The sequence below is a fragment of the Lepus europaeus genome, chromosome 11 (genome assembly GCF_033115175.1).
Source record: "Lepus europaeus isolate LE1 chromosome 11, mLepTim1.pri, whole genome shotgun sequence".
NCBI lineage: Eukaryota > Metazoa > Chordata > Mammalia > Lagomorpha > Leporidae > Lepus > Lepus europaeus.
In genome coordinates this window covers 50,877,272-50,981,294 of record NC_084837.1, presented here as the reverse complement: position 1 = coordinate 50,981,294, position 104,023 = coordinate 50,877,272, and the positions used below count along the sequence as shown (strand labels likewise).

Genomic DNA, 104,023 nt, shown 5'->3' with positions numbered 1-104,023 from the left:
CCTGGCAAACTTGAGATTTTTCTTTCCTTCTTTAAAAAAAAAGTTTTTAATTTACTTTTTATTTATTTGAGAGGCAGACAGAGAAGAGCAGACAAAGACAAACAGATTTTTCCATTTGCTTGTTTACTCCTCAAATGCCTACAATAGCTAGGGCTGAGCCAGGCCAAGCCAACAGCCTGGAACTCAATCCTGGTCTCCCATGTGAATAGCAGGGGACCCATGTACAGGAACTGTTACCCACTGCCTCTCAGGATGTACGTTAGCAGGAAGTTAGAATCGGAAGTGGAGCCAGGACTCAAGCCTAGGCACTCTGAACATCCCCAGTGTGTCTTAACTAGTGTGCCTAATACACCCCCCTTCCTGTAACTTTTTATGGTTAGAAATACACTCTAGGGGCCAGGGGCCAGCACTATGGTGCAGTGGGTTAAAGTCCTGGTCTGCAATGCTGGCGTCCCATATGTGCACACGTACAAGTCCTGGCTGCTCCACTTCTGATCCAGCTCTCTGCTATAGCCTGGGAAAGCAGTAGAAGATGGTCCAAGTGCTTGGGCCCCTGCACCTTCATGGGAGACCCTGAAGAAGCTCATGGTTTCTGGCTTTGGATCAGTGCAGCTCTGGCCATTGTGGCCAATTAGGGAGTGAACCAGTGGATTGAAGACCTCTCTCTCTCTCTCTCTCTCTCTGCCTCTCTGAAACTCTGCCTCTCAAATAAATAAATAAACCTTAAAAAGAAGAAGGAGGAGGAGGAAGAGGAGAAGGAGAAGAAGAAAAACACTCTGTGTGGGCTTATTTATTCATCTGGAAGGCAGAGAGACAGCTCCCATCTACTGGTTCACTCTCTGAATACCCACAATATTCTGGCTACAGTTGCGAGCTGGGAGTATAGTCCCAGTGTACCAAGTGGGTGGTGGGAACCCAATGACATGAACCATCACTGCTCTCTCCTGAGATCTGCAGTAGCAGGAAGTTGGAGCTGGGAGCTGGAGCCAGAAATCAAACCCAGGCATTCCAGGGTGGGACATGCGCTTTTTTTTTTTTTTTTTTTAAGATTTATATACTGGGGCTGGCACTATGGTGTAGCACAGCTCCAGCTGTTGTGGCTGTCTGGGGAGTGAACCAGAGGATGGACGACCTCTCTCTCTCTCTCTCTCTCTCTGCCCCTGCCTCTCTGTAACTCTTTCAAATAAATAAATACATCTTTGGCCAGTGCCGCAGCTCAATAGGCTAATCCTCCGCCTGCAGCGCCGGCACACCGGGTTCTAGTCCTAGTCGGGGAGCCGGATTCTATCCCGGTTGCTCCTCTTCCAGGCCAGCTCTCTGCTGTGGCCTGGGAGGGCAGTGGAGGATGGTCCAAGTGCTTGGGCCCTGCACCCGCATGGGAGACCAGGAGAAGCACCTGGCTCCTGCCTTCGGATCAGCGCGGTGCGCCGGCCGCAGCGGCCATTGGCGGGTGAACCAACGGCAAAAAGGAAGACCTTTCTCTCTGTCTCTCCCTCCCCCTGTCCACTCCGCCTGTCAAAAAAAAATACATCTTTAAAAAAATTATATATTATCTATTTGAAAGCCAGAGATGTGTAGACAAGAAGAGAGAGAGAGAGGGAGAATCTTGCATCTGCGTATTCACTCCCTAAATGGCTGCAATGGCCAGAGCTAGGCCAATCTGAAGCCAGGAACTTCAGGAGCCAGGAGCTTCTTCTGGGTCTCCCACATGGGTGCAGGGGCCTAAGGACTTGGGCCATCTTCTACTGCTTTCCCAGGCGCATTAGCAGAGAGTTGGATCAGAAGTGGAACAGCCGGAACTTGAACTGGCGCCCATATGGGATGCCAGTGCTGTAGGCAGAGGCTTAACCTTCTATGCTACAGTGCTGGCCCCAAGGGACGTGGACATCTTAACCAGCATCTTGACCACTAGGCGAAAGCACCAAATCCCCTGTTCACACCATACGTCCTTTTATTTCTCTCCCAGTAATCCATCATGGCTCTTAGTTGCGACTAAAACCCACGTTTCAGAGCAATCTCTCGGTCTCAGTAGCCATTGCTCTTATCTGCCTGAGAATTACCTGCTTCGTGTTCCCGAGGCGCTTTCTGAACTGAAATATTACGGGTGAGCAATACTTCCTTTTGTGTTTAGAAACTTTTCTTTTTATCTGGTGTGCAGCAGAGAGAAGATTGCAGGCTCTGAGTTCTCAGGACCTGGCTCCCCAGCAGTCAGGAATTAAGTGCTGGAGCGTGATGTTTTGCATCTACTACTGATGCTTCGTCAATGACTCCATTACCCCCTCCTTTTTTTTTTTTTTTTATTTGACAGGTAGAGTTAGACAGTGAGAGAGACAGAGAGATAGGTCTTCCTTCCATTGGTTCACCCCCCAAATGGCCGCTATGGCTGGCGCGCTGTGCCGATCCAAAGCCAGGAGCCAGGTGCTTCCTCCTGGTCTCCCATGAACCCCCTCCCTTTTTTTAAAAAAAAGTTATTTATTTGAAAGGCAGAATGACAGAGAGGAAGAGACCAAAAAAAAAAAAAAAAAAAAAAAAGATCTTCCATCCACTGGTTCACTCCCCAAATGACTGCAAAGGCCAGGGCTGGGCCAGGCCAAAGCCAAGAGCCTGGAGCTTCATCTGGGTTCTCCACATGGGTGGCAGAGGCCCAAGCACCTGGGCCGTCTTCTGTGCCTCCCCAGGTGCCCTAGCAGGGGCCTGGATCAGAAGCAGAGCAGTGGGCATGGAATGAGCGCTCCAAGACAGGGTGCTGACTTTGGAGCAGGGGCTTAACCCACTGTGCCGCAGCGCTACCCTTCCATTCCCGTGCCCTTTACCTCTTTGCATGGAATCCGAGTGTCGCTGTCACCCGCCTTCCATACAGGAGCTGCTTTAGCTTTCTGATGATTTTGTCATCAGCATATAGATCACTCTTTGTCTTTACAGATGCTCTTTGAGAGGTACAAGAGCTTTCCTTTTTTAAAAAAGATTTATTTATTTATTTGAAAGTCAGAGTTACACAGAGAGAGGAGAGGCAGAGAGAGAGAGACAGAGAGACAGGTCTTCCATCCGCTGGTTCACTCCCCAATTGGCTGCAACAGCCGGAGCTATGCCGATCCGAAACCAGGAGCCAGGAGCTTCTTCCAGGTCTCCCACGTGGGTGCAGGGGCCCAAGCACTTGGGCCATCTTCTACTGCTTTCCCAGGCCACAGCAGAGAGCTGGATCGGAAGTAGAGCAGCTGGGACTAGAACCAGCGCCCATATGGGATGCTGGCATGATAGGCAGCGGCTTTACCGCTGCACCACAACCCTGGCCCTGGTCTCCTGCTTTATCATTGACCACCTGGAGCTACAAAGTCAACAGTGGAGTCAGAAGCCAGGCCATGGACGCTGCTCTACACAATGGGTGCCTTGGAGCAGAACCGTGGAGGAGCTACGCTGGTGAGGAGCACTAGCCACAAGGCCCGGCTTGGAGTCTTGGCTCTGCCACTCAAGGAGAGCGCCTCTGTTTTTCTCATCTTCCATTATTATTATTATTTTTTTTTACAGATAGAGTTAGACAATGAGAGAGAGAGAGAGAGAGACAGAGAGAAGGTCTTCCTTCTGTTGGTTCATTCCCCTAAAGGCCGAAGCAAGGAGCCAGGTGCTTCCTCCTGGTCTCCCATACGGGTGCAGGGCCCAAGCACTTGGGCCATCCTCCACTGCACTCCCGGGCCACAGCAGAGAGCTGGACTGGAAGAGGGGCAACTAGGACTAGAACCCAGCATCCATATGGGACACCAGCGCTGCAGGTGGAGGATTAACCAAGTGAGCCACGGCGCCGGCCCCTCATCTTCCATTTTCACAGTGGTAAGACAAGACAAGAACGAGAGCAGTACCTACATCAGGGGCCTATAAATAGTCTGTGATAAAAGTTCTTAGCAACGCATTGAAATCATTAGGGAGGGTCCAGCAGCATGGTGGCTGGGTTCACAGGGCCGGACACAGACTGGCAGAGGGGCGGCAGAAAGGAATGTGGTGTACAGACCTCTCTGAGTCCTGGAAGGGGCTGGCTTCATCAAGACCTCCATTTCCCCAGGAAGCCTGCTCCCTGGGACCACTCTCCAGGAATCGGCCTTTGGTCGGGAATTAAGCCCAGCATAGGAGGCTGCCTCTCTGCCCTCCTTCTAGAAGCAGCCACCGGTGCTCCCAACCCTGGCCTCCTCCTCATTCACGTCGCTAGGCTCAGACGGGTTTCTTGCTCTGTGGATGACGGCCCGGTGCCTTAAGCATCAGGGACAGTACTGGTGTGTGAATCGGTCACGGGAAGCATGCGCTGAAAGAACTCAACCAGCCGCGGGTGTTTCAAAGCTGAAGACGACACAGCTCCCTGCCCTCAGGGGCTTACTGTCTAGTGGGGTGGTTTAAGACACACTTAGGGTACGTTATCTCGTTCTCTCCTCGTAGCGACCCCTGAGCAAGGCGGAGGTGCAGAGATCTGTCCCTGGTGGTAAAGCCAGGCCAGGGCTTGCAGGGGAAGACAGGGCCTGGTGTGGAGGGAAGTCCGTCTCTCCCTCTTCTGCTTACCAGCCAAGTGCCCCAAGATTAGGATGAGCTGGGGAGGCGTCAGGGGAGAGCGCTGTCTCTGGGATCTGCTCTTAGCTTGGTCACCGTTGGCTCGGGACCCTGGGTCAAGTTTCTGGAGTGTTCTTATCCGTAGAAGAGTGGTCGTCCTGCCGCGGGCATCGTTGCTTGTTCTGGACCACAAGCAGTCCCCCTGGCGGGAACAGCACCCAGATTTTGCTTTGCTTCTCCCCAGCTGTCAGTGACTGGTGTGGGGGGTGGGTGGGACCCAAAGATACAATCCCCCAGAGACAAGCCTTCCAGAAGCCTTAGTGCTTCCCCCTCCCTGGATCAGGAAGCCTCTTGGTTCTGAACTGTTCAACATCTCGTTCTGCTCCTTACATCCTGTGCGCTCCCCCTGCGACCTGCCCTGCTGTATCTAGTAAACTCCTGCTTTGTTTCAGTTCATTAGGGTCTGTTTTTATTGCTTATATCAAAAACCCAAAAATGGTCCAAACATCTGCCTTGCGCTGTGGTAAGAATCATGTGGGAAGTGCATAAAGCGCCCGCTCCAGCCCTGGCAGCGCGGTGAGCAGTCAGTACGGGGGTGGGGTGGGGTGGGGTGGGGTTGGTCTGCAAGTTACTACCTGCCAGGGGGAGGGGAGGGTGGAAGGGAGACTGCTACTGGTCTGTATTCCACTCGGGGAAACCTTCTCCCTGCAGACAGAAGGACAACAGAAGGGAAGGCAGTCCAGGCTATGATTTGCTTGTTTATTCAAAATGTCTTTATTGAAACAGAATGATAGAGCAAGAGAGAATGAGGTCTGGGTGGATGTCTTTGGGCACAGGATGGAGCCCAGACCCAGTGTTACAGCATGGAGCTCGCTCCCTGACCCCTGACCCTGACCCCTGCCCAGGAAGTGAACACAAAGCAGCAGGGAGGAGGCGGTGTGGGGACAGCCCTCTGAGCGCTGCTCCTCTGTGGCTGGCGGGAGGCGGGGTGGCCCTGCCTCGCTCAGTCTTCCCGATCTCCTGGCCGGGCCGAGGCCACCTCCCTGCAGGGGCCAGCCTCCCGGCAGGCTGACAGAGGCTGCTCAGAGGGCAGGGTTGGGGGTGGCAAGCAGCGGGACGTGGTCGCAGCGGTGCGGCGGGGGCTGCCGCAGCAGGGACGGCCGGCGGCACAGCTCCCCGTCCCGGAGCACCTCGGGCAGCAGCTTGCGCTTGGTCTCTGGCAGGAGCATGATGCTGAGGATGCAGAGCAGCGCGCAGGCCGCCAGCACCACGTGCTGCAGGAAGGCTCCGTGGCCCATGTGGAGGCGCTGGGCCGGGCCACTCAGCCCCCCGAGCGCCCCCAGAGCCATGATCAGGCCCAGGCCGCGGCCCCTGGGAGAAAGGAGGCGGCACTCAGCCCGGGGGTGCGGTCTTCGCCCCAACCTTTCGCCAGCATCCTCCCCTCCTCCATCTTCCCAGCCCCGAGGCCTGGCCCTGCCCGGGCAGCACCGCTGCTCTCACCGGACAGTGGTCGGGATGACTTCGGCAGCAAGGAGGGTGCTGAGGATGGCAGCAGCTTGGGAGGAGAAGAGCCCCAGGACAGAGAAGGTGGTGACGGCAGCCTCGTTCAGATCTGGAGGACCAAGAGGGGGATGGTGGGTGGAGGGGGCGAGACCAGGCCTGGCGCACTGTCCCGGGCACCTCCTTGGCCTGGGGACCCTATGGTTCCAGTTGGGTGGACTCTCGGTAGTCGCTAGGTGACTGGAAGGACACACAGGCTTGGTCATGTGGCCAGCTGGAGGCTTATGGAAGCCGGAGGCAGGGTCTGGACCTAGTCTTGGGAGGCCTGGGCCAGAAGCTGTGGCTTGGCCCGGCTGGGCACTTCGGCTGGGGTTCCTTGTAGAGCCCACCCCGTGGGGCAGGGAGGATGCTCACAGTCCCACAGGCCCAGCAGGACCAGAGATGCGATGCCAGTCAGAGTCATCGAGAGGAGCAGGATGCCCCGGCGGCCAAATCGGTCCACGGTGACCCCCAGGAAGACGCAGGCCAGGGCTGCCGTGCCGCTGGCCAGCAGGGAGCACAGGTAGAAATCCGACGGGCTCCCTCCTCCTCCCACTGGCTGGTAGCAGTGGCGAATGGCATGGGCGATGAAGCTGTGGGCAGGGGTGGGGAAGCAAAGAACCAGTGTCTGCACCTGCAGCCTACCACCTCCCTGGCTGGCCCCCTAACCCAGCCAGCCCCCATTCCGGCGACTGGCCTGGCCCACAGCTCAGACACGCAGGCTCACTTGGTGAAGCCCAGGATAAGCAGATTTTTCCAGATGTTGCGGTAGTTGAGGAGGGAAGCGAAGGAAAAGGAAGATGTTGCAGGGAGAGGGCAGGTGTTCTCCAGGTCTTTGGGGGAGACAGAGAGGAGCTGTCTGTTAGAAGAAACAGCCACGCCCCTGGGATCCTCCCACGTGAGTGGTGGGATCCTGGGAGGAGGAGGCACGGCTCGAACCCTGCAGAGGGCTCCATCATGCACACATGGGGCATCACCTGCAGGGCCCCTGGTCTCTTACCCTGCAGGGCTTCTTGGGCTTCCTCCCCCAGCATCTGCCCATGCGGCCGGTTCCGCTCAGCCAGGATCCTCAGCACAGACTGGGCCTCCTCGATCTGCCGCTTCACTATCAGCCACCGCGCGGACTCCAGAAACAGACCCGGCCAGCTGGGGACAGGTCGGCGGGAGCACACCATGAGGCCTCCCCTTTCCAACCCAGGGAAGGGACCTTCCCACCTCTTGGGGGCTGGAGGCAGAGATGGGGCTGGCCAGATGACCGGCGGAAGGCAATACTGACCCATAAAACAGGAAGAGGATGCAGGGAGCGGTGATCATTCGCTGCAGAAACCGCCAGTCCTTAGAGACAAGGGCCAGGCCCAGGAACAGGAAGTGCCCCCCCACCCCCACCAACTCCCCTGCCAGGGCCACCCGAAGCCTCTGTGTTGGGTCGCACAGCTCCAGGCCTGGAGACACAGCAGGAACGGAGGGAGGAGAGGCCAGGGAAGGAGAAGGCAGGAGAGAGGAGAGGGGAGGAGGGAGGAGGACAGAGAGCAAGGTCAGACCCTCAGTGGAGGCTGCAGCCGTCACCTCCCACAGACTAACCGCTGGGTGGCAAGGGGCAGAGAGACGGTCCAGCCGTCTCTCCTCTCCTGCAAACCTAGGGGGACCTCGGGTTAGAGGCCCTGCGAAAGGCATTCAGCATTCCCAGTTTACAGCCCTTCCTTAGGGGTCTCTTATTCGACCTTCACATCAACCCTTGTCCAAGGCCACAAGGCTAGTCAGGATTTCATTTGGTAAACCAGAGTCCCTGACGGCAGTAAGTTCAGGCCTAGGGAGGCGCTCCAGATCATGGCAGGGAGACTGGTGGGAGAGCTGCAGGAGCCTTCAAAGGCCTGGGCAGAAAAACAGCCAGGATCCTGGGCAGCTGAAGTATGGAGCTGCAGAAGTGACTGAGGGACCCCCAGGGGGCAGTGGGAATGGCCTGGGGCCACAGACAGGCAGGTATGAGATCCCAGGAGGGACCTCTGCGAGATGCCACTTACGCATCAGGTAGACACCAAGGTCAATGCCAGCAAGCAAGAAGCCCAGGAGGAACCGGAGAGCCATGACACCTGTGGAGGAGCCGGCAGCAGCCCCTCCCACTCCACAGGGGCCCACCAGCCCCAAGGTCAGCAGGACAATCCCACGACGGCCAAACCTGGACAGCAGACAGTGGAGAGGGCTGCTGGTTATCTACAGTCCCTGGGGGAAGAGTTGCTGGGTGGGGCCCAGCTATCCACTTCAAGGCTGAAGATATGATGAGCCTCTGGGAGCCAGAGGTTGGCCTGAAGGGAAGGGACCATGGGCAGCTGGTTGCTGGCTCCTGGGCACTGGGGCGAAGTTGTGGTTCTGTGGGGGAGAGGCAGCCACTGGCTCTTGGGAATACACTGTTGGTCAGATTGGGGCATTTAGCCAGGGATGTGAGATCACCCATCAGAGGGGACAGATCTTGCTTAGGGAATTTGGGATCATTAATCCTTGGGAACAGAGCCATTGGTCAATGGGGATGGAGCTTGTCTTGCTCACACTAACCAGAGGAGAGGGAGTCATTGATATATGGGGTTGGAGCTGCTGCTCTGTAGAGATGAGACCATTGACCACTTGTCCACAGGGATAGTACTGGTCAGTGACCTGGGGGTATGAGGACACTGTCTACAGAGTTGGGACAAGTCTACAGACACTTAAGAATGGTCAGGGGGATTGGCCAGTGGCCAGGAGATGGAGCTGCTGGTCCATGGTGCTGGGTCTACCTCGTTAATCCAGGCTCAGTGGGGGGTGGGGGTCCGACTAGCAATCTCAGAAACTGCACAACTGATCTCTGGGGATGGAGCCATTGATTCGTGGGGTGAGCAGGAGGCTGCGGGTCAGTGGGGGTGAATCCATTAATCTGCGGGGTAATCAGTGAGGATGGGGTCACAGACTGGGGAGATGAGACATAAGATGATGCTTTTGACTGTGAGCCAGTGAGGTCAGGGATAGAGCTCTTTGGGGCTAAGACCACTGCTGGATGGAGACAAAGACTGGGGGCAAGGCGGCAGCAATCCCTGGGAGTGAGGCTACTGGCCCAACAGGGTAGGGCGTTTTCCTATGAGGATGGGCTTATTGATTGATGTGGTTAAGGCTACTGATTTTAGGAGACTGCATTACTGATCTTTACAGTTGCGGCCATTGTTCCATAGGAACAAGGCTACTGATCCTTGGAAATGAGATCGTTGAAGTATGGGATGGATTACCGACCTCTGCTCCACAGGCTGTGTGACTGTTGGTAGTGAGGATGGGCATTGTCCTTAAGGTACTAAACTACTGAACACAGGGATATCCTTGACCCAAGGGAGCTGAGCTATTAACACATTCGGATAGGACACAGATGAGTGGGGATGAGTCTAAGAGTCCACACGGATGGCCAGTGGAGTGGAGGAGCTGTCAGGTGGTGGCATTCAGAATCAGAGAGGATGAGAGTCTTCATGTGTGAGGAGTTCCTGGTTGGGAGGGTTGGAGTGATCTCCGGAGCCGAGGCTACCGACCCATGGAAATGGGGACTGTTAATCTAAGAGGGTGCCGCGGGAGGCCTCGATCCAAAGGGATGGAGTTCGTTGATGGCAGACATGGCACCCTGGGGAGGGGTGTAGCTCCTCAGGTATTACCCACTGCAGTGTGGCAGGGGCTGTCGTCAGAGATGGGTGATTTGTAAAGTTGAACACTCGCTCACTAGGAGTGCAGCTGTTGCTATTTAGGAATGAAAGTATTAGGAATGAGGCCACCAGGAGGGAGCCAACAGCTGCAGGTGGGCTCTTAATGGGTGGGGTGGAGTCTACTAAAACACAAGACTGGCAAGGGAGAGGGCGAAAGTGACACGGGCACAGGAGGGAGTGCTGGGACTTTGATCTCAGAGAGAGGGTTGCTGGTCAGCAGGGATGAGCCCAGTAGTTGGCACAGATGGAGCCATCCCCTTGTGCGGAAGAGGTATGGAAGGTGTAGCTTGTTGGGGGGTGAGGCTGAGGCTAGCCTGGCTCACTAGACAGAAGTCCAGAGAAGCCTGCAGGGTCCAGCGAATGGTCCTCCGCCCCCCGCGGGACCCAGCTGCTTGGGCCAGCTTCCCTGGGACCTCCTGTTCCACCAGACCTGCCCCTCAACAGCCCTCACCTGTCTGCGGGGTAACCCAGGAACAGGTAGCCGGAGGCAAAGCCCAAGATGAAGAGGATCTGCTCCAGGATCACCTGCCAGCCCAGGTCACACACCAGATCCCACTGGGGACGGGAGAAGGGGGCAGCGGGCATGAGGCTCCGCATCGCGGCGCTCAGCCCGCCCGGGACCCGCGGCCCGCCCGCGGCCTCACCTGGCCGATGGCGTTGGTGGTGAGCACGGGCAGGCCGTTATAGTCCCAGTCCTTGAGGCAGTGGTTGAAGTCCGGCGGGGCGAAGCCACTACACGCAGGGTCGGTGCTGGTGGCGACGCGGCTGGCGGCGCTGGCTGCTAGGGCCGCGCTGGCGACGCTGACGCCGCTGGCATTGGGGGGCTGTTCCCAGCCAGTGGCATTGGGGGGGAAGCCGCCGTAGTGGCAATGCAGCGGGGGCGCCAGCGTGAAGATGGGGTCCGAGGCCATCCCCAGCGCCACGAAGAGCACGGGCAGGCAGCAGAGGCCGAGCTGGAGCTGCTGGCCGCCGCCCAGCGCCCCCACCTGGGCCAGCAGCGCCTCGAAGCTGAGGGGGCCCGGGGGCACGGCCAGGGACAGGCTGCTGCCCAGCCCGCCGCCGCCCGCCGCGCCCTCCCCCTCCCGCTCGCGCTCGCGCTCACCCTGCAGCTGCTCCGCGGGCACCGCATCTCCCAGGGTCCCGACCTGCTGGGGCGGGGGCAGGAGGCTGAAGCGCAGACACCCGCAGAGCACGGGGAGGGGGCGGAGGGCCGCGGGGGGCTCCGGGGGCTGGGGGGCGCGGAAGCAGGGAGCCGGGAGCGCCGGCGCGGGCACTCACTCCGTTGGAGCCGGGGGTGATCTCTACAGAGCTGTCGATCTTGCTGCCGCCCCCGCCATTCGGCTCGGGGGTCCCGGTGGCCACCCGGGGAGCCAGCTTGCCGACCGCAGGGGCCCTGCCGGCCCGCGCCGAAAGGATGGGCTGTCCTCTGGCCCAGCTGCGCGCCGGGGCCGGACGCCAAGAGCGCGGAGAGACCCCAGTCCGCAGCTCTGCAGCCGCGGGCGCCTCCTCGGTCTGCGCCGCTTTCCCCTCCCCTTCCTCCAGACTCTCCTCCCCTTCCCACGTCAGCAGAACCTTGGGCCCAGACTCTTCGTCAGAGGGGGAGGGGCCGGGGGCTCGGTCGTCGGTTCCGTGGGTCTGCGGGCCATTGCGGTAAAAACGAGAAGAAAAGCTGAAGGATAGCAGTCAGCCCAGACCAATGCCAGAGATTCCTCCTGTGCTGCCGGTTTTTCCCCGTCATTCATTCATTCGCCTCTCCTTCCATCAACTCATTTCTTCATCAGTGAAATCTTTCTTCTTTTTAAAAGCATATTGAAATTTTTTGAGCTAGTGTGTGTGTGTGTTTTAGATTTATTTATTTCTAAGGCAGAGTTACAGAGAGACAGAGGTCTTCCTTCTGCTGGTTCACTCCCGAAATGGCCACAGTGGCTGTTGCTGTGATGATCCAAAGCCAGGAGCCAGGAACTTCTTCTGGGTCTCCCATTTGGGTTCAGGGGCGCAAGGACTCGGGCCATCTTCCACTGCTTTCCCAGGCACATTAGCAGGGACCTGGATCAGAAGTGGAGCAGCTGGCGCTAGAACCAGTGCCCTTATTGGATTCTGTTATCATAAGCAGTGCCTTTACCCGCTGTGCCACACAACACTGGCCTCTTCATCCGTGAAATTTCCTAAATGCCCACTCTGTCCCAGGCCTTGTGCTAGGCTTTGAGGATAGGCCTGGAGGAGGTTCTGGGAGACGTAGGCATGTATACCCGTGTTTCCAGGCAGCTGATGCACAGGGAGACTGGATGGGCGTCGCACGCGACTTTAGTTTCGGGTCTCTGCAAGGAGACTTCTTTGGGTCCCACCACCCCTGTGTCGAGTGAATCTTCATCAGCTCTCAACAGCATTGGACACGGTTGACTACCCCTCCCCCTAAGCACTTTCTGCCTTGGCTGCCAGGACCCATGCTCCCCGGGCTTTCTTTCTCCATTTCAGACTCCTGCCCTTCCTCACTGCCTTCATTGTCCGCAGCCCTCGGAGGCTTGGTCCCAGGCCCTCCTCTCACCGCACACTTTGTCTTCACCTTGGGACTTGGCCCTCGCCCACAGCTGCCACCACCACGCAAAGCCGGCTCCCAGACTGACATCTGCAGCTCCCACCTCTCTCCTGAGCTCCAGACCCATGAAAGAACAAGCTCTTGTTGGTTTCAGCATTGCTGACCCACAGGGGCCTCAAACTCAGTATGTGCAAGACCCAACTCATGCTCTCTGCAACCTGCTGCTCATGCTTCCTTCTACGGTGCTGGTACCTTCATCGCCCAGTTGTGGGCAGAGCCTCGAGCAAGAGCCCAGGAAATGCCTTCCTTACTCCACGTTGAGTCCTGCCCATTTGAACCCTCAGCTCTCTCCATCTTGACCACTTACTCAGGCTGCGTTAGGCTTCTGATTCCTAACAGGTGTTCTGCGTCCACTTTCCATCGTCTGTTATTTATAGTGCAGTGCAAGTGGAACAGTCTTTTCACAATGCAGATCTGATCACGTCCCTTTCCTGCTTCACTGCCTGCAGTGGCTTCTCCTCACCATCAAGCTAAATATTAACATTCAAGAGGCTGCACACGTGGTCCTGCACACCTGGGCACAGGCTCTCTGCAGCTCCATCTCACTCTTCTAGTTCTCTACACTACAGCCACACTGACCTTTCCCCCAGTTTTTCCTATGTTACAGGACCTTTGTAAGACCTGGTTCTTTTAAAAAAATATTTGCTTTATTTGAAGGGCGGAGAGAAAGAAGTATTTTCCACCCACTGGTTTATTCCCCAAATGCCTGCAACAGCGAGGGCTGGGCCAGGCTGAAGCCAGGAGCCCAGAACTCAAACCAGGTCTCCCACATGGGTGGCAGGTACATGTACTTGTGCCATCGACTGATGCCTCCCAGGGTGTGCCCTATCAGGAATCAGGAATTGGAGCCGGAGCTGAGATTGGAACCCAGGTACTCCCACTGGGGATATGGGCGCCCTGAGGACATCTTCAGTGCTGTGCCAAACGCCCATCTCCACCTAGCTTTATGCCTAACAAGGCTTCTTGGCCAAGTCTTCCTCATCCGTCAGCTGTCAGCTCCAGCATCTTCACCTCAGAGAATCTATCCCTAACCCTTCGAATTGCTGCTCACCGTGTGGCTCATGGCCGGCAGCATCTTTATGACCTTGTTGGAAGTGCGGAACGCTCCCCTGAGACTCAGGTCCAGTGTTCATGGGTGCGTGTACGCACTTCTCTGGGGGACTTGATACCTGGGGTACATTCTGCTCCCATGCCAGGTGAGGGCTAGAAACAGGTGTCGTGTCAATCTAAGCCGGGAAGTCTACCCAACTCCTCTACACTGACCCACAGCATCAATTTGTCTCCTCTGTTGAGAAGTTTCCCAACTAGGAGAAACTTTTTTTCTTCTCCTAATGCATCAAACTGCCTCCCAGCATTTCCTCTCCCTGAATGCATTGCAGCATCTCTGTGAGATTTATTTCGGTAACGTTCCCTGGGAATTCGTTTTTCTGCATCATTCTACCTGTCCTGGAAGATAACCCCTGACTTTCACTTGGTACCAGGTGGCTTATATGCAGTACTTTGTTAAGTCTTTGTACCACCCGTGTAAAACCATATTAAAAAATATTTTATTGGGCGCGGCACTGTTGTGTAGTAGGTTAAGCCTCCGCCTGTGGCGCCAGTTCATGTCTTAGCTGCTCCTCTTCCGATTCAGCTCTCTGCTAATGGACTGGGAAAGCAGTGGGAGACAGTCCAAATGCTTGGGCCCCTGCACCCACATGGGAGACCCAGAAGCTCTTGGTTCCTGGCTTTGGGTTGGCCCAGCTGCAGCTGTTGCTGTATTTAGGGAGTGAACCAGCTTTCTCTGTTACTCTACCTCTTAAATAAATAAAAAGATTTTATGGAAAGGCAGATCAACAGAGATTTCTTCACTGGTTCACTCCCCAAAGAGCTGCAAAAACTAGGGCTGGGTCACCCATGTGGGTGGCAAGGGTCCAAGTATTCAGGCCACCTTCTTCTGCTTTCCCAGGTGCATTAGCGGGAAGCTACACCAGAAACAGAACAGCTAGGACTCAACTGGGCTGTGCCATGCCAGCCCCTGAAAACCATTAGTATTAAAGCTGAGGCCAGGACATGGATGGACCGGCACAATCGTCCAGATACAGAAGTACACAGCAGACCTGAGATGTGAACTGAGACCCGACTCCAAGCTAAGCGCGTGAAATTGGAAGATGATGGATGGCCTTCAACACATAGCCATGAATTCTGTTGGCCCCAGGGTATGGCAAATGGGCTTCCCTTTGCCAGGGAAATGAGAAAGGAGATGCATCAGGCTGCCCAGAGACTAAGAGTGGGATTGAAACTGGGGTGCCCCTAATCTGCTTATCTAGGGAAGACAAAGAGTGGGTCCATGGCTTGGACCTTGTCCCTCTCAGAGTGGCCCTCCTCCCCCCGCCCAGCTAAGCCATAGATTCACCAACGTCACCCAAGTCCTGAGGCCCATGGACGGCTGACACCTTGTACCTGTCTCCTCCTTAGCCCCTCTGAAAGATGGTTTGTCTGAGACGACCAGCAGGAAGTGGCCACTAAGGGGCTAGATTCTCCTGGGCCAGTGAGGAGGCAGCCGGGTTGCCTACGGTGTGGAGCCAAGAGGCTGTTGGTGGAGGTGACCGCTGCAGGGCAGCATTTTTGGAGGGTCTTGTGTGTCCAGCCTGTCCCCATCTGCACCTAAAACAAGAAGTCCTGGGGGAAGGCCCCCATGTCAGCCAGCAGTGTCTGCTTCCTGGGACCCTAGTCCTCGGTCGCTCTGGGCTGTGTCCCCCCTGGATCAGCATCCAGTGTGAAGTCTCCTTCGCTGGCCTCCGTCCTCCCCGAGGTGGTCTCTTCACTTCATCCCATTGCTCCCAGTCACCAGTGCCGCTCCAATCTGGGGTCGGTTGAGTTTTCATGTGCTTCTTTTAACGGATTTCTTGTTATCTAGGCCATCCTCACCAGCACGGCCCACTCACCACACACCTGCAGAACCAGGCCTGGTGCATCATGGGAATGAAAAGTTGCTGAAGAAGCAAGCCAAAGTCCCCCAAGTTTGTGTGTCCCACAGGCATGGCTGAGGGCTGCCGGGCTCACCTCCCAGGCTCCCAAGAAGCAGAGTCAGGGAGTCAGACAGCAGAGTTTATTGAAGAGCATCCGCGCCAGAGGCCCAGTCCTCCTGCCTTCAGCAGGGAGGGGTGCTGGGCTCTTTCCCAGACTTTCATTCTGGGGACTCCACGGCCGGCCCTCGCTCCCTAACCGAGGCACCGATGCTGGACAGCAACCTCCACCCCAGGCTGAGGGCTCAAGAGGCCAGCTCCTCCCTGCCCAGAGGGCCTGGTGCCTGCCCCTGACGAAGCAGGGGATCATATTAAATATAAATAATTTATACAAAATGGCTCGTACAAAAAACTGCAGGTGAGGGGAGCAACAGACGCCTTTGAGAGGCTGAGATGGCGAGAAGGGGCAGGAAAGATACCTCCACTCTCCTGGCCCCTAGCACAGAGACCCCCCCCCTGCCCCCAGGACCTGGAGGAGCTCTGCAGGCCGGGAGGTGCCAAGGGCCCCTCAGGGGGCCAGGCTGGTGAGCAGAGTGGTGAATCGCAGGGCCTGCCCTGCCAGTTCTGCCACGCACTGCGCCATCTCTTGGATGGCAGGGCCAGAGGGGTAGCCCAGGGCAGCCCCCTTGACGGCCAGGACGGTGGCCCGCAAGGCCTGGCCCAGCGCTGTACCTGCAGCCCCAACCTGTCCTCGCAGAGGCGCAGAGGCTGCCAGGCGGCCCAGGGTGTCCCCTACAAACACCAGGCGGTGGGCGGCCACCAGCACCCGCTTGCTGTGAGGCACAAAGAGGCGCGGCGGCTGGTTGGCCTGGGTGCTGCGCATCAGGGCCGCCACCGCCGTCTGCAGCGCGGAGAAGTGGCTCTGGCACTGGCCTGCGTAGAACTGCAGCAGCTGGAGATCTGCAGTGGACAGAGCCAGCGGCTCCCCTGGGCACAGGGCCTCCTGCGGGGCAAGAGGCGTGGTCAGTGGCCTGTTCTCTCCGCTGCTCCCTCTCTTATTTCCTTTCTCCTTCCCTCTTCCCTTCCTTCCTTCCTGTCTTCCAAAGGGTAACCCTTTAGCTCGTAGCTCAGCCCATCAGAAAGCTTAGATTCTTAGAATCCAGGCTTGATGTCAGAGAGAGCCGTGTTCAAAGAACCTCAGCCTTAACTTCAGACAAAGCCTCTGAGCTTGTTTCCTTCTCTCCTGGGAGTCGAGTCCTGCCCAATATAACGTGAACCGCAGGGGACACTGCAAACTTTCTTGCAGCCCCTTTAAGAAAACTGAAAAGGGCCGGCGCCGCAGCTCACTAGGCTAATCCTCCGCCTTGTGGCGCCGACACACCAGGTTCTAGTCCAGGTCGGGGAGCCGGATTCTATCCCGGTTGCCCCTCTTCCAGGCCAGCTCTCTGCTGTGGCCAGGGAATGCAGTGGAGGATGGCCCAAGTGCTTGGGCCCTGCACCCACATGGGAGACCAGAAGAAGCACCTGGCTCCTACCATTGGATCAGCGTTGTGTGCCGGCCGTGGCGGCCATTGGAGGGTGAACCAACGGCAAAGGAAGACCTTTCTCTCTGTCTCTCTCTCTCACTGTCCACTCTGCATGTCAAAAAATTAAAAATAAATAAATAAGAAAACTGAAAAGAAACGAGCAGGTTTTATCCAACTCCAAGTGTAAGAAAATGCTCTCCTTTTTTTTTTTTTTTTTTAATCTTACAGGTAGAGTTATAAACAGTGAGAGAGAGAGAGAGACAGAAAGAAAGGTCTTCCTTCTGTTGGTTCCCCCCCAAATGGCCACTACGGCCGGCACGTTGCGCCGATCCGAAGCCAGGAGCCAGGTGCTTCTCCTGGTCTCCCATGCAGGTGCAGGGCCCAAGCACTTGGGCCATCCTCCACTGCACTCCCCGGCCACAGCAGAGAGCTGGCCTGGAAGAGGAGCAACCGGGACAGAACCGGTGCCCCGACCGGGACTAGAACCCGGGGTGCCGGCGCCGCAGGCGGAGGATTAGCCTAGTGAGCCACGGCACCGGCCAGAAAATGCTCTCATTTCAACATGCAACCAAAATGAAAATTAGGGGGTTTTCTCCATAGGGAAGCTGCGAAATCTGGTGTGCGTTTTCTATTCACAGCCCCACTGCAATGAGATAATACGCAGCAAGAGTTCAGTGCTTGCCACTGCACCCAGCAGACGCCACAGGAGGAATCGCTATCGATCCGTGCTGGTGCGCACCATCGGCAAATACCCGGTCAATGGCGGCTGTTGTGTTCCCACCACTGGTCACAGGGTCGAGGAATGCACCTCGCTTTCCCGAGGCCCAGCAACATTAACTGACAGCTCCAGAGCCGCAGGCTTCTCAGTGTGGAGCCAGGATTAGGAGCCAGGTCTCTTAGGAACCCAAGAATCCACAGTTGACACGAGCCCGGCTCTGACCCGCAGCCCAGAAAGTCTTTCAGCTCCCCTGGCTGCCTGGTCTCCTGACTCCTCTCCAGCGCATTCTTTCCCCGCTTTCTGAATTCCTGATATCCTTTTCCAAGTTCCAGCTCTTTGCTGTCGAATTCTAACTCCTCTCCACTCCCCGCTTCACACGAACGCTCGCCTCCAGCCTAATCAACTCCCCTGACGGCTCAGCTGCTGACGCTCCTCCCAAGCGCCTGCTTCTCCTTCCCCGTCTCCCCCCGCCCCCCCCCCCCCCGCGGTTACCTGCTGCTCCGGCAGCCCCCTCTCCAGCAGTTCAGGCTCCCCCGGGAAGGCCTTATCTTGGGGCCTGGATCCCTGAGCTTTATCCATGCCCTGCAGAGGAGAGCCGGCCTCAGTGCAGAAGTGGGTGCAGGGTGGCCTGCGTGGCCTCTCCGCCCCTCTCCAGGCCTTGGCCTTCCTGCCAGTGCTTCCTCCCTGGACTCCAGGTTTGCGAGCCCTGGTGGCCCCGGGCTAGGTTTAGGGAAGGAGTGGGGCACCAGGCCAAGCAGCAGGGTCCCAGGGCTGGGGGACAGGGAAGCAGGGAGGCTCTGCCTCCGTGGCCGGCCCGCTTCTCTCTGCACAGGTCACCTGGGGCTCTCACGGGGCTGCCTAAGAGCTCACCTTCAGGTGGACGTAGTCATACTCCTCGGCCATCGGGATGCCCTCATACTCGTTGTGGGGTCCTGTGGGGTCGTCCTCCACATCCCCACCCTCTGGGTCCCCCTCCATCTTGGGGCCCCCATAGCCAGGCAGGCGGGGTGGGGGTGGAGGCAGGGGCCGGTCCTGGATGCTGCCCTTGCGGCCTGGGGCAGGAGAGGGAGCCGGAGAGGGGCTGGGGGCCTCTGGGACAGGCAGGGCGGGCAGAGGGCGGCGGGACAGGCTCTCGGCGGAGGGCAGCCGAGGCCTGTGTTGGGGTGGGGGGCTTCTGGGCAGAAACTGGGACAAGGTGTCCAGGTCTTTGGAGGCCGAGGCTCCTGGGGGCTCTGGAGAAGGCGGTGGCTCGGGCCCCAGCAGGGGCACATCATAAATGCCCTCATCGGTGCCTCCGCCCTCCCCGTCTGCCAGCAGTTCCTCGGGTGCTTCATACAGGTTGAGGAGCGCTGAGGCCCGCTTCAGGTTGGAGGGCGCAGTGTAGAGGGGGGGCCCGGGTTCTCGGCCCCCCTCCCACTCTAGGTCGGGCTCCGGCTCTGTCGGTGACTTTGGGGCCAGCGGCACATCATAGGGGGCTTCCTCCTCTCCAGTGGGCTGGGAGGCACCCCGGGCCAGAAGGCGGGAGAAGGAGGCCGGCGAGTCGTAGGGGCCGCTGGAAGGCACACGGAGGGCAGTGGGGGGCACATCATAGACCTGCAGGGAGGAAGCCGGGAGTCACTCTCCAGCTTAGGGAGGGACCGCTTCCCCCAGGACACACCCCATCCCAATACACATGCAGGGACACCCCCCCAACCCTGCTCTCACCTCCAGGGTGTCTCCCGGGGCCACCAGCTGGGTTGCGCTGCCTCTGGGGACCTTGTAGATGGAGTCAGGGGAGGGTGGGCAAGGTGCAGCCGGAGGCCCTGAGGCAGGACAGGGTCGGGCTGGGGGTGGCACCACGTACACCTGGGGATGAGGAAAAGTGGGTGGGAGAGGAAGAGTTGGGGATGAGGGAACTCCGACAGCAGTGGCTCAGAGAGGGTGGGGACAGGCTCCAGGCAGCACAGAGCTGGGGAGAGAATAGGGGTGTCCTGGCTGGGGCTGGGATGGCTCCCCACTCTCACCTCCTGGTCCTCTTTGCTGGGCTGTGGGGCTTGGGGTGCTGCGGGGAGGCTGGGCTTGGGTGCCGGCCCGGCAGGAAGGAGCTTCACTCTGTTGGCAGGCACGATGCCCTGCTGGCCGTGCAGGGAGCAGAGGCACCAGCCGTCCAGCCCGCCGGCGCCCTCCCTCTGCAGCACTCGCAGGACGTCCCCTCGGCGGAAGGACAGCTCCTGGGGGGACTCAGCCGTGTTGTCGTATAATGCCCTGGCCAGCTGGACCTGGGGGATGAGGGTGGAATGAGGAGAGGGGACTTCACACACACAGCGGCTTTTGTCACCCCCTGCTCAAGACCCTGCAAATTTCGAACTCCCCATTCCCCTCCAGCTAAAAATATGAACTCCTGCCTGGGCCCGCCCTGTCTCCAGTTCATCACCTGCGTCCTTCCTCTTGCTTTCTATTCCTTGAACTACACAAAGTTTTTTCCTGCCTCAGGGCCTTTGCACTTGATGTTTCCTGTACCCGGAATGTTCTTCCATTGGCTGTTGATCTGGCCGGCTTTTTGTCATCCTCCTGTTCTGTTTGGGATGTCTCCTTCTCCACTCATGTCCCTATTCCAGCTGTGTCTGCCTCCACCCCTCGTTTCCTTCATAACGTGTCACATTGTTCATCGATTGACTTTTTCACCATCAATCTCTGCTCCTACTGCTGTCTTCCTGGCTGCTGCCACAGAGACCCACCCCGGACACTTCTGCTGAGTGACTTTCTTCCAAAGCACATGACCAGGTCCTGCCAAGCCCCCTCCGTGCCCTGAGTCTCCTCTGCCTCCCCCGAGGCCCCCAGCCATCATGCCTCCCAAACAAAAGTGTCCCTGAAGCAGCTGCAGAGACCCCTTGGAGACTGGGAAGCCCGGCGCAGACAGAGTGCTGAGGCATAATAAGAAAGAAAACAGAAAGCGAAGCGAGTGTTTTGTTGTCAGTCTCCGCGAATAGGGCTCTACCAGAAGAGGCGGAGGTTGCCATGGAGAGAAGTGTGTGCTTGTGTGAGTATATGAGCATGTGTGCAGGGACTGGCAGACTGAGCATGGCACTGCTCATGAGCCTGCTTCGTCTGGCCGGAGCAGCTGAGCCTTCTCCACTGAGGACTCCAGCCTGGGGAATAAGTCACAGATGCAAAGTGGAAAAGATTTCTTTTTTTGACAGGCAGAGTGAGAGAGAGAGACAGAGAGAAAGGTCTTCCTTTTTGCCGTTGGTTCACCCTCCAATGGCCGCTGCGGCCGGTGCATCACGCTGATCCGAAGCCAGGAGCCAGGTGCTTCTCCTGGTCTCCCATGCGGGTGCAGGGCCCAAGGACTTGGGCCACCCTCCACTGCCTTCCCGGGCCATAGCAGAGAGCTGGCCTGGACGAGGGGCAACCGGGATAGAATCCGGCGCCCTGACCGGGACTAGAACCCGGTGTGCCGGCGCCGCAAGGAGGAGGATTAGCCTGTTAAGCCACAGCACCAGCCCTGGAAGAGATTTCTTTAGACACCATGCAAGTCTTGGCATTACTCAGCTCATCCCATTTCATTCTCACAATGAGCACTGTGGGACGAGCCATCACTACCCCACCCTGGGAAATGGCATACAGCTGGCACAGCTGGCACAGCACGATTCGAACCCCAGGCTGTTTAAACGAGAACCAGCACTCTCTCAGTCTCTCACTCTAGAGCCTCCCCGCAATGCCAGATGTACCAGGGTATAGAGAGGGCGTGGCGCAAGGGTGAGCCAAGTGCATGCGAAGCCTGCCTTCGATCCAGCTTCCCTTTGCTGTTCCCCTTCCCAGCGCTCTGTCCGGGGGGTCCTTGGATAGACTCAAGCTGAAAGGACTCGGCGTGTCAAGTCAGTGTCAGCTGCAGTTACGACTGCTGAACGGCCGAGCCTGCTGGGAGCACCCCTGGCAGTGGCAGCTTCCACAGCGGGGCTAGAGGGCACTGCCGGCCAGTAGCTGCATGGACTCATTCAGTAAAAAATCTCAAGCTAGGGATCTCGGCAGGCTGCCCCAGGCAGGGGCGCCTGTTCCTCCTGGCCACTGCCTCCCTCTGGTGGACGGTTTAACCCCAGGCTCTTCAAGACTTGGGGGTTTTAACATCAAACTGACTGCTCCTGCCTGGTTCCAAACTCACCAAAGCACCTTCTCGCAGTCTCTTGGTGTTGTCCCACTGCAAGAAGCCGTACTAACCAGATGACACAAATTCCTGGTTTGCTCTGCACTTTTCCAACTAATTATAAATCAGGGCTTTTGGCTCTAGTCAAGGGTTTAAAAACACAGTTCTCGGCTGGCGCCGTGGCTTAACAGGCTAATCCTCCACCTTGTGGCGCCGGCACACCGGGTTCTAGTCCCGGTCGGGGCACCGGATTCTATCCCGGTTGCCCCTCTTCCAGGCCAGCTCTCTGCTGTGGCCCAGGAAGGCAGTGGAGGATGGCCCAAGTCCTTGGGCCCTGCACCCGCATGGGAGACCAGGAGAAGCACCTGGCTCCTGGCTTCGGATCAGCATGATGCGCCGGCAGCTGCGTCCATTGGAGGGTGAACCAACGGCAAAAGGAAGACCTTTCTCTCTGTCTCTCTCTCTCACTATCCACTCTGCCTGTTAAAAAACAAAAACAAAAAAAACACAGCTCTCGAGGCAGGCAGACCTGGGGTTGAGTCCCAGCTCTGCCCCCGTTGAGCTGGGTGCCTTTGGCCAGGTTGTGTAACCTTTCTGAGCATCAGTGTCCTCTGTAGGATCCCGTATCCATCTCCATACCCGAGCATCTATTGTTGGCGAGGAACGGCACTATCCTCACGAGGCTGTCAGGCCTGGATGAGATGATGTGTCCAAAATCATAACAAAGCTTAGCACAAGACTATCGTGAATGCTCAAGAAATACTAGATGCTATCAGGATTCTGTAAGTTGGATTAACAGAGTCCCTGTCTTTAAAAGAAAGAAAGAAAGAAAGAAAGAAAGCGCTGCCTTCTGGGACTGCAGAGCTGACCAGCTGACCCCGAGCCTGCGTCTCCAGGTCAGAGGCCCCCAGAGGGCCACCCCTTCACAGCCCTGAGCCATCAGACTGAGGAACTAAATGGAGCCCGGTCTGAGGAGGAGCCACGGGAGGCACTGGGGGCGGCTCCGTGCTTTCTCACAAGTCTCCCTGCACAGAGGCCGGCAGAGAGCAGGTGGCAGCCTCCCTTCCCGGGAATTCCCAGTGGGGCCTAGGGGAGACTGCCGAGGGGCCAGCGTTGCCCAGGTTCAGACGGCAGAGCGCCGAGGTGTGGCTGTGGGGAGCTCCTCCCTGCGCTAGGTTTGAATTCTGTCCAATGGGGCCACACCTCTGGGCCTTGCAGGAGCCCAGACCAGAGCTGCTGATAGACTGATTGATGATGGGTGTGGCCACCCTTGCTCCACCCCATCCTGGGGCCCCAGCTGACTTAAGCCGGGAAAGCTGGCTTCATGTGGGGTGGCAGCAGGCCACAGCCGCCTTGGGAGACCTCCTCCCACTGTCCCATCATGCCAGCTGTCTCCTCCCTTTGTCCCCAGTCCCCGGAAAGTGGCCTGAGGCTGGCTGACATCACCTCCCCTCCTTCCCCTGTTTTCTCCTTCTCCCTGCCTGGGTCACCCTCTTGCACTCCATTCCTCCCTTTCCTCCTCCTCTGGAGGTGGGCTCCCTGGGTCCTGTCCCCTCCCGGAAATGCCCCCAGCCACTTCGGCCTTTCGGCCCCCTCCCAACCCTTTGCTTGCCTCCCAATCACAAGCCCCTGCCAACCACCAGTGGCCATCTGTTCCTGTCCAGAAAGAGCAGAGAGGACTCTGACTCCACGCACCCCCTCCCCTCCAGGCAGGCGCAGCCTCTAGAAAGAAAAAGGAGAAAGGAGGGTGGGGGAGGAGAGGAGGGGCCAACCGAGCATCGGGAGGAGCAGGGGCTAAGGAGTGAGAGGGAGAGGGAGAAGGGAACAAAAGTGAGAGGAGGGGGACACAGTTTTCCTGAAGACAGGGGCCAGCCACAGGGACAAAGAAAGAGCAGAAATAAAAGTGACAGGAGCGCAGGGCAGGCGTGGAGGTCTCCGCGCCCAGCCTGCTCTCGCTGGTGGACTCACCGACGTGGCAATGGCCATGGCCTTGGCCTCCGCGCAGCCTGCGTTAGGCTAGACTGGGTTTTGCTGACTTCAGCGGTGGCTGCCTCGCACCATGGTCCGCGGCCTCCAGGCGAGGAGGCCGCCCCTGGCTGTGCGGCTGGAGCAGTGGCCTCCAACAAGGTTGGAGGAGGAGAAAAGAAAACCCAAAAAACTTCCCAAATGGGAGGCAGCCTGGCCAGGCAGGAGGAGGAGCGGGGCGGGCCGGGGCGTCACTGCGGGACCTCATCCAAGGGTGCGCTCTTGGTGCTGTCCCCGCGGCCCTCCGGGGGCCGCCGCTTTGGCCCGGCCCCCGGAGCTGCCCGACCTAGGCCGCCCAGGCTCTCTGGGCCCACACGGGCCGAAAGCTCCCTCCCAGGGCCGGCGCGGGGGCGGGAGCCGAGGCTGCGCTCAACGCTGCTCCAGGCCGCTCAGGGCAGCCCCGAGGGCTGGCAGAAGCCGCTGAGGCGGTTGGGCCGGCCGAGCGAGTTTCGGGGCCCAGCCTTTCCTCCCGGCCCGCACGATGCGCCGGAGAGCGGTGATCCTGAGACCGTGGTCTGAGATGGAGGAAAAGCGAGCCCTGAGTCTCTCTTCGAATGCGCCCACAGTTGGCGAAAGGGGGCCAGCCTGACGCCAAAGGTCTGGGACAGCGAGGCTGTTGGGGCGAGGGTGGCCGGAGTGGTTGCTTTCTGTCCAGGCGCCCGCACCCCCAGCGGAGAGGCGGTTTCGCGCTCAAGCACGAGGGCGCAGCGTGTTCCCGGGGCCTCGCGGCGGGCAGGGGCCCTGCCGTAGGCGTCACCCAGGCACCACTGTAAGGCGCGCGGCCTTCCCCACGCGCCGCCCTCTCCCAGGCGGCAGGGGGACCCAGTCCCCCTTCCAGCCCTCGGCCCTGGGGCGCTGAGCCCCAAGCTGGCTCCCACGCTCGGCCCTCGAGTCCCGCACCGGCCCCGCCGCCCCCGCTCACTTGCACCCTTGGCAGGGCCCCTCGGCGCGCCCCAGAGCTTGGGGGAGGCTCAGGTGCCTCTGGGAACGAAGAGAAAGGCCACAACGCCGAGGAAGGCGAAGGAGGCGCAGGGGCCCGGGTCCGGAGGGCTTGCCTGGGGTGGGGGCACCGCGCGCGCTGGGAAGGCGCCCAGGCTCCCCCAGCTCGCGGCTCCCTTTCCCGCCCCTTCCCGGGCTCCCGCGGCCCCGCCGCCGCGCAGCTCCTGCCTCCCCTCGAGCCCTCTCCTCTCCGGCGCGGGGCTCGGTCCTGGGGATTAAGAGGAGGGAGGGAGGGGAGGGGAGAGGCGAGGCGCAGGGGCGGGGGAGGAAGGGGGACGGCCCTCCGCGAGGCGGGTGTCGAGTTTCAGCCCAGGACCCTCGGGCGGAGCGGCTCGGCCCCGGCCGGCGCCTTCTTCCTCTGGACTTCGGGCGCTGGGGTCCGCCCCGCCTGGGTGCTCGCCTCTCCCCGCGCCGCCCCGCGCGTCTCTCTGCCTCCCTCTCAGTAGCCCCACGGCTGGCTCTCCCGCAGGAGGGAGCGCGCGTCTCCCGCCGTGCGGGGTCCTCCACAGAGCCTCTGGCCGGCTTGGTGCTGCGGCTTCAGGGGTGGCAGGGCCGCTAGCCGGGCCGGTCTTGCAGGGGACAGGCGCGGGGTCTGGCGCTGGTCGTGCTTCTGGCTCTGGGGAGGCAACTTGAAGCCGGAGTGTCTGGCCTGGGAGCTGCTGGCGAGCGGGCAGGCGGGCGGGGCGGCCTCTTACCCACCTCTGCCAGTCTGGGCCTGCTCCTCTTCCTGGCCTGGCTCACTCCCTGCTGCTAGGAGCAAGCTTGGGGACCGTGGGCAAAAAGGGGAGCATTTATTTCGGAGAGGGTGGCGTGCAGCGCCCCCCTCCCCCGGTTTCAGCGGGAGCACTGGACTCTGCCTCCCACACCCTTCTGGCCCTATTGCAACGCCTTGGTGTACCTGCCTCCCTCCAGGCACCTCGCCTTCCAGGATCTTCCTTTGGGGGACACATAACAGAGCTTGTTAGAGATGTGAGGGACTCTTGTGGACTTCCGCTTTTGAGGTTCCTGGTGTTTGGGAAGCATGATGCGGTACCGGGTTGAAAAGCTGTAGTAGATTCTCATGGTTAATATTGAGCAAATGAATGCTATAAAGTAGGCAGCACAACTCTGCATAAACTCATTGGCAGATGACAGCAGATGTCCCACTGTCTCACTCTTTTAGTGAGTCTGAGACCTCAGGGACTAAGCCCCCCTCCCTTCCTGGAAGGCCCTGAAGACCCCCTTGCAGCCGGAATGGGGGCATGTGGTGCAGGTCTTGGCCCTGGGCTTGGCTCTGAGTGAGGGAGTGCAGACTGGTGTGAGGCTGGCGTTCCTCAATAGACACAGACTCTGCTGGGACCACAGAGGAGGTTTTACATGTCCAGATCCATCCTAGTTCCTGTCTGGTGGATGGGGACCACTGTGGAGACTTTCCACCCTCCTCCTTGTGCCTGGCTGCCTAGCACACAGACGTCCTGCTGCTGGGGACCTGCCTTGGTGTGATCTTCACCCAGGGGACGGCCAAGGCAAATGGGGGACCAAGGTGGAGGTGGACAAGAAACACTGTCCCCAGGATGAACGATCTGACTGCCATAAGGCAAATAGATGAGGCCAGAAAAGGCTAAGCAGGACAGCAGCTGTTGGGGCCAGGTGAGAGGGTGGCTTGGGACATGGACAGTGGGGCTCTGGTCCTCGGCTCAGAGCCTGGGGAAAGGTTTGTGAGCGACAGCAGAGCCCAGAGCAGCAGGAAAACAAGGCTGTGCTGCTGGAATTCACGGGCCCGGCAGATGCAGGAGGGAACCCTGGCTCTGAGTGCACTGCCTCTTCTGGGACAGGCAATACACTCAGAGCATCTGGCACACTGCTCTTGCCGCCTTTCCTCTTTCCTGGGCTCCTCTCTTGTGCTTTCTTGAAAGCTCAAAGTGATTTTGCTGTTGTTACTGTTGTTGGGGTCAGGACGAGCCTTTCCTGTGTCCTTACGCCCCTACCTGTGCCCTCTCCTTTGCAAGCAGAGGTTTAAAGGGGTTCTGAGTGGTTCAGGGAGCGCTCTAGGCTCCAGCATGGATGGAGAAAGCCAGGCTGAGCAGGGAGCTGAATCCCAAGTTGTGCCCTTGTGTATTCAGGCAGTGGAAACCAAGGGACCTTTCCATTGGTTCCCAGGTTCCCAGGTTCCCATCTTCTGTGCTGCCCTTTCCCTTCCCAGCATTGTCCAATTGGCTGTTCTCTCTCGCACTCCAACCTGTGACCCAGGCCCCCCTTCTGTCCGCTACCCCAGACTTCTCCAACGCCCACTAAATGTTTCCAGCTCACTTCTCTTTGGACTCACAGCACCCTGACTACCTGGGTTCTAACCCTGGTCTCAGCACTAGCTCCTGAGCTTGGCCGGCCACATGGCCTCTGGACAGGTTTCCTGTCTGGCCTATTGTAAGGGTTAAGGGAATCCTGAGAACAATGTCTGGATCACGATGCGTGTGTCAGTGTTGGGCCAAAGCAAGTGTTAGTATTGCTATTGGGTGCCAACTCTGTGGGGGCCCCAGGAAGTCAAGGACATGATGCCTGCCCTTGAGAAACTTACATCATGTTGTCAATCATATTCGAATCTAGTCAGTGCCTTCCCAATGACCTTGGATGAAATCCCAAAGCTGCATCATAGCCTGTCAGATCCTGGCTGATCTGCTCCGTGCCTGCCTCTTCCATCTTCTCTCACCCCACTCTCCCACTTATCCTCTGTTGTATGTCCACCCTCTGCTTCCTGTGTTCCACCTTGGGGGCTTTGCATGTCCTGCCCCCTCTGCTTATGATACTCTTTCCCCAGACCCTCTCCAGCATCAAGTCAAACACTGCATCCTCAGGAAGACCTGGCCCGGCTTCCCAATGTAGAATGGCCCTCCCATTCTCCCCACTTGCTGGCATCTACAGCCACTCCCTGTCTCCCAGTACGGTTTCTTTTTCTTCAGTAGCACTTCCCATGATCCCAAATGATCTTGATCCCTTGTTGATCATGCCTTTTCCTAAAACTAAGCTTTGGGGCTGGTGTGGTGTAGTAGGTTGAGCCTCCTGCAGCGCCAGCAATCCATATGGGTGCTGGTTTGAATCTCGGCTGCTCCACTTCTAATCCAATATCCCTGCTGATGGCCTGGGAAGGCAGTGGAGGATGACCCAAAAGCTTGGGCCCCTGCACCCACATGGGAGACCTGGAAGAGGCTCCTGGCTTCTGGCTTTGGATCAGCCCAGCTCCAGCTTTTGCAGCCATATGGGGAGTGAACCAGCAGATGGAAGACCTCTCTCTTTCTCTGTCTCTCTCTCTCTCTCTGCCTCTCAAATAAATAGACAAATTAATCCTTATAAATGAGGAAACTAAAACCTAAGCTTCATGAGGCAGGGGTTTCTTCTGACTTGTCCTCCTCTGCTTTCCTGGCAGTTAGAACAGTAGTGCCTGGTGAATAGCAGGCGCTCAATAAATATTTGGTGAGTGGACAAATGAACAAAGACAGCCATGACCACAGGATAAAGCCCTGTAGGCTGAGGGCCCCACTTCGGGGAGGCCTCAGTCTTGGGGGCTGGGGGTAAGGGGTTGTTGGGCTCTTTGTCTTGCTAATTCTGATTTTCCATGTGTCTCTCAGGCCAGACTGGGTTCTCCTTGAAGTCAGGCTCTTGAGCCTAAAGCATTTTTTATAGCTAAAGATGAAACTGAAAATAATTTCCAGCCAGTCTCACCATCACTTCCCAGTCAGAACTCGGGAGCAATGTTCCGGAGGCTTCTGTCTAGTTATTGGACACGGGGAGGTAGGGGGCACTCTGAGCGGAGAGCAGCATCTAGTTAGCAGCAGGTGCAGAAGCACTGCAGCAGCTCTATGTCATCCCATGTTCCTGTCTTAGACAAAGGCAGTGCACATGAGCTTTGACAGACCCTGCTGAGTCCTGGGGACCAGGCATCATTCCAGCAGCTGAGGGCCAGAGCACCTAAGCCCTTTGGCACCTTTGTGGCCATCCAGGCCCTCTCCACTCCCACCTGTCCACACATACTTCTACAAACGTGGAGGGAAGAGCAGAAAGAAGGCCCAAGGCCAAGAGCTGCCCAGAGACTGGACCGAGACATGGAAGCAGCAGATAAGAACTTTCTGTTCTTACATCTTTCTGAGAAGGGACAGAGCAGTCATGGCCTGACCCCCTGCAAGCCCAAGATCACGTCCACATTAAGGGAGGGAGAAATGTTCCATCATACCTTCCCTGTCCCTCCCTGGGAGGTACTGACCTCTTTTTCCAGGGGCACAGGGGTCGGAATATCCCAGCCCTGCTCGGCTGCCAGGTCAGGCCCAGACAGGAAAAAGAAGTGTTGGGAGGGCACCCTTGATGCCAGGTGCTAGGCAGACTTTCCTTTGCTCCCGCCTCCGGCATTCTCCCCATTGCCACCCCCAGCTCTCACACCCCCAGGGATTCCCGGGAAGCTAGAATGACTCAGGGATTCCAAAACTAGCCACCCCAGGAGGAAACCCCTCTGGAAAATGTTTCTCATGGAAGGGAGTAACCTGAAGGAATCCCACAAAGCCGCTGCTGAGATAGGGCAGAGGCTGAGCAAATAGGGCATGGGGGGGCGGTAGGACATGTGGCTCAGAGCCCAGGTTCTCAGGTCAAGCCTGGTCATCATTCGAGGCAGGGCAGTCAGGGGACTGTGTGCTCACAGGGGCCCTCCCTGTGGCTTTCAGGGGTTTCCTTTGCCTTGAGATGCAGAAGTAGGGAGATACCCCAAAGGGCAACATCTCGAGCAACCCAGGTTGGGTCCACTCTGTAGCTCCAGCAAGGGGAACAAGTAGCTAGGATCACTTCTGGCTCCTTTGAGTACCCCCTCCTGCACAGGGCTAGAGATCGGGAGATCTGGCCAAGGTCAGACTCCAGTTCTGCTCCCTTGGCCTAGGTTTAGGGGGAGATCGTTAGGATTTCAAGTCTTCTGGAACAGCACTGCCCTCTTAAGAGCCTGCTCTGGGGTTGGAGGTAGCTGAGGAACCCCAGAAGCCACCTGGAGGCTTTGCATGAGGCCAAAAGCTGCCAAACAGGAAGCTGGAGCAATGAATCCCAGCCAGCAGCGCTGATGCCCAAGTAGGAAGGAATGCCCTGTGACCTTGGGCAGGTGTGGCTGAGACCTGTCTAGACCAAGCCCAGATGAATGAGAAGCAGACAGTGTGGGGGCTTCCTTTCCATGCACAGCCAACTGGGGGTCATCACAGTGTGGTACCTCCCCGCCAGGAGCTTAGATTTGGAGTTGTTCAGGAATATATTGGGAAACCAGCTCAGCTTCTTTCTAGCTGTGGGAACTTGGGTGGGATTCTACATTTTGTCTGGTTTTGGTTTCCTTATTTGTAGGATGGGGATAATGGCCTCCAAGTCTGGTTTTATTGTCAGGGTAAAGATGAGACTGGTGCATGGCTCAGCACGATGCCTGGCTCCTGCAGGTACACAGGAGCTGAGGCCAGCAGTGTACGGCTCGAGCGGCTGTTCAGGGGTTCCAGGGCCAGAGGTGGGCAGTGAGAGCTGGGTGATGATTCTCCTGGCCTCATTGCTTGCTTGCTTGCTTTGAAAGATTAATGAATTTATTTGAAAGGCAGATTGGCAGAGAGGGAGAGACAGAGAAAGAGATCTTCCATCCACTGATTCACTCCCCATTGATGGCTGGGGCTGGGCCAGGCTGAAGTCAGGAGCCTGAAACTCTAGCTGGGTCTCCTGCTTGAATGGCCCAAGTATTTGGTCCAATTTCCACTGCCTTCCTAGGAGCATTAGCCGGGAGCTGGATTGGAAGCAGAACAGCCGGGACTTGAACCCCTGAGCCACTATGCCAACTCTATGGCCTCAATGCTCCACCATTGTCTCCTGTACGGTCTCCCCCTCACCCCAAATCCCATAACTCCAGGACTTCAGGGTCTCATTGGAGCTGCGCTACCTCATCACTCATCTCCTTTGGGGTTGCTTGGCCCCAAAGCATCGAGGATTCCCCTTGCTCTGCTGTCTGGGTTATTCCTGGTTCCCTCTGTTTGTTGACTGAGTCCTTGGTTACTAGAGTAGTATTTTCGGAGGGAAAGCATATGCAAATCAGGAAGCCATATCCTAAAGAATATCTGTGTGCGGGGATGGGGATGGAGGGAGAGGGGCACCCAGGGGCCAGGACAGAGAAAGACTCAGAGGGAAGTGGGCTCTGGCCTGCTGCCAGTCCAGTGCCTCCCAGCAGACTCTTCCTGGCTGGCCCATGTCTTTGAGGATAGGCTCAACTCTGGGCCATCCTGGGGCTGACAGCTGAGGCCGCATGGCCCATGGGCTGCAGTTGTCCCTGTTGCGGGGACGCTGGCCACCGCCCTGTGGGTGGGGTGGCACAGGTGGGTCCTCAGTGTTACCTTGACCCCTGCACTTCCCCAACCCTTTTCTGTGTGCAGTGGGAGCAGTCACCCACCACTGCTTCCATCAGGCCTGGCCCGTCCACCACTAGACTCTTGGGATCAGAGCTTGCCTGGCTGTAGCATGAGGAGGAGGTGAGGGGAGGTGTGGTGAGGAAGACGGGTTGGCAATGGGACAGAGGGGAGAAGTCACCCAGGGTGGGGGTCTCGGACCTCAAAGCTGGGGTGGGGTTGAAGGTGCTGGAGGGGAAGGGAAGTGCTCACTGATATGGAGAAAAGGGAGCAGAGGAGACCACGCTCGCGGTGGAAAGGAGACCTCTTGAAAGGATGCCAGAGGGGGCAGAGCCATGGCGCAGTAGGTTAATCTTCCGCCTGAGGCACCGGCATCCATATGGGCACTGGTTCTAGTCCCGGCTGCTCCTCTTCCAATCCAGCTCTCTGCTATGGCATGGGAAGGCAGTGGAAGATGGCCCAAGTGCTTGGGCCCCAGTGGGAGACCTGGAGGAAGCTCTTGGCTCCTGGCTTTGGATCGGCGCAGCTCCGGCCGTTGCAGCCATCTGGGGAGTGAATCAACAGATGGAAGACCTCTCTCTCTCTCTCTCTCTCTCTCTCTTACTGTCTGTAACTCTACCTCTCAAATAAATAAATAAAATCTTTAAAAAAAAAAAAGGAAATAAAAGATGCCAGAGGACAGGCCCTAATTTCCATAGTACCAGTTCACAAAGACACAAAATAGTAGAACCTGATTGCTGTGACCTCATGTGCCTCCCACCCCCCTCCAGGGGGCAGGGGGCAGAGGGCAGAGTTGGGTGGGGAGAGGAAAGAGCAAATGTACCCAATCAGCCACCAGGCTTGTAACGCTGTCATCCCAACTTCTCTGAGTCCAGCATCTTCAATAGTGTTTGGAAAGGTGGTCAGGTTTTTTTGGTTTGGTATTTTTATTTTTTATTTAATTTTTAATTTTTTTTTTATTTTTTAAGGAATACAAATTTCAAAAGTACAACTTTAGGAATATAGTTATTCTTCCCACCATACCCGCCCTCCCACCCACATTCCCACCCCTCCTCCTCCTCCTCCCTCTCCCCTTGCCAGTCCAATTCTACAATAAGATTCATTTTCAGGGCCAGTGCTGTGGTGCAGCAGGTTAAAGCCTTGGCCTGAAGCGCCAGCATCCCATATGGGCACTGGTTCTAGAGCTGCTCCTCTTCTGATCCAGCTCTCTGCTATGGCCTGGGAAAGCAGTAAAAGATGGCCCAAGTCCTTGGGCCCCTGCATCCACGTGGGAGACCTGGAAGAAGTGCCTGGCTCCTGGCTTCAGATCGGCATAGCTCCGGCCGTTGTGGCCATCTGGGGAATGAACCAGCGGATGGAAGACCTCTCTCTCTCTGTCTCTACCTCTCTCTGTAACTCTGTCTTTCAAATACATTAAATAAATCTTTAAAAAAAAAAGATTCATTTTCAGTTAACTTTGTACACAAAAGACCAACTCTATACTAAGTAAAGATTCCAATAATTTGCGCACACACACACACACAACTGTTTGAGAACTAGTTTTTCAGTTAACTCTCATAATACAACTTATTGAGGACAGAAGTCCTTCATGGGGAGTTAGTGCACAGTGACTCCTGTTGTTAATTTAACAATTAACACTCTTATGTATGATGTCAGTGACCACCCGAGGCTCTTGACATGGTTTGGTATTTTTAATTTCCAGTTCCTCCCTACAAGAGATAGTGGAAATCAATTTGAATAAACAAAACAGGTTTGCTGAGAATAAAACCAGGACTCCTGACCTGAGGCAGGCAGGCTGCTCCGAGGGCCCTGTCAGCCAGCACAGCAGCTTCGGAGAGGGCGAAAGGTCCAGCATGCACCAGGTGAGTGCTCCGGGCTCAGCGGGAGCAGAGCTGCCTCAGGTGTGGGGCTGGGGTGGCCAGTGGGATCTTGGTGAGCTGCTGGGGGCAGGGCAGTTCTATGGGAGCAATGGCCCAGGCAAGTGAGAGCTGTTCTCTCTCTGGCCTTTGCCCACAGGTGGTGGCGTTCCTGGCAATGGCCGTGGGGACCCACACCCTCGGTTTGAGTCTTCAGAAGGACTGCAGTCACAGGTCTATCTGCTGCCCCAGTAAAGGGCAGGGCCCCCCTGAGGAGTGGCTGCAGTGGACTCCTGTGCCCGTGCCTCCCCCGGAGCTGGAGCTCACCCACCTCCAAGAATCCTGCAGGGCCAGCGAAGACGGACCCCTCAACAGCAGAGCCATCTCCCCCTGGAGATATGAGTGAGTCTGCTGTCCCCTCCCCAGTGTCTGCCTGTGCCCCGCCCGGGTGTGTGTGTGTGTGTGTGAAACCCCACCCCCAATTCCAGCACACCTCCCCCTTCCCATCTCAGACAGGTCTCAGAGGGTTTGGGGCTTCAACAAGGCCTGAAGCTGAGTCCTAGCTCTGACTCACTGGATGTGTATGGACCAATAACTCAAGTTTTCAAAGCTCAGGGTTGGTTAGTTTGTTTCAATTCCAGTAGGCTAATATGAAGATCAAATGAAGTAATGGATGTAAAAGTCTATTCCTATATTGGTTGTCTCCTCTTCTTCACTTTTGACCCCTACAATGGCCCCTGCTTTTCTAACTAAAACATCGGGGAGTAATGGCGTGATGCGGGCACAGAGCAGCCCAGCCTAATGCTCCTGGCCTGGGCCATGTTAGGTGGCAGGTGCACTAGCAGCCAAGACCTCAGCTCTTGGGGGCAGCTTCGTGGCTGGAGCCCTGGGCTGGTTCTCTTTGATCATGATTGTGGCCATCTTATTTTCCACTCTGTGTGCTACATGAATATTCTAATTCTCTGTGCCAGGATGTAAATATTGTTAGGAAGCACTGGAAAAGGGATGGCAAAGCAAAACATTAGAAAGGAGGGCTTTGGGGATCCCGCACATCTTGTGTGTGTGTGTGTATGTGTGTGTGTGGTGTGTATGTGTGTTTTAAGATTTATTTTTTTACTCGAGAGGTAGAGTTACAGACACAGAGAGGGGGAGGCAGAGAGAGGTTTTCCACTGCTGGTTCATTCCCCAAATGCCTGCAAAGGCCAGAGCTTTGCCCACCTGAAGCCAGGAGCCAAGAGCTTCTTCTGGGTCTCTTCTCTGGGTCTCCCACGCGGGTGCAGGGGCCCAAGCACTTGGGCCATCCTCCACTGCCTTCTCAGGCCATCAGCAGTGAGCTGAATCAGAAGTGGAACAGCCGGGACTAGAACCAGCACCCATACGAGATGCCGGCACCACAGGCAGATAGTTAACCTACTACCCCACAGCGTCAGCCCCAACACATCTTGTTTTGTGAATTCAGCAGGTGTCTCTGTTCCCCACTGCCCCTCACACCATAAGCCCAGTTCTACTTCACCTGGGCTTTGGGGACGGGTAGAGACGTTTACTGGGGTAGGGAAGGGGTCAGCTTTAGTGGAGATTAGACCTAGGGTGGACATGGCAGGTCACGATGCTTGGGGGCTGTCCCAGAAGGCTGGCTGGGTGACCTCTGGCCTGAGCTTGGCTGACTCAGCTGCAGTCCAGACCCCTCATGGCGAGGTTGTGGACCCCCACATAATCACTCAGCTGGCCTTCCCCAAAGTGCGTCCCATGGAGCACTCAGAATGATGATCTCAGGTGGGTTTGGGAGACTGCTCCAGCCCCTGCCCCGTAGAGATTTGTAACATCTCAGCGCTGGAAATTCTGTGGTCCAAACTCATGGGACCACGGAACCCTTTGCTTGCAGGGTGTTTATCTGGGAACTGTGCTGGCTGCACCCCAGAGAATCGGGTTTCACAGGGGGCACAGTCCCCCAACCTGGGCCCCTCTCTGCCCCCCACTTTGGAGCATCTACTTTTCAGTGGAATGGTGCTCCCCCTGGGTGGGGGGAGGGCCTGTCTGGAGTTGATGCTCTTCCTGCTTGCCTGTCAGAGCAGTTTTTACTTCTACAGTAATGGCAATACTGTCTAGAATGCAATAATTACAAGAAAGCTCCGGCAGAGGCCACCGGATGTGTCACAGGGCAGCAGAGCTAAGGCAGGAGCCTGCTGCCTTCCCTACCTCCCTGAGAGACCAGCTGGGAAACCTCTCTTCACCCCTTACTCCCGTTTCCAGTGGGGAAGATGAATTCCGGGGTGTGTGCGTGTGTGCATGTGTGTGTGTGTAGGGGATTTGCTCCAAGTCACACAGCAAGGGGGGGGGGTGTCCCAGGACTGAGGAGCAGCCAGGCCCCCAGCGGCACCGTTCGCTCCTCCCCCACCCCACCCTCCCTGAACCAGCCCCTCCCTCCCGCACAGGTTGGACCGGGACCTGAACCGGCTCCCCCAGGACCTGTACCACGCCCGCTGCCTGTGCCCGCACTGCGTCAGTCTCCAGACAGGCTCCCACATGGACCCCCTGGGCAATTCGGAGCTGCTCTACCACAACCAGACCGTCTTCTACCGGAGGCCGTGCCGCGGCGAGCGCGGGCTCCGCCAGGGATACTGCCTGGAGCGGCGGCTCTACCGCGTCTCCTTGGCTTGCGTGTGCGTGCGGCCCCGGGTGATGGCTTAGTCGTGTGTCTGCCTGAGGCCGACCCTTGGCGGGAGAAGTGGAGCTAGGTGTCCCATCACCTGCCACGGTGGCCAGGACCGCTGAGCGCTCGGCCTCTCCAAAGCACCCCGGGGACCAGCAGGTCCTTGGCTCGGCGTGGCGGGCTTTGGCGCCCTTTTGCACTTTTGGAAGCACTTTGTGAAGGCGCAGCTGCGGGAAGCTGGCGTCCGGGCCTTGCTGGAGATGTCCGCCCTTCCCCCAGCTGGCCCAGCACAGGCACTTTCTTGATAATCACCCCTTTGCCCGGGGAAGGCCCTCATTTCATTTGTTCATTCTCTCGCTCACTCACTCGTTCATGGGGGCATCAAGCATTCGGTGGACGTGGGTCACTGCACGTGGGCAGATTCATCCAAATAAATATCTGTATTTAAAAATGATCTACTTTGTCTCTGGCATGCATCGTGGCCCCCCACCTGGGTGCCTTCTCCCCCCCCCTCCACAGTGCTCCCCTACCACCCACTCTCTGGCCCCCGGGAGTTTCTGCTGCACACTCCCACCCCTCCCCTCTTGGGACCAGGGTGGGGGTCAGGCTGCGCTCCCAGCATGCTGGAGACACAGAGGCCCATTGAGGCACCACAGCAGGCACACAGCGCCCCCTTGTCCCTCAACAATCCGCCTTTGTCTCTGGTCCTGGCTACGGCTTTGCCTGGGTCCTGGGAGGTGCAGCCTGAGCCGGGCTCTGGTCCCACCCTCTCTAAAAGGAAAAGGGAGAAGGGACTGGCATAGGAAAGGGGGTTAAGGTTAGGGGAAACAGACACATACAGCACACATACAGCTTCAGGCTTAGGTCGTGGGGCACTCCTCGTCCTGCCCCCACCTCCTTATCTCCTGGCTCCTCCCATTTCTTTTGGGACCTCCCCTTCTCCCCCATTCCTTCTGCCCTTCTCCAGGCTGGGTTGGGCTCTGAGTGAGGGGAGGGGCTAGCCACTCCGCCCTCCTCCCTCCCCTCCCCTGCCCTCCTCTGTGCCTCCCAGGGTGCTGGTTCTGCCACAGTGAGGCTCCGGCACAGTGGGGTGAAGGCTCGCCTCTTCACTTGCAGGTTTCTCAAAGTGCCTTCTCACTCCGGTCTGCTTTCCTAGCCTGCCAGGTCTCCTGGGCTGGTGGCGGTGGGGGGCCGTGCCCCGTGGGCCCCACGGAGAGATGCTGGGTGCCTGGGACCGCCGAGACCGGCCCTCCGAGGAGGGGGCAGCTGCCGTGCTCCAGGGCTTCGCCGTGGACAAGAGCTTCCTCTCTTCCCTCAAAGGCATCCTGCTGGAGACCGAGCTGGTAACAGCTGCCTCCCCCACCTGGTGCCTCATCCCCCCTCCCACCTGTGCCCCAGGCTCAACCGTCAGCAGCCCCTGCCCAGGCTCCCTGCCTACCCCCTGTCCCGGCTGCCCCGCCCTCATCTTCAGGGTTCCGTTGCAGCAGGAAGGATTGAAGTTAGACTGAGGACAGCCTCTGGGGACATCGGGGGAGTGGGAGACAGTGGGGTCGGGCCAGCCTGCCTTTCCCTGGCTGTAACATAGCCACTTCTCGCCTTGTCCCTGGAGTCCATCTGTTAGAAAGAACGGACTTCCTGCCAGCTGCAGTGGATGTGGCGTCTGCTGCCCTTGTTACTTAGGGAGACCACAAGGCCTCCACAGAGCCGCCACCCGTACCGCCAGAGCTGAAGGCTCGCCCAGAGCCCACTGGGTGGCACCTGTCTTCACTGGCCCTTGTCAGGGGAGTTTTGGGCATCCAGGAGCAGGGAGCACGCTCTATAGGACTGGGGTGGCTTCTGGGCTGCGGGGCACATGGCACTCTCCGCTCCTGGGGACGTGTCCTGGTGGATCATCATAGGCCAGACCACCCCCCCCAGTCATGCAGCTTGGATGCACTGCTGGGACCCCCGAATGGTGGCTCCTGACCCTGGGGAGCAGGGTGGGGGCGGGGGGACTCTCCAGGCTCTTCCTTCTCTCCGAGGACGGGGCAGCTCCTGATGAGCGTGAGGCCTAGGCTGGCCAGTGCCCGTGTCCCCTTCCTGACAGGCGCTCCCTGCTCCGTCCCGCAGGTCCTGGTTTTCATCATCTTCATCTGCTTCACGGCCTCCATCTCTGCCTACATGGCCGCGGCGCTGCTGGAGTTCTTCATCACGCTCGCCTTCCTCTTCCTCTACGCCACCCAGTACTACCAGCGCTTCGACCGGCTCAACTGGCCCTGTCTGGTGAGGAGCCTGCCTTCCCAGGACCTTCCTCTCCTCACCCCCACTGCCCGCCTTTTCCACACTCCTTGTGCTCAGAACTGTGCTGGGACTCACACTGACTTCTCAGCCATGGGGTCCCGGCATCGGGGAAGAGGCACACCCTTGGGTCCTCTCAGCAGGGGCCCAGCCCCAGCCAGCCCTGCCCTACCCGGGCTCCCTGGCCGCTCTGCATGGGTCTGTCTCAGCTTCTCATCCTGGTGGCTTGTGGATCCGCCTGCTTCCATACCGCAGGTGGCCATGTGGGTTCTCGCTCTCAAAAGCGCTCCGTAGCGTGTCGTGTCCCGGCTGTGTCCCCACACAGGGATTTAGAATGCCTCAGAGCCAGGCCGCTGTCTCCCTGCCTTGTGACGTCCCTGTGACCCTGCCCCCGTCCCTCCCCCTCCCCCAGGACTTCCTCCGCTGCATCAGTGCCATCATCATCTTCCTGGTGGTCTCCTTTGCTGCTGTGACCTCCCGGGATGGAGCTGCCATCGCTGCTTTTGTGAGTCCAGCTTGGCAGGGCTCGGCCGCCCCGCAGGGCTCTGGCTGGCGTTTGCACACTTTGTGCAGGGCCTGCCTCGCACCTCACCCCGTACCACCCACCCCCTCTCCCCTAACTTAGTGGCCCAGCAGCCTCTGTTGTGCTGTCCCTCAGGTTTTTGGCATCATTCTGGTTGCTGTCTTTGCCTATGATGCTTTCAAGATCTACCGGACTGAGATGGCACCCAGGGCCTCCCAGGGTGAGTGCCTGTGCTCCGAGTGCCCATGTCCCCTCCCTTGCCCCAGCCACGTCGGCCTGATGTGGCTTCCCTCCCTGGTTCCTTCTCCACAGGGGATCCGCAGTGACTCTGGGGCTAACTGGCTCCTGGCTGCCGCCGGACCTGGGCTAGTGGGGCCCAGCCACGTCTCCTTTGGTTCACAGCTCCTGGCCCAGGCCTACAGAGGCATCTGCCTGAGAAGTCACTGGTGACACGTCCGTGGAGCCTAGCTCTTGATGAAGCCCTGGCCAGGAGAGGGGGCTTAGGGAAGGAGGGGGGGGGGGCAGAGGAAGCTGGCCCTCCAAGGGCCCCCAAATTAAAAGATTGGAATCCGACTGCTGAGTCTTTTCTTCCCCAGAAAGCAGGCAGGCCAGGGTTGCCAAGAAGCGTCCTTGGCAAAAGTGCCCAGGACACACTGCCCCTCCCTGGGGCTGGGTCTGAGCAGTGATGATGAAGACATCTTCCACGCAACATAGAACTTGGCCATTTGAAGAGGTTAAGCTGCTGCCTGTGACACCTGCATCTCATAGGAGTGCGGGTTCAAGTCCCAGCTGTTCCACTTCTGATGCAGCCCCGCCACCCATGTGGGAGAGCTGGGTGGACCTCCTGGCTTCTGGTTTCAGCCTGGCCCAGTCCTGGCTGTTGCAAGCCCTTTGGAGAATGAACCAAATGTAGTAGAAGGCAGATCTGTCTCTGCCTCTCTCTATCACTGCATTTCAAATAAATAAAGAATACATCTTTAAAAAAATATAAAAAGTAAAAACCTTGGCTACTCTGACACATCCTGGTGGTTGGGCGCCCGGAGTTCTGTCTGGAACAGCGCAAGTCTTCCAAACATCATGTCCCACCCTGCACTGGGCACGCAGGTTTGTCCATGAGCTTGAGCGGACGTGCCTGCCTGGGGTGTGTGTGTAGAGCTCCCCCTGGTGTTGTGGAGGAGGCCTTGGCCTGCAGGTCGCAGGGGTGGCAGAGAGGAGAGATTCCCAAAATGCTGGTGCCAGCAGGGCCCTTGGTTACCAGCTGGGCCGATGCCCTCATTCCCTCCACTGGTTATGGGACGTGACCTTCCTATACCTGTGACATGGCTAGGGCTGGCACCCAGCTCTCCTGACACCTGGACAAGTGTTCTGGGTACTGTACTGGCCTAGCCTCAGCCACAGGTCTGTGACAGTACAATGCAGCCAGCAGCTCCTTCAAACTGACTTGCTAACCCTTCCCCCCAACACTGCTTCTTCCTGCTCTAAGAGACCTTCCTTCCTCTTCCTCTGGGGACCTCCTGCCAGGTATAGCCCAAGCCTCTTGGTAGTGTGAACATTTCTCCCTTGATCTGACCTTTCCTGCCTCTGGTTTCTTTTCTTTAAAAAAAAAAAAAAGACGTTTATTTATTTGAGATGCAAAATGATTTCCATTTGCTGGTTCACTCTCCAAATTCCTGCGAGAGCCAGAGCTGGGCCAGGCTGGAGCCAGGAGCCCCGAACTCCACCTAGATCTCCCATGTGGGGGTCAGGGTCCCAGGCACTTCAGCCGTCATCTGATGCCTCCAAGGCACAATAGCAGGAAGCTGAATCAGAAGTGTGGAGCAGCAGGGACTTGAACTAGGAGCTCTGATATGGCATGTGGTTGTCCTAACCCCCATGCCACAGTGCCCACCCGCTGCCCTGGTTTTCTGCCCTCAACCCTGGCTCTGCGCAGGGCTGGCAGTTCTCCCGGGCCAGAAACAGTCGGGCTGTTTGTTTCTCAGAAGGTGTCTGCTTGTGGTTCTGAGGGTTGTATGCACAGTCTATTTGCAGGACTAGCAGGCTGGCTTTGGCTGGGGCAGGGGTGGGCACAGCCTCAGATGAGGCATAGAAGAGGTTCAGCTAGGGGAGTTGCCAGAGGGCTTCCAGGAGAAGGGATGAGATGGTATGAAGTCCAGCCCGGTCCCCTGAGCGGCTGTGTACCCTGGGCTGGACTGTCCCAGTAGCTCAAAGAGAGCAGAAATGTGACGGGTGGTGTGAACCTGTCTGTGCTCCCGGGCTTGACTATGTCTGGGTGGGAGACTAGCAAAGCCCAGGCTTGCCCCACGCTGCACGTGGACTCTGGGAGCCCTCATGGTGAGACCCTGGCCCGCAGAGGTGAGAACTAACAGGCAGGGGCTGACAGCCAGGCTGGGACCTGTCCCCCACTTCCTTGCACCCTAGTCCTCATGCAGCTCCAAACCTCTCCTGGCATCAGTGGGAAATTAATTGCCCAGAGAACAGGGGTCCCAGAATACCTTTAGGCCCTGCAGCCTCGAGGTGGGGCAGGTGCAGGGCAGCTTCAGCCTCGGCACCAAAATTCTGCCTCTTGGCATCTGGAACTGGAGCCTTGCTGTTCTCCACTTTGGAAACGCCCCCTTCTCTTCGCTTGGGTGGGGACTGAGCAGAGCTGGGTCTCACAGCTGTGCTGCCCCAGGCGGGACACCTCACTTCTCTGGGCCTTGGTTCCCTCCTCTACAGCTGTGGGAGCTTTGGCTGCCTTGGCTTGCTCACAGGGGCTGGGGCCACCCCCTTCTTGGGCCAGCAGCCTTCCGGCTGCAGGCTGGACAGCTGGTGGGAAAGACAGGTGGGCGCAGGCGGAGTCAGGCACTCGTGTTTATTGCGGGTTAACAAGAGCGGGGTTCCGGAGGTGGCGTCACTCCTCGTCGTGCATTTTTTGCTGAGAAAGGAAGGAGGGGCGTGAGTGGCAGCTGGCAAGAGGGATGGGGTGTGGGGAGCATCCCTAGGGTTTCCAGCGGCTGAAGGAGATGCCCACAGCCTGGGACTGGCTAGGCCTCTGGGACCTTGGGGTCCCTTGCTAGGGGTGCTGTGGTTTAGGGGAAACACGGGGCATTCAGCAGAGGCTCCAGTCTTTGAGGGCTGCCCTAAGCAGGTGCTGTAGGACCCTCAGGGCTGTGAGGGCTGCCTACTCTGAGGGGCATTCATGTCAGGGGGTGTGCTGATTTGGGTGGATACTGGAGCCCCTGGGGGAGGGACCCACCTTGGCGCCGATGTCGCGGCTCTTGGCCCGCAGCTTGTTGACCTGGGACTCTGCGATGTCTGCCCGCTCCTCCGCCTCGTCCAGCTCGTGCTGCACCTTGCGGAACTTGGACAGGTTGGTGTTGGCCTGCTCCTCCTGTGGGGGTGGGGCGCGGGAGGAGCCTCCTCAATCGTGTCCTGCACGGCCACCACCCACTGCCCAAGTGAATCCCGTGCTGCCTGGTGGGGGGCCCCCCAGAACATCATCCCATCTGTCCCAGCATGCCTCGGAGGGACGCTCCCCCAGCCCAGGTTCTCCATTATCACCTTACATGCACTTTCCTGTCTGCCTGGAAGTCTTCCTCCACTGGGAAGGAAGTCACCTGCTAAGCCCAATGTCGAGGCCACAGGCCTGCCTTAAGCATCGTCTGCCCCCTGTCCTGCATCAGTGTCCCCACTGCCTTCATGTGGACTTATGGTGCATAGGTTGTATGCGTGGGGGCAGGTGCCTTGCTTCTGCTGAGTCAGAGTGCCTGACACAGCTCTGACCAAACCAGCTATTATAATAAATGTTCACATTTAGAGCAATCTTTTGTCCGAGCCCCACCATGCGTGGTGGACATGCATCGATTCTCGCACATAATAGGTGCGTTGATGAAGGGTGAGAGAGAAAATCATCAACTCACCGCCTCCTCGGCCTGGCGCTTATAGGCCTTGACCTTCAGCTGCAGCTTGTCCACCAGGTCCTGCAGCCTCAGCAGGTTCTTCTTGTCCTCCTCCGTCTGCAGGGGGAGAAGGAGGTTTCAGGGAGGAGTGAGCGCCATCGCCTTTCTGTTCCCCATTGTTCTAGCTCCTCGCCATGCCTCAGCTGCCGCCTTCCAGGCGCCCAGGGTAGAGCGCGGTGGGAGAGATTCCATCTCTGACTCAAGGGAGGCAAGGCAACGTTCTCAGCCCAGAGTCCACCAAGCACTGGGGGCTGTGTGTGTGTGTGTGTTGGGGGGGTGCAGCTCTGAACTTCCCGAGCAGGTGAGACAGAGGCACTGGCTCTGTTCTAGCCCCAGCGTGGGGAGCAGAGCAACACACATGCTCTCGGCCAGTGGCTCTGGAGTGACCAGGGCTAAGGAGGAATGCAGAAAGCAGGTGCACCCTCATGGCTCACGTTATTCTGGTCTATCATAGCCCAGTACTCTAACACGGCAGTGCTGCAGTGAGCCAGGAGCACTGGCTGCAGGACCTAACCAGTCACCCCCCTCTCCAGCTCCTGGTGCGTGCTTCTGTCCGTGACAAATCCACGGTTCTAGCACTGCACCCTGTCTTGCCTCTGGGGTCCATCTGTCAAATGGACCAGTTCCCCTGTCTCCTTGGTCTCTCTCCCAACAGGCACACTGTGATGAGTACAGGGCATGGGCAGAAGCTCTGAGCTAAGCACATGGAGGTCTTAGAACATTCTGGGATCTTCTTTCTCTAAAGCCTTCCCTTGGCCGTCGGGAAGTTCTCTGTCATTTCCCACCCCCTGACTCTCCTCCCTAACGTGCCCCGCAAAGGTGGAAGGGGCCTCTGGACTGCTCTGGAGCTGTCCTGGTGGAGCTCTCGGTTCTTGAAAAAGAACTTTGAGGAAGTAGCAGGTTCTCCACTTGCTAGAAAAATCCAGACTCAGGCCACACTGACTCCCGAGAAAGAAAATGAATCTACGGACAGCGTTTCAAGGCGCAGGTGGCCTGGGGTCCCGGAAGGCAGCCAGGGCACGCCGCGCGCACCTGGTAGGTGAGCTCCTTGATGCGCCGCTCGCTCTTCCTCATGCCCTTCACCGACTCCGCATTGCGCTTCTGCTCGGCCTCCAGCTCGTTCTCCAGCTCCCGCACCCGCGCCTCCAGCTTCTGCAGCTGCTTCTTGCCGCCCTTGAGGGCGATCTGCTCGGCCTCGTCCAGCCGGTGCTGCAGGTCCTTAATGGTCTGCTCCATGTTCTTCTTCATGCGCTCCAGGTGGGCGCTGGTGTCCTGCTCCTTCTTCAGCTCCTCCGCCATCATGGCGGCCTGCGCGCGGGGGAGGGGCGGCACACGGTGGGGTCAGGGCCTCACACACCGGCCCCTCGGCGCGGGAGGGCGGGGTGGGGGACTCACGTCCGTGATGGCCTTCTTGGCCTTCTCCTCGGCGTTCCTGCATTCCTGCACCGCCTCCTCCACTTCCGTCTGCAGCTGGGACAGGTCTGACTCCATCTTCTTCTTCTGGTTGATGAGGCTGGTGTTCTGGGCGAGGAGAGAAAAGGGTCACACCCACTCGTGTACTTGTTACCTCCTTCCACTTCAGAGAGCATTATAAGTGGTTGTTTAGGGGCCGGCGCTGTGGTGTAGTAGGCTAAGCCTCCGCCTGTGGAGCCAGTTCCAGTCCTGGCTGCTCCTCTTATGATCCAGCTCTCTGTTAATGGCCTGGGAAAATAGCAGAAGATGGCCCAAGTGCCTGGGCTCCTGCACCTGTGTGGGAGACCCAGAAGAAGCTTCTGGCTCCTGGTTTCAGATCGGCCCAGCTCTGGCCATTGTGGCCATTTGGAGAATGAACCAGTGGGTAGAAGACCTCTCTCTCTGTCTGCCCCTCTCTGTAACTTTGCTTCTCAAAGAAATAAATCTTTTTTTAAGTGGCTGTTTAGTCTTAAGTTCCAAGCCCTGCTTCTGAGAGAGCCCTCGTTTTGTGCCAGTGATCCCTTTTCCTAGGAGAACAGCAATGTCCCGGATGTTCTCTGTGCAACCACTCAGCCCTGAAGACAGACTTCAAGCACCAAAGCCTGTCGGACTCTTCAACCACAAGTTGACGCAGGGACATGGAAATGGAAACAACTTGTTTCCAAGAACAACGTTCTGGAAATGATTATGGTTCTAGAAAGAATGCTGAGGGGTAAGGAAGAGGGGACGAGGTCAGTGGATGACGGCACTCTCATACAGCCTAGGTTACACAACCCACCAGGCACTGCAATCAGTGGGCATGAGAGCTCGTGGCAGAGTGTGGCTGAAAACAGTCTGGGTGAGATTGCAAAACAAGCGGTGCTCTGTACAGAGTCTGGTGCACAAGCAGATGTAGTTGTGCTTCTTTAAGGTCCCCGACTCTCATCTTTACAGAGCAAGTGGAAGCCTGTCTTCTGGACCAAGGCTATCAATGAGAGCAGGCATTCCACTGCCCCAGATTTAGCCGGCATCACCCATCAATCACACCCTCTTCGCTTTTAAGTCTGGACTTCCTTCGCAAGACAGCAGAGATGAGAGGTGGCCCAAGAGATGAACGGATCTGTGATCCTGGCCGGACACGCTCACTCAGATACCTGGTTTCAGTGGATGTCCTGGGCTCTGACGCTTCCCCGCGGAGGCCCCTGGCGCCCTCACCTGGGAGTGCAGAAGCTGCACCCGCTCGCTGGTCTCGATCAGCTCCTGCTCCGCCAGCTTCCGAGACCGCTCTGTCTGCTCCACCACGGCCCGCAGCTCCTCCAGCTCGGCCTGCAGTAGCGTGTTGCGCCGCTCCACGATGGCGATGTTCTCCTTCAGGTCGTCATTGGCCCGGACTGCATCATCCAGCTGGATCTGGGTGTCCTGCCAGGGGAGGGATGACGTTGGGATACCTGACCCCATACCATCAGGGCCTTTCATCTGCGGTCTGACACACACCTCACCTAACGTTCAGTATCCTCATCAGCTGGAATCAGGGAGGCACACTCCTCATCGACACGCTAGGCTGGAGACTGGCCCAGGACACACACATACCTCAGGGCCTGGCCAATGCTCCATCCCTCCGGCCTCCAGCCACTTTCTCCCATGTGTTGCCCTAGTGCCCTATGCTCTGGCCTTCATCATTCCTCTGAGCCCCTCCCACCCCGCCCACCCACAGATTCTGCCCCCCCACCAGCTCCCGAGAGCCTCTGCTTCTGTTACCTTCAGGTGGGCTTGGGCGTTCTTCAGATGCTTCTGGGCCTCGGAGGCCGTCCTGTTGGCCTGGCTGAGCTGGATCTCCATCTCATTGAGGTCGCCCTCCATCTTCTTCTTCACCCGCAGGGCCTCGTTGCGGCTGCGCGTCTCTGCGTCCAGGGAGGTCTGCAGCGAGTCCACCACCCGCAGGTGGTTGCGCTTGGCCTGCTCCATCTCCTCGTCCTTCTCCACCAGCTTCCGCTCGATCTCCGCCTTGATCTGGTTGAACTCCAGCTGAGCCCGGAGGATCTTGCCCTCCTCGTGCTCCAGGGAGGCCTGGCAGGGGTGGGGAGAGGAGGGTGGAGGCCTACCATCAGGGCCCAGGGAAGGAGGGGGGAGACAGGCCGAGGGTACAGAGTGTCGGCCAGGACTGTGGCCAGGAGAAGCAGGGTTGAGAAGAGACAGGGAGGTGGCACCATTCCCCAGGCCCTCGGGCTGTTGGACTCCCTGGGCTTCCGTAATCCCTGGGCTATCTTGTCTGGGAGCGGGTTTGGACCTCACACCTGCCAGACCCTCCAGCATCTACATCGTACCTATGTCTGACCATTGAAAATACTATGGAGAAAAGGAGGAATTTTCATAGCCACAAATGCAACTATGTCTTTGTTTCCCAGGACTTCACTCTCTTTTTTTTGACAGGCAGAGTAGACAGTGAGAAAGAGAGAGACAGAGAGAAAGGTCTTCCTTTTGCCATTGGTTCACCCTCCAATGCTGATCCAAAGCCAGGAGCCAGGTGCTTCTCCTGGTCTCCCATGGGGTGCAGGACCCAAGCACTTGGGCCATCCTCCACTTACTCCCAGGCCACAGCAGAGAGCTGGCCTGGAAGAGGGGCAACCAGGACAGAATCCGACCGGGACTAGAACCCGGTGTGCTGGCGCTGCAGGCAGAGGATTAGCCTATTGAGCCGTGGCGCCGGCAGGACTTCACTCTTTAGTGGGAAAAGTTAGAAGCCCCCAACCACAGGGCTATTCCTAGGTTCTTAAAAGTGAACAGAAGGGGCCATTGTGGTGGCATAGCAGACTAAGCCTCTACCTGCAGTGCCGGCATCCCATATGGGTGCTGGTTCGAGACTCAGCTGCTTCACTTGCGATCCAGCTCCCTGCTAATGCACCTGGGAAAGCAGTGGAAGATGGCCCAGGTCCTTGGGCCCCTGCACCCGCATAGGAGGCCCAGAAGAAGCTTCAGGATCCTGGCTCTGGATCAGCTCAGGCCATTGCGACCATCTGGGGAGTGAACCAGTGGATGGAAGACCTCTCCCCCTCTCTGCCTCTGCCTCTCTGTAACTCTACCTTTCAAATAAATAATAATCAATAAATCTTTAAAAAAAGAAGTGAACAGAAATAATGAGCTCATACGCTCATTTTACCTTCATTCGATCTTACTGGGTATGCACAGTTAATCCCATCTTACAGATGAGAAAGCTGAGGCACAGGGAGCTTAAGGACCTTGTCCAGCCACACATTGGAGGTCCTCAAATCAAGCTTGCTATTTGATCCTGGGCCAACATGCCCGTCTATCATCTGAGCAGTGTTGGGGTGCCAGGTTGCAGCTTTGACAAGCTAGTGGGAACCAAGGCCTCTGGCCTACAATCTGACTGTGACATTTCCCCTCCTGCCAACTCTGGCTTTGGACGTGGTCACAGGTAGTGGGCAGATGACCTTGAACTAAGAAAAAGAAGCTAAGAGTGAACGCCAGGGGTCTGGCTGGTCGGAAGTGGCAGATTTCTCTGCAAACCCTGTAAGTGCAAGATTTTTGTCTTTGTATAATTTGTATTTTTCAATGGAATGAGAGCATTTTATACCATCAGGGAAAAAAAGAAGAAAGAAAAAGGAGTGAAGAGATTTTGTTGCGGGGCCAAGGCCCCTGCCAGGTGAGACAGCCGGGCAGACTCTGGGCCTCACCTCGGCCTCCTCCAGGGCCGACTGCAGCTCCAGCTTCTCGGCCTCCAGCTGCTTGCGGACTTTCTCCAGCTCGTGCAGATTCTTGCCTCCTTCTCCCAGCTGCTCCGTCAGGTCTGAGATCTCCTCTGGGGATCAGAGGGCCGGAAAGCTCAGAGCCTGCGTTCCCCTGACCCAACCTGGCCATCCCTGCCACCACCCCTCCCTGGCTTCTCGGCCCCCAGCGCACCCTGCAGGTTCTTGTTCTCCCGCTTGAAGGTCTCCAGGTGCTCCAGGGACTCCTCGTAGGCGTTCTTGAGCTTGAAGAGCTCGGTGCTGAGGGAGCGCGCCTCCTTCTGTGAGGACTCCAGCTCCGACTGCGACTCCTCGTACTTCTGCTTCCACTCGGCCAGGATCTGCCCCAGACCAGGCTCATAGTACGGGACCCCCAGCCCCTGGTCCCAGCCCCGCCTCCAGGGAGGACGGCCCTGGCCTGGCCCCAATGCCCAGCGCCCGCCCGGGCCTGCGCGCTGGCTGCGGCCCCACCCCGGGGCCCACCTTGTCGAAGTTCCTCTGCTTCTTGTCCAGGGCGGCGGCGGCAGCGTTGGAGCGCTCCACGTCCACCATGAGGTCCTCGATCTCGTTCTGCAGCCGGTGCTTGGTCTTCTCCAGTGAGGAGCACTTGGCGTTGACGGCCTCCACGGCCTCCTCGGCGTCCTGCAGCCGCTGGGCCAGCTTCTTCCTGCCCGGGGAAGGCGGTGTGCGTGACTCCACTTGGGAACAGTGGGGCCCCGGGATGACCACTCCCCACCCCCAACTGCTGAGGCCTCCTGCCTCCCCATAGCTCTTGGGGGGTGCTAGAATCCCAACCTGGAGGAAGCCTAGGCTTTGGGGGCCTGGAGCAGAGCCCCCAGCACAGATCGCCCAGGCCTGTTCCCTACAGGCAGCAGCAGCTAGGGGACCCTTCCCCCAAGCCAGGCTCATCGACGGAAGCTCCTCTGACCAACAAGCTTTTTGCTCGTCTTATACGTGAGCGTCAGGTATAACCCGGGCTAAAAGCTCGCCTGTCACAGGAAGTGGGTCAGGGCCAGCCAGGACTCAAAGAGTTCGGGATCTAGACTTTCTTCCCATCACCTCTCTCTCTCTTTCTCAACCCCAGCTGCCTTCCCGCAAGCCCTCTGCCTGTCCCCACTGCAGGTTCTTTTGCTCCTCCCTCTGCGAGTTATGGTGGGAGCTGCAGGGCACTCACTTGGCCTCCTCCAGCTCCTCGGTGCGCTGGATGGCGTCCGTCTCATATTTGGTCCTCCACTGCGCCACCTCCGAGTTGGCCTTGGACAGGACGCGCTGCAGCTCCGCCTTGGCCTCCATCTCCTCCTCGTACTGCTCCCGCAGCAGGTCACAGTCATGGCGGGCCGACTGCAGCGCGTGGGCCAGGGCGTTCTTGGCCTGGGGAGAGGCGGGCGCCAGATCAGAGGGCGTCCCTGTCCCCCATTCTCTGTTCCCTGCCTGCATCCACTGCCTTCGGCCAAGCCCCAGGCTCATCCGGCAGGAGCATCCAGGAGGAACCTCCAGATCTGTGAGTAGCTTCCCGGTTTGCCCAACCAGGATCCTTAAGAAGAAGGACAGAGGCATTCACTGACTTTGGTGTGTCACAGAGCCAAAGGCAGCAAGCCTACACTAGCGGGGGGCCTCCCTACAGCGTCCAGGCCACCGTCAAGCCTTCTGCACCGTCCCCCGGCCGGGCCTCACCTTGCCTTCCTCCTCCAGCTGCCTCTTGAGGTCCTCCATCTGCTGAGTGTAGGACAGCTTGCCCCGGGTCAGCTGCGAGATCAGCGCCTCCTTCTCTTCCAGCTGCCGGGCTAGCTCTCCTGGAGGTGGGAATGCAGGAGTTGTGGGTCTCCACGCCCCCTCCCACAAGGAGCAATCAATGCCCTTCCCCGGGGCAGGCAAGTGCCGGTCAGGGGCACGCACCGTTCTCGGTTTGCAGCTTAGCTCGCTGGGTGGTGAAGTCGTTGAGGGAGCGCTGGGCTTCCTCCAGCTTCATGCGGTACTCGTTGGCCTGGTCTTCCAGCGTGCGGGACACTTTCTCCAGGTTTGCCTTTGGGCAGGAAGGGACACAGGGAGGGTGAGCCAGGGGCAGGGGCTGGGTCGATCGGAGAGGGAGGAGTAGAGGGCAGAAGTGGGGGAACTCGGAGGACAGGGAAGTGGCCTGGGCAGTGTGGGAGGGGCACAGTCCCAAGGAGGGACATGAATTATAGGAGGGAGGACGACTGGGAGACAGACTTAGGCGAGGGTCAGGGCAGAGAGGAAGAGAAGGCCACAGAGGGCGGGGCCGCGCCGGGCCCACCTTGGCCTTGATGATCTGCTCCATGTTGGAGGTGACGTCATCCAGCTCCAGCTTGAACTCGCTCTTCTCCTTCTCCAGCTTCTGCTTCACCCGCTGCAGGTTGTCGATCTGCTCGCCCAGCTCGGCCACGCTGTCCGCGTGCTTCTTGCGCAGGGCGGCGGCCGTGGCCTCATGCTGCAGCGTGGCCTCCTCCAGGTCCCGCCGCATCTTCTGGAACTCGGCCTCGCGCTTCTTGTTCATCTCGATCTGCACGGACGTGGCCCCGCCGGCCTCCTCCAGCCGCTCGCTGATCTCCTCCAGCTCCCGGGACAGGTCGGAGCGCAGCTTCTCCACCTTGGCCCTGGCAGTGCGCTCGGCCTCCAGCTCCTCCTCCAGCTCCTCGATGCGGGCCTGGGCAGGGGCACAGAGGGCTCAGGACCCCACTGCCCGCACCCCTCTGCCAGAGTCCCCCCACTTCCAAGGCACTAAAGGACATCCTGGCTGTCAGGTACCTCGTGGGCAGTGGCTCTCAGTTAGGGCAATGTCTAGACACAATTCTGATGACCATGACTTGTTGGGGAGTTGCTTCTTGTGGGTAGAGGCCAGTGATGCCGCTGTACATCCCAAAGTGCCTAGCCACCGAGTGGAATCTGATGGAAACCAAACCTTCAAGGCATTTCCTGAGGGCATCCCAGATCCAGTCTGAGCATGTGCAGCCCTGGGTCCTGAGAATCCATGCTGGAGGGGGACCCTGAGATCTCGTGAGACCACGAACCTCAGAGTCTACAGATTCACTAGGCCCTGCTCTGCTCTCTGTAAGGTAGTGTGGGTGTCTGCATTTTATCAGTATTGGCAGCAATATGCCTGGAAACAAATATTTTCGGGAGTTTCTGAGTGAGCTGCCAAGTTCAGTCTGCTCTTTCCTCACTCTCCAGGGCCTGCTTTGCTTAGGCCTAGGACTGGGTCCCAGCTCGACTGCTCCATTCCAGGCCAGGTTAGTGCTGGCAGAGCGTCCTCCTCTTCATCACCTTTCTGGCTTTAGCCTTGGTCTTGACTAAACCCGGAGAATTTCTGTCTACCATTTTTGAGCTGTTGCCTGGCTAGCCAGGAGCAAAGGGGGGCTCCCGGGATCCCCTTCATCTGGGGCATGGCCATTTCTCCTGTACTGTGCATGGTGGGAGCTGTAAGCAGGAGAAGACCCCCATGCCCCTACTCCCAGGGTAGAGAAGGTGGGACTTGTGTGCAAGGCTTGGGCTGGAAGAGGGAGGACCAATGCCAAGGTCGGTGGGGTTCACCGCTGTGTTGTTCTGGGTCCAAGAGGCCAAAGATTCAGGGCAGAAGAACCTGAGAATGGCTCATTATTCTCAAAACCAAGAAAAGGCATCCAAGAAGATGGGAAGGCAAATTTTCATGGGACGCAGGCCAGCCCCTGGGCAGAGGAATCCTGTTAAATGTTACTGACAGCCTGGGCCGTGGTGCCAGGGAGACCAGTTCCTCCTGTCCACAGTCTGCCTGGAAAATGAGAGCTCCTGCCCCCAGTAGCTGAGAGCCTGTTGCCCTTGCGGTCTCTACATCCAGACCTGGCCATGCAGCCTCTGCAGCCAGAAAGTGGGGATGACAGTACCTGCCTTAGTGGGTCCAGGGCTTCGTAACCCAAGACTAAAAGCATGTTAAAGTCTGAAGTGCAGCGGCTGGCACTGTGGTGCAGCAGGTTAAGCTGCCACCTGTGACACAGGCATCCCATATGGGTACTGGTTCGAGTCCTGGCTGCTCTACTTCTGATCCAGCTCCTGGCTAATATGACTGGGAAAGCAGCCAAAGACAGTCCAAGTGCTTGGGCCCATGCCACATAAGCTCCTGGCTTCTGGCTTCATTGTGGCCATTTGGGGAGTGACCTAGCAAATGAAAGATCTCTGTCTCTGCCTTACTTTTTTTTTTTTTTTTTTTTTGAGTTTGAAGCATACTCAAGGTAAGGCAGACTATGGTGTTCATTTAATCTCATCTTGCAGAGAGACAACAGGTGTGTGGAAGACAAAGAGTCCCACCTGGCTGAGGTCTCCAACCTGAACTACATTAAAATGACCTTCATAGAGCGTTTCCTAACACAAACATTGTCACACATGCTGTCTCCTCTGGGCCTGTCACTCCATTTTACATATGAGGAGAGAACCTGAGATTCAGAGCCTGGCTAAAGGCTGTAAGTATTGACTGCATAGCCACAGGGGGACCGCATGCCCATGGGGTGTCCTGGGGGCTTCAGTCTGGGTTGGCGGCTGGAGTCAGCACCAGGAAAACCATGAGCAGAGCGGCCCATTAGGAAGGCACTGAAGGAAGGTTCTTTGACTCCCCCCATGCCAAGGGCAGAAGTGACCAAGGAAGGAGGCCCCATCCTTTGTCCCAGCGCATAAAGCTGTGAGGCAGGGTATTATCTCAGAGAGAGAGGCCCCTCTAGTAGGTAGCACTCTCCCCCTACTATAATTTTTCTGAAATAATACATTCTTGCTCTCTAGGGGGAAAGTTGGTGTTCACACGTGCCTGGGAGTCTCAGAGGGCTGGGTCTCCGAGTCTGCCTGGAGTTCAGATGGCACGCAGAACCCAAGCAGCCCCCGCAGCCTTGGTCACCTCAGGGCCCCTGGGCTCCAGTCTCCCTCCTGACTTCCCTGGGCTGCGCCAGGCAGAGCATCACCTGGTTTTCCTTCAGCTTCTTCTGCAGCTGGAGGGCCAGCGCCTGCTCATCCTCGATCTTGCTATTCAGCTGACTGATGTCAAACTCCTTCCTGGAAAAGAATGGGGGCAACAGTGGTCCTCCTCTCTCTGAGGTCATCCTCTTCTCTAGCCTCAGCATGCCAGAACCGGCTCCCTCCCCTGGCCCAGAGATCCAACAGGGAGGGCCGTGGCGGACCTCATTTCCCGTGTGTCCAGGCAGCCGTGACCAGTGGTGCTCAGCCCCCGGCACTCCAGCTACCAAGCCAGACACCCTCATGAGCACTTGCTGTGGCCCCAGGCTCCTACTTCTTGAGCTTCTCCTCCAGCTGCAGCTTGTCGTTCTCCAGGTCCATGATGCTCTCCTGGGTCAGCTTCAGGTCGCCCTCCAGCTTCCGCTTGGCTCGCTCCAGGTCCATGCGCACCTTCTTCTCCTGCTCCAGCGATCCCTCCAGCTGTGGGAGAGAAGACAATAGACAAGGTGGAAAACCTGAGATCCACAGTGCATGCTCTTCTGCTCCCTTCACTCAAAGGCTACGGGGATTGGAAGTCAACCCAGCAGAGAAATCCTGAAAGCACAAAGGATTTAGAGACCCAGCCTAGAGAGGAACTGCAGAGAGCAGGAAGGCTAGAGGGACTGTAGAAGTTAATTTTAGGGATCAGGAACCCCTCGGCTATTGGTGTTGGCTGAGAGACGGAGCATGGTTCTTACTACTCACATCGTCCACCTGCTGCTCCAGCTTGAGCTTGGCCTTGGACAGGGTGTTGACCTTGTCCTCCTCAGCCTGAAGGTCATCTAGGGCCTGCTGGTGGGCCTCTTGCAGAGCTTTCTTCTCCTTGGTGAGCTTGGCGATGATCTCGTCCAGCCCAGCCATCTCCTCTGTCAGGTTCTTCACCTGCCAACCCGAAGACCCATCCCCTTTAGGCCCAAAGGTCACCAGCCCAGAGACATCCCCGGGCCAAGGATCAGGACCACATTCTGGTCTGGGAATCCTGCAGAGCCCCCGGCTGGAGGCAGAGGCTGCCGCCCTCACCTTGTTCTCGGTTGCGTGCTTCTCCTTCTCCACCTTGGCCAGCGTCAGCTCCAGGTCATCAATGTCCTTCTTGAGCTCGGAGCACTCGTCTTCCAGCTTGCGCTTCTTGGCGGTGAGCTCGGCGTTCATCTCCTCCTCGTCCTCCAGCCTCTCGTTCATCTCCTTCACCTTGGCCTCCAGCTGGATCTTGTTCTTGATGAGCTGGTCGCAGCGCTCCTCGGCATCATTGAGGTTGTCTTGTTCCTGGAAGAAGGCGGGGAGAAAGCTGGTGATCAGAGAGAGGAGAGGTTCAGGCTTCCCGCCCCTGGAGATGAGGTGGGCTGGAATCTGCGGGAGGAGAGCAGAGAGCTGAGGGGTGAGCAGGTGGCCTCACCGCCTGCACTTGGAGCTGCAGGTCATTCTTCTCCTGCAGCAGCGACACCATCTTCTCCTCCAGCTCCTTGCGGCGGGCCTCCGACTTCTCCAGGGACTCTTTGATGCGCCCGAACTCCTCCTTCATGTTGGCCATCTCCTTCTCCGTCTCCGCGCTCTTCAGCAGGGGCTTGATCTTGAAGTAGAGCTTCATCCAGGGCCAGTTCTTGACCCCCATGAAGGCCCGGATGTTCCACTGGATGACCAGCAGGGCATCCCTGATGGGGGAATGGGGGCCAGGGAGAGGCGCTGTGTGAGAGCACTTCCCAGTCATGGGACCAACTGCACCCCGCCTCTCCCCCATCTCCATAGCTTGTGGGCACTGGAGGGCAGCCTCACCCACTGTGTGCACTCCCACCCCCCAACTTCTCTCTACTGAACATGGAGATGGGAGTTGTTTAATTAATCAGTTCAATCAAAGGGCAGTTCTTATCATCCCTGCTGGGGCTACGATAGTAGTGGAAGCTACCACTTATACAGCCAACTAGGGTCAGTATTTCCACTCTCATACGAACCTCAGATATGTTAAAATTATGTAGTGTGCTACATGTCAGAATGTCTACTATGTATGTAAGTTAGGAAGCATGAAAACAAAACAACTCTCCAAGAACCCACAGCCTCAGCAGGGGCCACTCCCAGCCTTTGGATCCACTGTGGGCTCCTCCCTGAACCCTTTCTGCAGGCACCCGCCAGAAGCAGCCACTAATCTGGTTTCCTGCATCCTTACGTTTGCAGGAAACAACGCTTTAACCATACATGTGTGTATCTTTAAAGAAAATATTGCTGGGTTTTATTAATTCTGAGCTTCATAACAATTGTACCAAAGTATACAAACGCTTCTGTGGCTTGCTTTTTGTTCACTCAACAACCTGCTTTTCTAGTTCAAACACACTGTATCATGCAGTTGGAGCTCATTCATGTTCACTGCTTTCTAATATCCCAGACTGACCACACCAGTATCTATCCATTCCCCTGTGGATACACATTCGGTTTGTTCCCAGATGTTTGTTATGATGATCAGTGCTGCTCTGGAGATCCTTTCTCGTCTCGTGCTGTGCATGTGTAGGAGTTCTTCTATGGGAATGCACTCAACAATGGATTGGAAAGTATGTCATTGTTCAACTTTAATGATAAATTGCTTTCCATAGAGGTTGTGTTAATTTATACTCCTCTAAGCAGTGGGTCAGACTTCTTAATTTTATCAACCCAGTGTGTTAAGTGGCATCTCACTGGAGTTGTCATTTTAAAGAATTCCAAATGAGGCCCAGAGGCAGCTTGTGAAGGGCAGAACCAGGGCCCACCGCCACATCTTGAGATCCACACTGGTTGGCACTGCTGTCTGCCTTGGGTCACATCCTGGGGCGCCTGTTCCTTTCCTCCCTGACTCACCTGCGCTCCAGGATTTTCTTGAACTCAGCGCGCATGAGCTGGCCCCGGGACTGGGCCTGGATGCGTGTGATGATGCGGCTCAGCCTCTCGTCCCGCATCTCCTCCAGCAGCCCCAGCAGCCCAGCCTTGAAGAACACCTGCAAAGGACAGGGGGGTGGGGCGCAGCCTCAGAGCAGGGTGCCCTCAGGAGAAGCAGGGGTGGCTCCCAGGGACCTGTCACCCATGCATCCTAGACTTGACTGTGAAAATGCGAAAAAACAAGACAGAAGTGAAGCTGGGGTTCCTGTCCTTGGGTTGAGAGAGGAAGTCAGGAGCCTGGGGTCAGCCTCCAGTGCTTCCAGCTGCTCCCCTCATCATGGCTGTCCACCCTGGAGCCACCCAGTGGGGCTCCAGACTCACCTTGGTGTGGCCGAACTTGTACTGGTTGTGGTCAATGTCCAGGGAGCCCAGCAGCTTCTCTGCCCCCTTCCTGCTGTCAATGAACTGGCCCTCGGGGATGGCCGCTGGGTTCAGGATGCGGTACCTGGAGAGGGAAATGCCTGGAGTCACCCCTCTCCCCTGCCTACAGGATTTTCCAGGCCTACCTGCAGACGCCCCTCCCCCACCCCACCCCACCCCTGTCCCCTGAGCCCTGCGGTGCTCCAGTGGTACCCACCTCTGCCGGAAGTCCCCGTAGAGGATGCGGTTGGGGAAGCCCTTCCTGCAGATGCGAATGCCCTCCAGCACGCCGTTGCAGCGCAGCTGGTGCATGACCAGGGGGTTGTCCATCACCCCTGCGGCAGGAGAGGATGGGGAGGGTCAGCCTTGGGGCAAGTGAGTGTCAGGCATCCTCCCCAAACCCAAGCCTCCCCATGGCTCACCTGGAGCCTTCCGCTCATTGGGGATGATGCAGCGCACGAAGTGAGGGTGGGTGGTCCTCAGGTTGGTCATCAGCTTGTTCAGGTTTTCCTGTGCGTGCATGAGGCAGGGGAATTAGCAGACACAAGAAGCATCCCTTAGGTCCCTGAGCCCTGGGCCCCAGACACCCTAGGGTCCCTGGAACCAGCCAAGGGACAAGAGCTTGATGCATAACTCATGATATGAGTGCAAGCCCGGATAGACTTTACACCAAAAATGGTCATGAAGCTCTAGCAGCTTTCCTACCCAGCTTGGAGCATCAGGAAAGATTCTGGGTGCGGTACCTGCAACAGGGCCTCCTGCTTACCCGGTGGAGAGCTGACACTGTCTGGAAGGATGAGCCCTTTTTCTTGCCTCCTTTGCCTTTGCCAGTGTCCGCTAATAACAAGAGAAGGGACAATGAGCATGAGCTCAACATCCGAGGAGTCCCCAGGTGGGGCAGGGCCGAGCCATGCAACAGCTGGGTGACTTCAGGCAGGTCACTGCCCAGGTAAAGGCGGGTGGATCAGGGCAGGCACGAGAGGCAGCTCACCAGTGCTTGCCACACAGTAGGGACTGAGGTCATGGCAGAGTCCTTATCCCCACCCCTCCCATCTTCAAAGCCTACCCTCCACTTTTCTTCTTACACTTTGTCCTCTCCAACTCACATCTTCTCTCTCTCTTCTCTGAACTGGAGGCTCCCTGGTTCTATCATTTGTTGGGGGAACCCTTTCAATGTTCACTGAGAACTCCTGCGTGTATAGCTCCCTGCTGGGTGTGGCACTGCCATGCATGCGTCACCCTCATTGACCACTAGCTGTTCACAACTGGACATGTGCACCAACATGCACTGAAAAAGGTGGAAATGGCAGGTATGACAGGAGAGATACAGGAGGACTGCCTGACTGCACCCTAACACCTTGCACTCCCAGAAGCTCCCTGGCCCAATGCAGCGTGCCCCCTTACCAGTGTCGGCAGAAGCATAGGTGGCGAAGAGGGTGGCCATCAGCTTGAGGGAGGACTTCTGGTACAGGCCCACCACCGTCTCATTGAGAGGGTCCTTGTTCTTCTCCAGCCAGCCCAGGATGTTGTAGTCCACGGTGCCGGCGTAGTGGATCAGGGAGAAGTGGGCTTCCTGCTTCCCCTTGACGTTGCGTGGCTTCTGGAAGTTGTTGGACTTGCCCAGGTGGTTGTCGTACAGCTTGGCCTTGAAGGTCATGTCAGTGGCCTTGGGGAACATGCACTCCTCCTCCAGGATGGACATGATGCCCATGGGCTGCAGGCGGGGCAGGGAGGTGGAGTGAGAGTCACTGAGCACACTCGCGGCCTTTTAGGGTCCCACGCCTTGACAGAGAGAAGACTCTGCAGCCCAGTACCGCAGTAGCGCCAGAGGCAGCCTGTGCCGGCTCCTCCTGCCCCAAGATAGCAAGCCCATACTCAGTTCATCTAAATCCTGTTGTGTCTGGCCTTTCTGCCCCAATGGACCCAGCAATGAACTACGCACTCCTCGACACCCCGAAGGCCTGCAGTGCCTAGCAATAGAATCCCTTCTTCCTGATGGCTCAGGGCCCCGGGGCCTGACAGATGTGTGTTGGGGGCACCAGACTGCAGGAGCTGGCTACACCCTGTTCAAGGAGACTGACAGTTTTTTCAAAGCACGGTTGGAGGGATCCAAGTTTGGCACAACACTCTGCCCTTCAGAGCTCAGGGGCAGGAATCCTTCTGTGCATCTGAGTAAGCCATGGGCCATCTCTATAGAAAAGCACAGGTGCTTGCACACACACGTGTACTGCACCATGCACAAGCACTTTTTTCCCTATAGAGTTTTAGGGGATTCTGAGGTCTCTGGGAGCTGCGGATCCTGGTTGAGAATCTCTGCATAATGATCCAAAGCTCATGGGTCATTTTCTGAATGCAGGGGTGGCCTGGGTGAGGGTCAGATCCTGAGGGCCCTGCACTGGCAGCAGTCTGCACTGGCACGAGGGGAAGCTCCCATCAGCCCCCTCCCCCATCCCTTCTAAGGAATGCCTGCAGACAAAGGGGGCTGCACACTGGCTTATTTCTCAGCAAAGAGGAAGGGGATGGGAAGCCAAACATCTCTACTTTCAACCTGGAGTCTTTCCATGAGTGACACCTCTCACAGGTGCTCAGAAGGGCCAAGAGTCCTCTCCTTCCCTGCACCTTGTTCTGTATGACAGGTGGTGACCATCACACAGGGGACAAGGTGCAAGGCTCTAGACCTCACAGAGGGTAGAAGGTGGGTCTACAGAGGGGCTTGGGATTCTCGGGGATGGAATGAATGGGGTTGCCCCTGTGACTGGGATGGGGCAGAGGAGGGGGACCCAGGCGGTGGGGCCAGGTGGCACCTTCTCAATGAGGTCGATGCAGGCCTGCAGGTCCATGCCGAAGTCAATGAACTCCCACTCGATGCCTTCCTTCTTGTACTCCTCCTGCTCCAGCACGAACATGTGGTGGTTGAAGAACTGCTGCAGCTTCTCGTTGGTGAAGTTGATGCAAAGCTGCTCAAAGCTGTTGAACTGCAGAGGGAGGGGGTTGGGAGCAGGTCAGGGGGTGGGTGTCCCTGTGGCATGGAGCTGAACTGTACCTGAGCCACGCAGGGGTGTGGTTTGTCCCCTCCCAGGAGATCCGCCCCTGTCACTGCTTCATCTGCACTGCCTTCCGGTGCCCGGCCCAGAGCTGGGCCTCCCTAAGTGGTGGTTGAATCCTCCCCACTCCCAGGGCTCCCCCAACTCACGTCAAAGATCTCGAAGCCCGCGATGTCGAGGACGCCTATGAAGTACTGGCGCGGCAGCTTGGTCTCCAGCGTGGCGTTGATGCGCATCACCATCCAGTTGAACATCTTCTCGTACACGGCCTTGGCCAGAGCCCCGATGGAGTAGTACACCTGCTGCACGTTCTGCCCCTTGGTGACGTACTCGTTGCCCACTTTCACCCGAGGGTGGCACAGCCCCTTGAGCAGGTCAGCGGAGTTCAGCCCCATGAGGTAGGCGGCCTTGTCGGCATCTGGTTGTGAAGGAAAGGAAGAAATGGGCACTTAAACCACCTCTGCACCAATCTCCTCTCATTAACGAGGAGGGCTTGGAGAATCGAAAGGCCACCAGGCTTGCCCACGGTCACTCAGCCACTGCATGCTGGAGCCAGGCTGGACCCCAGGACCCTTCATCCAGCAGCTCCCCCACAGCTCTGCCTCTCTCTCTGCTGGGTGTCTCCAGGCTAGTCCTCCACCAGCACTGCTGTGAGCACATGTCCCCACCCTCAGCCAGCCCCTCCTCACCTCCTCAGGGCAGGGGTGTGGCTGATGGACTAAGAGTCCCCTGCTCCTGTCTCCTTTGGCCCCCACCCCAGTACTGGGGGAGGGGGGGCTGGGCGTGTCCTGCTTTCAATGCATTGCTGACCTCTAGGACTGGCTGGGAAATTCAGGCCACAGCATCAGACAGGACAGCTCCCCCAACCCCTCAATGCACCATCCAGTATGGAGATTTCTCTATTTAGAGGGGGATTTATTGGGTGTAATTTCAAGACTTTTGTGGTAACTGTTGACATGCTATTGTGAAACCTGGGCTTGGTTCTTATCTGGACAGACTTGGAGAAGAGACCCCTGAAGGGGGGCTCAGAGGAGCGATTTCAGTGTCCACCTGGTGCTGTCCACGCCTCCACACCTCCTTCTCAGAGGATCCCCACGGCAGCCTTCTGTTTCACTGAGAGGGAAACCGAGACCCCGCGGGCAGTGACACACACACCGGTGTCCTGACCTCTGGCCTGCTGCCTCTTAAACAGAACTCGGGACTGGGCGGCAGCCCCGATATCAAAGATGGCGATGATGTGCGGAGTTCAGGGCGTGGAGGAGTCTTGGGTGAGGAGGAAAATTCCCAGCTTGCTCCCTGGAAGCGCAGCTGGGGCTAAGAACCTGGCAGGACTGTAGGATCCCAGTCTGCCTAACCCCTCCCAAGTCCCTGGTCCTCCCCATCCCCGGGGCCACCCCTCTACCCTCAAGCCTTAGGTCCCCCGGGGTGCCAGTCTGGGAATGGCAAGCGGTCAGAGACCCGGCCAGGCTCTGAGGAGAGTCTGGGGGCGGGGCCAGACGGCTGGGGGCGGGGTCTGGCCCGGAAACCAGCCCAGCTCTCTGACCGGCTGCTCCTCCTACTTTTCTGGTTTCTTCTGCTTTCTCTGTTGCGGTCCAAGCAACATTGTAGTCGACCTAACTACTGAAGAACTCTTGAACGGCACCACTTTGGATGCTGCTTGGGAGTCCTCCGCACCCCGGTGAGTGTCTCCGGCACAAAGCCGGGGACAGGGCCCGTCAGCCCAGCCGGCCCCTCGGGCCCTTCCCGCACGGCTGCCTGCCCTGCGCACCTTCGGTGCCGTCCGGCTCCGCCTGCTCCTCACGCTGCTTCTGCTTGAACTTCATGTTTCCGTAGTGCATGATGGCGCCTGTCAGCTTGTAGATGCCGACTTTCTCCTCAGAACTGAAGCCCAGCACGTCGAAGGCATTCTGGGACAGAGCCAGGGGCCACGAAGGGGGTTGGCAGCGGCCTCTCGGAGCTCCCAGGGCCTTCCACCTGCCCACCCAGACCCGTCTCCTCGCTCACATCGGTGGCCATGAGCTCCTCGGAGTCGTCGATGGAGGCCACGGACACCTCTCCCTGGGACACGTAGGCGTAGTCGTAGGGATTGTTTGTGATCAGAAGCATGTCTGCGACAGACAAGGGCCGGGCCAGCGGGGCAGGGAGAGGGCAGGGGGAGGGGAAGGAGAGCAGGTGGAGAATGGAGGAGGAGGAGGAGGAGGAGAGGGAGCAGGAGGAGAGGAGGATGAGGAGAGTCAGCACCAGGAGAGACTCCAGCGGAAGTGAAAGAGGAGAAGGGGCCCTGGCAGGGAAGACCCCAGGTCCCCCGGGAAAGCGAGAGGGCGCATGGTAGGGGAATGACACCTGGGGGAAGCTGAGGCAAAGAAAGAGCAGGAGGAAGTCGGGCAGGAAGAGGAGAAGCAAATGAGGAGTCAGGCGCGTGGCAGAGCCTGGCCGAGGCAAGAGGCCAGTGTGAGCACGTCCCAGGTGGGGAAGGGGAGAGCAAGGGAAGCAGGGGTGGGGTGGGGTGGGCTTGGGGATGGCAGCGCGGCTCACCCAGCAGCTCCGGCTTCTTGTTGGACAGGATCTGGTAGAAGATGTGGTAGTTCCTCTCAGCCTTCAGCTGGAAGATCACCCGGGACTTCTCCAGCAGGTCTGAGCGGGAGAGGGGGACGAAGGAAAGAGGGTGGAGATTGGGGGGACAGGCTCGTGCATGGGGAGAAGGGAGAGCCGGGGAGAAGGGGAGATTTGAAGACCAGATGCCAGTGTGGATGAAGACAGAAGACGAAGGAAATGACGAGACCCAGCCACCCACATGCTGGAGGAGACAGGAGCAGAGGGCCCCGGGGAGGGAGGGTTCCGTGTGGCACTCACAGGTCTCTATGTCCGCAGAAGCCAGCTTTCCAGTGGCTCCAAAGTGGATCCTGATGAATTTCCCCTGGGGGCGGATGGGACAGAGTGAGGAACCTGGCCTGAAGGGACAGGATGAAATCTGGGGCCTCGAGTCAACCCAGAATGCCCTGGAAGGTTCTGGAAAATGTCCATGACCTACTTGGTATCAGTGAAATGGAACAGGGTGCCCATCCCCACATATACCAGGGGTCTGGGAGTGGAAGCCCGGGGAAGGCTCCTTGGGCATGTCAAGCAGTCCTCCCAGCACCCTGAGCGAGGCGGGTTTTATCACCCCCTCGTCACAGCTGGAAGAGCTGGGCTCCAAGTCTGTGACTCGGGGAGCCAGTCGGGTCTCTGGCTCCAGAGCCTGTGCTTTCTTCCCATTTCTGGTGTGGAAGAGCTCTGGACACACTCCTAAGACAAACCCGAAACAGCAGTGAAACCAGCCCTGTCACTCGGCCATGGGGAGCTTAGGAAGCCATGCCAGAGCTTAGGAACCAGTCGGGTTGGGAGGGTTTGGGGTGTGTGTGTGCATGCGTGATGTTAAGCCAAAGCCATACAGAGTACAGTCAGCACCCCTTTTCTCATCAAGGCTGGAGGAGGCCAGTGGGCAGCAGCTGAGGGCACTCACGAAGCGTGAGGAGTTGTCGTTCCGGACGGTCTTGGCGTTGCCGAAGGCCTCCAGGGCGGGGTTGGCCTGGATGATCTGGTCCTCCAGGGTGCCCTGAGCGGGGGGGGGGGGGGGGGGGGTAGGGTGGAGGTTTATCCTGCATCCCCCTCTTGGAGATGGAGGGGGACAGGGAGTTGCCCTGAGCCCGGGGAAGGGGTTGGTGGGGAACCCCTGGTGGGTGTGTAGCTCCCAAGGGCTGTGCCCAGGCCCCGCACTCAGGAACCCTGCCGGGTGGTGCACTGCTCCCCTGGGCTGGGTTGGGGTGAGCTGGGCCCGCCTGCCCTCAGGTCTTCTCTCTGTGGAGCCTGCAGCCCGCATGGCACCTTGTTGGCATTGACGTTGTCCTTCTTGCCCCGGTCACCGATGGCTGCAATGCTGGCAAAGTACTGGATGACACGCTTGGTGTTCACCGTCTTCCCCGCCCCGGATTCTCCGCTGTGGGACCAACCAGGGTTCAGGATCCCTGCATTCCCCAAGGCACACAGCCCTGCCCACTCCTCCCGTCTCTCTCAGGCCCAGCAACCAGGGCCCAGCACCTCACACCCCACCGTGGGCGGACAGTGCTCACTCACGTGATGAGGATGGACTGGTTCTCCCGATCTGGAAGAGAAAGGAGAAGAGGCAGTGAGGTCAGGGCCGAGGGCATAGCTGGGTGATGGGGTCAGGGGCGGGGCACGGGGCCGGGGCCTCCGGGCTCACCCGTCAGCATGTACTGATAGGCGTTGTCAGAGATGGAGAAGATGTGGGGCGGGGCCTCGCTCCTCTTCTTGCCCCGGTAGGCAGCCACCACCTCGGCATTGTACACCGGCAGCCACTTGTAGGGGTTGACGGTGACACAGAAGAGGCCTGAGTAGGTCTGGAGCAGAAAACAGGGTTGGGTATAAGGTGTGCAGGGAGAGTCCGGGTGGGCAGGGGCTTCCCTGCAGCCGACCAGGGACAGGAAGAGGGGGAGAGGAGATTGGCGTCCCTTGGGAGAATACCTGCCCCTCTCCTTGGGAAAGTCCCCATGGTCTCTGGCCTCTCTCCCAGAGGGAAGACCTGGGGGGAGGGACAGGAGCACTCACATAGATCATCCAGGCTGCGTAGCGCTCCTTGAGGTTGTAGAGTACCGCGGGCTCATGCAGGAAGGTCAGCATGGCCATGTCCTCGATCTTGTCGAACTTGGGTGGGTTCTGCTGCAACACCTGGTCCTCCTTCACGGTCACCGTCTGGAGAGGAAGCACGGGCAGCAGGACGGGGCTGAGCACGCGTCACCCAGGGCCTCTGCCTGCGCGCACCTGTCAGCCTTGCCCGCTCACCTCCTCCCAAGACACAGCCTTGGCCTTGCTCTTGCAAGCCAGTGCTCCAGCCCCTACCCCAGAGCTCCCCAGATTGTGCACCTGCTGCTGTCTTTCCCAGGCTAGAGACTATGCTCGGCTCCCTTCCTCTTGCCACTTCCCCAGACCCTGTGCCCATGGTCACCCTCCCGTGTCTAGGGGCAAGCCTGGGAACCAGAGGCTCTCCGATCTGTGCACACACACACTTCCCCAACCCCCAGGCCATCCCCTAGGGCTGGTGTTGAGGATGGCAGTTGCTCAGAGCAGACCGTCAACTGTCCACCCTGCACTCCCCATTCGTCACTGTCATGTGGTTTGATTGGCACTTGTCATCATGTCATGGTGTCATGAGATCCTGCCGGTTGGAATTAGAGGAAGCTGTGGCTCTAAATGATCAAGTGGTTAACCTGCAGTGACTAGCTAGTGGCAGAGCTGGCATCAGCGTCAAAGCCCCCAGTGAGTTGTGGCCCATCCTACACCTCAACGGGATGCCGCATCCGGCCGGTGAGTGTGAGGCACACAGCTTGGAGTGGCTTACTGCTGATTCTCATGACTGACAACACGGGGACCAGGGGCTTCTGAGTGCCATACACCAGCCCCAGGATGGAGGGTTAAGCTCACACATTCCCATTGTTTGTGTTCATTTGGGTCTGAGAGTTTGTCCTTGGTGTGGGGACGTGGATCCACGGGGGAAAACCGAGGCAGAGGAGGGATGCAAGTCAAGGAAGGGAGCGTCCTTCAGTGCTGTGTCTGCTCTGTTTATCTGCAAGGCCCTTCTGCGGGGTAAAACAGCCGGGGCTGGGCCGGCGCCATGGCTCAATAGGCTAATCCTCCACCTGCGGCGCCGGCACACCGGGTTCTAGTCCTGGTCAGGGCACCGGATTCTGTCCCGGTTGGCCCTCTTCCAGGCCAGCTCTCTGCTATGGCCCGGGAATGCAGTGGAGGATGGCCCAAGTCCTTGGGCCCTGCACGCGCATGGAGACCAGAAGCACCTGGCTCCTGGCTTCGGATCAGCACAGTGCGCCGGCTGCAGCATGCTGGCCACAGTGGCCATTGAGGGGTGAATCAACGGAAAAAGGAAGACCTTTCTCTCTCTCTCTCTTTCTAACTGTCCACTCTGCCTGTCAAAAAAAAAAAAAAAAAAAAAAACAGAAAAAACAGCCGGGGCTCCCCCGGCCAGCCTCCTGTCCGGCAAGGGGGATGTGTGTCTGGGGGCGGCAGCCTGCTGCAGTGGCCCAGATCTGTCTGTGAAGGTGCCGATGCTGCCATCCTGGCATCCCTCCCCCTTGGAGCTCTTCTCCAGCCCCTCTGCTCCCACCGTAAGTGGCTCCAACCCTGCACCTTCACCCTGGCTCCTTCCCTACCCCAACCCCCCGCCCCACCTCAGCACTGTGCCCCACACACCTTGCCGCTCTCGGTTTCAGCAGTGACCTTGCCTCCCTCCCGGGACACGATCTTGGCCTTGACGAACTCCTCCTTGTCATCAGGCACAAAGCACTCAGTGCGGATGTCAAAAGGCCGTGTCTGGGCCTCCAGACGCTCTTTCTCGGACTTGCGGAGGTACTGGGCTGCCGCCCCAAAGTCGGCCATCTGGGAGTCGTCCATCTTGCTGCTCCCCTGGGGCCAAGACAGGAGGTCCTGTGACTCCTGAGGCAGGCTCAGGCTTTTATGGGTGTCCCCGTCTTTCCCATTCCCACTCCTTGCCCCACCGCCTCCTTTCCAGGACCTATTGCTCTCCCCTCACTACCCAGTGAAAGGATCTGCCTGGGGCCACCCACCCCATTCAGGGCTCTGCTCAGCTGGGGCCGAGGGAGGATCTTTGTAAGAGGTCGGCATGGGGGGTGGGAGTGCCTGGGGTTGCAGGGAGGGGGGCACAGCGGACCTGGCTCCCGGAGAAAGCCTGCTCTGCTGTCTGCAGAGGAGATGGTGCCTCTCACCTGACTCTCTCCTCACAGGGAATCCCGGAGAATCTGAGCCACTGGAGGAGCAGGAGCCACAAAGTGCAGAGAAGAGAACATGGAGACAGGTGATGGGACGAGGAGCCCCAACCCAGAGGGCCGACGGACACCAGCAGGGTGGACCGGTAGGGAGTAGGAAGAAAGGAAGGGATGCAGAGTGAGTGAACGTGGGAGGGCAGGGGTGTGGAAGCAAAGACAGAAACAGAGAGAGGCAGGGAGAGAAGAACACACAGGCCTGAAGGGAGGGCAAGGAAGGAGGGAGACGGAGAATGAGGACTGGGACAAGTGCTGACCAAGACAGGGAGGCAAAGCAGCACAGGGCCAATGGGCAGGAAGCCACCCAAAGGAGGGAGAAAGTGCTGAGAACCGGGCAGGGAACCAGAGAGACAGGAGACAGAGGAGTCTGGTGCTCCTCATGGACCTGCCACGGGGCTGGAGAAGGGTGCTTCCAGCAGAACCCGTGGGCCCCCGCCTGCCCTGCAGCTCACTCCCAGGAAGGCAGGGTCCCTGTGCGCAGCTGCACAGCACCCCTGCACAAACCACACTTACCTGGGCTGCAGGAGTCTGGCTGCCCTCAACGCTCCAGCTCCTTTATATCCCACTTCCCCCACCCCCTTGCCTAAATTTGGAGCCCTTCCGGAGGGACCCCCTCCCACCTCCCTCCCCGCCTGGCTCCTCCTCCCTTGATCCCTTGGCTCTGGAGGTGACAAGAGGAGGGCAGGGCCCCCAGATTTGCCCATGAAAGGTCTGCTGCCCCAGCCCCTCGGGCTCCAGGGCCTTTTTTTAGTCCTTGAGCACATTCCGCCCCTCCAGAGCGCTGATGGGCAGATAGTGGGAAGACAGGACCTTCTCCACCACCTCCCCCGCCCCACCATGGCCTTTACCTCGGTTATTTTTAACCTGAAGGGTGAGTTGAGTGCGCTGGGGTGAGGGTCACCTTTTCATGCAGGACAAATGCTTGTCCCCTGCCCCACAGCTGCGGTTTCCCTCCCTTGTCCCCTACCCTCTCCCATTTACCCAGGCCTGTCCTCACACAGCCCAGGCTGCAAGTATCTCCCAACACTCTCAGACCTGGACCTGTGAGCTGGAGCAGGCATCTGCTGTCCAGCTCCAGACTCAGTTTCCCTTTCTGACCTGCCCTAACTCTGCACACACACCGTGCCTGGGCTTCTATTCCCAGGCAGGTGTCTGACAGAGGACTCAAGGCTGCTTTGCTTGGGAATGCTTCTGGAGCCCTAGCACTTCCCGGGTGCTCCCCATACAGTGGCCCTCATGCAAACCCGTCACCCAGTGGAAGGAATTCTCCACGCTGCCTCAGGCACATCTGTGCACAGACCCTTGGTCCAGCACCCTCACGTGCAGACTTGACCGGACACACATGCAGATTTCACACTTCAGCTTACAGAGATCCCTGCTTGCTTTCCGGCAGGCCGGCAGGCCGATGCTCACATCTGCACGCAAAGGCTTTTACCCTCCTGCTGCCACCTTCTGCACTAATCCCCGGGCCTGAGGGAGCAGGGCTGGGGGTGGGGGCCGCTCCCTTCCGCCTCTCCAGGCTGCCAGAGGGTGCAGGTGCTGCCGAGGATGGCTGGGGCGCCAGACAGGCCTGGGGATTTACACCAATTGGGCTCCGGCTCTGCGTTCCACAGGGCTGCAGGGGGGTGGGGGGTGGGGGGAAGGGGCTCTGTAGTCTGCCCCCTTCCCAGATAGAAGCCTGCCATCCCCTGCGAGCCGTCCTGAGGCTCACACTCCCATGCCTGTCTTTGGGGGTGTCCTCAAGCACCCAGCCCTCAAGGCACTCCTCCCCCATCCTGCAGGCTGTCCCCTCTCAGAGGCGGTAGGTGTTGGGTCTTCAACAGGCCGTGCCTGTTGTGACTAAGTGGACATTGTGTTCAGGAGACAAAGCCAGACTCTCCTGCCCTGGCTTTCCCCAACACCCTCACACCCAAGAACACTGCCTCAGCTCCCCTCCCACCCCCATCCACTGACACCTCTCGATATAGCTCCAGGGTGTGGAGGTGGGTAGGACAGGCAGGGGTCAGCTTCTCTGGGTGGGAGCACTTGCTGTGAAGATGAGGTTCCCCCCCAAGGTTGTCAGCCGCCTAGGATGCTGGCTGCCCATTACGGGGCTCAGGGACACATCTCTCCCCAGGGGACTTGGACCCCAGACTCAGTGTCCTTGGAGGGACCTGAGTTGACCGGCCATCCCCATCTCCTGCAGGTGCACATGCCAAACTGTTGCCCTCAGGGGATGCAGGCCACCTGTCTCCAGCTCTAGGTCACTTGAGGCCCCAGTGCACAAGCTGGGGGGTTATCCCGTGGCCTAGTGCGTCACTGCCTGGTTCCCATCACCCTGGGGACCTGATAAGGGGCTGAGAATACCAGGTCAGCCTGGGTAAGGTCCAGGTGACAAAGACCAGGCTTTGTCCTCAGGAGAACCCTGTGCCCTGAGCAGGCCAAACTTGGGAGATGTGGTAGGGGGTGGGGCTGAGGGGTGGGCAGGCAGTGCCTGCCCTCTCAGGGAAGGAGGTAGAAGGAAGGGGTTAGCCTGGCTCTGGGCTCTGGCCCCGTCTGGCCTGGTTTGCCCTCTTCCTTCCCTGGGCCCCCTCCTCTGTCCTGGCACTCCCATGCACCTCTGCTGTCCACGCTCTCTCCACTGCCACCCAAATCAGCTCCGCATTCTGCTGGAGGCCCTGGAGTGTGAGGGCACGGGACGGATACTCTGGCCAAAGGTAGGGGGACAGGGAGGCAGGGCTGGCCGCCCCTCTTCTGCTTGCCTCCCCACGTCTCTGTCTCTGTGTCCTTTCCCCCTGCCTGGCTCCCGGTCTCAAAGGCAGACTTGGCCTCGGATTCTCCCAGGTCTTCCTGAGCCTGCGTCTGGGTCTGACTTAAGGCTCTGTCTCCTCTGAGCTTTCTGCCTCCTTGTCCTGCCCCCGGCTCCTTGGCCACCTCCCTCCCACCCCCTGGTTCCTCGGCTTTCCAGGCTCTCCTGGCCTCTGAAGGTGAGACGGGTCCCTTCCCCGACTGTTACCTCCCTCTGCTCTGCTGGTGCCTCTGTCCCAGGCTCTCTCTCATGGGCTCCCTGGCCAGGCCTCTCTTTCTCTCTCCTTCTCCCGGGCCCGGTTCTCCAGGCCTCTCCTGACACTGCTGTCCACTCTCCCAGCACCTCCATCTCTTGCTGTCTCGCACGCCGTGGTTGCTCAGATCCCTGGGCTTCCCTGCAAGTGTGTCCTCTCTGACCTCCATCTCTTCCTTCATCTCCGAGCCTGCTCCTGGGAAGGGGAATGATGTGGGGAGGGAGAAAGGAGGAGGGGCGCGCAGGGAGGTGGATGGGAGGGCCTGTGTGTCTTTAGGAGGCCTCTCATTCCCAGTGGCTTCCTCCCCCGTGTGCTTGTCACTCCATGCCTGCTCGTCCGTTGCATCTGCCCTGGGTATCTCCTTGCTCCCCTGTTTCCTTTCTCTTCCCCTCACCTCTCCTGCTGTGCTCGGCCACTGGTATCCCCTCCTGCCTGGCCAAGCTCTGACTGCTGCTCAGAGTAGGGTGTGGAGCAGGAACAGGGCTGTGTGTGGGTGTGTGTGGCAGGTTTGGAGGAGCTTCAGATGGGGGCTGAATGGGGACCACTCAGGTTATTGGGGTGGGGTGTGTGTGGCAGTCCCACAGTCTCCGAAGGCCCTGCCCTCTACATCCCACAGCCCCAGTCCTACCCTTGGCAGCCCAGCTGTGGCAGCCACTCCAAGGGGCTGGGTTGTCACTGTGGCGGGGGGGGGGGGAGTTAACCTGCCCTTTCTTCCACCCCACCCCACCCCAGCTGCCACCGCCCCAGCTTCAGCCCTCCGGGGACCTGTCCTTTCCTCTCCTGCCCAGAGTCCTGCTCACATGTGACCCTCCCCAGGCTCTCTTCTGCCTGTCTGAGATGGCTTTCCATAAATGGGCCAAAGAATGCCATCCTCCTACATGTCCAGAGGAGGAAGGTCTTGGGAATGGAAGCTACAGTGGAAGACGTGGGGAGGAGGGGGGGACACCTGCTCACAGGGCTGCAGGCTCTGGAGGGAGCCGAGGGTGACAGAAGGTGGGCAGGGGTGCCCGGCTCCTGGCTGTGGTGGGGGGAGCCACTGGCTGCATCTGGAAGGGCTTGTGTCCTCTGAGACTGTTGGGGCTGGGGCTCAGGACACCTTTGGCTCACCTGCCCTCATGGCCCATACCCCAGAGGTTGCAGAAAGGGTACTGTTCAGCCCCCTTCATACCAAACCTCCCCATGCCCTGGCGCTGGGTGTTATCAGTGGGGTGGGGGTGGACGTCCATGTAGATAGGCCCAGGTTTGCCTAAATCTTGAACTCTGATAAACTCTGAGCCAGGAGAGGGCTGCGAGGAGAGGGGTCACCTCTGTGTTATGTTGGGCCAGAGCAGGTAAAGGGAGTCCACAAGACCATGGCCGCTCCCCAGAGGGCTCAGACCCTACAGGCTCCCGGGAAGCTCCTAGGTCTGGCCTTTGAAGCTGCCCCTCATCCCCTGAAGACCCACCCTCCACCAATTTCTCCCACCTTCCCCACTCCAAGGCCCCACCCACTGGACCCCCACCCCTCCAGGGCTGGCAGGCAGTGAAGAAGAGTCTGGAGGCAGGATCTCGGCTTCGAGGAAAACTGCTTTATTCTGCTTCTTCCCAAGGGGCTGCTGATTGGTGGGCTCCCAGACCAGGGACTTCACTGGCGTCATCCTCAGGGCTGGGTGGATCAAGGCATTGCGAGGCTACTCCTCATTCAAGCTCTTTGGGAAGGAAACAGAGCACGGTTAGTTTTGGGAAGGTGGGCGGGCGCTGGGACACAGAAGACAGAGTTGAGCTGGGGCACCCGGTGAGGTGAAGCCCAGTTGCGTGGCCTACTTGGAGCCCCGTGGTGATGGCAGGGTCTGGAGAGGATGGGCAAGTTCTAGAGGGCAGGGCTCTGGGGCCTGCCAGAGAGAAGCTGCCTGGGTGAGGACAAGGGGTCCTCGGGGGGGGGGGGAGGGTCCACTCTAGAATTGAGTTACAATCATGCAGGCCAAAATTGGGTAGGCTAGAAGTGGAAGCTAGCAGTTGGAGGGACAGTGGGACACACAGGGTGGAGATACTCCAGGGTCTTCTAGGGTTGCTGACCACCCTAGGCTGGAGGGATCTCAGCAACCAGAGAGCACCATGAGCCTGCTCCCTAGGGCGCTGGGGTTCATCAATGGGGTATAAGTGAGAAGGAGACATCCCTGGTGCTGGGTACCAGGACTGAGTCCGACAGAGCAGGTGTGACTGCTGTGGGGGTGACAAGCGAAGCCCACCTTGGCGCCGATGTCGCGGCTCTTGGCCCGCAGCTTGTTGACCTGGGACTCCGCGATGTCTGCCCGCTCCTCCGCCTCGTCCAGCTCATGCTGCACCTTGCGGAACTTGGACAGGTTGGTGTTGGCCTGCTCCTCCTGTCAGGGAGAGGGTGGGAGCATGAATAAGAGGGGCCCCTGGCGCTTAGCACTGGCTCTCCTCTGTCTGGCTCCAGGCCTCGTCCTCGGCAGGGCCACTCACCGCCTCCTCGGCCTGGCGCTTGTAGGCCTTGACCTTCAGCTGCAGCTTGTCCACCAGGTCCTGCAGCCTCAGCAGGTTCTTCCTGTCCTCCTCCGTCTGGGGGTCAGGGGTGGGCGGGAGTGAACACAGCCCGGTCACCGGAGGCAGCCTCCTGCCCCTTAGCTTCTCCTGTCTACACTGCATCTCATATCCCGACCCAGTCTGAATTTATGATCCTCACCCAATACTGGATCTCTGTATTTCATACCCCCAGAAGTGTAATATTTTAGATAATGTGTACCAGGAATGAGTCCAAGGAGCTGATGGGACTCCTGGAATTACGTACAGAATGGTGTGTGAGTGTGTGTGTGTGCACTGTTCCAGGGGGTAGTCCCTTGAGGGTCCGAGGCCCAGGGAGGATAAACTCCCATGCTCTGGAGCCCAACACTGCTGGGAGTGACTTTGGGGCTGTGAGCTTGATGGAATTTCCTGGACTACAATGGAGACTGCACGAACTTGATCTAGGTGAGGGACAAAGTGTGCTTAGGGGGACAGTGACATCCTGGGACAGTCTGATTCTAGAAGACACCACGGAAAACTAGAGTCAACACTGCCCTGGCCAGCTGGCATGTTCTGAGATTTGTTTGAATGGCTCTGTGTCTTTGGGGGCTGAGCTTGGCTGCACGTTTGCCTGTTGGTGGCCAGGCTGGGTGAGCACCATCTGGAGCTCCGGGCCTGTTCTCAGGGAGGACCAAGGCTGAGAGTGGACACTGAGGTGGAGCCCGAAGGTCAGGGTCAGAGGTCAACGGCCACATTCCCACCTTCACCCCAGGAGACACTAACAGCAGACACTTCATTCCCCTGGGGTGGAGGTGGTCTCTTTGGCTCCAGCCACGCCACAAGGGGCCTGGCCAGAGGGAGCCACTGCGCCGCGCGCACCTGGTAGGTGAGCTCCTTGATGCGCCGCTCGCTCTTCCTCATGCCCTTCACCGACTCCGCGTTGCGCTTCTGCTCAGCCTCCAGCTCGTTCTCCAGCTCCCGCACCCGCGCCTCCAGCTTCTGCAGCTGCTTCTTGCCGCCCTTGAGGGCGATCTGCTCGGCCTCGTCCAGCCGGTGCTGCAGGTCCTTAATGGTCTGCTCCATGTTCTTCTTCATGCGCTCCAGGTGGGCGCTGGTGTCCTGCTCCTTCTTCAGCTCCTCCGCCATCATGGCGGCCTGCGCGCGGGGGAGGGGCGGCACACGGTGGGGTCAGGGCCTCACACACCGGCCCCTTGGCGCGGGAGGGCAGGGTGGGGGACTCACGTCTGTGATGGCCTTCTTGGCCTTCTCCTCGGCGTTCCTGCATTCCTGCACCGCCTCTTCCACTTCCGTCTGCAGCTGGGACAGGTCCGCGTCCATCTTCTTCTTCTGGTTGATGAGGCTGGTGTTCTGGGGCGGGAGGAGCAGGCAAAGCACTGAGCACCCCGGAGTGGCTCCCCAACCTCACCTGCTGCGGCCTCCAGGAAGGTGCAGGGGAGCGGCTCACCTGGGAGTGCAGCAGCTGCACCCGCTCGCTGGTCTCGATCAGCTCCTGCTCCGCCAGCTTCCGAGACCGCTCCGTCTGCTCCACCACGGCCCGCAGCTCCTCCAGCTCGGCCTGCAGCAGGTTGTTGCGCCGCTCCACGATGGCGATGTTCTCCTTCAGGTCGTCGTTCACCCGGACCGCGTCATCCAGCTGGATCTGGGTGTCCTGAGGGCCGGGAGAATGGGCGTGAGGTAGGGAGCTGGCCGCCGTGCCTTCACGGCGCCCTTACATGGACGCCCATGTGGGAGGAAACCCCTCCACGCTGGTTCAGGGGGGCCCTCTGGCGGTGGCTGCTAAGGCTCTGGGCCAGGACGGGTCTGGTGCCTGTCGTGGGACACTGCCACTCAGCCAGGCCACGTGCAGGCCACTTCCCTCTCTGGCTCCGAGAGTCTCCATATACCTTTAGCAGGCTCTGGAGGCTCTTGACTTGCTTCTGGGCCTCGGCAGCCATGCGGTTGGCGTGGCTGAGCTGGATCTCCATCTCGTTGAGGTCGCCCTCCATCTTCTTCTTCACCCGCAGGGCCTCGTTGCGGCTGCGTGTCTCTGCGTCCAGGGAGGTCTGCAGCGAGTCTACCACCCGCAGGTGGTTGCGTTTGGCCTGCTCCATCTCCTCGTCCTTCTCCGCCAGCTTCCGCTCGATCTCCGCCTTGATCTGGTTGAACTCCAGCTGGGCCCGGAGGATCTTGCCCTCCTCGTGCTCCAGGGAGGCCTGGCAGGGGTGGGGAGAGGAGGGTGAGGCGGACCGTCAGGGCATAGCACAGCGGCAGGGGTCTGTCCATGAGCCAAGGATGCAGAGAGTTGGAGCTTGGTGCAAATGGCTCAAAGATGCAGAAGGAGGAGGAGCATTGAAAAGGAAAATAAACACAAACCTAAGAGAAGGTTCAGGCCCTCAGCGGGGAGAACCAGTTACAAAGACTAAGAGGAAAATGCAGAGAGGTGTTGCCAAGGAAACAGGGGCATCAGAGACAGGCGGAGACAGGCAGAGACGGAGCAGAGTGGGGCAGGAGAGCGGAGAGCTCATTCATTCACTCCCACAAGTGTTTGTTGAGCGACTGTGAGGTTCCAGGCACTGTCTAGGTTCTCAGGATGGGACAGCAAACTGAACAGACAAAGGGGAGATGAGAACCAGGACCCCAGCCTAGAGCTGAGCTTCATGGGCCCCTGCTCCCCCCCCCCCAGACCCCCATGCACTGCACACACCTCGGCCTCCTCCAGGGCCGACTGCAGCTCCAGCTTCTCAGCCTCCAGCTGCTTGCGGATCTTCTCTAGCTCGTGGATGCTCTTCCCGCTGGAGCCCAGCTGCTCCGTCAGGTCGGAGATCTCCTCTGTGTGGGGGATGTGGGGACTTGGTCAGGGAGGCTTGGTCCAGCAGGGTGGGGGAGCAAGCCTCTTCTCCCACACCCCTCTGAGTGCCACCACATGGGGCCACTGCCACCACCCCCTCCCTGGCTTCTCGGCCCCCAGCGCACCCTGCAGGTTCTTGTTCTCCCGCTTGAAGGTCTCCAGGTGCTCCAGGGACTCCTCATAGGCGTTCTTGAGCTTGAAGAGCTCGGTGCTGAGGGAGCGCGCCTCCTTCTGTGAGGACTCCAGCTCCGACTGCGACTCCTCGTACTTCTGCTTCCACTCGGCCAGGATCTGCCCCAGACCAGGCTCATAGTGCGGGACCCCCAGCCCCTGGTCCCAGCCCCGCCTCCAGGGAGGACAGGCCTGGCCTGGCCCCGATGCCCAGCGCCCGCCCGGGCCTGCGCGCTGGCTGCGGCCCCACCCCGGGGCCCACCTTGTCGAAGTTCCTCTGCTTCTTGTCCAGGGCGGCGGCGGCAGCGTTGGAGCGCTCCACGTCCACCATGAGGTCCTCGATCTCGTTCTGCAGCCGGTGCTTGGTCTTTTCCAGTGAGGAGCACTTGGCGTTGACGGCCTCCACGGCCTCCTCGGCTTCCTGCAGCCGCTGGGCCAGCTTCTTCCTGCCCAGGAGTAGGGTGGGAGAGGGTGGGGAGGATGGAGGGTGTGGAGTTGGACAAGAGGAGGCACTGTGAGCCTTGCAGAAGACAAGCCTTGGAAACCCAGAAGCATCTTTGGGGAAGCTAGGAGGGCTGTCGGTGGCCCCCTGCAGCCCCTGGGCCGGCCTCTTGGTGGGGCCGTGGACTAGACGTGGGCTTCTGTGTCGCCCCTCCCCCTGCCACAGTGCCCTGCCCCAAGTGGGAGCTCTCTGCTCTCAGACAAACCTTTTGTTCGTCTTATATTCGGATGAGAAACATAATGCGAGCAAAAAGCTTCCCTGAGAGGAGAAGGAAGTGGGGCCAGGGCGGGGCATTGGCTGGCACTAGCTAAGTATCCCGTGCGCATGGGATCCACTGAGCACGGGGCAGGGCGCACTGCTGCACGGAGGGCCTCCTCTAGAGGCAGTGCCCAGGACTCACTTGGCCTCCTCCAGCTCCTCGGTGCGCTGGATGGCGTCCGTCTCATATTTGGTCCTCCACTGCGCCACCTCTGAGTTGGCCTTGGACAGGGCGCGCTGTAGCTCCGCCTTGGCCTCTGTTTCCTCCTCGTACTGCTCCCGCAGCAGGTCACAGTCATGGCGGGCCGACTGCAGTGCGTGGGCCAGGGCGTTCTTGGCCTGGGGAGAGGCAGGTGCCAGGGGCTGGGTCAGCTGTCTCCATAGGTGGTCCTAAGCCTTGGCATCCCCTCAGCCTGATCTCAACAGCTTCCTGTGGCCTCACCTACGTCCAGGTCCCCAGTGGGATGGCTTACTGGGTATGAAACACAAAGAATGCCATTACAGTGCTGCCCCAAGGCCCCCAGTGCCGCAGGTATTATCATCATTTTACAGTGGGGGAACAGAGGTCAGAGAGCCAAAGGTCCCCAGGGCCACCAGTCTGTAAGGGGTGAGCTGGTGTTGAGGGGTGGTGTTTTGGTTTTGTTTTATTTGTTTATTTACTTGCGACAGAGAGAGAGAGAGAGAGAGAGAGAGATCCCATCTGCTGGATTATTTCCCTAAATGCCTGCATTGGTCAGGACTGGGTTGAGACAAAGCTGGAGCTGGGAACTCAACCCAGGTCTCCAACGTGAGTGGCAGGAACCCACCTACCTGGGCCACCACTGTGGCCTGCCAGGGTATGAACTAGTAGGAAGCTGGAGTCAAGAGCCTGAGCCAGGAACCAAATCCAGGTAGTCTGACCTGGGACGAAAGTGTTTTAAACCTCTAGGCTAAACACCTGCTTCAGTGGCGTTATTTTAAGTTCAAGTTCTTTCTGTTTTTTTTTTTTTTTTTTTTTCAGGAGCCCAGCCATGTGCTGGGACTAGACTTGAGTTTAGTCTCTGTCTCTGGTCCAGGCTGACCTGCTAGTCCCAGGAGCCACGTGTGCAGTCCTGTGTCCCATACCTGTGCCCAGCCAAGGCCTTCCTAGTGTGTGTCCTCTCCCCCCTCCCCCTCGGCCTCCCACTCAGGGATGGCAGCGGTAAGGTATCTACAGAGCAGATTCCAGAGGCATGTGGTAGGGCTTGGGCTATTATTCCTGGAATTCCTGGAGAACCACAATCTTAGGAGAGGAAGTGATGAAGGCGCAAAGCCAGCAGGTGTCCTTCCTGCGTGGGCCAGCTGTCCCAAGTCCAGGCCTCACCTTCACCTCCTCCTCCAGCTGCCTCTTGAGGTCCTCCAGCTGCTGGGTGTAGGTGAGCTTGCCCCGGGTCAGCTGTGAGATCAGCGCCTCCTTCTCATCCAGCTGCCGGGACAGCTCACCTGGGGAGGCACCAAGGAACATTCAACCCTTGGAGGTCAGTCCCTCCTCTCTACCCCCAACCCCACTGTTGACGATCGGGCCCCATTCTCTGGGGAGTATGTGTGTGTGTGTGCACATGTGCGCACGTGCAGGCCGGCACTCAAGGCTGAGGGGATGGCTCCGAGGATCAGGGGGACCAGAGTGGGCCCAAGGAGCCCCAGCTGTAGGCGCACCATTCTCGGTTTGCAGCTTGGCGCGCTGGCTGGTGAGATCATTGACAGAACGCTGGGTTTCCTCCGCCTTGCTCCTGTGCTCATTCATCTGGTCCTCGAGCGTCCGGCACATCTTCTCCAGGTTGGCCTGAGAGAGGAGGGAGGAGGGTTTTACACTGGTGGCAGGAGGGACAATTAAAGTAGAAAGGAAGAGGGGGTTGTAGGACCTGGTCGAGGAAGGGCAGTGGGAAAATGAGCCACCAAGGCAGAGATGTGAACAGGAAGTGGAGGTGGGTGGAGGGGGTTGAGGAGGGGCGGAGCCGCGCCGGGCCCACCTTGGCCTTGATGATCTGCTCCATGTTGGAGGTGACGTCATCCAGCTCCAGCTTGAACTCGCTCTTCTCCTTCTCCAGCTTCTGCTTCACCCGCTGCAGGTTGTCGATCTGCTCGCCCAGCTCGGCCACGCTGTCCGCGTGCTTCTTGCGCAGGGCGGCGGCCGTGGCCTCGTGCTGCAGCGTGGCCTCCTCCAGGTCCCGCCGCATCTTCTGGAACTCGGCCTCGCGCTTCTTGTTCATCTCGATCTGCACGGACGTGGCCCCGCCGGCCTCCTCCAGCCGCTCGCTGATCTCCTCCAGCTCCCGGGACAGGTCGGAGCGCAGCTTCTCCACCTTGGCCCTGGCAGTGCGCTCGGCCTCCAGCTCCTCCTCCAGCTCCTCGATGCGGGCCTGGGCAGGGGCACAGAGGGCTCAGGACCCCACTGCCCACCCTCCTCCCTTAGAGCTCCCAGGCCAGGGCTCTACAGGATTGCTGGCCTGTTTGCAGCATGGGTCCATTTACTTCTACCAGTGGAGAGGGGAAATGAAAGGACTTGGGGAAGACAGGTCAAACAGCCAAGGCAGCCTTCCCATAGGCAGGATCATTATCCATTCTCCGTCTTGGCAGGAGAGTGGATGAAGCTTACTTTTGAAGAGGGACAAACAGACGTGTGGTCTAGGCATATTTTAAGCAGTTTCATGGTAAAAATTAAAAAAAAACAAAAACATTAAAAAGCATAAGATGACAAGACAATGTCCATCTAACTGGACAGCTCATGCCCGGAGGACCTACCACAGTGTCCAGCAGTAAGACTGAATCACTAACCATCAGCACTGAAGGGACCTTGCAAGCCACCAGAGGACAGGGGAGGTACGGAGACCCCCGAGATCTGGCGTGGGCTCCTTGTGGTCCCCCAGCTGAAGCAGACCTGAGACAAGAAACTGGAATTTTTGCCCTCTCGACCTATAACCTTTCAATGCCTCTTTCTATGTCATCCTTGGATCACCTGACGCCTCTTGGAGGTTAGGGTCAGATACTGTGCTAGCTTTGCTTCTCCCTTCATGTACACACAGCAAGCTCCTGCAATGCTGGGGACAAAGTGCTCCAGAGGAGGGGTCAGGGCAGCCGAGAACGCTCCAGGGGTTCTGGTGCCCAGGCTGGGACTCCTGGACCTTACCTGAAGCTCTTTGAGCTTCTTCTGCAGCTGGCTTCCCAGGGCTTGCTCATCCTCAATCCTCGCATTGAGGGCATTCAGTTCAAAGTCTTTCCTGTGGGGAAGGAGGGAGGCTGAGGCAGGGGAGGCTGGGCGGGTTCAGAGGTGCAGCAGCAGTTGGAAATGGTAATAGAGCAAAGAGCAGGATTTTATCAGAAAAGCAGCTTCTGGGGTATAGGAGGACCCCAGAGGGTGTCACTACTGCCCTAGCATTGCTGTCCAAGAAGAAGGTAGAGTGGTGGGATCTGGGCTCTGTAGGACTTCCCCCTCCTGAGTCCCTGTTTTCTCATCTGTAAAATGAGGACGCTGGACTAGATCACTGAGGGGTCCAGGAGATCCTCTATGGTCAAAACAAGTTCTGGGAGCTCACCGCTCACCAAGTCTGCAAGGCGGGTCTGTGTGGTTTGGAGGAAGTGCACTAAGAAATGGGATCTCTGGTGAAGCAGAACAAAGACGTGGCCTGACCCCTCCACTTTGGGAGCATGAGGGCAGGCCGGTTTCTCTGTGGTCCTCTGAGCTGTCTGTAAAAAACCCAAAAGGCCCTTTTCCCAGAGGCCTGCGCGCATCATTGCAGCCTCGCCTTACGGAGGCTGGTGAGGCGCCTGCTGTGGGCTGTGTGCCTTGGGTCGGCTTGTACTGTCACAGGCAGGACAGGCTGTTGGCTGGGGAGGAGGAGGGCGCCGGGCAGGGGACACTATACTTTTTCAGCCGCTCATCCAGCTGCTGCTTGTCGTTCTCCAGGTCCATGATGCTCTCCTGGGTCAGCTTCAGGTCGCCCTCCAGCTTCCGCTTGGCTCGCTCCAGGTCCATGCGCACCTTCTTCTCCTGCTCCAGCGATCCCTCCAGCTGGCAGAGAGAGGGGCCGGTCATGCCGTGCGAGGCCAAGTATCTGGCTTGGTGATTTTATACTCAGTGACTCCAGGGCTGAGGAATCCCAGGAGAGTCCTAGCCAGGGTGGAACCTGCCCCAGAGTGGACCCAATGTCACCAGGGACTGTGACAGAGCCCAGCGTGGAGAGAGTGCTCAGCAAATATCTGATACGTGAGTGAATGATTGTGGGATGAAACCCCAAAGCTGCATTCGTTCTTTAATTCATTCAGCATCCTCTAAGCACCTACTGGTACCAGGTTCTATGCCAAGCACTGCAGACACAAAATCTAATAAATCCAAGGCCCCGTCTAAAGGGAGTACCCAGGCTTAGGGCTGAGACAGTTCCTAAGTAACGACAACGCAGAGTGCTAAGTGGTTCAGTGGAGATGGCCACATCTGGGAAAACAAAGATCATGCAGGACCAGATCCTGTCAAAAACACCGAAAGTTCAAAGGTCCTCGTGGAGGAGCCTCACGCAGTCCCCACAGCAGTGTTTCCTGTTCTTAGGGGGTGACCCTCTAAATCCTGCGGTCAGTGGCAGAAATACATCCTGGCTGGAACCTAAATTGAATAAGCAAGCCTGTGTCCACTATGAATCGTACCCACGAGGTTAGAAACAATGCAGAATGGACCATCCTTCCCCTTTCTTATTGCTCAGCTTCCTTCTAGGAAGCCATCAGGAAAGTGAACACCCACTTCCAACACACACACACACACACACGGATACGCATACACACACACACACACACCTGCATGCAGACATCCACCTCCGAGCATAGCTGGACACAGGAGAGCTAGACCCCATAACTCTCAGTCTACTCACATCGTCCACTTGCTGTTCCAGCTTGACCTTGGCCTTGGTCAGGGTGTTGACCTTGTCCTCCTCAGCCTGAAGGTCATCTAGGGCCTGCTGGTGGGCCTCTTGCAGAGCTTTCTTCTCCTTGGTGAGCTTGGCGATGATCTCGTCCAGCCCAGCCATCTCCTCTGTCAGGTTCTTCACCTGCCAACCCGAAGACCCATCCCCTTTAGGCCCAAAGGTCACCAGCACAGAGATATCATCTGTGAGGACCTCCATGCCAAGGACCATGCTCCTGCGAAGATTCTGAGAGAGCTGGCCTGGGGCAAGGTCACTAAGGTCTTGGGAATCCTGCAGAGCCCCCGGCTGGAGGCAGAGGCTGCCGCCCTCACCTTGTTCTCAGTTGCGTGCTTCTCCTTCTCCACCTTGGCCAGCGTCAGCTCCAGGTCGTCAATGTCCCTCTTGAGCTCGGAGCACTCGTCTTCCAGCTTGCGCTTCTTGGCGGTGAGCTCGGCGTTCATCTCCTCCTCGTCCTCCAGCCTCTCGTTCATCTCCTTCACCTTGGCCTCCAGCTGGATCTTGTTCTTGATGAGCTGGTCGCAGCGCTCCTCGGCATCAGCCAGATTGTCTTGTTCCTGGGGGGGAGGGGCTGTTCAGGGGGCCAGGTCCTCGGCCTTGCAGGGGGAGAGAGGGAGAAGAGCATCCTGTCCAAGAGGACAGGAGCTCCAGGACGCTGCAGGTGGGAAGAGCCTCGAAGGATGGGGAGGGGTGCATCCGAGGGCGGAGTGACTTGGGAGCATGGTGGGGAGGGGCAGAGGGGACTGGATGTCTCTATGTGGGCCTCTTCCTCATGCTCCTCCGTTGACCAGAGAGAACTGCACTCTCTGTCGCCAAGCGCTTTATATATTTACAGCTAGTAAGATGAGGGACTTTTAAAACAGTTATTGTAAGATGAGGGACTTTTAAAACAGTTATTTGGTGGCGGGGAGAGATCTTCCAACTGTTGCTTCACTCCCCAAATGCCTGCAACAGCCAGGGCTGGGCCAGGCAGAAGCCAGGAGCCCAGAACTCCACCTGGGGTCTACCACATGGGTGGCAGGGAGCCAAGGACTAGGGCCACTTTATTCCCCGTCTGGAGATGAGGAGATGCAGGCTCCAAGATGATGCCTGGTTCTCCCAAGGTCAGGAAATGATTGAGCTGTGGAGCCAGGTTGGACCCAGGTGGGAAGCTTGGTGCCTTAAACAGTTAATTCTTCCGCCCTTCCCTTCCCTCCATGGGAGGGGACCATTGGCAGGCCCTGAGTCGGGGAGGTGCGGGAGCAGCCCCAGCCTGGGAGCCTCACCGCCTGCACTTGGAGCTGCAGGTCATTCTTCTCCTGCAGCAGCGACACCATCTTCTCCTCCAGCTCCTTGCGGCGGGCCTCCGACTTCTCCAGCGCCTCCTTCACTCGCGCGAACTCCTCCTTCATGGTGGCCATCTCCTTCTCCGTCTCCGCGCTCTTCAGCAGGGGCTTGATCTTGAAGTAGAGCTTCATCCAGGGCCAGTTCTTGACCCCCATGAAGGCCCGGATGTTCCACTGGATGATCAGCAAGGAGTCCCTGCGGGGGCCCGGCAGAAGGAGCATGGTGAGAGAGCCTGCTGGGGCGGGGGAGCCCTCCGACCTCCAGCCCCACCCCACGCCCATCTGAGCCCCTGCCAGCGGCTCTCTTTCTGCTCAGGCTGGGAACCTCCTCACGAGCCCTCTCACCTGCGTTCCAGCAACTTCTTGTACTCCATTCTGGAGAGCACGCCCCGGGACTGGGCCTGGATGCGCGTGATGATGCGGCTCAGCCTCTCGTCCCGCATCTCCTCCAGCAGCCCCAGCAGCCCGGCCTTGAAGAACACCTGCAGACAAGGTGTGTGGGGGGCGTGGCTGGAAGGGGCAGTAGGGAGGGTAATGGTGGGAGGGCAGTGGGGGCTGGGATGGGAGGGGAGAGGAGGGTGCTGCCTGTTCCACGGGGAGGGCAGCACGTGGTTCCACCATCTCCAGAGATAATCATTAAAAGGAGAGGCAGAGCGAGGTGAACAGTCCAGGACAAGAGATGTTTTCCTTTTATCACTCGTTTGTCGCCTGCCTTTCCTCACCTTGGTGTGGCCGAACTTGTACTGGTTGTGGTCAATGTCCAGGGAGCCCAGCAGCTTCTCCGCCCCCTTCCTGCTGTCAATGAACTGGCCCTCGGGGATGGCCGCTGGGTTCAGGATGCGGTACCTGGAGAGGGAAATGCCTGGAGTCACCCCTCTCCCCTGCCTACAGGATTTTCCAGGCCTACCTGCAGACGCCCCTCCCCCACCCCACCGCACCCCTGTCCCCTGAGCCCTGCGGTGCTCCAATGGTACCCACCTCTGCCGGAAGTCCCCGTAGAGGATGCGGTTGGGGAAGCCCTTCCTGCAGATGCGAATGCCCTCCAGCACGCCGTTGCAGCGCAGCTGGTGCATGACCAGGGGGTTGTCAATCACCCCTGCAGCAGGAGGGAGGGGGTGAGTAAGGAGAGCACTAGGCTGAGAGCCAAAGGTTTGGGTTCTGATCCAGGAGCCGCTGCCTTTTAGCCTGTAACTTCAGCAAGTAAGCACTCACCCTCTATTTGTTTCATTTTTCCCCCCTTAGCCACAAGAGTAACCCAAAGGCTTTCCACATGGTTTATTTTATATAGTTTATAGCTATTATTGTAAGTGGTAGCCAGGACAGGGTCACTAGGCTGACCAAGATCAAAGCTGAGCCTCGGACCCAGGTCTCTGAACCTCTGCCCCGTCAGTCCGGAATGTGTGGACAATCCAGATATGTCTTATTGAGGGTTGTAAGTCACTGATGAGGTGACGCCATCACAGTGCCCTACAAGTCCCTGAGTGCCACATTCCAGTGTTAGGCAGGAGGTATCTGGGAGAGCTCCTTGGGGACAGGAGGACAAGAATGTCACCGAATGAGGGGTATGTCAGGAGATGAGCTCGAAGGCGCATGCCTGGGAAAGTGGCCCTGTGGTGGTGGCGTCTTGGAGTGTGGGCTCACCTGGGGACTTGGTCTCATTGGGGATGATGCAGCGCACAAAGTGAGGGTGGGTGGAACGCAAGTTGGTCATCAGCTTGTTCAGGTTTTCCTGCAGCCAGAAAAGGAAGAGGGAGAAGTAATGAACAGGGAAGGGATGAGAAGTCAGCAAAGAAGAGAGGGAGGTGAAGGGGGGTGGGGAGAGCACAGAGGGCTAAGGAGATGAAGGCAGGCTGGGGCGGGGGACAGGGCCGAGGACAGAGGACAGACAGTGGGCAGGGAAACGGAAGGGAGATGAGGTGGGCAGGGGGTGAGGGGAGACGGAGGAAGGGCCGGGGAGACTGGGAGAGGGAGGAGTCAGGGACCAGCCGGGCTGTGGCCAGGAGCGCACACTCACCCTGTGCAGCGCTGACACGGTCTGGAAGGATGAGCCTTTCTTGGCCTTGCCTTTGCCTTTCTCCACAGCTGTGGGGAGGGGAGGGAGTCAAGACAGGAAGCATCAGCGGGGCCCAAGGTGTGGGGTCACAGCCTCTCTGGACACCTGGCTGGCTTTTGGCCTCTAGATGGGAACCTTCAAGGTGGCTGTCTCGACTCCTCCCCTGACCCCATCCCGTGGACTCCACAAGCCTCTGGGTGCCACCTGGCATGCAAGTGGTGGGGTGTAGCCTCAGAGCCATGGCAGAGATCCCACTGTAGGGTGCCCTGGGTCCTGTCTCTACTTACGGGCATCGGCCCCAGCGTAGTTGGCAAACAGGTTGCTGAGCAGCTTGAGGGAGGACTTCTGGTACAGGGCCACCACCGTCTCATTGAGAGGGTCCTTGTTCTTCTGCAGCCAGCCCAGGATATTGTAGTCCACGGTGCCGGCGTAGTGGATCAGGGAGAAGTGGGCTTCCGGCTTCCCCTTGATGTTGCGTGGCTTCTGGAAGTTGTTGGACTTGCCCAGGTGGTTGTCGTACAGCTTGGCCTTGAAGGTCATGTCGGTGGCCTTGGGGAACATGCACTCCTCCTCCAGGATGGACATGATGCCCATGGGCTGAGGGTGGAGAGTACAGTGTCACCAAGTGTGCTCCCCGAGGTGGACATGAGTGGGGTCTGCTCGAGGCTCCAGCTTTGCTCGTGGAGATACCCTTTGGGCATAAGTATGCAGCTCAGCTCTGAGTGTGGTTATCTGCTGACTGGCACCTGTTCAAGCCTTCCCAAGGTAGAAGACTATGTCGGCCTGAGAATGTGGCCGGTGTGAGATGCTGAGGTTGAAAACCTAACCACCTGCACCACTAATCACACTTCCCATTCCTTGGATACATAAGCCAGGGCCAGCAGTCACTGCTGGGGGAATTATCCTGCAGGTGTCCACAGTCCTCATCCATGTGTCCCCTCTCCAGCTGTTCCACAGCCTGCCCTGTCCTGGGTGGTCAGGAAAACATAGGGCTCTCAAAACTAGGATTGGGACTCTTTAATTGCACCTCTATTATCCAGATCTGTCTTCCTAGAAGGGAGAGGGGCTGATCTTTTGTCTGGGGTATCCATGGAGGATGTGATAGAGAGGTTGGGTGGCAGGGTCAAGGTGGCACCTTCTCAATGAGGTCGATGCAGGCCTGCAGGTCCATGCCGAAGTCAATGAACGTCCACTCGATGCCCTCCTTCTTGTACTCCTCCTGCTCCAGCACGAACATGTGGTGGTTGAAGAACTGCTGCAGCTTCTCGTTGGTGAAGTTGATGCAAAGCTGCTCAAAGCTGTTGAACTGCAGAGGGAGGGGGTGTGGGAGCAGGTCAGGGGGTGGGTGTCCCTGTGACACGGAGCTGAGCTGTACCTGAGCCATGCAGGGGTGTGGTTTGTCCCCTCCCAGCAGATCCACCCCTGAAGACAGGGATGCCAACCACCCGCCTCTGTCACTGCTCCATCTATACTGCCTTCCGGTGCCTGGCCCAGAGCTGGGCCTCCCTAAGTTTTTGAATCCTCCCCACTCCCAGGGCTCCCCCAACTCACATCAAAGATCTCAAAGCCCGCAATGTCGAGGACGCCTATGAAGTACTGGCGCGGCTGCTTAGTCTCCAGCGTGGCGTTGATGCGCGTCACCATCCAGTTGAACATCTTCTCGTACACGGCCTTGGCCAGCGCACCAGTGGCATATGCCACCTGCAAGATAAGGGGGCGACCCAGCTGAGTGGGGCTGTTGGGAAGAATGACTAAGAAAGCTCTATCCCACCATGCCAGGCCCCCCACCTGCCACTTATTTCCTGGAGATGACCCACCTGCTGCACGTTCTGCCCCTTGGTGACGTACTCGTTGCCCACTTTCACCCGAGGGTGGCACAGCCCCTTTAGCAGGTCAGCGGAGTTCAGCCCCATGAGGTAGGCAGACTTGTCGGCCTCTGGAAGCAAGGGCAGAAGGCACCGTTGGTGAAGGAATGACCGCTCGGCAGAGGTGGCCCTCGGGGACTTCACGGCTGCCCCACGCACCTTCGGTGCCGTCCGGCTCCGCCTGCTCCTCCCGCTGCTTCTGTTTGAACTTCATGTTTCCAAAGTGCATGATGGCGCCCGTCAGCTTGTACATGGAGTTCTTCTCCTCAGGAGTGAAGCCCAGCACGTCGAAGGCGTTCTGTGGGCAAGCCCCGAGTTGGAGGATCCCAGAAAAGGAAGAGTGACAGGTGAGTGAGACCGCTTGCAAGCTGGAGAGAGAACTTGTCTCCTTAGTGCCCAAGGTCTCTGAGAGGCACTCTGAAACCAAGACAGGAGCTGCAAGCACAGAGCTGGGTGCAGGCTGCCCCAGCCCTGCCGTCAGCAGCCGCGTGGTCCCCGCAGCTGCTCTGGCTGACCACTTATCTTCCCAGCCTGGCTTTACTCACCTGCCTGTGTCTGTCTTCACCTAAATGCCTGCCCCCACCCCAGGGCATCTGCATGGCCCCCAGCCCCTCTTCTCTCTTGGTGGTGCCTTGTGTGCCTCTCTAATATGTAGCTTGTAGGTCTCTCCAGTTAGATTGAACACGGAATGCTGGTCAGGCCTCTCTTGTCTCCCCCACGTTCCAGCACACCCTGGTCACGGGGCATACACTGGCCTTTAAGTGGGGCCATGGTACTTGGCACACAACAGGCACCCAGGGCCTTAGCTGCGCTCCTGGAGGGGTGAACTGGCCCCACGCCCCATGTGCCCTTCTGACAGGTCGCACACACTCACGTCGGTGGCCATGAGCTCTTCAGAGTCATCAATGGACGCCACTGTGGTCTCTCCTTGGGAGATGAACGCGTAATCGTAGGGGTTGTTGGTGATCAGCAGCATGTCTATGGGGGAGGAGAAATGGGATTGGGATTTGACACACATGGGGGCTGCCTGCCACAGCCCCTGGCCCAGGGCAGAGCCCAGGGCAGAACACCGGGCAGGGCAGGACCTGGGTCCACATCCCACAGGGCTGAGAGCAGTAGGGCCGTAAACCCAGGGCTTGCCAGCAGCATCCAGCCGCTGGCGGAGGGGCCCGGTTGCCATGGAGACAGCTGGTCTCAGTTGGTGGCTCTGACTCACCCAGCAGCTCAGGCTTTTTGTTAGACAGGATTTGGTAGAAAATATGATAATCTCTCTCTGCCTTCAGCTGGAAAATAACTCTGGATTTTTCCAGAAGATCTGTGAACAGGTGGTGAGAAAGGAACGGAAGAAAAGGTTAAGATTTAGGAAATGGAGGAAAATGAATGATAAGTGTAGCAATCAAAGGCAGAAGGAGGGGAGGAGGCACAGAGACCACACACAGAGAGGGAGACAGAGACCTGGAAGCAGAGGGGACACAGCCGTGCAGGGACAGAGGTGGAGAAAGGCCCAGAGAGAGACAAATAGCAGATCTGGAGGCAGAGACACAGAGACAGAGGCGGGAAGAGAGGAGAAAAACTGGGGGGGGGGGGGGCGGCTAGGGCTAAGGGTGAGCTCAGGGCCCGCACATTCATGTTCACCACTCACAGGTCTCTATGTCTGCGGACGCCAACTTTCCGGTCGCCCCAAAATGGATCCGAATGAACTTGCCCTGGAGAGGTGGGCGACGGTGGGGATGAGCAGGGGGGGAGGCTACCCTTGGAGGCCACCCCTTAGCCAGCCCAGATCCAGAGCCCAGGTCAGGGACCACTCACAAAGCGTGAGGAGTTGTCGTTCCGGACGGTCTTGGCGTTGCCGAAGGCCTCCAAGGCAGGGTTGGCCTGGATGATCTGGTCCTCCAGGGTGCCCTGAAGGGGTCCAGAGGATGGCAGGTGAGACACGTCCCTCCCTTTCTGCAGGGCAGACCCCTGGAGGACAGCCGGCCTACCTTGCCTGGGGTCTGATCCTTCTTGCTGCGGTCACCAATGGCGGCGATGACAGCAAAGTACTGGATGACACGCTTGGTGTTCACCGTCTTCCCCGCCCCGGATTCTCCGCTGTTGGGACAGCCATGGGCTCATGAGGCAGTGAACACACTGCTTGAGAATGCTTGGTCCCACCTGACAGCAGGAGCCCTCAGCAAGGAGCTGCCAGGTAACATGCACCCCAAAGCTGCAGCTGTCTTACATGGCACACCCAGGGGTACTGCCCAGGAAGGAAGCCCGGGGGAGACACTGGATTGGGGCAGGTAGAGCCTGTGCGTGACTGGGCAAGTCAGTTGCAGGAGATGAGCCTGGGGTTTTGGGAAAGAACAGCTTGGGTTGGAAAAATGGGAAAGCTTCCCCAAAGACATGGGCACTCATGAGAATGAGTGGTGAATTCAAGGACAGTGAGTGAAGGTGAGGGAGAGGAGAAATAAGAGAGTGGGAAGCAGAAAAAAGCAGGGTGAAGGTAACAGTCAGAGAAGCAGAGACAGGAGGGGAGGCGGAGAGGGAAGTGGACCCATGTGCTGCAGCCTGGGGTCCTGCTGAGGGCTGGGGGCGAGGCAGGGAGATTCTGGAAAGGAACAGGGCAGGAGCCACACTCACGTGATGAGGATGGACTGGTTCTCCCGATCTGGAAGAGAAAGGAGGAGAGGCAGTGGGGTCAGGGCCGAGGGCATAGCTGGGTGATGGGGTGGGGGCGGGGCACGGGGCCGGGGGCTCTGGGCTCACCCGTCAGCATGTACTGATAGGCGTTGTCAGAGATGGAGAAGATGTGGGGCGGGGCCTCGCTCCTCTTCTTGCCCCGGTAGGCAGCCACCACCTCGGCATTGTACACCGGCAGCCACTTGTAGGGGTTGATGGTGACGCAGAAGAGGCCTGAGTAGGTCTGGAGGGGCAAAGGAGCAGTGAGTGGACAGGGATGCAGGTGAAGGGGTGGCGATGTTCAGAGTTAGAGCGAGCCCAGGAGAGGAAGAAGGGAAAGGAAAACACCAAATTCACTCAGTGTGTTTGGCCAGCCCCTTGGCTGTTGGAACTGAGTGGAAGCCTCAGGCCTGGAGCGCCTGGGTTCAGAACGAGAGCCCGTGCAGGCACTCACGCAGCTCATCCTGGAGGGGAGGCCCTGTGGTGGGCAGGAGCACTCACGTAGATCATCCAGGAGGCGTAGCGCTCCTTGAGGTTATAGAGTACCGCGGGCTCGTGCAGGAAGGTCAGCATGGCCATGTCCTCGATCTTGTCGAACTTGGGTGGGTTCTGCTGCATCACCTGGTCCTCCTTCACGGTCACCGTCTGCAACAGCCCCCACAGGGGCCCCCTGTCAGCCTCTGCTCTCCTTCCTCCCTCAGCGGGGACAGGAATTGAGAGAGTTGCAAGGCAATGATGTTCCAGAGAGAGGGAGCCAGGATCTCAGGGGAGAGATTGGCTATTGGGAATTAGGAGGCTCTTTGGAGAGGTCTCTACCAGAAAGTACAGGAGAGCTGGACCATCCTCAGGTCTCTGTGGGGTGGGTCCTGCGTGTACCCCTGTCTGGGTGCCCCAGGGGTGGAAGGTGTCTGGGGTGGTCTCACACCAGCCCTGCCACCCACCTTGCCATGCTCGGTCTCAGCAGTGATTTTGCCACCCTCTCGAGACACGATCTTGGCCTTGACGAACTCCTCTTTGTCATCAGGCACAAAGACATCTTTCTTGAGGTCAAAAGGCCTGGTCTGGGCTTCCAGCCGTTCCTTCTCTGACTTGCGCAGGTAGGGGGCGGCAGCCCCAAACACGGCCATCTCCGCGTCCCCCATGGCTGTGCCTGTAGTGAGCAGAAGAAGCTGGTTCCTCCCATCTGTCCACTCTGCCTTCCCCTCCCTGAGCTCTTCCTTCGGTGGGAGCCCCAAAACCTAGCTCTGCATTCAGGGGTCACCTGTGTCCCCAGCAAGAGCCCGTTGCCTGAGCTTGTCCTAAACTAGAAGAGCAGTTTTGCGAGCCCGCAAAGGAGCAACTAACTGGTTCTGGCTGAGGCTCCCCAAGGCGGGGGTGGGGGTGGGGGGAGAACCCTCTGAGCTTCTTGGAGGAACAAGAGTCTGCTCACATCCCCCTCTGACCCTTGTCTGCCCCTGCACCCCTCACTAGTCACAGTGAGGGGCTCCTGGTACCTAAGACGTCCCCACCAAGGCAGGACAGAAGCCAGGGTTCCACAGCCTGGCCTCAGGACTCACATGCCCAGTCTTTGCAGCTCTCCCTTCAGCTTCTCTTACCTTGGCTTCTCGAATGTGTCTACAGATGAGGGAAGGGACTCAGGCCTGTGGGGGACCTGGGGAGAGGGAAGAGGCCGTGTCAGAGCAGGCTGCGGCCCATCCTAGCCCGTGCCACCTCCCGCTTCCCGCATCTGCTCTCCCCCAGGCCTAAACAGCAGCTGGAACTGGCAGTCAGCTTCCCAGCTCCCGTCTTGCGTTCCCAGTTCTGTTCCCTGCTGCCCCAGGACCAGTTCTAGCAAGTTTCTGCACTCCTGGGAGACGCTCATAGCCTTCTAGTGAGACTTGCTTTGAACTATCTGGGACACAGCTAATGGTCACACTTGCTCAGTGCTGTGCAGTCCACAAACTCTCCTGCTCACTTCTCATCCCGTGCATCAGATGGCGAAACCAAGGTGACAGGATTTGCTTGTTCAAGAGCATAAATGGTAAGTGGTAGAGCTGAGACTCAAGCCCCTCTCTCCCCACTCCAAAGCCAGTTGTTTTCTGGCCCATTCATTGTCAGACTTTGTGGACACGACAGGTGTCCTCTCTTAGACACACCCATCACACAGCTGAACACCCTGCACTTCCCCCATGACCATGCATGCCTGCTCTTGCACACGTCTCACACACACACAGGCTGCCTCCTGGACCACAGAACCTGCCCCCTAAGGTACCCTATGGAGCCGCATGTTTATGTGCCTGGGTGGGGGGACGCAGGCTCATGTGGCTGCCTATGCTTTAGTGTAGAAGGACCCAAGCCCCACACCCACATGCCTGGGAGCTCCTTCTGCAGGGGGCACGCACACGACAGCAGTCGTGACTCCCGGCGCACAGGCAAGCCCCTCCATGTGCATGGACAGATGGTTCTCAGGACTAGCTAACAGATAGTTCTCAGGAAGCATCCACACTTCCTGTACAATCATTCTACACCATTCCCCCACCGCTCCCAAAAGATCCTGCTGTACTCGGGCATGATCATCAATACTCGCTGCATCTGAGACAGTGAGGCACACCCCCTCCCTCACCTGCGGACTGCACATGCTTGTACACACACACACACTCATTCATTTGGTTCCCACACTCTCAGACCCAGACACCTTCCCCAGGGAATACAAGAGCGTCACACTCAGTGGCACATCCACGGGTGTGTAACCTGCACATGTGTGCTCAACGACCGGACCTGGGACTCTGCACAAAGCCCTGATGAAGCTTGCTGTTCCTGGGGGAGCCCCTTCCTAACCTGGAGCCCCCTTCTCCCCGCTCCTACCTGAGAACATCAAGGAAAGACACAGAGAGCAGGAGAGAGCTGAGAGCCAGACCTGGCCTCAGGGGTTGTATATATGGGGCAGCAGGGCGCCCCCACCCCCACCTGCACCCAGTCCCTCGCCGGATTTAGAAAGGGCTGTTGTCACTGGAAGCATTTCCCCCAGGGCCCCCCCTCCCAGAGTGCTCCCCTCCCCCTTGGGCCAGGAAACAATTGGAAGTGGTCGTCATTGTTATGGCATGGGGTGTGCAGGGTCTGAGTTCCAGGGGGCGGGGTGGCTCAACGTGCAGCAAAAAATATCTCCTCGCATTCCACTGCCTGCGGGAGAGGGAACTGACCAGGACCACCAACGTGACCTCAGGCAGGCAGGCCCTGGCTCTCCCACAGGGCACTGTGGGCCCCTCGTGCTGCTGCCCCTTAGGCCCCCAGCCTCCAAGGCTGACCTGGCCCCGTTTCTGCAGCGGGAAATTTCCCTGCTTTCCTGGCCTGGAGCCTGCTTCCAACTGTGAGATGGAAAAGGGACTAAGTGTCAGCTCCAGGGAGGGCAGGGCAGAACCAGGGCCGGAGGGGGGCAGCTGGAGGGGCAGCTTCGCTAAGGGGCGCGGACGATGACCAGGGAGCTGAGACATGGGGCCTCTGGCTCTGGCCCTAATTTCCTTGGACCAGCAGGCGATGTGTTGAGATCACTGAGTCCCGGAGCCAGACAGGTCTTTATCTGTCCAAGCTTTTCGTTTTATGGAGAGGGGAAGTATGGGTTTAAGGTCACCCAGCTAATCAGGGCGGAGAAATAGCAGCAGCCTGTGGAGGGAGTCCTGGGAAGGAGGGAGGACCTAATGTGTGCAGAGCTCGGGGCCCAGTGCTGGATGGTCCTAGTCAGCGCAGGACTAGGATGCACAGTCAGCCCCGCGCCCGACTTGTCTTCCCAATTCTGCGCCTCTAGCTACTAAGTGACCCCCCGCCCCAGGAGTGGGAGATCGCACAGCTGCCCTAAGCTAGGAGACCCTGAACCCGCACAGCTGTTGCTCCAGCGGTGTGACCTCTTCCCAGACCTGGATGCGACTGGTGTTCTACAGTGAGGCTCAGAGGCGGGACAGGGAAAATGTCCCTTTCCCTACAGGCAAGGGAATGGAGGAGCGGGAGCCGGAGCGCAGGCTCTGAGCAGAGCACAGCCTGGCTCTTGTAGGCAAGCCTGACTGGCTTCGTGTCCAGGCAACCGCTGCGTGGTTTGGTTTTGAAATCCGCCCCCCTCCCCTTCTTCCCAGGAGGCTCTTGGGCGCGTGCGGATTAATCCATCTGATTGGCTGTCAGCTGGGAAGGAGAGGCAGGCCTGGGGGATGGGGTGTGGAGCAGGTACATGTTGAAGGTGGGGTGGGCACAGCTGGGGAGGGAAACTCCAGGAGGGGGCTTCTGTGGGGGCTGCTTGGTAACCAAGGCAAGGCCTGAGAGCCACAAGCGACTGTGTGTGGAGGGTGCAGACGGGCGGGGGTGGGGTGGACCATGAACCGTGGGCCTGCAGCTGCTGAAGCTGAGCCTGCACCACCATGGGCCCTGCTGCTGTGAAAGCCCTGACTGGCAGACGCTGAGGGTCCTGGCCAGGCCCTGCAGGTGCTGAGGACTCAGGGGCCTTAGGGACTGGTGATGGACAGCAAAGCCCTTGCGTCCATCCCTTCTGGTTACCTAAGCAAAGTGGGGGGCTGCCCCTTCCCTGAGATCCCAGGACTCAGGAGCAGGTGCAGGCAATGAAGACACACAGAAGTTGCTTGAGCCGAGGTTGAGCCTTTTACAGGGGCTGTTTTTACACCTAGTAAATGGATCATGCTTCATGTGTTCCTTTTAGGGCTGGAGGGCTCTGGGCCATCAGTGTTTCAGCATTGGTGTTCAGTCTCCACGCCCTCTTGCAAAATAGAACTCACTCCCCTAACTCCAGGCTTAGGTGATGGTAGTGGTGGCGGTGGGGTCTGATGTCCCAGCCCCTCCAGCACCTGCCCTTGGCTCCATGGTGCTTCTCTTGCTTCTGCCTGCTGCCATCTGGGGACAGCAGCCTGCAGACTTCCTCACTCAGTGAATGCTCCTGGAAGCCTACTGCGCACTGGGCATTGTTCTAGCCAGAGCGACCAGAAAGACCCCTCCCGTGAGAAGCTCCATTCAGCAGTTGAGAGAAGTGGAGTTCGGGCCTAAGCTTGGAGCTGGTGCCCTGTGTACACACCCACATTCCTAGAGGGAGAGTGAGGGGCCAAGGCCCCATGGAGAGGAGGGGGAGGAGGGGGTTGTGCAGAGGGCACTGAAGAGTGATAGCCGACAAGACAAAGGGGAGCAGAGCAAAAGGCTATAAATAAAAGGGGCTGGAGGGAGGGCAGCTTCACCAAGGTAGACCAAATAAGGCCTGGAGTGGAAGGAAGGTGATCTGTCTCCTGTCCCCCCTCCCTGGGCTCTGTGCCTGCTTTGTCTGGGCTCTGTCACCACCCTGATCGAGTGTCAGGCCCAAACAGGGGCCATTTGCTGTGACCATGCCAGCGGCAGTTCAGAGGAAAAGTTGCTAAAATTACTCCTAGGAATTGGGGAGGGGGTGAACTAGGGCACCCTAAAAGGGACCCCGCATAGAAAGAAGGAAGCTGGAAGGGACCCCCGAAACCCGAAGGGAAGAGAGCAGAGTGGGCCACTAGAGGAAGGGGACTTAACCCGGAAAGGACAATGGGGCCCCAGTTGTTCGTGCACACGGGAGTGGGGTCCCACCCGGGCCCGGAGGCCTGCTCTGCCATCTGCCTGCCCCTAGGATCCCTGACCTTGGGGGCCCCCCCCCCCCGCCCTGGCTCCAAAGGAGCCTGGGATTAGGGAGCTGGGCTTTGTGCCGGTCTCAGGTTTCCCTTTACAAACAGCTGCTCCTTCTTGTCATGCTTTTGTCTTCCTGCGGCCTCTAAGATCTTTTGTACCTCGGCCCTCCACCCCACACTCGCCTCCCTGCTCCACATTGTCGACAGTGGACAGTTGCAGGGATGGCTCGGTGTAGCTTGCCGTGGTTTGGGAAGATAGAGCTTCCCCATCTTAGAGTGTTTGGAGGAGCGTTGTGGTCAGTCTGGACCCCAGGGCTGGAGGCCTCAGGAACATGGGAGGGGCAGCCTGAGAGCTTCGGTCAGTTGTTTTGAAAGCCAGCCCCGCCGTTTTCTGGCTGTGTGCTCTGGGTTAGTCACAGGGCCTCTCTGAGACAGTTTGGTCATCTGTAGCGTGGCCATGGTCCATTTACCCCCCAGGGCTGTTGTGACCACTGTGTGGGTACAGGGTGTAGTGCACACCTGACACGTGGTAGGCACTCACCAAACGGCTCCTCTCACCCTCAGGAGCACGAACCCACTGAAGTCAGACTGCAGCTGGCAAGTAGGGCCAGTTCTTTGTCCCCCAGCCTCACTAAGTCCACCTGGCTCAAGGGATGGTCTGCGCTGGGGCGGGTCAGGTATTCTGCAGTCCTGTGGTCTCCTGTACCCAGCCCCTGGCTGCCAGTGGGAATATCACGTCAAGAGCTCAAGTTACACAGGCCCTCCAAGACCCAGCCCTAAGCCAGGAGGGCCACCACTGCCTGACTGAGACCCACTGAATGGCCCTCCCCACAGGCCAGCGCTGTCCTGGGGCCCACCAGGAGTTGGCCCAGGTCCAGTGGTGACATCCACCAGGACACCAGTTGGGAACCAGGGCCACTCACCAGCTAACTGGTTTTCATGTCCTGCCTGAAGGTCTTAGGGACCCTGGTGGAGCACCCTGGTAGAGCTGGCTGGCCCTAGGGTCTGGGAATCAGGCTGTAGAGTGGAAGCAGACTAAGCCGGGCCCCCAGGAGAGGGGCAGATCCAGCCCTGGGTCGATCGTGCTCCTTCGGCAGTCACATCCACACCTGGGCTGGAGCCAGCCCAATCGTAGGCTGCAGGGGTCTAGAAACTCTGTGGGGAGAATGGCTAAGGTATTATGACGTGAAATCATCCGGCAAATGGAAAATCAGCACCCTTGGGTCACCTGCCAGACGCAGTTGTGTCCAAGCCAGGATCCCTGCACATTGCTGTCTCTATGCTGGGGACACAGAGCAGATGTCCGCTCCCTCTGCTCCTCCTGAGAACCTGTGCTCTTGTTCTTGGGGCAGCATCCTGCGGCCGCCACACCTGGACCAGCACAGGATGTGGAGACCATGGGATTTACTCAGAGCTGAAGGTAATTGCTCTATGAGGAGCCCAAGTGGCTGAGAAATCATCAGTCTTCTCCCCTGGGAAAGGGATTACAGGACTTCTTTTCCTTTTTTTTTTTTTTTTTTAAGATTTATTTATTTGAAGTCAGAGTTATACAGAGAGAAGAGGCAGAGAGAGAAAGAGAGAGAGAAAGAAAGAGAGAGAGGTCTTCCACCCACTGGTTCACTCCCCAATTGGCCACAATGGCCAGAGCTGCGCTGATCCGAAGCCAGGAGCCAGGAGCTTCTTCCGGGTCTCCCACGCAGGTTCATGGTCCCAAGGACTTGGGCCATCTTCCACTGCTTTCCCAGGCCATAGCAGAAAGCTGGATTGGAAGTGGAGTGGCCAGGACTCCAACTGGCACCCATATGGGTTGCCAGCACGGCAGGTGGCAGCTTTTACCCGCTATGCCACAATGCCAGCCCCCAGTACTTCATTCTTTGGTAAGGGCTCTACTTCCTTAAGCAGGTCTCCCCAGAGCCACCGCCTGTCCCCACCCCCAGCTCTACCCTACCCCTTAAATGCATTTGAATGCACGCAAACACGCATGCCTACCTTTGCAGACGCATTTGTATATGCATATATCTCTGTGCAAACAGATGGCACGGAGCCCGAGCTACCTTCCATAGCCAGTTCTGAGACAGACCATGGGTGCCTGATGGACTTGCCAGGAGTGACACCATTCTAGCCCCCAGCCCAGCCTGTCTCATCCTCCTCCCTCCCTGCAGAGGGGTTCCGATTGGTCAGCCCACCAGATGCCATCCTGACCCCTGCTGTAGTCAGGCTCTATGGGAGCTGCAGTGGGATCTCATGGCCCCTGACTCACAGGCATTCCCCTCATCCAGGGGTGCCAAAGGCAACACACCAAGAACCAGGGGAGACTGATTCAGGACAACACAGCCTGATCCAATGTTGTTCTGTCCTAGGAGCAAGCTGGGGGGCCGAGGAGCTCTCGCTCACCGTGGTGTGGGACAGTCAAAGGCTTCAAGGGGGGACATGAAACTGGAGCTTTGAGAAGCTTGGGGCGTCAGGGTGGGTTCTAGCAGGGAGAGTCACCGCATGACTGAAGGGTGGTGGGCTAGCAAGGACTCAGAGGACACCTGCCTGGTCAGACTACACGGCGTGGGATCTGGAGACATGGAAGGGAATGAAGAAAAGGCAGGGTTATGTGTGTGTTGAGCGCCCACCTGTTTCAGGTGCCTGGCAGAGTGTTACAGACACACTAGCTCACTGAATACTCATAATCTCTCATCACTTCAATTGCATTTTATGGATGAGTAGCAGAGTTTAGAGAGGCTAAGTTGTTTGCTCAAGGTCCCACAGCAAACGTGGCCCTGAAATTTAAACCCAGGTCCGTCTTGCTGTGAAGCAATTCCTACTGATTCCACCACGTTTCACAGACCAGCCAAATGGATAGTATCTGGGAAGCGGTAAAAAACAACTCCAACTCTAGACCGTGGCAGTCACTGTGACGTCTTGAAAGCAGAGTGTGAGGGGCCTCGCACCGATACTGTGGGTACTTTAGGAGAGAAGAGGCTGTAGGCATGAGGACCCAAGGGGAAGCTACCGTGGGAGAGTGGGGCCAGCAGACTCGAAGTGCAAGCTGGGAAGGCATTTTGAAGGAAGGAATAGAATGCCTTGCGGCAGAGTGGCAGCAGGAGACAGGAGGAGCCTTAGTGCCACGGAGGATGGGAATGGGGCAAAAGAGAGCAAGCTCCTGCACAGGCAGGACGGAGGACAGAGGGTTTGATGAGGGGAGCTGCAGGTGAGCGTGGGGAAACTGACAGAAGATATTTTGCATCCCTGTTGGAAGCTGGAATTATGGAACCTGCAGGCAGGGCTGGGAGAGGAGAGGTGACTGCCTCAGGAGATGGTGGAAGGAGCTGTGCAGTCAGAAGGAAGAGGGGTGGCCCTAGGAGACACCCCCCACACACCCCGCTGCAAACAAGTGGGAGACGGCGGCTCAGAGCGAGCCACGGAGATGGAGAAAAGGGCAGTTTCCTAGAAGTCGTGAGAAGTGTTTCAAGAGGAGCAGGTGCCAGTCGCGTCAGATGCCAAAGAAAGGCCAAGTGTCAGGAAGACTGAGAAGGGGACTTGGATGCTCTTGGAGCAAGTGACTTCTGTAGAGTGACAGGGCAGAGCTGGGCCGCAGTGAGTTTATTAAGAAAAGGGTGAGTGGGCAGGAAGTGGAGGCAACGGGTGTACACCCTGCATTTCAGGAGTTTGGCAGTGAAATGAATGAGATTAGACAGCAACGAGAAGGGAACAGGGCCAAAGAGCATGGTTTGTTTTGTTTTCAAGATAGGGCAATCCTGAACATGTGAGGAGCGGGTGATGAAAGGTGCCCTTGTTTTGTTCCCCACTCCCTTTTGCGTCTTCTGGTTCTGGTTTTTTTTTTTTTTTGTTCCCATCTCTCTGTCTGGAAGCCAAGGAGGGTGGTTTGGGAAGATTGGAAGGGTTGTATGCCCACCACCATAACATGGGCATGCAAACATGAGGCTCATTGGCTCATCCCCAGATATGCATGCAGGGAGCCCCCGGAGCAGGGATCTCAGAGCAGACTTGCTACAGCCACAGCTCTCACCCTTTGACCCTTAACCAGCAGGCCTGAGAAGGGTCTCAGCCTTCTGAGTCCTGTGTGGACTGAAGTGGGGCTGGATGGCAGGAGGCAGCCCTCCCGGGGACCTGGAGACACAGGCAGCGCCCGGGGACTCAGTGTCTTTGGCTTGCTTATGCCTCGCATTGTGATTTTCTTTTCTTATTTTAAGATTTATTTTTTTAGGGGCCGGCGCTGTGGCTCACTTGGTTATTCCTCCACCTGTGGCACTGGCATCCCATATAGGCACTGGGATCTAGTCCCGGTTGCTCCTCTTCCAGTCCAGCTCTCTGCTGTGGCCCGGGAGGGCAGTGGAGGATGGCCCAAGTGGAGGATGGCCCACCTGCACCCACGTGGGAGATCAGGAAAAGCACCTGGCTCCTGGCTTTGGATCGGTGCAGTATGCTGGCTGTAGCAGCCATTTGGGGGGTGAACCAATGGAAAGAAGACCTTTCTCTCTGTCTCTCTCTCTCCCTGTCTAACTCTACCTGTCTAATAAAAAAAATTTATTTTTTTACTTGAAAGGCAGAGTTAGAGAGAGATGGGGAGAGGTAGAGAGAGAGAGAGGTTTTCCATTCCCTGGTTCACTCCCCAGATGGCCACCATTGCCAGGGCTGGGCCAGGCCAAAGCCAGGAGTCTGGAACTTCATCCATGTCTCCCACATGGGTGCAGGGACCTAAGGACTTAGGTCATCTTCCTCTGCTTTCCCAGGTACATTAGCAGGAATCTGGATCAGAAGTGGACCATCTGGGACTCGAACTTGTGCCCATATGGGTTGCTGGTGTTGCATGTGGCAGCTTAACCTGCTGCACCACAACGCTGTCCCCTGCATGGTGATTTTCACCAGAAAGGTGATGCTCGTGGTTACAAGGTACAGGCGCTTCCACTGAGCCTGGAATAACTTCCCAGGCTCTCAAGGCAGGGCTCTGGCTGGAGATCTGAGAGCCCGAGGGAACCGTTGCTGTGCAGGATCCCTGCCGCTGGGTGCACAAGCTCAGATTTCAGGTAGAACCTTAGGATCAACCCTTTGCTACTCATGCCCCAAGGTTTGCCGTGAAAGTTCAGAACTGGCTAAACAGATGCACGTGTTATGCCGGTCCTCCTGGGCATGAGGGGCCCGGGTGCTTATCCCCAAGGGAGCCTTTCCTGGGCTGGGGACAGCGAGTGGCCACAGCAGGGACTGAGGGCTGGTCAGGCTCCCCAGCATCTGAGGGGACCAGTGCAGGGGTCTTCACTTCCCTCCCTGAAGCAAGGAAAGAAGGGTCCCTATCAGGGGGGCTTTGAATTCACTAGGTTAACAGAGCTGACCCACCTGAGCGGGAGGAGTGGGAAGGCAGCAGGAGGCACAGTAGTTGGTTTCCTGGGAGGAGGGAAGAGTCCAAAAAAGGGGGAGGGGGATCTGAGGGGAGCCTGAGCCAGGGGCAGGTGCGGAGGTCCACAGCATAGCCAGGACTGAGGTACCCCCCAAGCCCGCCACCGCCCCGGGAACAGGCGGGAGTGAATAGGTGGAGACTGCAGAGCAGTAGAGTTATGCATCCATGTCCTTGCCCAAGGACAGAGCCCGGCTGGGCCCCTCGTCTCTGAGGGGTGCTGCCGGTGATGGTGTGAAACAAAGCCCAGGCCGCGGGTGCTGGGTTCCTGAGAACAGCAGGGCTAGGCCCCCACGTCCAGGGCTTGTTCTCAGAGGTGTCAGGATGCTGACAGCCAGCAGCTGAGGGACGGGAGGCCACCAGCCCACCCCCGCCTCTCTGGTCCGTGCTGTCCAGCCCAGCTTTGGGGCACAGGAGGAGCAGACACTGGCCTGGCCCAAACACCTCAGCCAAGGGGCCCCCAAGGCTGCACGTACCTGCCGCTGAAGGCAGTGAGGCCCCCGGGAAGAGAGGACGTGGGACACAGGGGCCAGAAGTGGGGCTGAGGGCTACGTGGAAGGAACTGAGGGAAGCCATGGAAGGAAGCCAGTCAAGGCAGAGAAGTAGGGGAAGCAGAGGCTGGAGTGTGGACGGTGGAGAGCGGTGGAGAGAAGAGGGACAGGCGGAGGCTGAGGGGATGGATTGGGGGTGACAGAGAAGGGCAGGAGCAAGAGAGATGGTGAAAGACTGTGGGTCCACTGGAGGCGTGGCTCTCGGCTCCTGGTGGAAAAAAGGCCCTCACAGGCCATTCCAGTGAGATAACAATGCTGTTCAAATCCTCCCTAATCTCCTCTCCTATTATTAGCCCTGCGTGCTCTCCGAGAAGGGGCCACAGGTCCCCGGGCTCTGTCCTGTCCCCATGCCCTTGGCTAGAATTAGACAGCCGTGCCTGCGTGGTCATCTGCTAACCACGGTCCTCTGGCTTCTGGGCAATGTCACTGGAACGGAGCGCGGAGAGGCAGCGGGCAGGGGAGGGAAGGTCACCACACGCACTCTGTGGACTCCTGCCCAGGGCCTTTGTGCTCAAAGAATTTTCCGATCCCAACAATAAACACACAACCAACAGCGCTGTGAGGTCCAGAGTGTGCGAAGCCACGGAAAACCTGGCCACCGACAAAGGGCAGGGCAGAGAGGAGGGCAAGGTGCACCTGCTGGTGGGTCTGAAAGGCCAGGTCGTGAGCAGCCACATCCCGAGCTGCTGGCCAGCACTGTGGGCTCAGGAGGCTTCATGGAATCAGGGAGCCCCTGTGTCTGCCCTCTGGGCCCAAGCCCAGGGCACAAGGCTGTCCTAGGCTTGAACACGGAGCGCTGATCGCCTGCGTTCTTAAAGCAGGCAGGCATTCGGTGCGATTTCTGTGAACCTACTGTTTTCTTTCTCGCCCACTTTGTTCCTGTTGTATTTTCCCCTCAGCCTTCCTCTTGCCTCCAGTCTCCCTGAGTATTGCTCACGGTGTCGATTTTAAAGGGGCCGAAAGTCATGTGTATTTTTATCAGGAGCTCTCTTGACTCTGACAAATACAAATAAAATAAGTAGATGATGAATAATGTACCAATGAGGGGGAACAGCTGCTGTCCTCTGTGCCTGTGATGGTTCCAACTGCTCCTGCAGGGGAAGGGACATAGATGAGATTCCCTGGATCATGGTCAGGAGGAGGAGAGGAGGGGGCAGGGGGAGGGGAGGCAGCGGGCTCACTCTCTACCCCCTCCCTCTCTGTCTCTCTCTCTTTTCTTCTCTTTATCTTTCCTCCCAAATCATAAAAGAGCCAGGCTTATTCCTTAAACATTCCAGCAATGAACCGTCCATAAAGCAAAAGAAGTGAAGCTCCTTCTGCTGTTCCAAGTCCCACCCCCAAAGGTAACCACGGGTAATAGCTGAAGTGACCCAACCAGAACCCTCTATGGATATGCATAAAAGACACATTGGGGTGCTCTAAGCTGTGATACACAAGAATGACATGGCTGCAGTTTTTGAAGCTCTTGTGTCATGGATGTTTCCAAGGTCCCCTTTGAGTGACTTCTGGACAATTACTAGAGTCTCCGGAGCCTAAAGAGCTTTCAGAAATGCATCAAAAGGGTCAGCGCTGTGGCACAACAGGTTAAGCCACTGCCTGCAGTGCCAGCATCCCATATGGGCGCAGGTTCGAGTGCCAGCTGCTCTACTTCCCATCCAGCTCCCTGCTAATGCACCTGGGAAAGCAGCTGGCCCAAGTCCCTGGGCCCCTGCCACCCATGTGGGGGACCGGGGGAAACTTCTGGCTCCTGGCTTTGGCCTGGCTCAATCCTGGTTATTTAGGGGAGTGAACCAGCAAATGGAAGATCTCTCTGAGCGTCTCCTTCTCTGTACTCTGCCTTTCAAATAATCTTTTACAAAAAAGCATCAAAATGAATTTGAAAATGAGTCAAAGAGGCCAAGGAAGGCTACGTAAGAGGATTCGGACAAACACCTCCCTGCCTCAGCTGGTCCTTCCCCTCGACATCATTTCCCTTGGGAGAAGGAGCCACTTGGACAGAGGGGCTGTGCCTGGGGCCGAGGTGGCAGCAGGCACAGGGTGAGCTCTGGGCTCATGGGAAATTATCCTCATGCGGTGAAGACATTCTTACCCATTTCTGCGAATGACAAAGACGGGGTCCTTTCTTTTTCATGCTAGTGACATGCACACAATGATGTCCCAGCATTCCTTCTCCAGAGCCGGTCTGAAACGTCCCATCCTTCACGCTCAGGACATCCATCCGCTCGTCTTTCTGTTTTGAACCTTTCCTGGAGGTCACAGTTGTACCTGTCCTTCCTCATGGAAGTTCTGAAGAGGCCTTCAGCCAAAAGTCACTCAGAAGTTCTCACCAAGCTCCTAACACATTGACTGCAGCGCAGGCCTTGAGCTGACAGCTGGCGGGGGCTCAGACGGTGGATTTCTGATGTGAAAGCAGGAGGCCAGAAGCCGCTGAAAATCTCCACTCTGTGCCCTCGTCCTGCGCTGGCCGCCTCGCTGCCGACCCATGCGGAGCCAACGCTAGTTCCTCTGCTCTGCCACCTCCCCGAGACCCAGCCTGGGCCCTGGCCGCTCCAAGGGAGCCAGGCAGGGTGGAAGAACGGAGAGGAAAATACAAGGTGGTTATTGTGGGTCCAGGGGCATGAGAAAATGCTTAGAGTCGATCTGAGCAAACAATAATTCCTGAATCAGACAGCTGCAAACCGAAAGTGGACCAGGAGCGCCACTGAGGGAGTGCAAGGGGGAAGCTTCTACAGGATGAACACAGAAAGCCAAGCAAACACGTGGGTCTCTGCAGTTACACAGCCACCTTATTTGGTCCATCCCATTGGAAGCTCCCTAGCCTTGTAACTGTGAGTTTGCTAGCTGCCTCTGATTTATTCAGATTAATTTCTTTTTTAAAAAATATAGGCACTAGAGGCTGGCACTGTGGCATAGCAGGTAAAGCTGCCACCTACGGTGCCAGCGTCCCATATGCGCAACGGTTCAGGTCCCAGCCACTCCACTTCCAATCCAGCTCTCTGCTATGGCCTGGGAAAGCAGTGGAAGATGGCCCAAGTCTTAGATCCCTACACCCAGGTGGGAACCTGGCTCCTGGCTTCAAATTGGCACAGCTCTGGCCATTGTGGCCATTTTGGGAGTGAACCAGTGGATGGAAGACCTCTCTCTCTCTCTCTCTCTCTGCCTCTCAAATAAAAAAAATAAATCTTTTTTTTAAAATACAGGCACTAGTCCCCAAAATACCCTTTTAAGTTTTGCATTTTTTTAAAAAAAATATTTATTTATTTATTTGAAAGACAGAGTTGCAGAATGAGAGAGACAAAGGGCGAGAAAGGTCTCCCATCTGCTGGTTCACTCCCCAAATGGCCACAACAGCTGGAGCTGGGCTGATTGAAGCCAGGAGCCAGGAGCTTCTTCTGGGTCTGCCACATGGGTGTAGGGGCCCAGGTACTTGGGCCATATTCTGCTGCTTTCCTAGGTGCATTAGCAGGGAGCTGGATTGGAGGAGGAGGGGCTGGGACTTGAACCAGTGCCCATATGGATGCCAGCACTGCAGGCAGCAACTTAACCAGCTACTGTAGTGGCGTATTCAGGCAGTGACAATAGCAGTGGTCTTCAAAAGCTCACAGAAAATGAAAAAATTATGGGTAGACTTGAAATTTTTTGCACCAAAATGAACTTTTGAAAGTACCTTCGTATCTTTAACAAAGACATACAAATGGCTGTAAAGCACACGAGTAGATGCCGTACGCCAGTCACTACAGAAACTCAACTCGAAACCTCATTGAGATAGCACTTCATACTCAAATGAATGTGATAAAAAGATGGGCCGGCCGGGCATCTGGCACAGCTGTTGTGACATCCTTGGAAGTGCATGGGTTCTAGTCCCAGCGATGCTCCTGATTCCAGTTTCCTGGTAATGCAACCCTGGGAGGTAGAGAGCAATGGCTCAAGCAGTTGTAAAGTATAATAAAATAACAGACATGGAGACCACTGTTCCCCAGCGCGGCTGGGATAGGGGCCACAGACAGCTCCCTGGAAAAGCACTGGCTTCAGCCAGGAGGAAGAAGGAAGGAGAGCAGAGCACAGATACAGCTTTTCTAGAGGTTTCCATGGGAAAGGCCAGGCAGGGCAAATACTGAGGACAGGTTAGTTTGAATAGTTCTGGGAGGTTCTGAGTTACAGGGGTGATCTCTGGCTACCTGGCACCTGGCCCTGGGATTATTTATTGGCTTGGTGTGTGAGTTAGGTAAAAGAGGTAACTGGGGCTATAGGCTTTGGATTGGTTGGTTTGCTTATGAAAGCTGTGCTCCAAGGCTGTTTCCTATCTCTAGAAATTAGCTAGCTCTGGGAGGGGCAGTCTTCCCAGGATTAGCAAAGTCCCTAAGATGTCAAAGCCTCTTAAAATACAGAAAATAAAAAATCACGATTAATACTATTGGACTGGGAATTTAAAATGACAATGATTAATATACTAAGGACTCTAATGGAAAAAGTGGACAATATTCAACAACTGATGGGTGGGGCTGACGTTGTGGTGTAGCAAGTAAAGCACATATGGGTACCAGTTCAAGTCCTGGCTGCTCTACTTCTGATCCAGCTCTCTGCTATGGCCTGGGAAAGCAGTGGAGGGTGGCCCAAGTCCCTGGGACCCTGCAACCACATGGGAGACGTGAAGAAGCTCCTGGCAACTGACTTTGGC

General features: G+C 57.9%; 6 protein-coding genes across 8 annotated transcripts; 2 read left to right on the top strand and 4 right to left on the bottom strand.

Annotated features, from left to right (window-relative positions):
* Positions 1-5,280: 5,280 nt before the first annotated feature.
* On the bottom strand, positions 5,281-10,771 carry SLC22A17 (solute carrier family 22 member 17). Of its 3 annotated transcripts, none has more exons than XM_062205425.1 (7): positions 8,091-8,180; positions 7,346-7,386; positions 7,070-7,215; positions 6,797-6,902; positions 6,445-6,662; positions 6,031-6,142; positions 5,281-5,901 (listed from the first exon to the last, which is right to left on the bottom strand). In XM_062205425.1, the coding sequence occupies exons 2-7, from the start codon at positions 7,381-7,383 to the stop codon at positions 5,613-5,615; spliced, it is 909 nt and encodes a 302-aa protein (XP_062061409.1). In that variant the 5' UTR covers positions 7,384-7,386; positions 8,091-8,180; the 3' UTR covers positions 5,281-5,612. The 3 variants fall into 3 exon arrangements, with proteins under 3 accessions (XP_062061409.1, XP_062061407.1, XP_062061408.1); XM_062205423.1 differs by lacking the exons at positions 5,281-5,901; positions 6,797-6,902 and adding exons at positions 10,231-10,334; positions 10,424-10,770 and having other exon boundaries at positions 6,052-6,142; positions 7,346-7,511; positions 8,091-8,245; XM_062205424.1 differs by lacking the exons at positions 5,281-5,901; positions 6,031-6,142; positions 6,445-6,662 and adding exons at positions 10,231-10,334; positions 10,424-10,771 and having other exon boundaries at positions 6,793-6,902; positions 7,346-7,511; positions 8,091-8,245.
* Positions 10,772-15,463: 4,692 nt separating this feature from the next.
* On the bottom strand, positions 15,464-23,908 carry EFS (embryonal Fyn-associated substrate). Its single transcript, XM_062204645.1, has 6 exons — positions 23,659-23,908; positions 19,571-19,825; positions 19,272-19,412; positions 18,438-19,160; positions 18,060-18,149; positions 15,464-16,326 (listed from the first exon to the last, which is right to left on the bottom strand). Exons 1-6 carry the CDS (start codon positions 23,674-23,676, stop codon positions 15,892-15,894), a joined length of 1,662 nt encoding a protein of 553 aa, XP_062060629.1. The 5' UTR covers positions 23,677-23,908; the 3' UTR covers positions 15,464-15,891.
* A 328-nt stretch (positions 23,909-24,236) lies between these two features.
* Positions 24,237-35,632, top strand: IL25 (interleukin 25). Its single transcript, XM_062204644.1, has 4 exons — positions 24,237-24,312; positions 32,791-32,950; positions 33,105-33,346; positions 35,377-35,632. Exons 2-4 carry the CDS (start codon positions 32,942-32,944, stop codon positions 35,630-35,632), a joined length of 507 nt encoding a protein of 168 aa, XP_062060628.1. The 5' UTR covers positions 24,237-24,312; positions 32,791-32,941.
* A 1,179-nt stretch (positions 35,633-36,811) lies between these two features.
* Positions 36,812-38,720, top strand: CMTM5 (CKLF like MARVEL transmembrane domain containing 5). Its single transcript, XM_062206587.1, has 5 exons — positions 36,812-36,937; positions 37,704-37,856; positions 38,284-38,376; positions 38,530-38,614; positions 38,707-38,720. The coding sequence occupies exons 1-5, from the start codon at positions 36,812-36,814 to the stop codon at positions 38,718-38,720; spliced, it is 471 nt and encodes a 156-aa protein (XP_062062571.1).
* Positions 38,721-41,230: 2,510 nt separating this feature from the next.
* LOC133769969 (myosin-6) lies at positions 41,231-65,983 on the bottom strand. Its single transcript, XM_062205421.1, has 38 exons — positions 65,571-65,983; positions 65,038-65,250; positions 63,382-63,525; positions 63,017-63,173; positions 62,890-62,917; positions 62,641-62,752; positions 62,279-62,371; positions 61,630-61,693; positions 61,312-61,410; positions 60,781-60,884; positions 60,545-60,683; positions 58,926-59,194; positions 58,537-58,707; positions 57,137-57,446; positions 56,499-56,569; positions 56,155-56,242; positions 55,950-56,067; positions 55,694-55,817; positions 55,295-55,431; positions 53,868-54,123; positions 53,495-53,737; positions 53,180-53,356; positions 52,770-52,915; positions 52,444-52,534; positions 49,779-50,168; positions 49,403-49,529; positions 49,181-49,299; positions 48,681-48,877; positions 47,990-48,173; positions 47,682-47,847; positions 47,456-47,580; positions 45,522-45,830; positions 44,979-45,182; positions 43,728-43,853; positions 43,365-43,640; positions 42,294-42,389; positions 41,630-41,764; positions 41,231-41,308 (listed from the first exon to the last, which is right to left on the bottom strand). The coding sequence occupies exons 2-38, from the start codon at positions 65,236-65,238 to the stop codon at positions 41,285-41,287; spliced, it is 5,820 nt and encodes a 1,939-aa protein (XP_062061405.1). The 5' UTR covers positions 65,239-65,250; positions 65,571-65,983; the 3' UTR covers positions 41,231-41,284.
* A 4,233-nt stretch (positions 65,984-70,216) lies between these two features.
* Positions 70,217-90,668, bottom strand: MYH7 (myosin heavy chain 7). The gene is made up of 40 exons (XM_062205422.1): positions 90,626-90,668; positions 89,377-89,432; positions 88,723-88,931; positions 88,283-88,426; positions 87,869-88,025; positions 87,743-87,770; positions 87,103-87,211; positions 86,930-87,022; positions 86,763-86,826; positions 86,337-86,435; positions 85,995-86,098; positions 85,280-85,418; positions 85,073-85,191; positions 84,807-84,956; positions 84,391-84,561; positions 83,543-83,852; positions 83,217-83,284; positions 82,844-82,931; positions 82,181-82,298; positions 81,925-82,048; positions 81,548-81,684; positions 81,143-81,398; positions 80,192-80,434; positions 79,827-80,003; positions 78,834-78,979; positions 78,098-78,188; positions 76,941-77,330; positions 76,627-76,753; positions 76,295-76,413; positions 75,095-75,291; positions 74,455-74,638; positions 74,147-74,312; positions 73,878-74,002; positions 73,078-73,386; positions 72,639-72,842; positions 72,416-72,541; positions 72,053-72,328; positions 71,135-71,230; positions 70,897-71,031; positions 70,217-70,356 (listed from the first exon to the last, which is right to left on the bottom strand). Exons 3-40 carry the CDS (start codon positions 88,921-88,923, stop codon positions 70,339-70,341), a joined length of 5,808 nt encoding a protein of 1,935 aa, XP_062061406.1. The 5' UTR covers positions 88,924-88,931; positions 89,377-89,432; positions 90,626-90,668; the 3' UTR covers positions 70,217-70,338.
* Positions 90,669-104,023: the final 13,355 nt, after the last annotated feature.

What these genes read in the sequence shown, in the direction of transcription:
- IL25 (XM_062204644.1), top strand. An exon ending in ATCTCCCCCTGGAGATATGA is followed by an intron (nt 33,347 to 35,376) that starts GTGAGTCTGCTG and finishes CCTCCCGCACAG; the next exon opens with GTTGGACCGGGACCTGAACC.
- EFS (XM_062204645.1), bottom strand. An exon ending in CCAGCAAAGAGGACCAGGAG is followed by an intron (nt 19,413 to 19,570) that starts GTGAGAGTGGGG and finishes CCTCATCCCCAG; the next exon opens with GTGTACGTGGTGCCACCCCC. An exon ending in GGGGGCTGCCGGAGCAGCAG is followed by an intron (nt 16,327 to 18,059) that starts GTAACCGCGGGG and finishes CTTGCCCCGCAG; the next exon opens with GAGGCCCTGTGCCCAGGGGA.
- MYH7 (XM_062205422.1), bottom strand. Translation starts at nt 88,923, where the DNA reads ATGGGGGACGCGGAGATGGCCGTGTTTGGGGCTGCCGCCCCCTACCTG. An exon ending in CTACGCTGGGGCCGATGCCC is followed by an intron (nt 83,285 to 83,542) that starts GTAAGTAGAGAC and finishes CCCTCCCCACAG; the next exon opens with CTGTGGAGAAAGGCAAAGGC. An exon ending in GAGGAGCTGGAGGAGGCCAA is followed by an intron (nt 74,639 to 75,094) that starts GTGAGTCCTGGG and finishes ACTCCTGGGCAG; the next exon opens with GAAGAAGCTGGCCCAGCGGC.
- LOC133769969 (XM_062205421.1), bottom strand. Translation starts at nt 65,238, where the DNA reads ATGGACGACTCCCAGATGGCCGACTTTGGGGCGGCAGCCCAGTACCTC. An exon ending in GGAGAACAAGAACCTGCAGG is followed by an intron (nt 47,581 to 47,681) that starts GTGCGCTGGGGG and finishes TCTGATCCCCAG; the next exon opens with AGGAGATCTCAGACCTGACG. An exon ending in CCAAGAAGGCCATCACGGAC is followed by an intron (nt 43,641 to 43,727) that starts GTGAGTCCCCCA and finishes CCCCGCGCGCAG; the next exon opens with GCCGCCATGATGGCGGAGGA.
- CMTM5 (XM_062206587.1), top strand. Translation starts at nt 36,812, where the DNA reads ATGCTGGGTGCCTGGGACCGCCGAGACCGGCCCTCCGAGGAGGGGGCA. An exon ending in TCCTGCTGGAGACCGAGCTG is followed by an intron (nt 36,938 to 37,703) that starts GTAACAGCTGCC and finishes TCCGTCCCGCAG; the next exon opens with GTCCTGGTTTTCATCATCTT. An exon ending in GAGCTGCCATCGCTGCTTTT is followed by an intron (nt 38,377 to 38,529) that starts GTGAGTCCAGCT and finishes GCTGTCCCTCAG; the next exon opens with GTTTTTGGCATCATTCTGGT.
- SLC22A17 (XM_062205423.1), bottom strand. Translation starts at nt 10,690, where the DNA reads ATGGCCTCGGACCCCATCTTCACGCTGGCGCCCCCGCTGCATTGCCAC. An exon ending in CCACCAACGCCATCGGCCAG is followed by an intron (nt 10,335 to 10,423) that starts GTGAGGCCGCGG and finishes TCCCGTCCCCAG; the next exon opens with TGGGATCTGGTGTGTGACCT. An exon ending in CTGGGTTACCCCGCAGACAG is followed by an intron (nt 8,246 to 10,230) that starts GTGAGGGCTGTT and finishes TCTGCTGTCCAG; the next exon opens with GTTTGGCCGTCGTGGGATTG.